The 118,759-nt window shown below is 45.7% G+C and overlaps 1 long non-coding RNA gene across 1 annotated transcript; it reads right to left on the minus strand.

The window, feature by feature from the left end:
- Window positions 1-26,132: 26,132 nt before the first annotated feature.
- Window positions 26,133-83,980, minus strand: LOC128841476 (uncharacterized). Its single transcript, XR_008445849.1, has 3 exons — window positions 83,941-83,980; window positions 82,906-82,987; window positions 26,133-27,689 (listed from the first exon to the last, which is right to left on the minus strand). It is a non-coding gene; the product is annotated as an uncharacterized LOC128841476 (long non-coding RNA).
- Between the last annotated feature and the right edge of the window lie 34,779 nt (window positions 83,981-118,759).

Raw genomic sequence — 118,759 nt, forward strand, 5'->3', positions numbered from 1 at the left:
ATGTGCATCGGCAACCCCAATCAGACAGAGCATCTCACATCTCCCCACCACAAACTCCTGGGCAGGGGCCGCTCTATGTATTTTGCCTCCCCAAGCACGGCAGTCAGGCTGTCTTCGGCAGCATGCCTGCAGGAGGTCCGCTGGTAACGCAGATTCGGCGGCATGCCTGAGGGAGATCTGCCAGTCCCGCACCTTCGGCGTACCCGTCGCCGAATTGCCGCCGAAGCTGTGAGACGGGTGGACCTCCCGCAGGCATGCTGCCAAAGGCAGACTGACTGCTGCCCCCACGGCTTGCCGCCCCAGGCACGCGCTTGGTGCGCTGGTGCCTGGAGCCACCCCTCCTCCTCCTGGGGCCTGGTTGGTAGCACAGGTAAGTCTCAGAGCTCAGGGCTTGGATTGCAGATCATTTTGAGAACCTCCCCTACTCAGAAATCCAGAGGATCTCTCAAGAATGTGTGCATGGATGTGTATGCACGCACATAGTATCACCAACCCTAGGTGTCCAAAAAATCATGAGTTAGGGCACAAAAATCATGAGATTGGCTTAATAATGAGTTTTTAAAAAATACATTTGGTGCTTTTTATTTGCCTACTGGTTTCTGAGCCTCTTGGTCACAATCTGGTCATGTTTTCAAACTTCTCTGAAACCACAGGTGTGAGAAACGTGCTTGCTTTAAAAAATGAAAACTGAGATTTTCATGCACTCTTATGACTCCACAAGTTTTATGGACTTAATGGAAACCACCAAATATTGCCAGACTCATGATAAAACCATGAGAGTAGTCAACCCTGTGTGAGACAGACTGGATTAGCTAATACATGCTTAATTCTATCCAGAGCTGGATGAAAAATAAACACAATTTTGTGAATATTTTCAAAATTTTAAAGTTGTTTTAATTTCACAGGGTTTGAAATGGACCACTTTTTAAAAAAAATGTTGCATGAAAAATTTTTAATTGAAATATTAATTTCAGGTAACAAAATAGTTCTGTTTTTTTTTCATTTACCAAAACCCAGTTTTCACTAAATTTTAAAATTTCAATAATGATTTTAGCCATGTTTTCAGTAAAAAAAAAAAAGTTTGATTAAAATGTCTATAACTATTTTGATAATGCTTTCAGTAAACCCATTTTCAAAAAAAAATTAAAAAATTGAAAAAATGTAACAATTTTTGTAATATTTTGATTAAAAATATTTCAGGAAATATGAAACCTCAAAAAAGAGTCCGTTTTTTTTTTCAAGAAATAGTAAATTTTTGAAAAAGACCTCTTCATTCCAAATATTTCTACCACTTCTATTCTACTATTTTGTTGCTATTTAAAGTCTTTAGCTTATACAATTTAAGCAGGTCTCCCACACATACAAATTAGCCATGGGTATGAGAAAGAAAAACATCCATTGCTTTAACAAAACATATTATCTAGGGATTTTTTTTTTAAATCACTGATTTTTAGATATTTATTCCAAAATTATTCAAAGCAATTGCTTTTTAAAAAAAAAATTAAGTCCCATCTACTCTAAAAGGCTATGTTAGGAAATTGTTGTTAACACACTTTCTTTTCGTTTTTAAGACCTTAAGTGATTGTCTCTTATTAATGTTTGTACAACTCCCAATACAATGGAACCCAAATCTCAACCAAGGCCTTTGGGCAATATTATAACAGAAATGTTCGATACTACTAACAATAATTAGCATGGTTTTGCCCCTGTGAATAGGACAGACTTCTTTATAATAGTTTACAAAATCCATTTGAGATTAAGGATTTGTCTACATGGGGAAGTCATTCCGGAATAACAGTGTCCACATGGGGAGTTATACCAGAACAGCTATAGTAAAATTAGAGTTGAGCAAAGAATTGCCTGACTAATCTAAAAAAATATTTATTTATTCATTTTGGATCAATCTGAAATAGAAAATGTCTGTTTGTTGTTGCTGAAACAACCCTTCCTGCCCAGCTTCATTTTGGGTCAAACAAAACATTTTGTGAAATATTTTGTTTTATTTTGGGGTGTTTATTACACTTGTATCTTTGTTTGGTTGGGTTTTTGGAATAAACCTAACGACATTTCAACAGCAATCGTTGCTTCAAAATGAAAAGTCAAAATGTTTCATTTAGAAAATGTCACAACAAAATGTTTTGACTTTTAAAAACCATTTTTGGGCCGAAACTATTTGACAGGTTTGCAAATGATTTCAGTCAATCCCCAAACTGCATTTTTAATGAAAAAACTATTTGTCTTAAAAAAATGTCATCCAGTTTTAAGTAAACTAGTTATTCCAAATAGCTATTCTGGTCCATTTCCTTTACTCACTGCAGTGTTCACATTGGTTTTTATAAACAGTTTCTTAGCACAGGTGACTCGTATCAGCACAGAACTGTACAAAACACATATCCAGTAGGAACACAGTATCATTCATACATAGGGTAACCAGATGTCCCAATTTTATAGGGACAGTCCCCATACTTGAGGCTTATCTTATATAGGTGTCTATTACTCCCCACCCCGTCCCGATTTTTCGCACTTGCTATCTGGTCACCCTATTCACACAACTATAGTATTTTGCCTCTACAAACCTTTCACTTTGACTAGTCAAATTCAGCCCAAAACAACAACATAAAAACTAAATCAGAAGATTAGACCAGGTCTACACTACAAACTTTGACCAATGCAAGTCACTTTGGCATATAGCTTCCAAAGTTTGTATAGAGCTCGGCTGCCTATGTACTTGGCTGTTTGTATCGCTGCTGCCCAGACTCACCAGGAATGTTTGTGTCAGTGAAAAGTGCAGTGCACCACAGATAGGTTTTCCAATGTGTCATGTGCCACTGCCCAGCACAAGGCCTTTTGGGACATTTTTGCAATGTTTTGTGGAATAATGACTCGCCGAGGGATCTCTGGGAGCTAGATCCCAGCATGCAGCTTTCTCCATCCCATAATGCCACCCTTAGCCCATAATTTTCATGGGATTTTTTAAAAATCCAACAAACCCATGTGAGTTCCATGCACGGATGCATGGAACCCTCAGAGCTCTGCACTATTCTCATGAATGTTGCAATAAATATGGGACTCATGACCGTCCTGTATTTCCTGACCTTCAGGAAATACTGCAACAACAAGGGACATGATGATTTCTTCCAGGACAGTTTTCTGAGGGACATAGCAAAAAACAATTCAAGGTTGTGGAAGGTGTTTATGGAGCAGCTGCAGAGGGAGCGCTGAGAAACAAGCCCTGACTGTTAAGATTGCATCATAATGAAGGTTTGGGATAACTAGCTGTGATTGCAGAACTTTCATGAACTTTCAGATGCAAAAGGACACATTCTTGGATCCGTGTGTCGAGCTCACCCTAGTCCTCCAGTGCAGACACACCAGAATGAGAGCCGCACTGTCAGTGGAAAAGCCAGTGGCGATCATGCTCTGGAAGCTTGTAACACTAGATTGCTACTAGTCAGCGAGAAACCATTTTGGAGTTGGAAAATCCACATTGGAGGCTGTTGTCATGCAAGCGTGTAGGGCCATTATTCATCTCCTGCTATGCAGAACTGTGACTCTCAGCATGGTGCAGGACATAGTGGGCAGATTTGCAGCAATGGGGTTCCCGAACGGCAGTGGGGTGATAGCATGTAGATATCTATTTTGGCAGCAGCCTATCTTGCCACATAGTACATCAATAGACAGGTCTACTTCTATGGTTATGCAAGTATTGGTGGTTCACCAGGGACGTTTCACTGATATCAATAAGGGCTGGTCAGGGAAAGTGCATGATGCTTGCATCTTTAAGAATACAGGACTGTTCAGAAAGCTGCAAGCAGGGACATTCTTTCCCAACTGGTGGATTACCATTGACTATATTGAAGTGCCAATAGTGATTCTTGGGGACCCAGCCTATCCTTTACCCCCCTTGCCACCTCAACAACACCAAAGAAAGATTCAGCTACCAGCTTAGCATGTGTAAAATGACTATTGAATGCAGTTCTGTTAGACTGAAGGGATGCTGGTGGTGTTTACTCCATAGATTGGATCTCAGTGAGAAATATATCACAGTGGTCATAGCTGCTTGTTGTGTCCTGCATAATATATGTGAGATAATAGCAGCTGCCAGAGCGGAGGTGGAGCAGCTGTCTGCTGATTTTGAACAGCCAGACACAGGGGCTATTACAAGAGCCCAGAGTGGCGCTGTGCTGTTGAGGGAGGCTTTGAACGAGTACTTTAAAGGTCAGCCCCAGGTCATGCAGTGCCTTCACTCGCACCGCGTTGACTTAAGTAGGTTGACCATGGTTCTACACTGTTCGAGGATTTGGTTTACTGCATCACTGTAACAGGGAGCTTCAGCCAGACAATAATTTGAGTGTAGATACATGCACAGATAAGTCGACGCAAGGCGACTTATATTGACCTAACTTTATAGTGTAGATTGGGCCTAAAATTGTGATGACAAATTGATATTCTTTCCTGGATTTATGGGATTCAAATTCATTTCCAGTGAAACTCCACTGAAGTCGATGGAATTATATCAAGGACGATCTCAGCCCGTGTTGATTTATATACATTCTGTACTATCTACTTCGGGATTTTCTATAGCACCCATCAACATAATATCTAAACACAAGATGACAGTATGTAAATGCATGATAGTATTATTATTATTCTCTCCAACCTTTCCCAGGTTGTGAGTTCCCAAATTTTTTCATAGTGTGGACCATGTCTTAATATCGAGAGTATCTTGTGGACACTTCCTTTCCTGTTCAGGGCCACTTTGACTGCCTCCCATTCCATTCACAATCCCATTACATCCCAGTGAAAAGTCCAGCAATTGCTTATGTGGAAGTGTAATATCAGGATAGGACCGAATGGATTTTAGGTTTCTTTGAATGTGATGTAAAAGGAAACAAGAAGGAGGAGTCAGCACCATGGGACCAACCAGTTCTTTGCAAACTACCAGCAAATGCTCCACAGACCACAGTTTGGAAACTACTGGAGATAAGCTTGACCAAGAAGCATTATATCCAAACACTTGCCAACTTTGGAGAAACTTACCTACAAACCCACATCCAAGCTAGATGGCTCAGGACCAACCCTTCCCCTTTGGCCTCTAGCCACCATCCTTGATTCGGACACACAAGTGAAATATTTGCCAAGCACAAAGCAATGATGACTGCACTGTGAAGTTTTTCTGCCTGGGACACTGTTATATCCTCCCACTCATTCATACCCTCCATCACACCATCCCATCATCACAAGCCCCTAATTACTTGACGTAGACATTGTCCGTAAATTAGGAGACATTACAGAGTTCTTTTGGCCATCGAATGAGATTACTGTGCAATGACTCCAAAGAGACACCTTTGTGTCCAGGCTTGAAATGCAGTATTTACTTAAAACACTTTCAATCAATGACATTTTATTACAGCCATTGATTGGTAGCACATACAATTTTGCTTACTCTGTTACTTTAAACCGGAGGAGGGTTTATGCCTGATTCATACACAGCAAACACAGCCTTCCAGCAATGTCAAATGTCAAGTGGCTGCGGAAGGAAATAATTATAAATAATTTATGTAGCAACTTTATGTCATATCTGTGCTCGGACTCATCGTGCTGATTTCTGTAGACCTGCACGCCTCACAGTGAGCCATGGGCAAACAGTGTTCCAGGCCCCACAGAGGATCTGGGGAAGACCGCTAATTTTGCCACAGCCAGAGTTGAAGAGGTTGGAAGAGTGTCTCATCTGCAGCCTGGTAAAGGTGACACGCACACAGCATTCATGGTTGAGCTCAACCATTAAGAGGGTTGGCTATCAGATCTTGGCAGATGCACCATGGTAGGCTTACTGAAAGGGTGCTGGAGTAGGCTCTGTGCAACTTAGTGGGAGGGTTTTTTTTTTCTTTTAATTTGGCAACTTTTTGAAATAGAGGGGATGGGGAAAATGTAGGTGTGATTTGTGCTGTTTTGTATGGTGCTCCTGTTTTCATGGCACTCCCTATGGGTTAGGATATTTTGTTTTGCTCTGAAATAGAAAGAGGATGGAAGAAGTGAACGTGGCGGGAACCTCACAAGAAGTGGGAAAGGGGCAGGAGCTTCTGAGGGGAAGGACTGTCCAGTGGTTAGAGCACAAGCCTAGGCCTTGGAAGATCAGGATTTAATTCCCTGCCCTGCCGCAAACTTTCTGTGTGACTTGGGCAAGTCACTTAGCCTCTCTATGCCTAAATTCCCCATCTGTAAAATGGGACTAATACTCATAGACTTTAAGGCCAGAAGGGACCATTGCAGATCACAGCACCTCACCCATGCACTCCTGTAATACACCCAGAAACTCTAGTTGAGTTACTGAAGGCCTCATATCTTGATTTAAAGGCTTCAAGTTACAGAGAATCCACCATTTACTGTAGTTCAAACCAGCAAATGACCCATGCCCCACACTACAGAGGAAGGTGAAAAAACCCTAGGGTCTCTGCCAATGTGACCTGGGGGGAAATCCCTTCCAAATCCCAAATATGGAGATCGGTTAGACCCTGCGCATATGGGCAAGACCCAGCAGCCAGACATCTGGAAAAGAATTCTCTGTAGTAACTCAGAGCCCTCCCCATCTAGTGTCCCATTTCCGACTGCTTGAGATATTTGCTAAGAGCAGTCATGGGTGGGCCATATGCCATTGTCGGCAACCTCATCACACCATCCCCTCCATAAACTTATCAAGCTCAGTCTTGAAACAGGTTAGTTTTTTTGCACTCCCTATTCTCCTTGGAAGGCTGTTCCAGAACTTTACTCATCTGATGGTGAGAAACTTTCATCTAGTTTCTAGCCTAAACTTATTGATGGGCAGTTTATATCCATTTGTTCTTGTGCCAATATTGATCCTTAATTTAAATAACTCCTCCCCCTCCCTGGTGTTTATTGCTCTGACGTATTAATAGAGAGCAATCATATCTCCTCTCAGCTTTTGTTTGGTTAAGCTAAATAAGCCAAACTCCTTAAGTCTCCTGTCATAAGGTAGGTTCTCCATTCCTTTGATCATCCTAGTAGCCCTTCTCTGTACCTGTTCCAGTTTGAATTCATCTTTCTTAAACACGGGAGACAAGAATTGCACACAGTATTCCAGATGAGGTCTCACCAGTGCCTTGTATAACAGTAATAACACTTCCCTATCTGTACTGGAAATACCTCACCTGATGCATCCTGGGATTGCATAATAGTAATTCCCTACTTCACATGGGCATTGTGAGGATGAGTATATTAAAGATTGTGAGGCACTCAGATACTATTGTGACGAGGACCAGAGAGAGAGTGAAGAAAATAGCACCTCCTTGCTTATTATAACACTTTCTCCAAAACTATGTTAGGCTGGCACAGGAGACATGGGCAAACCTCAAAAATGTTGCTAATTTGGATTGGCAGCCAAGATTCTCAGTAAGGTGCTAATTAACTTCACGTGCTTAAAGTTAGGTACCCTGCCGAGTCAGCGTCTAGATGTATAGAGGAAGCCTATGTAGATACCTTAAGCCTGCAGAACTAACATAGGCTAGAAATCAGTAACAACAACAGGCTGTCCCATAATAAATCTGGTACTTTCTGCTTCTGACTGGGCTGGGCTGACCACACAAACAGTTTTTCTCACAGTACTTTGGCACTGCTCGTTCTATTCTCAGCTGGGGTCCAGACGCAGAGAGGTGCAAGAAAATGACAATAATGAAAAGAAGTTGGGATAGGCAAACCTCCTGGTGTTGGAGGCTCTTCAAGGCTCTCAGACTCTTTGTTGGGTTTGCAAAACTGGGACAATTTTTGTGAAGTACTTTTTCCTGTAATTCAAAAGGCATGTTCTCCCCCAGTGACCACCAAGGGTGATTCCGTTATTAAAGGGACAAGCATTTTTCTAGCAAAAAAGAAAGCCTATGGTATGTCTGAGGGAGAGAAGAAAGGAACCACTGGCTGGCACATGTGAGTGTCCTATGTACAGTTTATAGAATTTCTCTGTGCTCCTGTTTTCCCCTGCTGTATATTCCCATCTTCAAATGCTTTTGTCCAGTTGTTGTTTTTAACAGAGATGGGCCAGAGCTGCAGACCTCATAGCCAGGTTCAGAAACAATTCTGAACTTCCCCAGAGTTCAGGTTTGGCATCTTATTTCCATTATGCAGAAAGCCCCAAAGCGTAATGCTCAGATTGGAATCTTGAGCCCAACTTTTCCAAAGTTCAGGTGGCTGGCGATGCTTTTAACCCCATTTCCCAATTCAGGTTCATCTCCACTTGGACTATTCCATACACCCACAGCTTTCTCTCTGTACCGCTATGCAGCTTAACTTTACTTCTGCAAAATGTCATCCCCTAATTCTGCTCCTAGGAACACCCTAAATAATTCTTCTCCCTCCTTTGTATCTACACACTTCAAACGCTTTTAGGCGCCTATCATTATCCCCACCATATTAGTCACCCTTTAAACAAGCTCTCTCTATATTTAGTGACTTTAATCTTTTCCTGTATTTCACTCTTCCCAGCTACTTAAGCACATTTGTTGTTTTTCGTGACATTCTCGCCAATGGTGGTACTAAGGTGCGCAGAACTGAACGTGTGTAGCTGTAGGGTCTGTCTACACTGGAGCTGGAGGTGTAATATCCAGGGGACTGCAGGGATACGAGGGTTTCAGACAGGACCATGCTCACGGGACCCTAGCCCATCCCGCCACTCCCCACACACACTACATCTACACTGCTATTTTTTGCGCACTGGCCCAATCAGAGCTAACCCAGGTATGCCTGCCTGAGTTGGAAATTACACCTCCAGTGTAGACATACTTCTAATGACAGCAGTGACATACAGAGTACGATCGCCTCCCCGCTTCGGGATGTGATGCTTCTAAGTCTGCATCACAATGGCTAATTTGTTTCCCCTTTGGCACTATATTAAAAGCTAAAATCCAATTTCCTGTTCACAGTCATGCCAAGGTCTTTTGTGTTTCCAGGTATTCCCCTTCTCTAACTGAATGCATTAAGTCGGGAAGGTGTTTGCTTTCACTTTTAATTTCCTTCCTTTTGATGGTTGCATCACAATCTTAACATGACTGGAACATGGGGGGTTTTCATGTGTTCTGCATCATCATTGACCAATCCGTGATTTATTTAACCCAGGCTCAAAATATATGGCCAAGAAAGTGAGACTAAATAGCCAGGCGTTCATTGGAAACAGATCAAGACGACACTCTGTTAACATCCTTCTTGACTGTGGGCTGTTCCCTCACATCTGGCCACTAAGTGCCTCTATAAATCAAAAATGGCATTAAAGGATGAGAAAAACTTCAGGGTGACCGCAGCCAAATGCTGACATCTCTGCTCTACCAACAGTTTATCATGAAGAGGGAGCCTTAATATAGTCGAGCCAATGTCAGTTCTGTTGATTTGTTTCTCATGCAAACATGTCTGTGCTTTTTCCCAGGCTACCTCCCATGTAAGAATCGCCCTTCCAAAAGGCTACTCCCCTCTACTTATTCAAGTCCCCCATGAAGATCCACCACTGCTGTGATGATTCTAAAGGCATGACATCTCTGCCAACCAGACGGGTGCTCCTGCTACCCAACTTTCCTTGGATTGTGATTGTGGGGGCACCCTCAGGGCATCCATAACCCCGCAGAGTTGCTGTGGCATGGAGAGATGAACTAAGATGGGTTTACAAAAGAGTCTCCTTTGCAGAATTATAGGGGTGTGTCTTGTGAGGATATAGCTAGTATTTCTTTAAATCCGTAGCAGGAAGCCAAGCACTGGAATGGGTTACCTAGGGAGGTGGTGGAATCTCCTTCCTTAGAGGTTTTTAAGGTCAGGCTTGACAAAGCCCGGGCTGGGATGATTTAGTTGGGGATTGGTCCTGCTTTGAGCAGGAGGTTGGACTAGATGACCTCCTGAGGTCCCTTCCAACCCTGATAGTCTATGACTCTATGAAGAAGGGGTGGGCAAGATTCTAGGAAGAAACTCTATAGGAAAACAGAAAGAAACGGACAGAGAGTTCATCGGATAACACTAGAGCTGCTTGCAATTTTTAGAACCCAATGGGGTACGTCAACAAAAATGGCCTTTTCTTGAAAAAGTTTTGTGAAAAACTTGAGGGTTTTGTAAAATTTCATCACATTTTTTGCAACGTCTTCAATCAACGTTTTAACTGACATTTTAGTGCCCAACTTTATTGAAATGAGCATGGCTATTTTTGGTTTATGGTTTTCAGAAAATGAACCTTTTTCTGGACTTATTTCAACAAGATTTTCAATGTAAAAAATTGGTTAAAAAACTTTGTGGAAAACAAATAATGGGTCTGGCTCGAACCCTGTGAAACGGAAACAACACTAACATTTTTCCATGAAAATTTTCGTTTTTCAACCAGCTCCAGATTAATACCAATTTCCTTAACCTAATAAAGTTCTTTAATCAGTTTAAAGAGCAACAGAGGGTCCTGTGGCACCTTAGAGACTAAGAGAAGTATTGGGAGCATAAGCTTTCGTGGGTAAAAACCTCACTTCTTCAGATGCAAGTAATGGAAATCTCCAGAGGCAGGTATAAATCAGTATGGAGATAACGAGGTTAGTTCAACCAGGTAGGGTGAGGTGCTCTGCTAGCAGTTGAGGTGTGAACACCAAGGGAGGAGAAACTGCTTCTGTAGTTGGATAGCCATTCACAGTCTTTGTTTAATCCTGATCTGATGGTGTCAAATTTGCAAATGAACTGGAGCTCAGCAGTTTCTCTTTGGAGTCTGGTCCTGAAGTTTTTTTGCTGTAAGATGGCTACCTTTACATCTGCTATTGTGTGGCCAGGGAGGTTGAAGTGTTCTCCTACAGGTTTTTGTATATTGCCATTCCTGATATCTGACTTGTGTCCATTTATCCTCTTGCATAGTGACTGTCCAGTTTGGCCAATGTACATAGCAGAGGGGCATTGCTGGCATATGATGGCATATATAACATTGGTGGACGTGCAGGTGAATGAGCCGGTGATGTTATAGCTGATCTGGTTAGGTCCTTTGATCAGTTTTGCCATTCCAGGCCAATGGGGGTGGTGGGAAGCGGCAGCCGGCACATCCCTCGGCCTGCGCCGCTTCCCACAGCCCCCATTGGCCCGGAGTGGCAAACCATGGCCAGTGGGAGCCGTGATCGGCCAAACCTGCGGACACGGCAGGTAAACAAACCAGCCCGGCCCACCAGGATGCTTACCCTGGTGGGCCGCATGCCAAAGGTTGCCGATCTCTGCTCTAGCTGGTCTAGCCACCACTAGATGGGGACAGAGTGCCACACCAAGCAGGCGGGGATTTCACATGTCAAGAAAAAAGTCTTCCCATAATTCTTGATTACTGTCACATGATACCCTGTTCTCTGATCAACCTAGCGGGATTGGATCCACATACTGATAGGCCCATCCTCTGCTAGCTTAGTCTGAGTCGAAAGCCTAAAACATCTCAGTTTGTGGGCCATGTCACACATTCAGTCCGTCTTTTCAGCTGTCCCTCAGAATGTGTGGTGTTGTCCTGTGAATAAGGCAAGAATACTACCTTAAAACAGGGCCTATGCCCCTTTTTTGTCTGACACTGCAGTCATAATAACAGTGGCCTGAAATTAAAGATTAACCAGAGTCCTTAGAGGACACATTTTACTACCTTATGCCAGGCCTATAAATTCTTTCACCATATATTTAGCCAGCTTGAACGCTGACTATTTCTTGACTATAAAAGTTACTACCTTGCATGTTTCATTAGAAAGAGTAAATATTTTAACTACTTTTGTTTTGATGGAGATTAACCAGATTTAGGGCCACATTCTAGATTTTCCACTAGCATAACCAAGAGCTGAATTTGGCCAGCAAGGCTGCAGAAGTCTTTGAATGAGACAGGCAGTGCTTGTGCAAATATTAGTTTTGCATCATTCAAATTCTGTCAGAATTTCATAGGATTCTAAACTGGGTCAGATGGGATCAGAATATCTTGCCTTCTGATGGACTCTTTCTCCTCAAACCTCTGCGTGCTAGGTTCGGAGGAGCACTACAGTGCACAAATCCATGGTGTGCATTCTCCTCTGTAGGTACCCCTGTCTCTGAATTGCTTTGTCTGATGCCTTGAATGCCATTGTTCTGTAACACGAATAGCATTATAGATGCTAAGATAGATATTAATAGATAATAAGAGAGAAAATATCATATTGCCTCTATATAAATCCATGGTACGCCCACACCTTGAATACTGCGTGCAGATGTGGTCGCCCCATCTCAAAAAAGATATATTGGAATTGGAAAAGGTTCAGAAAATGATTAGGGGTATGGAATGGCTTCCGAATGAGGAGAGATTAATAAGACTGGGACTTTTCAGCTTGGAAAAAAGGCAGCCAAGGGGGGATATGATAGAGGTCTATAAAATCATGAGTGGTATAGAGAAAATAAATAAGGAAGAGTTATTTTACTCCTTCTCATAAAACAACAAGTGGCCACCAAATGAAATTAATAGGTAGTAGGTTTAAAACAAACAAGAAAGTATTTTTTCACGCAACGCACTGTCAACCTCTGGAACTCCTTGCCAGAGGGTGTTGTGAAGGACAATACTATAACGGGGTTTAAAAGGGAGCTAGATAGATTCATGGAAGACAGGTCCATTAATGGCTATTAGCCAGAATGGGCAGGGATGGTGTCCTTAGCCTCTGTTTGCCAGAAGCTGGGATTGGGTGACAGGGGATGGATCAATTGATGATTACCTGTTCTGTTCATTCCCTCTGGGGCACCTGCCATTGGCCACTGTCGGTAGACAGGATACTGGGCTTGATGAATCTTTGGTCTGACCCAGTACGGCCGTTCTTATGTTCTTATTAATTTAAAAGGCATCATCATAATAGGTTTTCAATAATTCTGGGTTTCGCTGTGTCTTGGGATATTGCATACTGCCCGTCCCCATAGTATCTAGGCATGTCTACTAACTTTCCAGGTGCTTGACACTCAAACCTGTTTCACGGCCAAGCTTTTTTCATCCTGCACATATATTAATTGGTTTGTTATCATCAGACCGCTCCTGGCTGCTGGGCTGACTTGCTACTATTGAATCCCACATGATTGCTGTTCCCTACACTAGGGCTGCTTGTGATCAGCGCTAGGTTGATGACATCGGGGTCGTTCTAGCAAAATATAACTGATGCATTAAAAATAATGACAAGCAGCTTGCAAACATAGACTTGATCCTGCCATCGTATCTGCACGAGCAAACTCTTACCCCCGCCTGGAGCCCTACTGAATTCAACGGGGCTCTGCACGGCCCAGGAATCCACCTGCACAGGTCTGATGGCAGGATGAAGGCCATAAAATATAGGTCAAATGCTGGTCCCAAGACTGGCCTTCAATTAAATTAGTATCCAAATATAAAGGTTTCATTGAAACGATGCCCTAAATTGAGAAGCAGCTTGTGTTTTATAAGTTTTATTTATTTTACTGCACTATTGTCAGTTAAAAAATCTGTTTTCCCTTCCCACTCGCTCTGTTCCTTTAAGTGTCTGTATTTTCCTAAGTTCTCCATCTTCTAACAGTCCCCTCGGAGATCAGGCACTGCACAAACAGTGGGGAAGACAGTCCCTGCTCTGCAGAGCTCACATTATAAATAGACATGACAGAGAAAAAGGGTGGGAGGACAAACAGAGGCAATTACTTGCCTAGTCACAGAACATCATTGGCAGAGAGCGGGACCAGAACCCAGGTTTCCTAACTGACAGTGCAATGCACTATCCAGGGGCAGCATGTGACTCTTCCATTTAGGGAGACTGGGCACGCCCAGACCATGGCCTCACCCCCACTTGGCCTTCTCCCCCTATGTTCCATCCCTGGCCCTGTTCAGCCACCTTCCCTGAGGCCCTACCCACCCACTCCTCACCCACCACTTGTGCCTCTTTGCCTCCTCCCCCAGTCCCCAGGTGGGCAGAGCAAGGATGGGAAGAGGTGGAGGGAGGGCGGGGCTTCAGAGGGAAGAGGACATACTGGAGTGGGACCTCGGGGCAGGGTACCCTTTTGGCCGTGGCGTGCTCCAAAGGTGGCGGGCTGGCTGTTTGGGGAGGCTTAGCCTCCCCTGGCCTCTTATGCCCGCTGTCCATGTTGATATCCATTGAACCACACTGCCTCCAGCTGCAGCACATTGCCAGCCAAGGCCCCAAACCTTCAATAAGTGCCACGCAAACTGACTCCCCATCCATGCAGAGCCCCATTGACTTTAAAGGGGCTGGATGGACGCTCAGGGGTCTGACTACGTGGACCTCATTGCAGGACTGGGGTCTTCCCCAGCAACCTGCTCCAGACAAGTACTTTGTTATCTGAAGGTTTTTCAACAGCCATAAAGAAAACCGCAGCAAACTCTTTAACACTTCTAAGAAGATCTCAGCTCCTACTGATTAACCACAGTGCAAACTTTATAAAAGGATTGACCTCCACCATCTATTTATATACTTGAGTAATCCCAATAAAAAAGGAAATGACACTTTGCCACAACATTACTAAGTCCACATCCTATAAAACCACTCAGCAAAAGCAAAACAAGAAAGAGGTGTGTTTGGCCCTTGTCTGTTATTATACTGGCCTTTGTCGCTGTCACGTTGCTTCTAGAAATAATGAGCAAGGAACAAAGCTTGGTTGTGTTTATGGGCTGGTTCTTGGCTTCTGTCATGAGCGGCGGGTATCATAGGCTGGGGGAGGTTGAGCCTCTCCAAGCAGCCTGGCATGACCCCACCCATGCTCCGCCCCCAGTGGCGTGCCTGTGAGTTCCTGCTCTCTTGGGGCCCAGGCTGGGGCTGGGTGGCCTGTCGCAGGGATTTGGGGAGGCTCGGACTGGTGCCTGCCTGGCACTCTGGTCGGGGGCGCTGTGGCCGCGCTGCCAGCCCTGCACTATGGGGCTGGAGTTGGGGTGGCTGCAGGCCCCACACTCCGGGGTTGGGGTTGGTGGCGCCTGGTGCTCTGGGGCTGGGGGCGCTCTGGAGCTGAGGTTGGGGGCACCTCGCTCTGGGGTTGTGGTTGGTAGGGAGTCGCTTGCCTGGGGTGGGGAGGCCAGCAGCTGTGGTGGGGCTCCGGGCTCCAGAGGGGGAAGTAGGGTGACCTGCTGTCCCGATTTTATAGGGACAGTCCCGATTTTTGGAGCTTTTTCTTACGTAGGCACCTATTACCTCCCACCCCCGTCCCGATTTTTCACACTTGCTATCTGGTCAACCTAGTGGGAAGGGGCCTCGGGCAGAAGAGGAGGGGGCTAGCCTCTCCCAACTGCTGGTTCACCCGCCACCCATGGTTATTCTTATGTGGTGGTTTTCAACCTGATATCCACGGACCCGTAGGGGTCCACAGAATATGTCTAAGGGGTCCACGGAAGATTGTCATTACCATAGAACAGTGGTTTTCAACCTGGGGTCTGCGGACTACGTCTAAGATTTCCAAAGGGGTCCACATCTCCTTCAAAATGTTGTTGGGGCCCACAAATGAAAAATGGCAGAAAACCCCTGTTCTAATGCACAAGTAGAAGATGCACTTTGAACCCTTGGATTCCACCCTGCAGGAGTGCTCTGTTTATTTCCCTGATTGCCATACTGCTTTCATTTCCACCTCAGAGACATGTCATATCTCACAATTAACACACTGGTGTTTCTAAGCCAACCCACAAGCAAATACAAGCACCCACGTCGGGAGGAATCATAGAATACCACAGGGTTGAAAGGGACCTCAGAAGGTCATCTAGTCCAACCCCCTGCTCAAGGCAGGACCAATCCCCAGACAGATTTTTACCCCAGTTCCCTAAATGGCCCCTTCAAGGGTTGAACTCACAACCCTGGATTTAGCAGGCCAATGCTCAAACCACTGAGCTATCCCTTCCCCTGAATGACACAGCCCTCCCAGTGCTTTCCATCCAACAATCACTATATTTGTTTAAGCTCATGGAAAGAGCCGTGGAACATGCTTAAAATAAAGTGTATTTTTTTTTCCAAGCAGTGGGTGATGCCACCTATCTGAACCCACAAGCCAAGGTACATTTTCAATGCCCAGCAGGACCATTTGGATCAATAGTCTTCCCTTTCCTTCTTTCCCCTACAAGCTATTATTCGAATTGTTAAAACAAACAGCTGTCGAGGCTAGAAAAGCGCTAGACAGACAGAAATAAAATAACAAGATGAGAGGTTTCAACCTCGGCCTCTCCCCAGGGGCATCCTTATGTTCTGCTTTGCTCCTCATTCGGCACCAGGAAAAAGCCGTGAGCAGGTTAAATTTAGATCATTGCTGATATGAATGAAGGTGCCCTCGCTGTCACATAACACTAGAGATAGAAACCACTGGCTTTGTGCAACTCAGCACAGCGCACCATGGAAGAGGGGCGCGCTCGGATTCACATGTGCAATGATTCTTCCACTCTCTCTTACGATAGGCGATCAGTATTCTGCAAGCAGAACCCTGTATTACCCTGGGCCCAGCTCCTACCTTCCATTTCAGTGAGCGGAAGGAATGATATGCATCATGCAGACTGGGGGATCAGTGCTCCATGTCACTGTTATTCCTTGCCCAGTCATGCTGTCTGGGAGCAGGGATTGGCAACCTTTGGCACTCGGCTCGCCAGGGTAAGCGGGAAGCGGCAGCCAGCACATCCCTCGGCCCGCGCCACTTCCCGCAGCCCCCATTGGCCTGGGACGGCAAACCGCGGCCAGTAGGAGCCGTGATCGGCCGAACCTGCGGACGCGGCAGGTAAACAAACTGGCCCGGACCGCCAGGGGGCTTACCCTGGTGAGCCGCGTGCCAAAGGTTGCTGATCCCTCATCTGGAATTTTTGCAACAAACCTTGTTATTTTCAAGCCAAAAAATGGATTGTTTCAGAAACATCTTGCCTTCTGTATTTTTATTGAAAATGGTAACAAAAAAAGTTATCAAAATGGTTACAGATTTTTTTTCATTTACCCAACTGCCCCAATCTCGATAAACACGTCGATAACAATTTCAACAAACAACTTTTTTAAAAAAAATTAAAATACCTGTAGTGACTCCATTTCATACACTGAAGTGAAAACAACTTTGAAATGTCAATGATTTTTCATGAAAATGGGTTCTCATTTTTTGACGGGCTCTGCTGGATATTAGAGCTGGTTCCAAATTTTCCAATGGATCATTTTTCTGTTGGAAAATGCCCTTTTGTTATTTTATTTTATATTATAAAAATTACAAAATAAAATGCTTTGATGTGTTAAAAAATACATTTTGATTGATGAAAAATGAGGTTTTTTCCAAAAATTATGTTTCAGAAGCAATTTCAGAATTTCAGCTTTTTGTTCTGTGAAACAGAAATTCCAGTTCCTGTCCAGCGTTACTGAAGAAGGTGGAAAAGATCTCATGTTGCACAGGCTCTGATCTTGGAAGCATTTATGCACAATTAATCAGTGGAACTCATTGCCAGGGGATGTTGTGAAGGCCAAAAGTTTTACTGGGTTCAAAAAAGTACTTGATAAGTTCATAGGGGATAGATACATCAATGACTATTAGCCAAGATGGTCAGGGATGTGACCCCATGCTCAGGGAAACCCTAAACCTCTGACTGCCAGAAACTGGGAAGCAAAGATGGGGTGGATCTCCCAAAATTTCCCTGTCCTGAAGATCTGGCACTGGCCACTGTTGGAGACAGCATACTGGGCTAGACGGAGCTATTGGTCTGACCCAGTGTTGCAGTGCTTATACCCTTATGTTTAGAAAAAGAATTAGAATAAAGTTAAGCACATGTGAAGGTGTTTGCTGAATCGGGGACCAAGTTAACTAGCTGACATTTAGTATAACCTGGAATGCTGAGTAATGCTTACTTTATGTACATCAGACTTTGACCAAATGCTCCAAAATACACTTCTGACTTTGCTCTGGGAGCTATTGTCTACCTGGAATACCATAAAAATTCCCTTTTATGACTTTATAACTTTAATTTCAAAGAATGACGAGTGGATGATGTGTTGTTCTCCTTATTAAGGCACAAGAGCTTGTCCTGAGCAACTAAAAATTCTTTTTATTTAATGTTTATGTAACTAACACAACAGCAACAGGACCATGGTGCAAGCTGCAGCTCCCTGACTCCAAAATTCCATCTTCCAAGGTGAAGGATGACCTTTAGTCTCTGTAGCCACCACCCACACATAACAATCCATAACAATGACAGCTACAGTTATGTTGCCACAGTGTTGCCAACTGTCGTGAGGCTTGTGGTAGCTGGTGTTTTGCTTCAAGTCCCAACTCCAGGAGTCATGTGAAGGGAGGAGAATCTCAGCTTTCATTTTTTTTTTAAAATAAACTACGTTTGTAGCCCTCACGGTTGTAAAGTCAAGTTTGAAAACATGACCCTAAAGGTTCAAAAACTGTAAGACAAATAATAAGCACCCAAAATGTATTACTTCAGTGGAGCTGCGACAATATTCACCAGATGAGGAGCTTCTCCACAAGCATCTGTTAATTAACTCTAGTTGCTCACCCCAAATCACCAGCCACTTCTGAAAATCTTGACCAAATCTATGCTCAGAATCATCACCAAATTCATTTATTTTCCCCCAAAATGACAAGAAGTTGAAGCACTTAAAATTATGGGGGAGGGGCTTGAGAGTGGTGGTGTTTTTTTGTTATAGTTATTTGTAATTATTCATTAGAAGTTTGGAACTGAAATCTTTTCCCTTATCAAAAAGGCTTCTGTCATTTGGCCCTAAATGAACAGTTTGGTATTGTAGGGTTGCTCATGGAGGCTAAAATTGTTTTCTAGAAAAGAAAAGAAAAGAAAAGAAAAGAAAAGAAAAGAAAAGAAAAGAAAAGAAAAGAAAAGAAGCATTTGTTTGAAAAAGATACTCACAAAAAGAAATGCATGGACTTTTCACATGAGTATGAGAAAGGCCCACCAACCTACACAATGCATCTTTGACCTAAGCTATATTATTGGAATATTTTGGACATTATAGATTTGATTTTAAGGCATAGTCTGCAGTAGAAAAGGTTTGCCAGTTTAGCTGTACTTGCAAACCCTCCCTAGCCTGGATACAGCTTATATCAGCAAAAGCATGCTTTTATCAGTACTGTATAGGCTATGTCAGTTTCCCAAATGAAATAAGCTGTAGTGGAAAAAGCACTTTTTCCCAATATAAACTGTGTCTACACTAGGGGCTTTTCCCAGTAGAAAAATGTCACACAAGAACCATCCCTCCTAACTGACATTCGGATACTGGCAAAAGTTTCTAACATAGACACTGGCTTAAAATGCTGAGATGTAGAGAGAAGGCATTATTATGTGAGATCAGGAATCAAGCTCTCTAGAAGACACTGAAGGTCCAGTTAAAAGTGCACACACAATCTTCAAAAATGTTGCAGTTTCCTCAAACAGCAGAAGAAATTCAGTCCTAGGGCCAGATCCTCAGCTGGCGTAAAGTGGAATAATTCCATTGAAGTCAACTCTCGCCTACCATTGAGGTTTCGTGAAGTCCCTTAATCAGCTGGGAGAAGGAAGCAGTGGATTCGTGCTAGCTTCAAGACACTACGGAAGAGGGGACAGGAGGAAGAGATGCCCCTAGTGAGATTAGATTAGACAGGGGCCAGAGTTACAGGACCAGAGATGAGGGAACTCCTTACATCTAGGTAGCTGCTTGTTCTGAGTATGCCTAAGGGTGGCTCCCGAGGAGGAGGGCAGGAGAAAAGAGCAGGAAAAGAGGATGGGGGGAAGTGAGGAAGAAAGGAAGGGGAAAAGACAGCTGAGAAAGAGAGGAGATAAGGATGACAGAAACCAAGAGGGAAGAGAAAGCTGTAAAGAAGGAAACAAATAAAAAGGGTGAAGAGAAGTGGATTTGGCTTAAAGGTACTACAAAGAGAGGAGGAGGAAAGGAAAGACAGATAAAGCAGGGAGGGGAGTTAAAAGGAAGTAAACAGAGAAGACATAAAAAGAAGGGTTAGTTGCCCTCTGGCAAACACACTGCAAGGTAAATGGAAACACGTATCTAAACAAGGAGACCCCCGGGGCGGGACTGAAACAGCTTATGTGTCTAGAGCTCCTCCCTCTTCATCTCAGAGCCTATTTAATGACAATAAATGGGTGGAGATTTCTCCAAGGCCAGGTCAAGGTGAACTACTCCATCCCTCTATCCGTCTGTCTATGTTGGATGTAACTATCACAGCCTTGTTTGTCTGCTCCAAGCCTCACCTATTGTGCCACCTTCTTATCTCTGAAGTCAATCCACCACTCAAAATGCCGCCGCACTAATGGTTGATGAACCTCTGATGGCACAACTGTTTTACACACTGCATGATTACCCTGTAGAGCTCGTTGCCACAAGATACACCTCTACCCCGATATAATGCGACCTGATATAACACGAATTCGGATATAATGTGGCAAAGCAGTGCTCCGGGGGGAGCGAGAGGGGAGGCTGCACACTCCGGTGGATCAAAGCAAGTTCGATATAACATGGTTTCACATAAATAAATAAAGGGAGATATCCTATCTCCTAGAACTGGAAGGGACCTTGAAAGGTCATTGAGTCCAGCCCCTACCTTCACTAGCAGGACCAAGTACTGATTTTGCCCCAGATCCCTAAGTGGCCCCCTCAAGGACTGAACTCACAACTGTGGGTTTCACAGGCCAATGCTCAAACTACTGAGCTATCCCTCCCCCCACCTATAATGCAGTAAGATTTTTTGGCTCCCGAGGACAGTGTTATATCGAGGTAAAGGTGTACTGTTGAGGCCAAGAGTTTAGCTGGATTCAAAGAAGGATTAGACATTTATATGGCTAACAAGAGCAGCCACCATTACATTCAACATGATTATAAATAAATATAAACTCTCATGCTTCAAGGCATAAACCATGGCTGACAGAAGGGGGTCAAAAACAACAAGGAGTCTGGTGGCACCTTAAAAACTAACAGATTTATTTGGGCGTAAGCTTTCGTGGGTAAAAACCTCACTTCTTCAAAGGGGTCAGGAAGTAACCTGCACTCTGGGCAGATTGTTCCATAATTGCTCACTTCAGTGTTTTCTGAACTTTCCCCTGAAACAGCTGGTACTGGCCACTGTTTGGGGCAGAAAATGGATCTGGCAGGACCCCAGTCTCATCTGGTATGGCAACACAACAATGAGCTGTTTGTAGGGCAGCATAGAGAGAAGGGAGAAGAAGAGAATGAGGCTAGCACTTTTTTCCATGGGTTGTAGTTCTCATTCGCACTCTGGGCTGGTCTACACTACCGCTTAAGTCAATGTAACTTACGTTGCTCAGAGGTGTCAAAAAACCACCCCCCTGAGTGACATAAGTTACATCAACTTAAAGCGGTGTCTACCCCATGTTATGTCGGCAGGAGATGCTCTCCCATCGACTTATCGTGTCTTCACCAGACCCGCTAAATCAACGCCACTGCATCGATCGCAGTGGCACCGATTTTGCTTAGTAGTGAAGACAAGCCCCGAGTAGGGGTTTCCCTCACCCATCCCCTCTTTGCTGGTCATCTCATATATGTTGCAATCACCTGTAGGATAATCTCTAGGGGAAGGCCTGGTCTACACTTAAATGTTTACAAGTTAAGCATTTCATTTGGGGGGATGGGCCTTTTTATTTTTTAAACCAGAATAGCTATACTGGTTAAAACTCTAGAGTGGATGCAGTTATACCAGTATAAAGGTGCCTTATACCAGTATATTTATTCCCCTACCTGTACAGGAGTATTCTATAGTGATATAAGCACTTTCATTCCAGTATGATTTTGTCTACCCGTAGTTATCTTGGTAAAAGGAGGTTGTACTGCTTTAAATACTGTAGGCTCCAGTGCAATCAATTAGGCTACGTCTACACTACCCGCCGGATCGGCGGGTACCGATCGATCTATCAGGGATCGATTTATCGCGTGTAGTGTAGACACGATAAATCAATCCCTCTCCTGTCGACTCCTGAACTCTAGCAGTGCGAGAGGCAGAAGCAAAGTTGACGGGGGAGCTGCGGCCGTCAATCCAGCACCACGAGGACGCAAAGTAAGTGATTTTAATTCGATCTAAGATACGTCGACTTCAGCTACACTATTCTCGTAGCTGAAGTTGCGTATCTTAGATCAACCCCTCCCTCCCCCACAGTGTAGACCAGGCATCAGTGTCTTGCTATGATGCCAAGAGCAAAAGACACCCCTGAGAACTTAGCCCTTGAATATTCAGCACCTCTTAGGTGTTGTTCAACACCTGGCAAGATTATGAGGACATGTACCAGTGCAGTACACACCATCGAACCAGTTATACACAGCCGTCACCCTTTGAATTTCCAGAACCTTCTCTCTAGCTTGTGTTGCTGTAGTTCCCCTTGGAAAGATGAGAAACGCTCCTCAAATATCCTCCCATTTATCACAAGCTTGTTCCCTTGTACACATCAATATTTCTGCAAGTGGGGCCATTAACCTGGCCCAGCCATTACACAAGGGGCCTTTGTGTGTTTAATTACGTGGTTTAAATCTGCAGGATCCGTGATTCAGGACAGAACAAGCTCTTGCATCAGGGCCAATCTTGAGGCCAAAGCATCTGTGGGTCCTTTTAAAGCTTTAATGCGGATTAAAAAGTTAGATTCCGGATGCTGAGTATTTTTGACATTTAAACACATTTTTATAACTAGAGCACATGACAATCCTTCAAACAACCATGTTGTTTTATTTTTACAAGGCCTCCAATTAGCCCGGGTTGTTTAGATTGGTAATACGTGCAAGGCATAAACTTTCGTAGCACATGGCATATGAAAACAAATAGCCCCCATCCGATGTGCATTTCCCGTGGCAAAAGAGCTGAAGGAAATAAGTGGCATTTTTGTTATAAACTGTCGGCAGATTTCCTCCCTGGAGGGTGCCAGGAGTATGTAATACAAAAGAACACACACACATGGACCCAAATCCTCCAATGGGTGTTTCTTCTGGTTGAGGACTTCAAGATTTGATCCAGGGGAAGTACCTTCTGGCTTTGTGAAGTCCTGCTCCCTGATCTTGCGATGGATAGTATGGGTGCATTGAAGGTAATGGGGCACTCCAGGGGTGTAGCAGTAGATCTTTGCATTATCAATTCTAGGTGCAGAGCCCAGGTAAGCATAAGTGAAAGGTCCTGTAGTGAAGGTGCTGGCTGGGTATTGCGAAGACCAAGGGTCAGTTCCCTACTCTGCACCAAACTGCCTACAGGACCATGCACAAGTCACTGAGGGCCAGGTGTTTAGTTGCCTAGTGGGATTTTCAACAGCACCTAATACGAGTTAGGCCCTGATCTATATCTTTTGCTGTGTAAATGCCTTTAAAAATCTGGTCCTGAGCCTCTCTGGAAATGTCTACACTGCAATTAGGCATCCGTGGCTGGCCAGTGTCGAGTTTGTGGGTTTCGAGCTATGGGGCTATAGAACTGCAGGGTAGACATTTCAGCTTGTATTGGGTTCTGGGACCCACCCCCCACCCGGAGTCCCAGTGCCTGGGCTCCAGCCCAAGCCCAAACGTGTACACAACAATTAAACAGGCCTGTAGCCGAAGCCTGAGTCAGCTGACACAGGCCTCTGTGCCTCGGTTGCCCATCTGTAAAACAGGGATACTAGCACTCCCCTGCCTCCCAGGGGCATTGTGAGGATAAATACATTCAGGAGTGTGAGCTGCTGTGGGCAAGGCTGGCCCCTCCCCTTTGGCCTTGTCAGTCACATGAAGGATGGAATAAGGGCTTAAAAACAGGAAGTTCCCAGCAGTTGCTGGGTAGTTCTGGGAGAGAGCAGAGAGTGGCTCTCCAGCTCCCAAAGAAGACTTCTGAAAGCCTTCAGAGGAACTGCCCTCAGGGGCTACAAAGAGACAACGGAACCTAGTATTCTGGCTAGTAAGATAGGTTTTGTAATCCCCAAGGCAAGCCAAGGTGATCGGTGCTGCCATCCTCTACTCATTTGGGGGTTCGAGGACCTGAGAAGATCAAAGGGACTATGGCAGTGGGAGCCAAAAGCTACCTCCCCGCCCCCTGCATCAACCTAAAAAGACCATCTAACACAATCTGCGATAGGGACTCCTACTCAGGCAGGTGGGACTTTTCAGTGCCTTTCCAGTAGCAGACACCCATCAGCAGCCTCAGAACGGTGACAAACACATGCATTCTGATGTTTGTGATGCACAGCCATCTTTATGCAAAACTAGCCTCAGGTGTGTCCAGAAAGAAATCCACTCTTGTGTTGAAATATGCGCCCGTTTTTACTAATGAATGGAGATGATGAACATTTTCAATGTTTGGTTTTCTTTTGGCCAAAAAAATCAAATGTTGACCAAAAAAATAAAAAGTAAAAGAATGTTTTCACATAATTTGGGGTGCGTGGGGGAGATTCTAACCAGCTGTAGAGCTGGTCAAAATTTATCAATTTTTTTGGAAAATATCATCATTTTGAAAAATGAAATATTAAAAAAAAATAGCAGTGACAAATAGTTTTGTGAATGTTTTACTGCTTTTTCAACCAGTTCTGCTAAAAAATTAGCTTGTTTCACTCAAAAAGTTCACATGCCAATGTAAAACATTTATCCACCCAGTATAGGGAGCACTCCAGGGCATGCTGGGGGGTACAGAAGGAGGATGTAGATTGCGGGTGGGAGACGGTGTGGCCAGGGAATTCTTACACCCTAAATCAGTGTTTCTCAATGACCGGTCCATGGACCGGTGCTGATCCTTGAGATCTCCCTGACACAGTTTAGGAAGACAGCAAGCCAGTCCCTGGTATCAAAACAGTTGAGAAACACTGCCCTAGCAAGTCTTCATCCCAATAATGACCCATGCTGGTCTCTGCAACAGGTGCACAAGTTAGTTGCTTGCTTAACTCGTCCCTGGCAAACCTTGGATGGGGAGATCCATGCCCTAATGCTACCATACAGTGTGGTGAGACTTTATCCATTAATGTCTGTAAAACCTTCTGAGATCCTTGATGCCATATAAGTGCAAAGTACTGTTAGTGACCTTTATTCTTATGATACAATTTGGTATCTTTCTCAAGCACAAAGGTAAAAAAGAAGGATTCCATCAGTCACCACTTCTTCCCATTCGTATTCTTTACTTTGATTAAACATCATCTTCAAAACTTGACAAATTAATGTTTTATTGTCCCTGGATATTTCTAATGGAGCTAAATGTGCACATGGTTAGCCATAAAACCTGAAACCAGGGAGGGGATCATTACCAATTTGAAACTCCATCCAAGTTTGCCAAATGCTTTGTGAATCTGGACCCTGTTTCAAACAAACGTGACCTAACAAAGGGTTTCACTTCAAAGCTGCATGAAGCTTGATGGCTTCAACTTGTGATGGGACCAGAATCAAAACATCCCTTACAAACTTTGGGGAGGTTTCTGTCCAGATGCAAGCTGGCCAACAAACTCTATAATGCAAAACTTTGCATACTCCCTATGGACTTGTGTTCACTACAAAGCTAACTAGTGTTATAGCTTGAGAGTTGCCCTTAACCCAAGTCTCATCCACACAGAAAAACCCCTCATTTGAATGTGGTGGTGCTACGAACTTGAGATGGCTAAAGCTTGAATGAGCTCATCCCCTCAGCTGCTAGTCACTCTACAATGTGGACGTTGGCTAGTGCCACACGAAAACGGCTAGTCGTCCAAAGATTCTCAATTCCTCTGGGGACAGACAAGTGCTCTCACAACACACTGAAAGAATGCATAGAGATAATCAGCACACTGCAGTGCTATGAACCATGGGATACGCCCCCAGAAGTCTTTGCGCCACACTCAAGTACAGCACCAGTGAAGATGCAACAAGTCGAGTATTATTTTGCAGTGTGACTCCTTTCACTCGAACTAGGCTAACATCAGATAAATAATTCACATGCAGATCACTAGAGTTGACTCTGAGGTGAAGGCATACCCTTTAAGCCCAATTCAGTATAGGCTTTAAGGATATATTCAAATCCCATTGTTCAATGGGGCTTAAACACATGCATAAGTGCTTTGTTGAATCAGGGCCTTGGGCTAACACATTAGCATTCTTCACCCCATCCCATCCCATCTGTGTATGAATAATTTCCAGTGAGATTAATGAGCATTATCCTAATCCTTTAGGGAAAGAATAGGAACCCTGGATACTATGGTGGTGAATATATCAGAAGCTCATAGGGACGGACGGATGGATAGACAGATAAATGACCAGACATGATTTATTTTTGTTAATATCAGATGACAAAATCAGTCACAGGGCATAGATATGGGTTATTTTTACATAGCCCATTTTCTGAGCATAACCATATTGCAAATGAAAATCAGTTCCACTTTAACGTTAAACAGTGGCAAATCAAAATGTGACTCATTGTAGAATTATTTCAAAAATGCACATATAGGATCAACATATTTATTCAGTGTCCTTAAACCAAATAAACAGTTGTATATTGTTACCTACAACATAAGTCTTTGGTCTTAAGTCTCTGGCCAAGAAAAATATTATCATAGCTAGTTTGTTATGAAAATGTTTGAATAAAAGAAATAACATCAATAACTTATGAAAAACTTCAACCTTTAATCAGCTGAGCCTTAATAGGGTTCAAGATAACACTGAGTATTTTGCCAAGAGTATAAAATAATCATAAAATATTGTAATTGATGTACGACTTTGGTTTATTACAGCTTGCAAGCTAGGTAGCTGAATACATGGATAGAGAAAATGTTGGGTCTTATGTCAACATTGTTGCAATAACTAATACCAACTATTTGGATTTCAGGAATTTCACTATTTTTTATTTATGGTCTATACAAAAATGTAGAAATCCTGGGCCAGATTCTCAACAGGTGTCAAGCCGTGTAGAGCCATCGTAGTCCATGATCCATGCTGATTTACACCAATTGGGGTTTCGGCATAGTGTATTTAAAAGTGGATTTGGCAGATCTATTCCCTGCTCAGATTCAACCATCTAAATGTAAATCTAACAAAAATACAGCAGATAAACCTTGGACAATAAGTGACACCTGGTTGTTTCCTTTTTGGAAAGTAGTTAGCTGCAAATAATTCCTAATATAACGTTGGCAGTGCTCGGTGAATACAAATCTTTATTTGGGAGCTGCAGGGTGAGCTTTTTTTCTTGCTCTCTTGACAGTTTAACAGCACGCCAACAATATTTGCTTAAAGTCTTTGGCTCCATTAATCTCAACCCCTGCTACGTAGGTTGCCAAAGCTGATGACAAATCCCAGTTAGCATGGATCATCCACTTCCCCAGGACAATATTTTTCCCATGACATTAGAATAGCAATTTTCCCCAAAGAGGGCACAAGTCTACCAATTCTCAAGAAAGGATAAGTCTATGGCTTAACATGACTGATAGAGATAGCTGGGGACTACATGGAAATAGGAAGGATGAAAAATACCCTTGCACTCTAATTGGCTTTTTTGTTTGCACACAGTTGCTTCTAATATGGACAGATCTCCATAAGAAAACACAAAATTAGCACCTGTTAGGACAACTTAACCTTCAGGGAGAAAAGCAAACATCCTTGGGTTGTCTAGATTTTGCAACAAGGTTAAAAGACAGCTGATTTTTGCCAAGATTATTTTAACCCTTTCTTGCAGTACACCACCCTGCATAAACGAGGAGAGCTGCACCGTTCGTCAACGACATGTAGAGCTGGATTTGAACGTTGCAGCTTCTTCCTAGCTTTGCAGTGGGCCAAACCAATTCTCCTGGATTCAAACTTCATGCTCAGGCCTATCTGTTAATAGATAGAAATATTTTATTTACCTTTGAGTAGCTCCTAAGGCCCCAGCCAGGAATCAAGGTCCCAATATGCTAGTTGTTGTATAGACAAATCATGCAAAGACAGTCCCTGCCCCAGAGAATGAAAGGATAAATGGCAAAAACTGATAAACAGGAGTGGATGACAAGGTAACAGCAAAGACATACTTCAGAATAGAATTCATCAATATTAGATAAAATGGGCCAGATTCTTAACTGCTGTAAATTGGCGTAGCTCGATTGATTTCAATGAGCCACGCTGGATCAGCTAAAAATTTGCCCTGATGTGTGTGTGTGTGTATGTATGTATACATGTGTGTATATTAATTATAGGGATTATGGAAGAGAAAGATTGGAAATGTTTTTTTAATTAGGTTTTAAGCACATCTTTTAGGGGTAAACAAATGTATCCAGATACAAGAAGAACTGATCCAAACATGTGCCCAGAACCAGAACCAAACCCAACCATTTCTAGATTTGGGAACATTAGCTTAACATTGCCTTTAATTGCTCTTTTCCCCCTTCTGTCATGCATCTGGGTACTAGCTGGGATCAGAAGTGGAAATCCCTCAATGCCATGAGAGAGACTGTTCTTACAAAGTGTCCTTTCTGAGCAGGAAGGACAGAAATTCCACCAGGAAATCTTTCAGCCAGGCCTTGATCCTCCAAAGGCATAAGCATGTGGTTAACTTTACACTCGATGAATAGTCCCACTGACATCTAAAGGACTTCTCCAAAGATGAGCATGTCTTTGCAGGACTTGGGCATAGGTCATGAGTTCCACCTTTTCTATATGGGGAGACATGTCAGAGAAGAATAACTACTCAACTACCGTGGGGGGGGGATAGCTCAGTGGTTTGAGCATTGGCCTGCTAAACCCAGGGTTGTGAGTTCAATCCTTGAGGGGGCCACTTAGGGATCTGGGGTAAAATCAGTATTTGGTCCTGCTAGTGAAGGCAGGGGGCTAGACTCAACTCAATGACCTTTCCCAGTCCCTTCCAGTTCTAGGAGAGAGGTATATCTCCATTTACTATTATCCTGGTATAATTTAGCTATTCCAGTACAAATCCCCTGCATGAAAACACTATTACAAGAAAAAAAGTGAATTTTTATTCTGCAATAATTAATCTGTTTCCAAAGCTTCATTACTCCACTGTATCTATGGTGGTCAATTTCCCCCAAGTAGACAAGCCCTGGAACCTTCTCATAAGTTTATCCTATAAGCTGATGTTGATATTTTAATTCTTCCTTAAAATTTGAGAGAAAGAAGAACATATCAAACCTTGGTTGTCTAATTTTTTTTCTACATCAAATTGCTATTCTCTTTGTAATCACTGACAGCCTCCATTGTATCACGCAACCCTCTTCACTGGGAAGCGATGGGGGACTGAGTTATTTGAAGCAGCCAGCCGCTTTTGTGTAATTTAGACTAGTGCACCGTGGAATTTAAATAATGGCAAATATAAGCTATGAAGCCCACATCAGAGAAAAAGTGACCTTTAAAAGCTTAAGGACAAAGAAATTTTTAAAAAAAAAATCAGTTTCTCATGTCTGCTAATTCTTTGCTAAGTAGTTCATTTAATCATGCTCATTAAAATGTTCTTTTTTGGAACGTTTTGGGCTAGCTTGCAGCTTTGCCACAAAGCCTGAACATGGAGCAGCGAGCAGGCGTGCTGCCCAGAGGGGATCAAGGACAGAACCGGGTCTCAGCGAGCCACAGTATCAGTGGGGCACGCTCTCACCATTTTATCACAAGCCTGGTGAAAGCTGAGGGTTTCCTTTAAAGTCCTAGCTCAGGGGTCCCCAATGCGGTGCCCGCAGGCACCGTGGCGTCTAAGTGTGCCCGGGTACTGGCCGGCAGACGAGCATCCGCCGAAAAGCAGCGTCATCCAGAGGCATCGCCGCGGATTTTCGGCGGCATTTCGGTGGCGCCGCCTATCGACATTGCCGCTTGTCGGCAGCATTTCGGCGGATGCTCGTCCGCCGCCACAGTCCTCCGTGACTCATCGTCTGGCGCCCGCCAGACGAAAAAGGTTGGGGCCCACAGCCCTGACTCCTGGGGCCAGCTGATTGCATGAGTATCTCAACTCCCCTCCCTCCCCGCCCCCCACTTTTTTAAAGTAAGTTTCTAGCCCTTCGGGTTGCAAAGAAAAACTTGAAAATGGGACCCGAGTGCACCTTGAAGGCTTGGAAACCAGGACAAAAAATTGGGGGGTTCTTTTCATTTAAATGTCATGATCTTTGAGCCAATCTCATGGTTTTTTTGTGGGGAAGGGAGAGCTGACATGGTGTTTGTGGTGGTGTGTTTTTGCAGGGGTTGAATACACGGCGTTGGCCGTACTGCAGGGCAGTAATTCGCACCCCATTTGCTCTAGAGGGGACGTGATCTTGGCCAGCCCTATATCTGGTACCGATGACTTGCCCACCCACACCCGCTCAGCTGCACTGACCAGTGTGTTGGAGGCTGGAGTCAAGACTCTGCCCACTCTCCATCCCCTTGCACGGGAGAGACTGCCCTCCTTCCTACACTTCACCCTGGGACGTGGCTAATCTGTGTCTGGGTGTAAAAAGCAGCCTCACACACCCCCTTGCTCTCCGGCACAGCTCTGCCCTTTAAAAACAATGGACTGCAATGCCTTGTCACTTCATTCAGACCCAAGTTAATCTGGTCCTCCCTGTAACACGATCAGCAAATCTTGGAGCCCATTTATCAAAAATAACACACATTTCCTCCCTTTTGATTGATGAGACTGTGTAGGAAGGTATGTTGGTGAAGACAGCGGCTGTCACAACTGGACAACTCTATTCCTGGACTTAGAAAGCTGCTGTCAAGTATGGGAGGCCAAAATGCCAAATCCAGACAGAAGAGAAAAGATCCTAAGGGAAGAAATCCAAGATTAAAAAAAAAAAAGATGCTTGCAAGCAAAAGCTGTGGCATTTCGAGATTGCTACGGAGAATGTGAGACATTGGCATGTAACAATATAGTCACCCAGCTTACACTCCCAGTGTTTTGTTACTGCTGGAAAATGAAATTGATTAAACTAGGGACTTTAACTTTAGTGGAACTACTCATCTGGGTAAGCTTACAACCATGCAGGATCGGGGCCTCAGTGAGTCTATTGAGCTGAAGACAGTGATTGCACTTGAGCTAACGGGATTGTAACACCATTCAGCTAGCAATGCTTCTTATCACTCTCCAACAGAGGGACCAATCTCTCCCCCGGCTGCCCAAATACATTTGTGAGGGTATGCCTTCACTACCCGCCGTATCGGGGGGTAGTGATCGATTTATCGGGGATCGATATATCGCGTCTCGTTAAGACGCAATATATCGATCCCCGAACGCGCTCCCCGTCGACTCTGGAACTCCACCGGAGCGAACGGCGGTAGCGGAGTCAACGGGAGAGCTGCGGCCGTCGATCCCGCGCCGTGTGGACCCCAGGTAAGTCGATCTAAGATACTTCGACTTCAGCTACGCTATTCACATAGCTGAAGTTGCATATCTCAGGTCTGGTCTATACTACCCGCCTGAATCGGCGGGTAGAAATCGACCTCTCGGGGATCGATTTATCGCGTCCCGTCGGGACGCGACAATCGATCCCCGAATCGGCGCTCTAACTCCACCAGCAGAGGTGGCAGTAAGCGCCGCCAACAAAAAGCGGCAGAAGTCGATTTTGCCGCCGTCCTCACAACGGGGTAAGTCGGCTGCGGTATGTCGAATTCAGCTACGCTATTCACGTAGCTGAATTTGCGTATCTTAAATCGACTCCCCCCTGTAGTGTAGATGTACCCTTAGATTGATCACCCCCCCAAGTGTAGACCAGCTCTTATTAGTCTCTAAGGTGCCACAAGTACTCCTCATTCTTTCCCCTGCTGGAGTCTTCCATTTCTTTGCCAGCACCTCAAACAGCTCCCATTTTTGCTACCCAGTGGCCAACACTACCCCAAAAGGCCTTATCATCAGGCCTTTGCTACCAACCCCCCTCCCTCCCCAGAGAAGGGTTGCAGCAAAAGCAGAGAGAGACTTAGTTTTGACAACAGATTAAAAGGGAACATTCCACCGTATAAATGTAAAATGGCTTTATGGGGGGGACCTATCTATATGGTTTTGTGTGTTTTCTGAATAGTCAGTATCTGCATGTAATGGTTCAATGTCACCCAACAGGAAGTGTGTGCACAAAAGCAGTGATCCTTGACTAAAGAACCACACACTTAACAGCTCAAAAGCAATTGTTGTAAAACCTGACAGAATGGTGGCTAGCAAACATATTTTATTGTCATTGGTGCAATGAAGCTACAACACTTTCGGGGAATTTTACCTTGGGGAATGGTGGGTATTTGATGAAGAAATCTGAGCTCAGCAGGTCACGGCCATGTTTACTGTTTCCTCCGGAACGTACACATCTTACACAAAATGCAGCCCGGGTCTTCAGAAGAAAAACACTTTATTCAGCGCTGAATAGATCCAAGGTCATATAAAATAATAGCTCTGAAGTTTGCACAGCGGCTCAATAAACTACAAAGGCCAGGCTGATGAGCAACTGAGTGCCTTTGACTCCCACCTGCAGCCGGGGGTGAATTTGGCTTTAGCGGCGTCATTTGGGCCCTGATTCTGAAAATCGACTTTTTCTCGCAAGGTGCTGAACTGTCTCAGCTCCCACTGGAGAGGTTATCTGATCGGCGGGAGGGTCGCTGGGACAGAAATGCGTGGCCCCAGCTCAGGAATCTGAGCAGCGATAGGCTGTTGACTAGAACTAGTGTGTTTGGAAATGTCATCCTCAAAGATGGCTGGCCCAATGGTTAGAGCACTTACTTTGGACTTGAAAGACCTGGGCTCAGTCCCCTGTTCTGCCACAAACTCCCAGGGCAACCTCGGCGGGGAGTCACTTAGGGTACGTCTACACTACCCGCCGGATCGGCGGGTAGCGATCGATCTATCGGGGATCGATTTATCGCGTGTAGTGTAGACGTGATAAATCAATCCCCACTCGCTCTCCCATCGAGTGATGAACTCCAGCTCGGCGAGAGGCAGAAGCAAAGTCGACGGGGGAGTGGCGACCGTCGATCCCGCGCCGCGAGGACGCAAAGTAAGTGATTCTAAGTCGATCTAAGATACATCAACTTCAGTTACACTATTCTCATAGCTGAAGTTGCATATCTTAGATCGATCCCCCCCTCTCCCAGTGTAGACCAGGCCTTAGGGTAGGTAACAGGGTGGAACTGCAGTTGGTGTGGACATACCCAAGTCAATTTAGCCAGCTCAGGTGCAGGACGAATGAAGCTGCAGCAGCGTGGCCTTTGCAAGTAATTAACCAGGGTTCCTGGCAGGCTGGGAACCAAGGCTCTCTGCCATGGCTTCACTGCTAGCAGTACCCAAGCTGACTAAATTAAAGCTCGCTCGGGTATGTCTATCCAGGCTGTACTCACACCCTGTGACTGCAATGTAGACATGGTCCCCTCCTGTAAAATGGGAATAAATTGCACTTCCCTATTCACAGGGGTGTTGGATACATTTAAGACTGTCAGGCTTAGATACTGTGGTGATGGAGCCAGGTAAGTACATTAGATAGATTCCTACCAGGGCTGGAAGTAAATAATTGGCATAAATCACATTAGTTCTGGCTTGGAATAGCATCCCAGGTTGGCAGAGACCTGAAGTGAAGGCAATCCATGGCCGCACCTTCTCTTCTCAATAGAATCAGTGGTTAGCAAAATGGAAATATCCTGCGGAGATTAATCCTGGTTAATCGCTGAGTCAACCCTCATTTTCTTTTAAAGATTTAAAAGTTTGAGGGGGGGGGTGAGAAGATGCAAGAGGAAAAAGCTATTAGTGCCAAATAGTCTCACCATCCCTTTAACGCAAGCCAAAGGGTACGTCTATACTTACCTCCCGGTCCGGCGGTAAGCAATCGATCTTCTGGGATCAATCCCGGAAGTGCTCGCCGTCAACGCCGGTACTCCTGCTTGGCGAGAGGAGTACGCAGAGTTGACAGGGGAGCCTGCCTGCCGTGTGTGGACCCGCGGTAAGTTCGAACTAAGATAGTTCGACTTCAGCTACGTGAATAACGTAGCTGAAGTTGCATATCTTAGTTTGAAGTGGGGGGTTAGTGTGGACCAGCCCAAAGATATAGGGATTAAAATTGATCTGAGCCTAGGACAGGAGAGGCAGAAACTCTTGAGCTCTAATCTGAGCTCTGACATTGACTCACCATGAAGCCTTGGTCAAGTTGGCTTCCTGCCTCAGTTTCCCCAGGAGTACATACCAGCCAGCCGTGCCAGAAGAGTGTTGGGAAAGTATTTTGAAAGCTTTTGTCTGATGCTTTTAAATTACAAGGATGATTTACACATGGGTCAATTATTTCCAAATGTGTCATATGTCAATGTCATAATTTCTTAGCTGCTAATAAGGTTTACAGGTGCCTTTATTTACTCTCAGATGTGGGGCGTCTACAAAGCAGCACAGATCTCATGGCCTTAGGCTATTTGAATCATTATGTATGATGAATAGTGATGAATGAGCTGGCCCTCTTCCATTGAGATTAATGGGAGTTGAGCTGCTAAATCTCTCAGACCAATTTGAAAATGGAGTAAAATAGGTCCTGATCCTGAGAGCTGTTAAACACTTTCAACTCTGGGTGAAGCCAATGGGGCTTGGAGGTATTGATCTCCTTTCGCCACTGGGCCAGTTCATGGGAGTGGAGGGTTTTTAGCATCTTCAGGGATCAGGCCCTTAACAAGCATCATTTTTAAGTGTGTGGCATCCCAGAAATCAGTGAACATAAGAGCCAAATTCATTACTCCTGGGGAGAACTCCATTAGCTGCAGTGCAGATACCCCCGGGGTGGCCAGCAGGTTAGACCCACCCCAATACTTGCAGACAACATTCCATAGCTATTTCATTTTCTACTGCAACTCACTGAGAAGTAGATTAAGAGGAAATATTTGATGGATTGAAGAGGTAGGGGTCTTAAATATAGCAAGATGATAGTGGCATAAGTGACCGCCATCCTTATATGTTTCAACTCAGAGGAACATTTTGCCTCCACCTGGGAATCAAATGGGTTTCCTAGGCAAAGGGACAGAATTCCCTTTGGTTTGTTTGGGTCTGAGGGGACAGATTGGCTTTATCCTAGCTCTCAGGCTTCTGGGAGCCAGGCTCTCTTTTGACAGAGGCAAGCTCCAGCTAGGGGCTTGTGCAAGGCCCCTGCCTGAGACACCAAGGTGAGAGATTGCTTTTGGGCAGGCGAGATCAAAGCACAAGCTTTGCAGGAGGCAGGTTGTTCCTTAAATTGCACCAGGTCCCAAGGCCGCTGGTTCACTTTGGCATATGCTGCCGCTGACCTCCTTCCACGAGAAACACAAGGATACAACCTGACTGGGTCGAGGAAAAACCACTGCACCACTAACCGTCTCCACAGAGAGGTGGTAACTGACTGAGCAGCCTTCAGAACCCCCCAAAATGGCCATTGCTTAACATTCAGCAAAGCAGACGGCTCTGGGAGCAGTACATGGTGATGCCTGTCATTTACTAGTGAGGGTGGGAGGAGCCTTGAGGGAAAGGAGGGCTGCAAAATTTGCATACCATTGTAGCAATATATGCCTATAGATCCAAATACATCCTTGGGTGCCATTCTCCTTACTTCAGAGGAGGGATGTCCGCTGGAATGCCCTCTAGTGGTGGCTCTGATTAGAGTCCTTCCTTAGAAATATCCATTGGGCTACTTGCATCTGACGAAGTGGGCATTCACCCACGAAAGCTTATGCTCCAATACTTCTGTTAGTCTTAAAGGTGCCACAGGACCCTCTGTTGCCATTGGGCTACATCACCCAGGATCCTTAATTGGGAACTGGCTGTGTCTGTCCAGGAGAATTTAAAGCAAAGCATGGTGGACTGTGAGCAGCAAACTGCTAGGTCTTTCTTTACCACAGAAAAAAATCCTACGAGTATACAGGTGGATGGGATACTATGGGGATGGGAGCCATCCAAGTAGCTAGCGCGAGAGAGAGACTTTTAAAATAATGTAATTTAATTACATTATTTGCAAAACAGTTTAGAACCATGAAATAATCTTCCTAATACCACTGTGAGGTAGGGCAGTATTACTCTCCCCCGTTGCAGATGGAAAAACGGAGGCAGAGAGGGTAAGTGATTTGTTCAAAACCTCAGAAGGAACCAATGTCAGAGTAGGTATTAGAGCTCAGGAATATTAGAGCACAGTTCTGTGCTCGGGTCATTAGCTCACACTTGTTTTATCTGCAGCACCCCTTCCCTATTATACACACAAACAAAACTCCTCTCCACATTCCTATAGGCAAACCAGCCAGCCTGTGTTGGACGGGGTCAAATTACAATGGTCAGAATATATATAGAAATCCTGCATCTGAAAAGGGATTATATGCCCAGAGGGGAGGGCGGGAAAACCCTCCTTTAATCAGAACCTAAATGGGAAGACCCAGGTTGCACTGGAAGTGAGAGTTCAGAAACGCAAGGAATGAATGGTCTGCTTTGTATCCGCAGCTTTGATAGATCAGTTCCTTCAGTGACAGACTTGTTAATCTTTCCAATGTTGCTTTTTCAAAAAAAGACAAACACAGCGGATAAATGTAGAGGGCCAGCCACATCCCCTCCCATAGGAAGTCTCACCACATGGGCAATTCTTCCAGTTAAAGAAAACAGCCCGCTTTATTTACAGGGTAAATCATTTTGACTTATCTTGCAGGGCTTGCTCATAACGAAGTGACAGTTTCTCCCAGTTGCACAGTAAAGGGCTGACTGGGAAAATGTTTTCCTTCCCACCATGTAGAAACAACCGGCCAAAAGGAGGTGAGGGAACTCTTCATTTTTGTAATACACTGTTAATGCTCTCCGAGCTGACAATCACACGGACGCTATAAAGGCCTGAATTCACCGCTCCTGGCAACTGCAGCTAGAAATCTGAACCTCTACAGGGATTTTGAGCTAAGTACATTGAGGCGAGTTAGATCTTTCAGCCTTAGAGGGTAAGGTAACCATTAAAACGGTTTCTAATTAAATTGTGTTACTCTACGAAAGAAAGAAAAAAAAAGGTCTCCTTTTTCTTTTCTTCTCTGTTGTGACCCAAAAAGCAAATACATCTTCCTCACCTAAAGGAGATACACATTTGGGGAGAGGAGATTTTTAAATCATGAACACTCCAAATGGGAGACGCTGATTGTTTTTTCCTTCGTATACATTTTTCCATGCTCATCAGCTTTACACAGCTGAGTTAATCCAGCTGTTTTTTAGATATGTGGCTTAAATACAAATAAAAGTCTGCACAGTTTTGCACAATACTGATTATTGTTTTCTTTCAACCAAAAGTTTGCAAGAGAGGAGTGGACTTGGGCTCAGTCCTGCGCTGGTCAAAGTCAATGAGAGCTTTGGCACAGATTTTAGTACAGGTCTGATTCAACCCATTTGACCAGATTCTGACTTCAGTTGCAATGGTACAAATCTAGAATAACTCCACTGGCGTTTTAGGCCACTGATAACTGCAGACACTTACTCATGTTCTTAACTTTTGGCGAGTGCATAGAGTTAAAAGCATGTAAATGTCAGAATGTTTGAAGGATCAGGGGATATAGAATGAGGAAGGAGTCTTCTTAATGAATACGTCTGCACATAGGGTTACCAGATAGCAACTGTGAAAAAATGGGACAGGGGGACAATAGACGCCTATATAAGAAGAAATGGGCCATCTGGTCACCCTATCTATACAGCACCTTGCACATTTTTGACACTACTGCAATATGAATAAAAATAATAGAATCTCTGTATCTGAAAAAAAAATTGGAAGAAATATAAAAGAACATGAGAACAGCCATACTGGGTCAGATCAATGGTCAATCTAGCCCAGTATCCTGTCTTCCGACAGTGGCCAGTACCAGTTGGTTCAGAAGGAATGAATAGAACAGGGCAATTTATCGAGTGATCCATCCTCTGACATCCAGTCCCAGCTTCTGCCAGTCAGAGGTTTGATGCCCAGATGCTAGGGTGATAAATACAGCATAAATAACTAGTGGGAGGATCAGTGGATGGATGGATCATTGGATAGATAGATAGTTTTGGGTTTGGGGTCGGTGAAAGATTTGGCACCATTTCCCTCTCTATTTATGCACAGATGTACCAATATAAGCTGCCTCCCACACACTTTCTTAATGGCTCTATTCAGTTAAATTGTATTTAATTGCAAGCATGTGCTAAAGTCCAATTGATTTCAAGCGTAAGTGCTTTGCTGAATCAAAGCTTATATACATAAATATAATTATACATACATGATAGGGAGAAATCCATTGTGGAACTCTGATTCCACTTTACAGAAAGAGGGCAGCTTCCACTCTCAAGCGAACAGATGGAAACTTGTATACATGCTATCTTCACCCCAATAATTCCTTGTATAAAAATTAATTCAGAAAATAAAGGATGACACGTTCGGGATTAGAAGTCAGGGGAAGTGTATGTAGCAATGCAGATTTACCCCAGTGGAGAATCTGGCCCCTTGATTGTGAAAAGACAATACTTTGCCGTCAAGTTCTGGTAACGTTCATTTGTTTAATTTGAAATATGAAAACATATGTTCTGATTTATAAACTGCAGGTCAAACATGCAGGTGTTAGTGGCTTTTTGCTGAGATTTTCAATTCCAGCCAGGCCTGTGTATGAACAACCAACTAAGAAAAAAATAGAAACTATAACAGCATAGTGGTGTTCCCATCATCTCATAGTAACAAAATAGCATGGGGAAATTAGAAACACAGACCTTTCCAACAGGACTCAGCCTCGGCAGGTAACAAAACAACCTTGAGTCCAAAAATATGCTTCTGTTTTGACCTTAAATGGTGCAATTTACTGTAATAATAAATATTGTAAAGACTTTCCCCCTGAAAAGGGTTGAAAGTTGAAAGCTTTTGCTGTTGCAGTTAGCCGGATTATTAAAGGTAAGAGCAAAGCTTATGTGTATAGCTTATGTATAAAGCTAACGAAGATTGCATAAAGATTTAGAGTCCCTTACAAGTACATTTTCCCTTTTATTTTTAATTTCCCCCCAGGGACCCATCTGCACAGGTAGATTGATGATGGCCAAGGACTATATTGAAACACAGGGCATGTCTACACTATGGCTAGGTCTTCAATTGGAGTCAAACAACCGTTTACAAAAGATGAGGTCTGTCCCTATAGATACAAACATATCACAGGAGACTGGCTGTAACTTGGCTTTCCCCTACTCTGGTTACAAGCAGAGTTCCAACTGTAGGGTAGACTAGACCTTGGCCATGTTTTGTAAATAATCATCCGAAATTACAATGCCATTTAAAGAGACAAGGTGGGGGAGACAATATCTTCTGTTGGACCAACTTCTGTTGGTGAGAGAGACAAGCTTTGGAATCACATAGAGCTCTTCTTCAGGTCTGTAACCAGGTTAGTGAACAATCGTGTTGTAACCAGATTCTGCGACACGACATTTATAGTGTTGACAGGATCACAGTTCAGCTCTGACTAGGGCAGTGGTTCCCAAACTTGTTCCGCCGCTTGTGCAGGGAAAGCCCCTGGCGGGCCGGGCCGGTTTGTGTACCTGCCGAGTCTGCAGGTTCGGCCGATCGCGGTTCCCAGTGGCTGCGGTTCACTGCTCCTGGCCAATGGGAGCTGCTGGAAGCGGCGGCCAGTACGTCCCTCGGCCCACACCACTTCCAGCAGCTCCCATTGGCCTGGAGCAGCGAACCGCGGCCATTGGGAGTCGCGATCGGCCGAACCTGCGGACGCGGCAGGTAAACAAACCGGCCCGGCCCACCAGGGGCTTTCCCTGCACAAGCGGTGGAACAAGTTTGGGAACCACTGGATCAGGGTGTATAAGATGCTTGGGACACTGCTATGTTATAACATTATCCCCTGGCATGCTAGATTTGGCTTGATGCTCTGTCCCCAAGCGCTGGAACAACTACATTTAAGAACTTTGCTTGAGAACAGTTGAAAGTCGGTTGTGATTAAACAGGGGTCTAACATGGGTTGGCCAATCGGCACGGATGGCCCACAGCATGTTAGGATGGTATTCAAACCCAGTGCTGTATCTTCGGTTCCTACATTACACTAGTGTTCTAAGACAGGTTAACCCCATGCGTACTAGTTGACCAAACCATACTAGAGGGTCATTTGACCACAAGTGAGTTTAAACTCTACGTAAGCACTATTCTTAAATGTATCTGCTACCATAATTCCACTAAATTCAATGTAGTTATACCAGCAGTGATTCTGGCCTCAATTGTCTTGTCCAACTTATTTTGATCTTCTTCCATCTGCAAAGCATTCAGGGTCAGAACCTAACAATGCCTGACGAAGTGGGTATTCACCCACGAAAGCTTATGCTCCAATACGTCTGTTAGTCTATAAGGTGCCACAGGACTCTTTGTTGCTTTTTTTAGATTTTTTTTTGACAGACAGAGGCTAGGGACACCATTCCTTACCCGTCCTGGCTAATAGCCATTAATCGACTTAACCACCATGAATTTATCCAGTTCTCTTTTAAACCCTGTTATAGTCCTAGCCTTCACAACCTCCTCAGGTAAGGAGTTCCACAAGTTGACTGTGCGCTGTGTGAAGAAGAACTTCCTTGTATTTGTTTTAAACCTGCAGCCTATTAATTTCATTTGGTGACCCCTAGTTCTTGTATTATGGGAATAAGTAAATAACTTTTCCTTATCTACAGGTTTCAGAGTAGCAGCCGTGTTAGTCTGTATCCGCAAAAAGAAGAACAGGAGTACTTGTGGCACCTTAGAGACTAACAAATTTATTAGAGCATAAGCTTTCGTGGACTACAGCCCACTTCTTCGGATGCATAGAGAATGGAACATATATTGAGGAGATATATATACACACATACAGAGAGCATATATCTCCTCAATATATGTTCCATTCTATATGCATCCGAAGAAGTGGGCTGTAGCCCACGAAAGCTTATGCTCTAATAAATTTGTTAGTCTCTAAGGTGCCACAAGTACTCCTGTTCTTTTTCCTTATCTACTTTCTCCACATCACTCATGATTTTATAGACCTTTATCATATCCCTACTTAGTCTCCTCTTTTCCAAGTTGAAGAGTCCTAGCCTCTTTAATCTGTCCTCATATGGTACCCGTTCCAAACCCCTAATCATTTTAGTTGCCCTTCTCTGAACCTTTTCTAGTGCCAGTATATCTTTTTTGAGATGAGGAGACCACATCTGTACGCAGTATTCGAGATGTGGGCGTACCATCGATTTATATAAGGGCAATAATATATTCTCAGTCTTATTCTCTATTCCCTTTTTAATGATTCCTAACATCCGGTTTCCTTTTTTGACCGCCGCTGCACACTGCGTGGACGTCTTCAGAGAACTATCCACGATGACTCCAAGATCTTTTTCCTGACTTGTTGTAGCTAAATTAGCCCCCATCATATTGTATGTCTAGTTGGGGTTATTTTTCCCAATGTGCATTACTTTACATTTATCCACATTCAATTTCATTTGCCCTTTTGTTGCCCAATCACTTAGTTTTGTGAGATCTTTTTGAAGTTCTTCACAGTCTGCTTTGGTCCTAACTATCTTGAACAGTTTAGTATCATCTGCAAACTTTGCCACCTCACTGTTTACCCCTTTCTCCAGAATTTTTTTTTTTTTTTTTTTTTTTTGCGCATCAGGGCAAAGGAGAGCTTTAAGGAGGGATTTGAGGAAGGATAAGGCATTCCTTTTGTGGATGTTCACAGGGAGCTCCTCCCCAGCGTCAGATGCAGCTTGATAGGAAGCACAAAGGCGCTTGTTTGATCTACATGGTCTTGGGAAAAAGGAAAAGGGCAAGATAGAAGAAGCAGAAAAGGTTCCCAATGTATATTAAAAATGCACCGCACGTTTTAGAGGTCACAGAAGTACATTAATCGATAACAAAAAGTGGTTAGATTTCTGCTTTAGAAGGAAATATTATTGCTTGGCTGTAAATAGATACATGGACGTATGTTTATTTCCCACTTCTGCCCTCATATTGTTTGGATGTTCTCCTGTTGCAAGTTGTTGAGAATGCTGCACACATACGCAGTCCCACTGAAATCAAAGGGAAGCACAGGGATGCAGGACTATAGACGAATACTGTAAACTCTAAGGATCATGTCCACCTTTATGTTTGTACAGCACCTTGACCAATGGGACCTCTACCATGCAGAGACGACGGGTGCCTGCTGATAGTGTGTGTGTGGGGGGGTACAATTTATAGGGTCACCTCCCATCCAAATTGCTTGAGTCACCCCCCCTTACCTCATTGGCACCTCCCTGCAGCTCCCAGCTGTTTGCTACTGCCTCTCCCCACGCCTGAAGCTCCCAGCTTGCTGGCTCCAGCAGCTGCCATCCAGGGAGAGTGCCTGGCTGCACCATGTGACCGAGCAGGGCCAGCAAACTGGCAAAAATGTGGGGGGCACATGGTCCCACATCCCCCCCTCCTCCCATGTTGCCTCTGCTACCATGCCTGGACTTCTTGGTGCTACTGCATTATAATAAACAAATAAATAAAACATGAATATCACTCCTCCTAATAATCATAACCCGTAGCTCTTATATGGCACTTTCTGCCAATAGATTAGAAAGCACCCTGCAAAGGAGGTCAGTATAATAACCTGAACCTTCATCCCCCATACAAATGGAATCTTTTGAAAGTTGAAAAAAAGTGGGGTTAATTATTTTCTTCTTTTCCATCTTGGGGTCCCTCGCACTTTCTGCTTCTGGATGCGTCAGAAGGAGACGCGTCAACAACATAGCACGAAAGGCTGTTGTGGGGAGATTCCCAACCTAGCTGGAAGTTGCTAGGGTGACCAGATGTCCCAATTTTATAGGGACAGTCCCGATTTTGGGGTCTTTTTCTTATATAGGCTCCTATTATCCCCCACCCCCTGTCCCGATTTTTCACATTTGCTGTCTGGTTACCCTAGAAGTTGCAGGTGAGAAAGCATGTTTTAGTAAGACTGACATCTCAGTTTTGCTGACTAAGACATCTGGGTGTGCATGCGAATTGTGGGTGCTCATCTGAACTAAACAGCCACGCTTTTCTGCAGTCTGCCCATCACAACCTCACCCAGGTCCAATTTCAGCAACGTTCCAAAGCACGTGGCTAACTTCAAGCATATAAATAGTGCCATTGATTTCAATGGGACTACTCACATGCTTAAAGTTAGGCATGTGCCGACGTGTCTTGCTGAATCTGGGCCCCAACACCTTTGTGTATATGCATGTCTTTGCAAAAGAGCCCCCACACTTGGTGGGTCCTTAGAAAAACGTAACGGAGACACGAAGCAAAATGGACACCAGACAGAGCTTCTACTGTATGTATCACTGGCTTGTTTGCCCACTGCACTGAATTATGGCCGGAAGTTGAAACTAGAAAAACTCAGACTGGAAATAAGGTGCAAATTTTTAACAGTGAAAGATCATTAACCATTAGAACAGTTTAGCAAGGGCTGGGCTGGAGTCTCCAGCACTGGCAATTTTTCAATCAAGATTGGATGATTTCCTGAGAGTCATGCTCTGGTTCAAACAGGAATTAATTCAGAGAAGTTCCGTGGCCTGCGTTATGCAGGAGATCAGATGCTAGACAACCACAGTGGTCCTTTCTGCCTTTGAATCTATGAACTGTATTGTTCCATCTGATTTCCAATTTCAATTTCCTCTCACGCTGCCTCCCTTGCGTTCCCTCGTATAGCCCCGTAAGCACCAGTTTGCACACTAACAGCACTGGTGTTGTAAATTGATCACACACTCGCTGCCCATGTTGACACCTTGACCTGGATTCAGTGACCCTTTTCACAGCCTGGCATATAAGGTAGTGAAAAAGGGGAATGAAAACAGCTGTAATAGTGAATAAAATATTTTCTCAAGGGTATCCTTTAATTAAGGAGAGAAATCCATACTGAAACTGTATTGGCTTTTAAGCATCTGCTTCCTTTGAGAGAACTGGATTTTATTCCCGAGTTTGTCACTACATTTATCTGTGCCTCAGTTTCCCCATCTGTGCCTCAGTTTCCCCATCTGTGCCTCAGTTTCCCCATCTGTAAAACTGCGAATTTTCTCTGTAAAGCACTCTGAGATAAACGGATGATAAGGGCTAGCTATTACTACTCCTCTGAGTAACTGAAGAATCATACACAACACACTTTAAGACATTGTCATATTAGATAATAACAGAAGGAGTAGAAAGGGGTTATTTTTCCTCACTCTTGAAATAGATATTCTGGTTTTTGAGCTTAAGAAGCAATAGTAACAGTCTGTGAAAGATTTACTCTTAGCATGTCTAAGACTGCCTGCAGCACCGGGACGAAGACCTAGTCAACAACTCTGCTCCCCCGACACAATGGAGCACCCTACATCTTAGTCGAACCAGGAGAGGGAGCTTTCTTGGGAGCGGGTTTGAAACTGTGGAATGAATTCCACCAGGAGCTAAGGACCATCCCAGACCTCCGCAACTTGTGCTCTAAGTGCATGAAGCACTTCTGACCTACCTTCTCAACTTCTCAAACGGATACAGAGCAGTGTGTGTGTGTGTGTATATATATATATATATATATATATATATATATATATATAAACCCTACCAAAACACCACCCTGTGAACAAATCTCCCCCACCCCCAATGGAAGAAGATAAACAACATCTGTCAGATATTATTTATGTCATTTTTAGGCTTGCCAACAATCCCTTATTACAAGGGACATCCCTTATTTTTTCATCTCTGTACAACAAGATCAGGAATTTCTGAGTGCTGCAAAAAGCAGCAAGAAATACCCCTGGTGAATGTAGGTGAGTGCTGCTTCTTAATTATGTATTGTTAATTTATTATTATTATTATTATTATTATGGGAGGAGGGGTGAGGCAGGGCGCTAAGAAAAAAGTCCCTTATTTTTTAAATACATCGTCGGCAACCCTACTTAATTCATTATTGGAGAGCACTCAGCTATCACCCCTCACCACGTCAGTATAAGAGCCTATGTAGACTAGAAAAGAATAAGAACATAAGAAAGACCGTACCGGGTCAGACCAAAGGTCCATCTAGCCCAGTATCCTGTCTACCAACAGTGGCCAATGCCAGGTGCCCCAGAGGGAGTAACCTAACAGGCAATGATCAAGTGATCTCTCTCCTGCCATCCATCTCCATCCTCTGACAAACAGAGGCTAGGGACACCATTCCTTACCCGTCCTGGCTAATAGCCATTAATGGACTTAACCTCCATGAATTTATCCAGTTCTCTTTTAAACTCTGTTATAGTCCTAGCCTTCACAAACTTCTCAGGTAAGGAGTTCCACAAGTTGACTGTGCGCTGCGTGAAGAAGAACTTCCTTTTATTTGTTTTAAACCTGTTGCCTATTAATTTCATTTGATGACCCCTAGTTCTTGTATTATGGGAATAAGTAAATAACTTTTCCTTATCCACTTTCTCCACATCACTCATGATTTTATAGACCTCTATCATATCCCCCCTTAGTCTCCTCTTTTCCAAGCTGAAGAGTCCTAGCCTCTTTAATCTCTCCTCATATGGGACCCGTTCCAAACCCTTAATCATTTTAGTTGCCCTTTTCTGAACCTTTTCTAGTGCCAGTATATCTTTTTTGAGATGAGGAGACCACATCTGTACGCAGTATTCGAGATGAGGGCGTACCATCAATTTATATAAGGGCAATAATATATTCTCTGTCTTATTCTCTCTCCCCTTTTTAATGATTCCTAACATCCTGTTTGCTTTTTTGACCGCCTCTGCACACTGCGTGGACATTTTCAGAGAACTATCCACGATGACTCCAAGATCTTGTTGTAGCTAAATTAGCCCCCATCATATTGTATGTATAGTTGGGGTTATTTTTCCCAATGTGCATTACTTTACATTTGTCCACATTCAATTTCATTTGCCATTTTGTTGCCCATCTCTTCCCTGGACTTCTACTATTAGGAACTGACAGATGTAGGAACTGAATCGCTCCTTCAATTGCTGCTCTCAAGTGCATGAACAATCATCACATCAACTCCACTTTCTGGGTTGCATCCATCTAAAAGTGGCTTGCAACAGTTTGGGAGAGTCTGTACAGAAAGCACTCAGCCTTGGAAACGACAAACATACAATGTAGCTGGGAATGTGGTGGCTACACTTGGTAAACGTCAGGGAAGAACACAACTTGTGCAACCTTAATTTCCTTGCTAACTTCTTTGCCTTGTTGAAATATTAAACAAAAATAATTTCTCTTTTTTATCTTTGAGTCAGCAGGACACATGTGTCACTAATGGATAAATGGGGTTATGCTAGGGAAGAAAGAGATGAATTTGGCTTAATGGATTGTGTGTCTCTGTGTTCTTATTGATAGCTGCTTTAATTAAAAACAAACAACATTTAGTCTTCAGAGCCGGTGAGCAAAAAAAAATCCAAAAAATGTTGAAATTCTTTTCAACATTTTTTGTAATTATTTTTTAATTAATTTGTTATTGTTTTCTGTATGCAAAAATAAAACCCTTTACAATTATTTTTTGGTCAGTTTAGTCAAATAAAGGGATTTTTTCCCCCTGAAAATAATTTATTTTAAAATTTAAAACATACATTTCTCAAAGAATTTTTATCCCGAAGACAGAAAGACTAAACAATAAAGACACTGATTTTTTTTCTGTTTAAAAATATTGATAAAAACTTTATCAACTTTTTTTAAAAACAATATTTTTTATGAAAAAAAATCAATGGGAAAAAAGGATTTGTCAATTAAAATAGTTTTTCTTCCAAAAACTTCAACCAGATCTAATATGAAGGTGACAAAGTGTCTTTCTCTAACGACTGGCAAGGATCTTCTTGGTAAATGACTGGATTAAAGCAAAATTAAGTCGCACATTAAATAGCAAATCAAAATGTTCCATTTCATCGTAGAGGCGTCCTCTGCAGTCTGCCTGCCTCACCAGCTGTATTTAGAACACATGGTCTTTACAACACAGAATTCAAAGAATTTAGAGAGAGGAAAAGTTGACTGCTGAGGAATGGAAGGAGCGCATGATGAAATATGGAAGCTACTGAACTCTGTAGTCTGGGGAAGATGCATTTTATGTGTCATGTTATATTGCATGCCAATCAATTACAGTGCGGCCTATATAAACACATCATGTGAATTCTGACAAGGAGTTGGGGTGAAGCAGGGTGTCAGGGTAAAACAGAGGATAATAAAATCACTTTAGATTTATTTCTCTAAATTGGAAACTTCATGCTTACACCTGACTAAATCATCAGCCTGAAACTTTAGCTCCACTCCCCCAGAAAAAGTATGAAACCTTATCCCATATTTGTTTAACAGAGGCCAATCAAGCCAGGCTAATGAATTCTGCAGATGTAGGCTACGGGCCTCATTCAGCTCTTTCAATTCTGCTGGGCTTTATCAAACTTGTCTTCAGTGTACCCATCCTACTCTGAGTCTGGCTTCCCCCGGATCGGCAGCGAACGTGTAGCTGCTCAGATTTACTCAGCCCTCATGAGGGACACGTACCCAATGATGTTCTTCCACATTAGCTGCGGCCTTCATACATTCTGACAAATCCTAAACTAACATTGCAGGTGGTCAACAACTGGGCCCCGGCAGATGGCAGCTCATAACCCTGCACAGCTCTTGGAACTCCATTGTGGGTCCCTTTCTTTCCTGCGGTGGTAATCAGCATTGTCATTTTACCAGCAGTCAGCAAGTCTCCTCCTTGCAAAGCGCAAGATGACTCTTTTTTTTAAGTCTAGCATAAGGAGCTGGTTAAAAAACAATAAATCAGCAGTGAAACGTGGATAACAACCTTCTCTGTAAAATCAACATGGATTGTGTTCCTGCAGGGAATCTTCTGACAGCCTACTTGAAGCCTAACTGCTTACAACCAGATTTACCAGGTTGCAGAAGTATTTTTCTTTTGGTCTCTTTTCCTTTTGTACGCTGTTCTGCTATGTTAGAAAATCAATAAACAAGGCCTTGACCCTGGCATAACTTCAGCATCATTCACAACCTCTTTGTATCTCTCTCTTTTCTTTTTAAATATACATACACACGCACTGGGGGGAGGTGGAATCTTGATGCAAGATGTGCAAAACTTGTTTGCAACAATATTCCTTGACAGGTAAAATCAAATTAGAAGATGGCTGGAGCCTGCAGAGAGAGAGAGAGAGAAGGGGAGCTGAGGTGGAATATAGAGAAGCAGGAAATACCTGACAAGAAACCATACGTGGCATGGAGGTGCTAGAGATTAATTTGTGAAATTTCACTTCTTAGGGTTTGTTTTTTTTTTTAACATAGAAAATCAAAAATAGCTTTTTCCATTTTTTCCTCAGCCCTAGTTTCAGCTCTGGTTTATTTTCTGATAATTTCTCCTCCCTCCCACCCCGCCACAGGTTTTCCCTTTAGCTGACTCCTCAGGCTGGCTAAATTGGGTGATTAAAATATAGGAAGGCCTCCAGATTCCCCTTAGGACTGTATTTAATATCTGTAAAACTGCCACTTTGCCTTGCCAAGGTAAACATCATCGCATTCAGTTCAAAGGTGAGCGAGCCTAAATGTTTCCCTTAGCCTGAAAGGAATCTGTCTTGGGACCCAGCGCACCAAGCTGGAGGGAGGTGAGGGTGGGCCCCCAGCCCTCAGCATGGTGGCCGGTGAAGCATCTGAGTACACAATGCTCACGCCTCCCCCACAAATACTAAAAATTTCTCATTAAAAATTATTGCTGTGTCAACATGTGAGGCCACCAGCCCCCAATCTGGAAAAGACGTTCTGTTTTTTTCTTTCCTTTAGCTGGGAAAGCAGCCTGGGGGAGGGAGCGGTTTGGAAACGGAGCCAGGGAGAAGATGGGATGTGAGACTGAAGTCATCTGCTCCTGGACTTTGGATCTCTCCTTTCTCCCTTGTCACTCAAGCTGATATTCCAAACTGTTCCACTTCATCTATTTTAAGTTACTTGCTACCCAGACTTTTTTTTTTCCCCTGCCCTCCTTTGCTCTCTGAGAGGCTTATCTATACTTCACATGGCCGGAGGTTAAGAAACATTTGGTGTTGCTTCAAATGGAAACGTGATTTTCGGTGATTTCTGTGGGTTGCAGCTGAAATATCTTAACGGGCCTTTTTGGAGCAAAGATTTTTTCACTATCTGATCCACACATACACACACTCAGGCCTTGAGAGATTAAAATTTGCCCAACCTTTATGTGTTTGTCTCTCAGATGGTCAGGAATTCACATCCGAACACCACCTGAGTTTGTGGGACAAAGTTTGCACTGAACTCAGCTCTGGTTGGGTTTTGATTCTGCCCCCGGTAAAATGGGTTTGTAGGTTTTCTCCAGTCCAAAAAAAGCACAAAAAAAGCCAACTATTATTGGAAAGCTACCGGGGTGGGGATGGGGGTGAGAGACAGGAAGTTACACTGGGAAATATGGAAGGTGGGTGGAGAGGAGCCTATTCAGTATACGATACAAAACTAAGCAACAACCCATAATTACTTGTAACATTTATCTCTGGGGAGGGCCTGGTGGTGGGAGGTCAGCCAAACTCAAAACTTCTGAAACTTTCAACGTTCTTGTTATATCGAATCCTGTTCAGTGATGCATGCAGGCTTATGCCTAGACGACATGAAATACAGCAACGTGTAATTAACCTGATGTAATGTAATATATCAATAAGTTAAAAAAACCAACAACTTTCTTTGAGGTCAGGTACCCACACACACACAATTCAAACAGTGGAGACCTAATCCAAATTTATTGGAGTTTGTAACAGCTGGACTTATGCCTCTAATACCTTTTAAGTCCCTCTTTTAACTGCGAACTGAGCGTGTCTTTCATTAAGATAGAGTTGAAAGCATGTTAAGTTCATAAGCATGAAAATAGCTATTTAGATCACTTGGAGACAGTCTACCTCCAGTTTACACTCAGTGCAACCCCCATTAATGGGCAGAATTTGGTCTTAAGTGACCCCATGGCACATGTTTGCATGGACTTTGTTTATGGTAGGGCCTCTTTATACATTTATATATGTAAATATGTACATATTTTAATCTTTTAAGCCTCCTAACGTCCCTTCTTCACCATCAAACCCCAAAGCAGGAACTAATGTACCTTTTCATCAGCAATCCCACACCCACTTCCAGGCCCCAATACAGCACAGGACTTTAACACATGCTTAACTCTGGAGTCAATGGGACTACTCACGTGTTTAGATGTTGAGATTGATTGGGGCCATAGAAAATTGCCTTGATGTAAACATGAATGCTCCCAAGAGCTGATGAAAATATATTTTTATTATAAACACAGAGAGGAACTGTTTTGATCTGAATTTTATGGGGAACAAGCTTTGAACCGATGCTTTTTCACGGTCAGAGCTAAACAGAAACTGAACACCGCCGCGACTGAATGACTGTTTGAAAAGGCAGCACGGAGCCAGGTTGATGTTTGTATATAATGAAATTCAGTATCGATGTGATATGGACATCATCCAGCCTGACACACATGGGGGAAGTGTGCAGTGCTTTAGGAGCAGCTACAATCCATGGGGCACCGGGAAAGGAGCATCTCTCAATACTAATAGGGAAAAGAGTTTGGGGAACTTTTTGTATGTAAATCATGGTTAGAAATATTTTGAAAAAAGAGCATGAAATGTCCAGATATCAAATATATACGAGCATGAGAACGCTACAGGGGACACACAATGGGCCAATTTCAGTTCTCAGCTGTAATCTGGCAACCTCACTAACATAATAATACTTTGCAGTAGGAGAGCATGTGAATAGCTATTCCAGTGCTTTACCGAGCTTAGCAAGCAAGAACATCCCCCTGCAGGCACAGACAGCAGCTGTCATTCTCTGTGGCCGTGCACCTGGTGTCACCACTCCCACCCATGCAAGGTGGCTGTAAAATGCTACCCAATCCGGATCCTCCACTCACATAAGTGATGGCACTTGGCCTGTCCTTTGGACTGAGGTAAATGACTACACCCGTCGAAAATCAGGTCCTAAGAGATTAGATGACTTGCCCAAAGCCAAGCGGCAAGTTAACAAAAGCATCAGAGTTGGAATTGGAGCCAGGCAGGTACTGCGTTTTCCATTTTTGCAGGCAAGGCGTCGATTTTGACATTTTTCTTCCATTGCGAAACAGAAAACATTTCCGCCACGCCTTTTTCTGTGTCCAAATCAGCATTGGCTGATGGGGAAACATTCTGACCCGATCTAGTTAGAAACCACCTCTCCTGACGTCTCATTGTGTATTTAATCACAGAATTAAGGGACCAAAAGGGTCATCTAGTCTAACTCCCTGCCAAGATGCAGAATTTGTTGTGTCTTAAATCAATGAGCTCAAAGCTGTGTGCCATTAAATGGTTGCATGGATAAAAATGAGGACAGGATCTGGCCTGCTGCACAGCCCTTAGGGCAGTGGTTCTCAAAGCCAGTCTGCCGCTTGTTCAGTGGGCCAGGCCGGTTTGTTTACCTGCTGCGTCCGCAGGTTCGGCCGATCGTGGCTCCCACTGGCCACGGTTCACGGGATGTGCTGGCCGCCCTTTCTGCAGCCCCCATTGGCCTGGAGCAGCGAACCGCGGCCAGGGGGAGCCGCGATCGGCCAAACCTGCGGACGTGGCAGGTAAACAAACCAGCCCGGCCCGCCAGGGGCTTTCCCTGAACAAGCGGCGGCCCGACTTTGAGAACCACTGCCCTAAGGGTATGGCCACACTGCAATAAAACACCTGTGGCTGGCCCATGGCAGCTGACTCGGGCTTGGTCTGCGGGGCTATAAAATTGTAGTGTAGACACCTGGGCTCGGGCAGGAGGGCAGAGATCTATGATGAGCAATTTTGTAGCCCCGCAGCCCACGCCCTAGTCAGCTGACACAGGCCAGCCATGGCTGTTTTACTGCAGTGTAGACATACCGTACGAAAGCAGTTTTTTACTACCCATACCCCTATTCACCTGTGGGCACCACACAGCATGTCTTTCTGTAATTCTTAGGCCCCCCCCCCCAACATTGTCTCCACCGGTATCTATCGATTGACTTCCTTGTATGTTGCACCACTGTGATGAGCACAAGAGATTAAAGGGAATACATGAAGATAGCAGGTGTTATAAAGGAATATGTGGTCCCATGCGCTGTTTGTACAGTACCTGGCGTAACAGGGTCCTGGTCCACGACAGGGCCTCCTAGACACTATGATAACACAAATAAATAATAAATGGCAGATCACAAGAAGTTATAGAATTCACCATCCTTAACCTGAGAGACTGGTATATGGATAATCCAAAATTCCAACTGGGAAGGAATTGGGAGTTGCCTATAATATCATCCGTTTGCTTGACTGTTGTTGCAATTCCCACAGGAGCTCACCGCACGGAGGCGGAAGGCAGGCAATAATCTCAGGTGACCCCATTCACAGATACTTAATGGACAGGAGGGTGGGTGTCATTTGCTTTTGAAGTTTACCTCTGACCCTGCTGAGTTCAACACCCTGGCCTGGCACATGTGGAAGGGGGAAATCCAGGCTGGAAACTGGACCAAAGAATTTTAGGGTGGATAAAAGCAGAGTCCCTGAAGTACAGGGGAGAGGCAGGCAGAGATGGCTAGGAAGGACCCTGACCCCCATTTCTCAGCGGCGGTGATTACTGGGTTAGGCAACCCCCTGTTGCATGAAGCAAATTAACTACAGCCACTGGCAAACCTTACAGGAATTGAAAACCTCCACGGGGTTTTTTTCCCTTCTTTTTACTAAATCAGGGGACGATTTTCTGGCCTGTTATCTCCACAGAATGACAGTCAACACCTTACTTGAATGGCACACAAAGCCAACTGACACAGAGCTGCACTTTCTCACCCTCAGGTTCAGGGATTATATTTAACTGGACGAGGCAGAATTAAATATCAGTTAGGCCAGAAGAAAACAACACAAAAATGAAGCGGAAACTTGTGATTAACGGAGATACTGCTGTGGATTTTGCTTGTAGTGGCACTTTCCATGATACCCTGTGCATAAGCAGAAGTTAGATACAATATTTTGCGGTAACATTGTGGCAGGCAGCAGTTAGAGGTGGCAACGTGGTCCAGTGGTGCGGTTAACTTCCTGCTGTGACCTTGGACAAGTCAATCAGTTTCTCTTATACCTCAGTCTCCATCTGTAAAATGGGGACAATCGGTCTTCCCTAACTCATAGAAGAGTTGTGAGGATAAATACGTTCAAGATTCTGTGGTGCTCAGTGACTTTGGTAGTGGAGGTCATATAAGTATCTAAGACAGATGGCACACACAAAGCCTGACCACCTGGGTCATGTTGTCTACCCGGCCAGCACTACCCACTTTTTGGTTGGTGCGGGTCCCCTCCAACCTCATCCTCAAATGAAGTAGTGGGGAGCTCTAACGTACTTTCTGCCAACGCAACTTATTCCCCCAAAGGCTTTTCCAGCATGGGCGAAGCTCCACCAGCATCTATGCAAACCTGGGCAGAGCTTTGCCCTGTGTCTGTGACCTAGCAAGGAGAAGAGGTTGTTCTCTTGGTGGGACCCGGATAGATTTCCAGTCCACTTAAAGGGTCAGATACTACAGGGATGAGTGCCATAGCAATGAAAGTGATGATAAACTATAGGGACTGATTCTCACAATTTACCCTCATTTTAAGGCCTCTTTACATTGCTAGAGCAAAGTGCAAATGGGAATCAGGGCTATTATATATTGTAGCCTGAACAGACGTCCAAATTGAAGGGGGGGGTTCACCTTTACTGCTCAAGGAGTGGATTTTCTCCAACAGAAATGACCTTTTTAGGGTGTAGCAAAAAGCATGAGTCAGAACTGGATTCAACTGGGTTGTACCATTCTGGTCCAGCGACAGGCTCCATGTTAATTTTGATTTAACACTATCATCCAAGGGGAAGGCTATGGGGCCCAGCTTTCAAAAGCCTGGGAAACACAGCCCTAAGCAATACTTGGAGCCAGATTGCATCGGAACATTTCTCAGGAGCACAAAGATGGGAAAATGCCCATCAAGATACTTCTCCAGACTCCACCCACTTGTCTCATCCATTCAGGACTGGTGCCAGTCACAGGCTGTACGCTTACCCAAGACTTCATGAGGCAAGTGGCACTAATGATGCTGGCCATTCTGAAGGGGGTAGGGAGAAGGCAGGGACTGTTTGCATCGGGAAGCTCTCAGAGGCATTGTCTTTCCCTGAAGCTCAAAGCCAGAGTTCTCAGATGGGCAATGTGACTATACACCAACCTGCATTGTGCATTGCAATCTTGGTCAGTTAAGATTAGAGCAGTGGTGGGCAGCCTGCGGCTCATCAGGGTCATCTGGTTGTGGGCCACAAGACATTTTGCTGACGTTGACCATCCGCAGGCACGGCCCCCCGCAGCTCCCACAGGCCACAGTTCATGGTTCTCCTGCTTGTAATAACCTTTTAGGTACCTGAAAACTGTTATGTCCCCTCTCAGTCTTCTCTTTTCCAGATTAAAAAACCCCCAGTTTTTCCAATCTTCCCTCATAGGTCATGTTTTCTAGACCTTTAATCATTTTTGTTGCTCTTCTCTGGACTTTCTCCAGTTGTCCCCATCTTTCCTGAAATGTGGCACCCAGAACAGGACACAATACTCCAGTTGAGGCCTAATCAGAGCAGAGTAGAGCGAAAGAATTACTTCTCGTGTCTTGCTTATAATACTCCTGCTAATACATCCTAGAATGATGTTCACTTTTTTTGCAACAGTGTTACACTGTTGACTCATATTTAGCTTGTGATCCACTATGACCCCCAGATCCCTTTCCACAGTACTCCTTCCTAGGCAGTCATTTCCCATTTTGTATGTGTGCAACTGATTGGTCCTTCCTAAATGGAGTACTTTGCATTTCTTCTTATTGAATTTCATCCTATTTACTTCAGACCATTTCTCCCGTTCGTCCAGATCATTTTGAATTCTAATCCTATTCTCCAAAGCACTTGCAACCCCTCCCAGCTTGGTATCGTCCACAAACTTTATAAGTGTACTCTGTATGCCATTATCTAAATCATTGATGAAGATATTGAACAGAACTGGACCCAGAACTGATCTATGCCCGTCCAAGTAAGCAAGTGACTGCAAGCAAGCGACTGCAAGCAAGCAAGCGACTAAAAGCGGCACCAACTAGAGAGGGCTTGGAGACTTTTTGCAATATTGTAACTAGGCAGTCAGACCACAGTGATGTATGGGAGTCAAGAAATAATTGACCCAAGTTATTAATATAAATGATTAGAAGCTTAATCAGGGATATCAGGTATGCCAGATATGGATAATGGGTAGGTACTAATCTTATTATGGTCATGGAAGAAGATCAGATATGGTTGTATATTTAAATAGTTACTTAGAGAAGAGGTATAACAGAGCCAGTGTAGTTCCCTACGTTTTGGGTTCCTCGAGTTTCCAAGATAGTGTAAAGTGAATCAGGACCAGCTCTCTGATTTGCTCCACTTACTTTTCCGTCCATCTATGTTTCTAGTGGTCTGCGCAATGTAAGACTGTAAGTATAAAAAATGCCGGAAACCACTTTACCTATCTAATTCTTATACTTATGCATATGAATTTTTCTCAGATTTCAGTTATATTTGTCTGTATTAACTAAAGCCCATACATTTCTGTGTTCCATTTTTATCTTCTTAATTGACTCTAAGTAGCCTCCTGCAAAACAATCTGTTATCTCTGACAAGTGCATGTTGCACCCCAGTAATAATCTTATCATTGCAATCATGGAGAAGGCTACAAGTGAAAGCAACAGCTAACAAAGCTCAGAGGACTGATCATTTAAAACAGAACAGAGTGGTGGCACAGACAGCAGACTCATGGCTGACAAAATGGATGACTCCATTCAGTGTGGCCAGCTCTTTACATAATGGGGAAATGAGAGCTCACGCTCAAAGCTAGGAGCATCTCAGGTTTCTACACAAAAATGGGGAGAAACATTTCTGATGATTAGGTAAATCTCCATGTGTCCATAAAGCTGGGCTAGAAATCTTGTGGGAACAGTCTTGTATGCCAAATGTCCAGTATTTTCACAATGACTATGATGATGGCCATCGTGATCATCTAGTCTGAGCTCCTGAATCCAGGCCAGAGAACATCCCCAAAGTAATTCCTAGAGCAGATCTTTGAGAAAAACATCCAATCTTGATTTTAAAATGGTCAGTGATGGAGAATCCACCACAACCTTTGGTAAATTGTTCCAATGGTTAATTATGCTCCCCGTTAAAAAAGTAGGCATTATTTCCTGTCTGAATTTGTCTTGCTTCAGTTCCAGCCATTATATCCTGTTATATCTTTCACTGCTAGAGCAAAGAGCCCATTATTAAATATTTGTTCCCCATCTAGACAGTTATAGACTGTAAACAAGTCAATCATTAACCTCTTAAGATAAATAGATTGAGCACTCTGAGTCTATCACTATAAGGCAGGTTTTCTAATCCTTATTCATTCTCTTGGCTCTTCTCTGAACCCTCTCACCATCCTTCTTGAATAGTAGGCACTAGAATTGGACACAGTATTCCAGCCGCAGTCGCACCATTGCCAAATAATAGAAAGGTAAAATAACCTCTCTACTCTTATTCAAGATGCCCTTGTTTATGCATCCCAGGATTGAATTAGCTCTTTTGGCCACAGCATCACACTGGGAGCTTATGTTCAGCTAATTATCCACCACGAGCCACAAAAGCCTACATTAGATCCCTACTGATGCAGATAGATACTTTGTGAGATTTTCAAATGGACCTAACTCCTCTCCTATTGCGAGTAGACACCTAGCCCTTTTGGAAATCTCATTAGGCACCTATCTGCCTTTAAAAATCTGGCACTTAAGTCTATAGCTGGTAGCTATAGAAGACTACTATCCTCTGTGGATCAGGCACAGAACAGTGTGTTGCACTTTCACTCCTGGTCTTTGCCAGAACAAAGCAGCACCAAACACGCACAAAAGAGGAGAGACATTGAGGAATGAAAGAGTTGTCCAAATATTTCCAACCTGCAAGAGGTTGAGTTCAGGTTCATTTCAAGTATGGCACAGGAGTTCAGATCGTGTATCGTATCTCAGATATTTCACCCATCCACAGTGCATGCGCTACTAGGTCAGTGTAGTCAGTTCACACAAACTTTATTGTAGAGCTGGCGAATAGTTTTTGCACAAACCTTTTCTCACAAAAAATGAGGTTTAATCACAATCAACATTTTCAAGGGGAAAATGTCAATTTTGATTAAATATTTTGATTTTCTACTGGGAAATTCAAAACATCTCAATATGAAACAAGTCTCTTTTTTTTGTTTCAAATGTCAAATTGAAATGAAAGATTTCGTCTCAGACTGACATTTTGATTTAAAATGACTCATCTGCATGTCATTTTAAGTCAACTTCAAAAATGAAAATTTTCATTTAGAACCAGTCAGAACATTTAGAAGACATCAAAACTAAAATATGACATTTCCAAATCAAACTTCTTGGGAACTTTTCACAAAAATGTACAATTGTTTGAATTTTTCATCCTGATCTGGGACAAAACCAAATGATGACACATCGGCATTTCCTGCAGGATGAAAATTCCATTTTGTAAGCAGCTCTACTTCAGTGGACAATGGAAATATTAAGTCTTGCGTTATATGTCTACAGACTTTTTTTTAAACTCCCACCTTCAAAATCTGGAGACCATAAATAGACTATTTTTTTCCAGGCTGCAAAACAGCCTTTTAAACCAAACATTTGTAACCACCACAGCTGTAATAAGTACAACGTTTTTTGAAAGGGATTACATCGGACTGTGGTTTTCAGTGCTGCTTTGTTGTCTGTTCTGAAAGCTCCGCACCATAAATTAATTTGACTCTTATCTTCCTAGTACAATCTGCTTTCTGACAGATTGTTTTTATCTTGGTTCATTCCTGTTTCTTATTGACAACTCAGTGAGTTGTATAATAGATATGAGTTATGAACATGGACAGGTTTTGTAATGGAATATCTTTTATCCAGCAATATATCATTTGTAATGTTTTTATTCCGCTCCTTCCCTTTTGCTACTTTGATAGGTTAAGCAGAAAATGAAACAAGCCATATAGCTAGACTTTCCTGGAGCCCTTTTAAATTCATTCTGGAAGATCTTTGTATACAGACTAGGAATGTTATGTTGTAAGGTGTTATTCAAACCGGACAAAACTCAAACAATAACATATTGAAGGTTAAGTACAGTGCAGTCCTGGTGGAAATCCAAGCACTGGATAAAATAACATAAAAGAAGTTCAGATTTGTACATACCTATGAAGTGATGTGAACAATAATTTAACCTAGCAACAGAATCTGAGAAGAACATTAGCTAGACTACATTAAAAAAAGGCCAAGATGAAACAAAAAAAGGTTACTTTTTTTGTCCTGCAGTATAGAGATCCAATCTTGCCATTTCTAAGATCCTTATTCTCAAAAGTCAGGTAAGAATCCTAGGCCAAAATTTTCAGACTCGGGTGCCTAAATTTAATCCCCAAATGAGCACTTGCATCTTCCAAGGGGGCAACGAGTGATCAGCACCTCCAAATAAATGGCTTGATATTTCACTCGGTCTAGATATCACGAGTACTACACAGTCCCTCTCACCAGATCATCTCATAATCTTTAATGCATTTAGCTACACTTGAGACAGGGAAGTGTTCTTATCCCTGTTTTACAGAGATAGAACTGAGGCACAGATACTCAAAGGTATTTAGGCACCTCATTTGCATTGAAATCAATGCGATTTGCCTATAGTCACACAGGAAGTCTCTGGCAGGGCAGAGCCTTACAGAGCCCCGACTACCACCCTAACCACCAGATCATCTTTCTAGTCTTTACATTCTTTAATACAGAGTTAGGCCCCCAAGTTTGAAACTTTTGGTTCTGAACGTTCAGTGACAACATGGCTTTGAGGCTAAAGAATTGGGAGAATGCCCCACCGGCAGATCGGCTCCTTGTACCACAGCTTTCCCGGAGGTAATCTGACTGAAATCAGTGGAGTTACACCCGGGCTGAATATGGTGACGCTGGTATAAAGACAGTAACCTGTATAAAATCCTTCTAAATCAGAATCATTCTCTACTCACTTACCCCAGGGATAGCAGTTTACATGCCCTCTGTACTCACTTTGCCCAGGACAGCAAGCCTCATGCACCAGGGTTTAAGTCAATACCTAACTCTTAGAGGTCAGGATGAGATGTGGCATGGGGGGCAGCTTATCCCATAACTGCCTACTTTGGGGATCTTACACCTCCCTCTGAAGCATCTGGTGCTGCCCACTGTCAGAGACAGGATCCTAGGCTAGAGACGGTGGGTCTGATCCACTCTGGCGATTCCTATACACTTACATTTTCTGATGGAGAGTATTTCCAGTTATGTTTTATCTTCTTAACTTACCTGCCCAATTATTAGTCTCTGCCTATCAGTACCTTTGGTACTAGGCTCTTAAAGCTGCAATATATTTGCCTAGCAGTAACATTACTAGTACCTTTTCCCAATTATAGCATTTTTCATTTACTATTCTGGTTCCGGGCTACCGAACTGCGACGTTCAGCCAAGTGCAAGTGTCCATGACAAACTGTGAATAAGAAACCCCACAACACAAGTAGAGGTACCCACAGGGTACCATATAACTTTACTGTTAAGCCCTGAAATAACAAACGATCTAATGAAATAACACTGTAAAGTTTGTTCTAATTAAAATTAATAACATTTTATCTCCCTCACTTTAGCCTTAAACTGGGGCAGTTTGAAAGTCACAATGGAACAATGTAAAAAAACAATTGGCATAGCAGGAGACAAGATTTATGGGCATAGCTGCAAGATTAGGATTGTTGGACATGTCTAGTAATCGGGCTGGTTCTTCACCCCAACCCCCTGATGTTGCCTCTTTTGTGAGCCCATAGCGTAGAATAAATATTATTACTCACCACTTCCGAACAATAATGGGTACTTAGCATAGAAATGAGCCTGTGCCGGGGCGGGACATCATATCTGACCCCAGGAGCTCAGATGCTATGGTGCGTGGATGCATTCTAAAACCCATAGATGGTCAGAGAGACAGAGCAGGAGACCGGAAGCTAATTCCTCTGTCGGCCGATATCTAGCTACCATTGGGCCCCCGTGTCCCTCCTGGACCCCGGTGCCCCTGTCCACTGGGGTGCTGCCCCCTGGCAGTAACCCCACAGTCTCTGGGTCTCACCCTTCCAGGGGACCCCACCCCCTATCCCCACCTTGCCTCAGTATATGGCTACTGTCCAGTCCCCATCAAGCCCCCGCTCCCTGGAGCAGACTGCAGTGTAAAAGAACACTCATCACCGGCAGGGGGGGTTGGATCTGCTGCCTCTGCCTACCCTTGGGCTGTCCCCTGCAACCCCAGTACCTATTTGGCCTTATGCTGGGCCGCAGCCTGGGGGCTTTCCAGGCCGGAGCTCCCCAGCTCCCTTGGCCTTCCCCCAGCCCTGTTCCTACTCAGGTACGCTCCCCAGCAGCCAGGCCCCTCCCTCTGAAAGACTAGAGAGAGAGAGTGTCTGTCAGTGCTTCTATATCATGATGCCAACTTTTCCCAACCTAGCGCTAAAAAATTCCCAAATCTGGTGAAAAATTCCCAGATAAAGTTTTTCACAGTGCTTCTATATCCTGGGAAATTTCCCAAAACCTGGGAATTTGTCAGTAAAATGTTTCAACTTGGGAAATTGGGAATTTTCATTCAAAACATTTTACTCAAAAATTCCCAGATAGAAGCACTGGTGTCTGTCTGCTCCTAGCCCACTGCCCTCTTTATAAGGGCCAGCTGGGCCCTGATTGGGGTGTGGCCACAGCCTGGGCTGCTTGCCTCCATCCACAGCCCTCTCCCGGGCTTTTATGACAGGAGCGGGTGACCACCCCGCTACACCGCCCTGGAGCCCAAGTCAGCTGAACCAGGCTCTGGGACTCGGTGCTGCAGACTTTTTATCACAGTGTAGACATAGCATGAGATCATAATATCTTAACCAAAGGCGGAGGCAGCACCACCGGCTCCCCTTTTGTTGAGACACCGCTGTGCCTGATGGGGGTCACAGGGCTGCTGGTTGGAGAAGTAGTCCAGATGGGGAGCCCTGCCCATAGAGGAGAACTGGGGCATGAGACACTCCAGATTACAACTCCAACTCCCAGGAGATACTACGGTGGCATTTCTGAATTCAAAATTTTCGGTTTTCAAATTTTTAACCAAATGTGACACTTTCCATTAAAACATTGATTTTGTGGAAAACTTCGTTTGCTGCTAAAACTTTCTTTAACAGAAATATTTTAACCAGCCCTAAAATGCAGTCATGTTGTAAACCAGACCTGGCAGAGGGTTTTCCTGTTATGCTAAGAGTCTTTGTGAGTGAATGTGGGTATTGTTCACTAGTATCTTCACTATACACGTTTCTTTTATTGAAAAAACAACAAAGACATAAAAATTGCAGAAACAATACATCAGAAATAGAATAAGATTTTTAATGGGGGATTTTAAATTTGTTATATTCATCTGTAACAAACTCTAGGCAGATTGTACAAATCTACGTAATCCATAGGCCTGATTCACTATTGCCTTGACTACCTGTGTAGTTAGTTAGGCTTATACAAAACTCTTTGGGAGGGGGACTATCTTTTAGTTGTTTGTACAGCACCTAGCACAATGGGGTCATGGTCCATGACTAGGGCTCCTAGGTGCTACGACAGTACAAATAAATAATAATCTTACATCTACTTTGCACAAGCGTAAATGCCACTGCAATGCTAAGGCAATGGAGACCCAATAAAACATCAAAACTGGGCATTCAAACTCACTGCCAACAGGATACATCTTCTCTGCATCTTCCCAGGAAAAGAGGTGGGGTGTCTAGCTTGTCCTGGAGACCACTACATTCAGGCTGATGCAGACGGAGAAAGGAAGTGCTCTCCTATCAAAAGGACACATGCTACAGCCAGCCTGCTTCTGTTTATATCAGGAGGTAGCTTCTCAAATATGGTCTGATCTAAAATCCATTTAAGTCACTAGAAAGACTCCTATTGACCTCAATGGGCTTTGGACGAAATCCTGGCAGCCCCAGAAATTTTTCACATGGTACACACACAACTAAACCCCTCATGTCTGCCTCCTTCTCCCCTCAGGGCATCTGGCCACACCTCCCCCAGCCAGCTCCCTTGTGCGGGCACTCACCACAGCTCCTTCATGATGGAGGGGCCACAGGGAGCATGGGTAGCTCAGCACCACTCAGGTTTGCCCATGACGGAGGGGCCAGAGGGCCAAACCTGAGTGAGTAGTGGGGTTGCCAGCACTGCTCCTTCTTGCCACTGCCATGGTGCTAGCTCCTGCCTCAGGTCTCTGCCCCGGATGCCTACCTGGTCTCGACCCACTTCCAACCACCATGAAAGGGAAGGTTATCTCCTCTCAGCTCCTGCCAGTAGTCAGCGTAGCTGGTGGAGCACAGCTCTGTGATAACCTACATTAAAGGTGAGCCGCCTCCTTCAGCACAAGATACAACTTCTGAGTGGTTTGAAGCCCCATGTAGCGCACCTGGCAGTAATCTGATGTGTGTGTGACTTATGTGGGCTACCACATGCAATAAATGTGTTCTTGGGGCAAAAATGGGGGGTGTCTCCCAAGCAGAAGGATCAGGGTAATAAATATGGGGGGGGGGAATATAACCCAAAAATCTGCTAAAAAATTAGCGCTGTCAAAAGAATTACTAAGAGGTCAGTTGAATACACCCATTAATGGTACATTTTACAATTCTACCCTTGCAAAATCATCATTAAAGCCAACGCCAACAAATCGTCATGCCTGAGCTAGAGGGAAGAGCTATTTTTGTTCTGACTCACAAACGTTGTCCCCCTCTCTCTCCCCAACTCACCTCCATCTTAAATACTACAGGTGGATCTCCACATATCCAATCTGAACCACTGACACCTTTGAGGCTCGTCTTTTATCCCAGGCCAAACGGGCCGAGACTGTGAGCTCATTTCACAAGCCAGCTTGGACGAACCCGGTTGTCAGACTCTCTTATGAGCAGCCTATCGCAGCTCTGAACGTGTTGGGTCAAATCCACCTTTGGGGTGACTCCGGCTGGCCTATATGGGATTTAGACCAGGGATCAGAGTAAGCATTAAGAGGGGAAGAAACAGCTCCTCCAAAATTAATGACTTCAGTACCTTGTCATAGCACTAAGAAATTACAGTATAATCATTACAAACTGTCAAAACATATGTTTGGCCTTTTCAATTGAGCCACATTAGCAGATTAATTTAGAACAAGGGGAAGGGGAAGCTCGCTGAAGTTTTGCAACCCCTGGGAATATCTGCAGAGAGGGAGGGAGCATCATAGAGATATGAGGAACCTGGGGCAGAGACTGTCTTCTTCCTATTTTTGCGTCCTCAGTACTAGCAGAACAGGGTCTGGATTCTTAATTGGGGCTCCACAGCGCTACCATATGCCTCATCATAATCACAAAACCAGTCTGAGTTCATGAAATTAAATCCAGGCCTTGTTTCCCCGAGGTTGCTTCACAAAGGTTTTCTGGCTAACGGAAAGGCTAGGAACAGCAGAACCTCTCTTAGGTGGTACCAGCGGGTCACGTAGATACAGGATATATGAACAGCATAAACACAGTCACTGCCAGCACACTTTCAACAGCACTGAGGACAGGTCCTGAGGGACAGATGTTTAAAGGAATGTAGCTGCCTAGCACCCATTGAAACCAATGGGAGTTAAGTGCCTAAATTCCTTTACAAATCTGGCCCCACGTCCAGATCTATATTATCAACAGCTATCATGTCGCTGGACCCGGCTACAATAGATCTTGGGAATTTTGCCGATTAGGGAGTCTGACCCTGATCTGGACTGAAGAAGATGCTCAGTTTTAACCACATGAGCAGTCCTACTGACTGCTTAAAGTTAAGCATGTGCTTAAGTGCTTCGCTGGATCGAGCCTTACTTCAATGCAACTATTCGTGTGCTTCAGGTAAGCATTTACTTAAGTGTGCTGCTGGATCCAGATGTAAATGAATTAACGCAAAGGGAAAAGCAAGGGCAACACACTGTTCAATTTGGTTATTTGGCAAAGGTATTGTAGTTCTAATGGTTTACAATCATATTTCATACCAAACCAGTAAATGCGCTGGAGCATATTTTGTAAGAATAATATAGTCTTACTAATGAGACTTCACTCCAGCTCTCTGACCTTAAATCTTCACTAACAAACTGCAAGACGCAGCCATTGCTGTGCAAAAACTACAGGGCCAGGCTCGACTGTATTATCGTAGCTAGTTACAAGAAGCTGTGAATTACTCATCACATTTTAAGTGCATTAAATCGGATACAAACAGTTATAGGCTAGTCAAAAGTCAGAAAGTAACGTGCCTTTTTCACATTGCGAGGATGATTACTTAGACTCAGGAAATGCGGGTCCTGATATGAATGCATAAGAAAGGCAGGAGACGCCTATGGTGAGGGTGAGAAACTGTCCACGATATTTAGGAAAACGCTTTGAGTAATTAATTTTAAATCAATTACGCAGCACAGCCGTTTGTATGGAGTCAATGGGTACAGAGGGTTTGTTTCAAAAGAGCTATACACAATAATAACGGGGCATCCTGTTAGGCGAAGATCATGTTATTTAGTTTATGATACAAAGTTGGCATGAGTCTGCACTGAGGGAAGCACTGGTTGATGTGTGAGTTGTCCCCCCTTACCCCAACTTTGGCGGGGGGGGGGGGGAATTTGGCTCAGAAATAGGCTTAACTGCATTAGAATAAAACCCAAACACAGCATGAATCCTGAGTATTTTAGGATCATCATTAATAGGGGCAAGTGCACGAGGAGGAGGGGCAAAGGTGACTTTAGGCCTCCTTCGTGCCCTCTGGGCTGCCGCAGGGGCTGAAATGGCCCTGGGGCTGCTCGAACTTACGTTCCAGCAATCTCAGCAGGCAGGGCTGCCTCTGGATCACAGCAGGCCAGAATCCCTCGCAGTGCTCAGCACCATTGTCCCCCTCCTCCACTGAAACGTGCCAAAGGGAGGGAGCAACCTGTGGTCACTGAAGTTGGTCCTATTGGGATCCAGGAAGTGGGTGGCGGAGCCCGCCCACTGCTAAAGGGACCCTCCCCCCAGCCTACAGGGCCTGGAAGCCAAATGATTCCAGGGGACAACTAATGAAATAACAGGGACAGGAGTGCGGTCAAAGGATCAAACGAAGGGAACCTGACGGGGACATTGAGCAGAGAACCCTGGACAGCGCCCACTGCTCCTTGAAGGCATCAAGGGAGCCAGTGGACGCCGCCCAGAGGAACTTTGCCCGGATGCGTGAACGGACAGAGGAGCGGAAGTAGGCCCCACAGTCCCAGGAGACCCCATCGGCCAACCTCCTCTCCCTGGTTTTATAGATGTCCATTTTAGCCAGGGCCCGGAGGAGGTTGACTAGGAGGTCCCGTGACTTTGTGGGGCCACAGACAGGGAGTGCATAAATAAGAAGGTGAGGGGAAAAAGTGCAACCAAAAACATAACGATGTCTAAGAGGAGCCGGAAGAAGGGCTGCAACCTGGCGCACTCCAGGTAAACATGCACCAGGGTCTCCCTCACGCCGCAGAAGGGGCAGGTGTCCAGGACGGGGGTGAACCGCGCCAAGTACCACACCTGTGCTCACCGCTCCATGAAGGAGCCGCCAACTGATATCCCCGGCGGGCCTCGGGACCAGGGTTGGTGCTAGGCAGCTCCTATATCAAGGGAGCTCTCCCCTAGTACCTGGTGGATCCTGCATGGCCCCTATGTGGAAGGCCACAAAAAGCATTGTGTTAAGGTTCTCAGTGAAGAAGGGAAAGAGGAAGAGCAAATAAAGTCACTGGAGCACATTAAAATTTGGGAATTTTCTGACTTTTGGGCACTTGAGCTTGCAATAATTGTGAAGAAATTGGAGAGGGTCCAGAGAAGAGCAACAAGAATGATTAACGATCTAGAGAACATGACCTATGAAGGAAGGCTGAAAGAATTGGGTTTGTTTAGTTTGGAAAAGAGAAGACTGAGAGGGGACATGATAGCAGTTTTCAGGTATCTAAAAGGGTGTCATAAGGAGGAGGGAGAAAACTTGTTCACCTTAGCCTCTAAGGATAGAACAAAAAGCAATGGGCTTAAACTGCAGCAAGGGAGGTCTAGGTTGGACATTAGGAAAAAGTTCCTAACTGTCAGGGTGGTTAAACACTGGAATAAATTGGCTAGGGAGGTTGTGGAATCTCCGTCTCTGGAGATATTTAAGAGTAGGTTAGATAAGTGTCTATCCAGGATGGTCTAGACAGTATTTGGTCCTGCCATGAGGGCAGGGGACTGGACTCGATGACCTCTCGAGGTCCCTTCCAATCCTAGAATCTATGTCTCTAGGAGGGAGAGGGTTCATGCATTGTTTCACTTACGTGCCACCTCCTCTTTTTCCTAAGATCAGAAAAGAAGATCAAAGGAAACAAACGAAAATAAAATCTGAAGGTGACTGATCTGCACAGTTTAGAAGCTCTACTGTCCTTGCCCGCAGAACTTGGATGTACTTGGAAGACTTAAACGTAGGGCCAGAACCAACTCCCATTGGAGTCTGTCCATTCATTCCAGTAAGGGTTGAATCAGGTATATTCAGTTTCGCTATCCTTAAGCAGGAGGTCATATTGCCTAGTGGATACAGCATTGAGTTAGGAGACTTCTGCCCCTGAGCTGTTGCATGACCTTAGGCAATTCACTTCACTTCTCTGTGATTATTTCCCCTTTCACCCAATGTCAGTTTCAGCCACATCACTGCTGCAGCCCTGTCCAACATGCAGTTAGAATATTTTCAATCTCGTCTTCAATTCACCCTCTCGGAAAGGGGATTTTGCTCAAGTATTCACCCCGGATCAGAGACCAAGCAAAAGAAAGTCCCGCCCAGAAGAGCGGGGTTTTGAAAATGCATGTCCATGTGAAAGTAAGGGGTTGCCACTGAGTATGTTTGGCCAACACTATACTGCACCTGCTAAAGCCCATTGACTTTAAGGGGGGCAGCACCAGCCAATCCTGATGCAGGACTGGGGTCAACAGACAGTTAAAAGAGTCTCTTTACTCCTGGAATTTCTCCAGTCCCTGGCAGCTTCCAGAATCTGGGAGCACAGCCAACCTTTGCCCCACCTTCCCGGGTTCTGCGAAACTCAGTTTGGCTAGAAGCCCAGAACTGAGGCCTCTAGTCTCATTTTAGACCAGGGGGGTTGGGAGGCGGGGTGGGAACTGAGACAGAGAAAGGTCAAGTGACTTACCCACGGCCACATAGCAAATCAGTGGCGGAGGTGGGATAGAACTCAGGAGTTCCTGCTGTCATCCAGACCACCCGGCTAGCTCGGAAACCACACTGCCTCTGTGAAATGTGTGGAAATTTGCAGGCATTTTCCCTGATTTTTACAGGGATTGTTTAGTTCCACACTTGGCTCACAGCTGTTTGCCAAAATCAAATTGCTGAGGTGTTTCTGTCTCTCTTTCAAATTCCATAAACAGACAGTTGGACGGGGGGGAAAAAACAACCCATCAGCTAATCACAGCTGCATCTGGGGGATTCATGTTAGCTCTGGCAGGCTGCAAGCGGAAAACCCCAGCTTAGATACGGACTAAGGCCCTGACTCTCTTTCCCCACTGCCCCGGGCACTCCTTCTGCAGCCATTCACACCAGTACCAAACACTGCCGAATCAGAGTAGGCACGTTTTACAGCCACTTTGCACCAGCGAAAATCTTTACACAAGGCGCAGGCCGGCGGGAGGCTCATGCATCTTTTACTTTACGAGGCTGTCGTGCCAAAGACTGTTTCGAGGAGAGATCCTCTGATGCAGCCAGGCCCTCTCTAACTCAGAAATAGGTGAGCCAGCCCATGCGTGCAACTTCCCTGCTAGCCGCCAGCCCATACACCCCTGTGTTCCGAGCTAGCCAGGCTTCCATAGGGCTATGCCGACAGACACCAGCTAAGGATCTGGCCACAGATTCCTACTTCACCCTAACTTTGCCTTGTTTTTCCAGGTTGCTTCTTTCTTGCTCTGTCTGTTCACTAGACTTGCACAATCCTCCACGGCCCTTGTGTTTTGAAATCCATCCCGAAACCCCTCCCGCCCCTTGCACGGTGTTTGTGCTTGCTCGGCAATCAGCACTCGTCTCCATCTGGGTAATACATATGTTCTAAGTGAGACTTCCTTCCTGGTCCATACACCTGCTTTCAGGGTTAGCTCCAGGGCAGATCAGGTGCAGCAGGATATCAGGGACAAGATGTGCAGCGGCTTAACAGAGTGAGTCACAATCAGGCCATGAGAGAAGCATATGTTTTCCAGTTTACCTGTAGCTGGAGCCCGTACCGCAACCTCCCAGCAAACAAAAGGTTAAATAAACAAATCCCAAGTGATGCATTGGGCTTGCCAGATGCACCAAGCTCTCAGCCAGGGACATTTCCCCTTCCCTAGCTGCACATTCATATTTTGTATGATGTCAAGTAGCAAAAAAAAAAAAAAAAAAAAAAAACAACCACCTCCCCAATTCAGATCACAACTGTGCATGAAATGACCTGAAAGCCCATTTTGCGTATTTCCTTCTGGCCCAGCGAAGTGGAGGAGAGAAGCAGTGCTCAGACGGCCTGTCCTGATACTCGTGGACGTGTGACCTACAAACGTCTCCCATATAGACCCATGTGTTTTCTCCTATCTCACTTCATCTCTCACTAAGCCCGAGCGAGCCCGAGCTATTGCAGATTTATCGCCATCTGAAAAACATTAAATATCGCAAGGTTTCAAATATTTTCAGACAGCCCAAGAAGTGGCTCTGATGGAACTGTCTCTTTCTGGCATAAAGCTATCAATTTTCCATGAACGTTTCTGCCTGGATTTGTTCTCCCCACCTCCCCCACCCCAATCAGATCCAGTAAAATACTGTATAACAAATGGCTTTTATGGCCTTTTAGTAAGTGAAAGGGAAGTGTGGCTTGTTATTACCAAGACTGCGTGTGTGCAAGTAACGAAGAGACAATAAATCCCAATTCGAGATCATTCATTGGGGCTTGGTTGTAACTTTCCAATCCACGCTGCCCCAGGAGCAGAGCAGAGAATAAACTGGGATTGAGACAGCCTAGATTTTGCCCCTGCTCTGGGCATAGCTGGAGTAAGTTACTTCACCCCTGTCTAGTCCCACTCCTCCTATTGCCCACCCCTCATTGTCTGTAGCTGGACACAAAATCCGGAGCAGAAAGGGGTTGGTTTCTCCTCACCTCCCTTGTGAGGCAAGGCGATTGTGACGATCTTGTCCAGGGGTGATCCCATTGCCTGGGAGGACAGGGGTTTCAGGCACAGGTCTGGGAATCAGAAGACCTGGGTTCTTAGGCAAAGGCTTTGTGTGGGGATGTTTACTCTGCAGTGCGAGCCCAGGGTTAGTGGGACTCAAGACGTGTTAGGGAACCCTGGGCTTGAATGTCTATACCGTGTTCTAACCCTGCATTCAGACTCATGGCTGGGCCGAGCTAGGTGAGTGCATGGCATCATTAGTGATTAAAAAACATTTTTACCTTTGGTCCTGTTTAGAAGAATAAGGGGGGCACTCCATTGCTGGAGAGAACAGGGAGAGTAAAACACTGGCAGTGCAGGGGTTCTCAACCTTTTTCTTTCTGAGGCCCCCACAACATGCTATAAAAACTTCCTGGCCCACCTGTGCCACAACTGTCTTTCTGCATATAACAGCCAGGGCCAGCATTAGGGGGGTAGAAAGGAGAGCAATTGCCTGGGGCCCCACACCATAGGGGGCCCTATGAAGCTAAGTTGTGGAATCAGCTTCAGGTGCTGGGTTGGAGCCCTGGGCTTCAGTCTGCACAGTGGAGCTTTGGCTTTCTGTCCTGAGTCCCAGTGATTCTAACGCCGGCCCTGCTTGGCAGCCCCCCCGAAACCTGCTTGTGGCCCCCCAGGAGGCCCCTGGTTGAGAACTGCTGGTCTAGTGGATAGTGCGCAACCCTAGGAGCCAGCAGACCTGGGATCTAGTCCCAGCTCTGCTGCTGGGTGACCTTGGGAAGTCATGTCTCTGCCCCATGCCTCAGTTTCCCCATTCGTAACAGTGACCTCCTTTGTAAAGTGCTTTGAGATCTATGAGTGTAGGGTGACCAGATGTTCCAATTTTATAGGGACAGTCCCAATATTTGGGGCTTTTTCTTGTATAGGCGCCTATTACCTCCCAACCCCCGCATCCCCCATCCCGATTTTTCATACATGCTATCTGCTCACCCTATATGGGTGAAAAGAGCTCTTGCATAAATAAGAGCCAATAATAATTACACTATGAAAAACCATGACTGGCCCAACCAAGCCAGGACACGTGATCACCGGCTTGATGTCTGCAGACCAAAGGTGGAATGTATTTTCTGCCCAGCATGGTCTCTGTTTCATCAGGGCCTGTACTTAGTGGTGCAGTGGTCAACAGGCTCCCCCTTTTGGGGGGGTCCACTGGAGACAGCGCCAGTGTGGTGCTCAGACTGGAGAAATCTCGGTCAGGAAGGCACATTTCCATGTTGAAACAGAGATTAGCAGTCATTTCTGCCCTTATCTCCCATCTGGTCTGTGGAGCTAATGAAAGGCTTTCACTATTAGCAGGCAATCACACTACCCACTCTCACTTTCCCCTGGGGCTCCAAAGTTCACTGCCTTCTGCCCGGCGCACCAGCATACAGTTATTGGATTTTATTTCTTTTCAACAGGTAAATTGTGGGTTGTGAAAAGGTCCTGACTTGGCTTCTTTCCCAAAGAGGGACTGATTCAAGCCCGCCTGGCCACCAGGTAAGCGCTGCGGAAGGCAGCCGTCAGTTGGTGGAAAGTTAGTGTCCCTGGGGGGCTGGTTTTTGGGAAGGGGCAGAGGAAGCTGGAGCGCTCAGAGTAGCTGCTGGAACAGGAAAGAAGAAAAACTGAATAGGAGGAGGGCACTGAAACAGAGGGGCTCCGTAAAATCTTGGGTGATCCATCAAGAGATGAGAGTCTGTTCTATTTGGCCCCATTATTGTGCTATCCCCTACAGCAGGGGTGGCCAACCTGTGGCTCCAGAGCCACATGCAGCTCTTCAGAAGTTAATATGCGGCTCCTTGTCTAGGCACCGACTCCGGGCTGGAGCTACAGGCACCAACTTTCCAATGTGCCGGGGGGTGCTCACTGCTCAACCCCTGGCTCTGCCACAGGCCCTGCCCCCACTCCACCCCTTCCCGCCCCCTCCCTTGAGCCTGCCATGCCCTCGCTCCTCCCCCCCAGAGCCTCCTGCACGCCACGAAACAGCTGATCGGGAGGCGTGGGGAGGGAGGGGGCGGAGCTGATGTATTCCTGTGGCTCTTTGGCAATGCACATTGGTCAATTCTGGCTCCTTCTCAGGCTCAGGTTGGCCACCCCTGCCCTACACACTCAAGCGGTGCCTCACACGTCCACACTGCTCTTTTTCTGTAGTGTCCCCCTGCCTCTCACTGCCGGAGCCTTTCCCTGCAGCGTGTAGCGTCTGTGTTCTACACACTGCCATAAGTGCAGACGTTGCCTTCGCGTGCAGTCGGGGTGTCCACATGACAGAGTCCCTAGTGCACTGTAAATCCACCCCCTCGCTTATAGAATCATCATAGAATCATAGAATCTCAGGGTTGGAAGGGACCTCAGCAGAGGTGAAAGTAAGCCGGTACGGTACGGCGTACCAGCAAGAACCAGTACGCCATGCCGGACTGCACCAGCTTCCGCGGTGGGGATTTAAAGGGCTCTGGGCTCCCCGCCGTGGCTGGGAGCCCAGAGCCCTTTAAATCCCGCCTGCAGCTCGACGCCTGGGCTGGGGCCAGGATTTAAAGGGCTCGGAGCTCCCTGCCGCAGCGGGGAGCCCATCCTGCCCACAGCTCCGGCGGCCGGGCTGGGGCCGGGATTTAAAGGGCTCAGAGCTCCCTGCCGCTGCAGGGAGCCCAGAGCCCTTGGAATCCTGCCCAGGGCCCAGAGCTCTGCAGCAGCCGGAGCCCCGGGCCCTTTAATTTGCCCCTGAGCCCCGGGGGCTCCCAGCCACCTCTGCAGCTGGGAGCCCCAGGTTGATTTAAAGGCCCTGGGGCTCCCAGCCACAGCCAGTGCCCCAGGGCCTTTAAATCTTGAGAGGCCCTGCCTCTTCCGGTTGAGGCCCCGCCCCCCTCAGGACTCCAGCAGTACTGGTAAGTCCTGTAAGTTACTTTCACCCCTGGACCTCAGGAGGTCATTTAGTCCAACCCCCTGCTCAAAGCAGGACCAATCCCCAACTAAATCATCCCAGCCAGGGCTTTGTCAGGCCTGACCTTAAAAACCTCTAAGGAAGGAGATTTCAACACCTCCCTAGATAACCCATTCCAGTGCTTCACCACCCTCCTAGTGAAAAAGTTTTTCCTAATATCCAACCTAAACCTCCCCGACTGCAACTTGAGACCATTGCTCCTTGTTCTGTCATCTGCTACCACTGAGAACAGTCTAGATCCACCCTCTTTGGAACCCCCTTTCAGGTAGTTGAAAGCAGCTATCAAATCCCCCCTCATTCTTCTCTTCTGCAGACTAAACAATCCCAGTTCCCTCAGCCTCTCCTCATAAGTCATGTGCTCCAGCCCGCTAATCATTTTTGTTGCCCTCCCTGGACTCTTTCAAATTTTTCCACATCCTTCTTGTAGTGTGGGGCCCAAAACTGGACACAGTCCTCCAGATGAGGCCTCACCAGTGTTGAATAGAGGGGAATGATCACGTCCCCGGTCTGCTGGCAATGCCCCTACTTATACAGCCCAAAATGCTGTTAGCCTTCTTGGCAACAAGAGCACACTGTTGACTCATATCCAGCTTCTCATCCACTGTGACCCCTAGGTCCTTTTCTGCAGAACTGCTCCCTAGCCATTCGGTCCCTAGTCTGTAGCAGTGCAGGATTCTTCCGTCCTAAGTGCAGGACTCTGCCCTTGTCCTTGTTGAACCTCATCAGATTTCTTTTGGCCAAATCCTCTAACTTGTCTCAGTCCTCTGTATCCGATCCCTACCCTCCAGCGTATCTACTACTCCTCCCAGTTTAGTGTCATCTGCAAACTTGCTGAGGGTGCAGTCCACGCCATCCTCCAGATCATTAATAAAGATATTAAACAAAACCGGCCCCAGGACCGACCCTTGGGGCACTCCGCTTGATACCGGCTGCCAACTAGACATGGAGCCATTGATCACTACCCGTAAGCCCAACGATCTAGCCAGCTTTCTATCCACCTTATAGTCCATTCATCCAGCTATACTTCTTAAACTTGCTGGCAAGAATACTGTGGGAGACCGCATCAAAAGCTTTGCTAAAGTCAAGGAATAGCATGTCCACTGATTTCCCTTTGTAGCAAGCCTTAAGACCCAGATTCTCAAAGGTATTTAGGTGCCTACCTCCCATTGATTTCAAATGACTCATCTAAGGTCACACAGGAAACCTGCAGCAAAGCGAGGAATCGAGCCATGGTCTTCTGAGTCCCATCCTCCCTCCTCCATTCCAGTCCAGTTCTTGTGCCACCCTCATCCATCTGTATCAGAGTGTTTGCCAGTGATGCATTAAATGAAGTGACTAACGTCTGTCACATGCAGTTTGTTTTTTCCTCCTCATCCTCTCCCCTCAGATTTAGTCCCCCACATCCAGACACCTCTGAACTCTCCTGACATTCAGCTGTCAACATCCCAGCTGGCCCTTCCTCAACAATTCATCCGAAAATAAGGTTTTATGGGCCATCCTATGGAATTCAATAATAAAGTTATAGACCCTGCCTTAGCATGCTTCAAAAACCCTTTGGGAAGAATCACGGAGTGGGATAAGTTTTTAGATTAATTTCCAAAGAACAGATCCACCCCTCTCCTCCCCAAATGTAGCTTGGGTCCTTCTCTGTATGAAACACAACCCAGAGAAAAATGGGTATAAATATACACACACTTCATACTTCACTGGTACCATGATGTCACTGCCCACTCATTAGGGCATACTGTCATGTGTTTACATACTACTTAAATATAAATACTAGTTTATATAGAAGCCATTTACTGGATGGCATTTTGAGGGAAGTTTGAGGGTATGTTTTGCAGGGGAGAGGAGAGGTTAAAGGTGCTGTTTTGTTGCCTTGATTTATTAGCTGACTGAGTTAATTCACTATTTAAAGAGGAGTACTTTTTGGTGGTGGCTGGTCCTCATTTGTGATTGTACATCAAATTAATGGTGGGTGCTCTGATTAGAGCTTATTTCATGGGCATTTTTCATTGCTAATTAAATCTAAACATATAAAATAAACGCCCCCGCTCTGCATGTATATAGCACCTTGCACCTCATACAAGCATCAATATATTTCAGAAACAAACAGAAACTAATCCTCCCACTCTCACGAGGAGAGGTAAATATTTATTGTAAAAATCCATTAGCCAGATGGGTAAACTGAGGCACGGAGCGTAAATGACTTGCCTGAAATCACAAAGTGAATCAGTGGCTTAAAGCAGGAACATGACTCACATCCCGACAGCTGCTTGGTGCTCTAACCACTAGATGACATTCCCCTCACCCCATGCCCTCAGCCACCTTCCAGGGAGGAGGGCAATGTCATCTATAGGTTTATGAGTTCATATATATTCTTGTTTTAAGAACATTAATATATACATATATAGCTGACAACCAAAGTGTTAAATTAAAATTAAAACTAGTTGGCACTGTTTCTTACTGTGACACGTGCACAAATATGTTGTTTGGATATTTTTACAGCCATTAACTTTTCCATATATATATATATATATATACACACACACACACACACCAGACCTCCCATTAGGTGTTGTAAACTGGATCTCCTCTCTTGTTGCCAAATATATTTCAATTAAATTAAAGTCACCTTTGGTCTTAATGAACCCTTGTTGTTTGTCTAATGTGATGATTAGTTCGAGCTGCAAACGCTGGATACTTGTGCTGGTGGGTGGCTGGAGATGCTTGTTTTCCTCTTGAGTTTGTGGAGGGTAAATAGGAAGAACCAATGTATCCACAGTATTATTATTAAGTATTTGTATTGATGCAGCACATAGGGAGATGGAGGCCCTGGTGTGCTAAGCACTGTACAGACACAGTCCCTGAAAAGATGGCAATCTAAGCAGACAAATGGCAGGAAAGGAGAGAGGTGAAGTGACTTGCTCAAGGTCATACAGCAGGTCAGTGGCAGAGCCAGCAATAGTCCCCAGCTGTCTTGAGTCCTACTCCAGTGATCTGTCCACTAGACCAGTAGGTGGTTATTTATGATTTCAATGCAACTTTATCTTGCTCTTAGCTTGCTTTTTGAATTAGTGGGTCCATTAGTGATTAGTCTCTTCTTTGTCCCTGAGAGTAAGGGGGTTGCTTTTGTGTTTAAAATACTGCCAGATAATCAATCATCCTCTCTCATCAGCTACTGTAATGATCTCAGCTAAATCAAAGAATCTTCTTTTATTTCTTTCTAGTTAGTAGTAAGCCCTCTGCTTCTCAATGCTATAGAGCAGGGGTGGGCAAACTACAGCCCGCGGGTTACTTCCAGCCCATCAGACATTTTTATCCGGCCCTCAAGATCCCACTGGAGAGTGGGGTCGGGGGCTTGCCCCACTTCACCCGCCCGGCGCTCCCCAGCCCCCGACTCACAATTTCCTTGATGAGCACCATCTTCCAGCACGCAGAGCCACGCTGCGCAGGCATGACTTCACCACGCTCTGTCCGGGATCCAAACCCCGCCCTGTCCGGGATCCAAACCCCGCCCCTACACGGCAGCGCCCCCACACACACACACACACAGCAGAGCGCCCAATCCCCTCCCGGTCTCCTCTGACCTCACCTTCGAGAGCCTCGAAACCGCCCAGGGGTTGCACCCGTCCCAGCTAGGGTACCTCCGTCTGTGGCAGTGCCTGGTACGGCCGCCCTGGTATCACCACCGGCAGGGCCCCTAGGAGTCCCTGGTACCGCCCCCATAGAGCCCACACACACACACACAGCCCCATAAGTCCCCCTCGCCCCACCTTGGTAACATCCCTTATAGAGCCCCCCCATGCTACACCCCATAGAGTCCCCCCGCCCCCACCGAGCATTCATGGCCCGCCATACAATTTCCATACCCAGATGCAGCCCTCAGGCCAAAAACTTTGCCCACCTCTGCTATAGAGGCTTCCAGAGAGACAAAAAAATGACCTAGAACTGGGATCCAGGTGAGTTTGCCAGCACTGATGCAAAAAAATAAACCACAATGTGGACTCAGCACAGCACTGTGATAGCAAAAGACCTGGTGAGACAGTAGGTTTAAGGTTCGACCTGGCCCCTCCCAAATACATCACTGCTGACGGAGGGCACTCGAAGGCTCCGATCCTGGAATCGTAGCCATGCAGATGGACACCTGCCTCTATGCGGAGCCCCAGTCACTTCCAAGGGGATCTGCCCGGGCTGCTGCAGGACCCAGGCCTAAAACTATATGGGCCCGATTTTCTTCTCAGCATAACCAGGAACTGCTTGACTGAAGCGAAGTGCTCGGGGTAAAGCCAAAGGCGAATCAGGCCCTATGACTCTATATGGGCAAGTGCTAGCACAAAGGAATCATTAAAGGGGGAGGGATAGCTCAGTGGTTTGAGCATTGGCCTGCTAAACTCAGGGTTGTGAGTTCAATCCTTGAGGGGGCCACTTAGGGAGCTGGGGCAAAATCAGTACTTGGTCCTGCCTAGTGAAGGTAAGGGGCTGAACTCAATGACCTTTCAGGGTCCCTTCCAGTTCTAGGAGATGGGATGGGATATCCCCAATTAATTACTTTGGAAGCTCAAGGCAGAAACGTGTGCATTTTTGTATCAATTAAGCAGGAGTCATATATAATGTGCATACAACGTATTGCACCTATACATGCACGCACAGCCAAATTCAGCTCCAATGACTTCTCCAGGGTATTAATATGGCAGTGTTTTGTCCAGGCTTGTTTTAGTACGGAGACAAATTCCGTTGCCTCCTTGATCATCTCACTGTCAGGAGGTTAATTCTCTACTACGTTACATTGCATTGGTGCAGCAAATTGTTTCTGCTCCTGATACTACCGCCCAAGTTCCCCACTCAAAGCCTTGTGCCTCATTGATGTGAATAGCAGGTAATAATGTCCCACGTGCTATAGCCTAGGACACCAGAAATCCAGAATTTGGAGACTGTTCCTGAATACATTCCAAAGATTTGAGTATTCTCCAACATCAGTGCTTTGATTTGAAAAGTCCAATCAAGCGTCTAACTCTTCTGGTTATCTTCAAAGCAAGGCACTATGTTCATTGATTCTGCAAACAATCAGGTCCAAACAAAAGCCCCGAGAAAAGTGCAAACTTCTCTTCCCCCTCCATTTTTGGTTGACTGCAGCTTTGATCTTTAAGCCAAATCATCAGCATTTAACAACTGGCTAATACCTTTATCCAGAGTGGGTTCAGCTTCTCTAAAATGACTTGAGAACAGTTCTCAAACAAACTGTTTTTAAAATGTTGCGAGATCGTCCACACAGGCTAGGACTAGCCAGGCAAATCACAAAGCCTAAAACCTCTTTCATGAGCGAGAGGAAAGATGCAGCAGATATAAGCCTAGCCAAAAGAGGAAGGATGGTTTTAAGATTATGGCAGTGGACCTTAACTCATGAAATCTGGGTTCAATTCTCTGCTACCGGTGTCCCTGAGTGATCTTGGGTCAGTTACTTAATCTTAGGGGTAGAAGGAGGTTAATAAAACTGTCCTTCTCCCACCTTCGGTCTCGTCTATTTAGACTGTAAACTCCTCAGGACAAGGTACTTGCTCTAGGACCCATTGTAGAGAAGTTCTCTGGCCTGTGGTGTAAAGCAAGGTGATCACAACAGTCCCTTCTGGCCTTAGAATCTAGGAAGCTATGAATGAATCTGCATTTGTACAACACCCAGCACAACAGATCCCCGATTAGAGCTGTGCAGAAAACAGACACTGCATTTGGTGAAGGATTTTAAGATTACAAAATTTGGCCTCATTCCGAATCAGAACAATGAAAATGACAAAGTTCTCCATGAAGGAAAAATCTGAATACAGTTTTGTTTAGGGTCAATTAAAAGGCTTCATTTCTCTTTTGACTTTAACTTATAATATAGTATAAAACTTTCAGAACAAAAAATCAAAATTTTTTCATTCTGAACACGCCCTAAAGGGGTGTTTCAGCGTTGTCGGTGCTTCTTTTTCTGGTTTTCTTCCAAAGCGAAATTCTGACCCTATGACATGAAGCATTTCACACACCCATTCTGAAATTGATGTCTCGGACATTAGCTGCTACCTCTCCAGTCTCCACCATCTACCATCACTTTCATTGCTCTTAAGTCCGACACAACAATAATGAACAGATTCTTTCTCTTGATGACACGTACATGGATTTTCAGTAGTGTCTGCCCATTTTTGTGGACTCTGGTATTAGGCGGCAAAGCCAAAATTGCCAAAGAACTGTTCTATTTTTGTGACACCTGTGTCCAGTTTTGCTAGAAAACCCTGGTTCATTAAAACTCGGGCACAGCAATCTACTCTATGCCACTTCAATATCACTGACATATATAATTAACACCAGGTCACACATACCAATCATACATTTTATAAAGCATCTCGTTCCAATGCTGGTCTACCTCACTTCGACGCGTGCCAGAGACATGTAACAGATACCCGGGCAAGGAGCACAGTCAAGGGAAATCTGTGGAAAATCTTTCATGTACGTCTGCTTGGATTTTTCATCCACATTTCAACAGGGATAACCTGCAAGGATTGGAGGGGCTCTGTTGTTTTTTCCCAGTGTTACTATACAAGCTTGCATGCAAAAAAGAGGACAAAAAATTAGAGATGGGCCCAAATTAAATTGCCCTAATCCAGGCAATTTAGAACTTTGGGGAAGTTTGGATCCAGAGCTGAACTTTGGGCCAGACTCTCTGGAATGTTCTGGCCCCTTTGGGACACTCAGGCAGTAGAAGTGGGTCAGATTCTGGGCATAAATGGGTGGGAGAGAATTTCCCCGGCAGAGAAGAATGCTCTGGTGACTCAATCCCAGCTGCCCACCCTCCTCCCCCACCCGGCACAGGGGGCATGTTGGGGAGAGGGAGGGGAAGGGTCAGAGCAGATCTTTACTACGCCAATCGTCCAGTGATGTGGGACCTTATGCCAGTGGCAAAAGTTAGAATAGGCCCTAGGCTGCTTTATCTGATGGTAGGGCATGGTCGATACAAAACTAGGAAGTTACAACCAGCTCCTTGATTCCCCCCTTACCCCGTACCAAGTGGAGGTGGGATGCAGGGGAGAGCTGTCCCCTCCATCCTATAATGGACCAAACCAAAACCCTGAATTCAAATTCCTTTAAATTGTGGGAAAACTCAGATCTGGATTTGGATCCAGATTTTTGGGGCTCAAGCATAATTCTAAGAACAGACAAACCAATCGGTAGAGGATGAAAACCTTTCATCCAAAACTCAAACCCAAAATATCTGTCAAGTCTGCGCTAGGTGAGTGATCATTTTTCCATTCCTTTCCAAATTAAGTAAGTATCCTGCACCCATCACCCAGATATCCTTTATGTTTCTGGGCCTCAGCTGGACAAAGAACATACCAGAATACAGCAATACTGGGCAGTTTTTAACGGTGAGGGTAACCAAATTACCACAGGATATGGTAGAATCTGATCTTGGGAGACAGACCTGTCCTCGCTTACAGACAGCCCCCCAACCTGAAGCAAATACTCACCAGCAACCACACACCACTGAATAAAACCACTGACCCATGAACCTATCTTTGCAACAAAGCCCGATGCCAATTCTGTCCACAAATCTATTCAAGTGACATCATCATAGGACCTAATCACATCAGCCACGCCATCAGGGGCTCGTTCAGCTGCACATCTACCAATGTGATATATGCCATCATGTGCCAGCAATGCCCCTCTGCCATGTACATTGGCCAAACCGGACAGTGTTTATGCAAAAGAATTAATGGACACAAATCTGACATCAGGAATCATAATACTCAAAAACCAGTGGGAGAACACTTTAACCTGTCTGGTCATTCAGTGACAGACCTGCGGGTGGCTATATTACAACAGAAAAACTTCAAAAACAGACTCCAAAGAGAGACTGCAGAGCTAGAATTGATATGCAAACTAGATACAATCAACTCAGGATTGAATAAGGACTGGGAATGGCTGAGCCATTACAAACATTGAATCTCTCTCCCCTTGTAAGTATTCTCACACTTCTTATCAAACTGTCTGTACTGGGCTATCTTGATTATCACTTCCAAAGTTTTTCTTCCTCTTACTTAATTGGCCTCTCAGAGTTGGTAAGACAACTCCCACCTGTTCATGCTCTCTGTATGTGTATATATATCTCCTCAATATATGTTCCATTCTATGCATCTGAAGAAGTGGGATGTAGCCCACGAAAACTTATGCTCAAATAAATTTGTTAGTCTCTAAAGTGCCACATGTTCTCCATGACTTGAAGTCTTTAAATCAAGACTAGGCCCCTTTCTAAACAATACAATCTTATTTAGCCACAAATTCTGGATCATTGGGTGAAATCTATGGCCTGTATTGTGCAGGAGGCAGATTAGATGATCAAAAGGACTCATCTTGGATTTAAAATCTGTTAATCTAACCCAACCAGCAAATGTAGTTACCAGAAATCTCATGAGGAAGCAAGCTACTGATCCTCTGAATACAATCTTTTCTAGGAGGAAGGTGTGCACTTTGATCCCAGTTTTGGAGACCCAAAAGGCTTGGGATAGTTTACCAAAGTTTCGGTAATTTTGGTTGCTTATGGAAACTACCCCAGAGCGCACCAGATCCCCTCCTCAGCTCCAGGCTTTTGAGGTTCACTCCCAATAAGTCCCACCTCAGTATTATGAAAGCGGTACTGGATAAAACACAAGAGAGGAGACAAAACAGCCTCTGTCTCAAACAGTCTAAATCACCCTTCTTCCTTACTCCCACCCAGGGTTGGTTCAAGCAAAGCTCGGCTTCCCAGACAGATGTTCAGTTGGAGATGTCTACTAGAAGGCCCAAGATACAGTGAGTGATCTTCTCCACCCCGGGGGCCCCAGACCAGCTGGGAGGGAATTCAGTGCCAGACAAGGTCATCATGGGGGAGGAATGAGTATGCACATTTGTGAAAGGAAGTTGGGGAACTGGGGATGGCGCTTTCCTGCTAAAAACAGGAGAGGTGATGAGGAGACCCAACAGGGTTCTGATCTAGGGGGAAACCTTCCCTAATTCCACACTGAGTTCACATTATCGTCACCCCTAGAGCTCTCGCTTAGTACAAAGTTGCTCATAATCCCCCACACATGGGGCGTGTGAGCCGTGAACATCACGCTAGCATTTCATCCTAGCCCTGGTGCTAAGGGGCTACATGACCCCCAGGCCCTCCGCAGCTGCAATGCATCAGCATTGTCAGGACTGGCTCCGTTTTACTCTGCAACTGGCTGCCCAGAATTCATGAGCGCTACCGGTGGTGCCGTCCATCACCGAGGCAGTCACTGGAGGAAATGAGGGTGATCTGTCCCCCTTCAAATTGGGGATGTTTTTCCCTTTTCCTATTAAAAATAATGGTCTTGGCATTATAAATATTAATATATGGAGATATACCCATCTCCTAGAACTGGAAAGGACCCTGAAAGGTCATTGAGTCCAGCCCCCTGCCTTCACTAGCAGGACCAAGTACTGATTTTTGCCCCAGATCCCTAAGTGGCCCCCTTAAGGATTGAACTCACAACGCTGGGTTTAGCAGGCCAATGCTCAAACCACTGAGCTATCCCCCCCAATGCCCTTACTGACTGTTCACACCATCTTGCAATCGGACTGCTGCACCGCAGCCATCCTTGCTGCTGATCCCCCACAGCAGGGTCTGGGGAACAGGAGAGGGTAGCACATTGGCTTGTAAAATCCCTGTGCGGCACCCTTCTTTGGTCATGTGACCCTCATGGTAGCCACCTTTCCCATTTCAAAACCACAGCCCGGTGGGGGCATGCACGACACATTTCCCTTGTGGTCGAGGCTTTAAAGGTGCAGCCAAACCCCCATTTCCAATGGGCAAAGGAACGCAGGCCAGGTTTTCCTCCTTATCTCAAGTGACTTGCCAGATGGAGACGCCTACCGCACATCTGGGTTGACAGCTGGGGCAGACTTTGTTAGCTAACGCTTTTCACCTGGGATACCATAACTTAAGCCCAAAATGGATTTGCTGGCGCTGCTCGCCCTGTGCTGTCAGATATCGCTTGCACCTAACCAGGGCCCTGAGCAATAAAACAGACAAACTCTAAGAGAGAAAATTACTGGATGAACTCAAGTCTTAGCCAATACATGTAGGCTGAAATAAGAAGCCATTCATTTGGGGACCAGTCTGACTTACTGTATATGACAACTATGCCATTAAATTATCTTCTTCTCTGAGCCAAGGAAGGACTTGCAGCCAGGGGCACCATAAGAGGGGGGTGGAGAGGGACCAAGCTGGCTTTGGGAGTGCTGCTTCCAGGGAGGGGGCAATAGAGGCCTGGGGAATGGGATTGCTGCCACCAGCCCTACTTTTTCCTTCACAGCTGGGCTGGCCCCACCCAGGTGCCTGAACTCCATCATAATCTCCTAATACCTGAAGTGGCATTCCTAGTCCCAGGCAACTGGCTGGAGCAAAGGGCCCAGCCCGCACACCCGGGGCCGCTCGTGGGCACAGAAAAGCATCAAGCCCGCCTAGCAATTCAACTTTGTGGACTCAGGATCAAATCTGAGTCTCCATTAGGGTGACCAGATGTCCCGATTTTATAGGGACAGTCCTGATTTTTGGGTCTTTTTCTTATATAGGTTCGTATTACCCCCCACCCCCATCCTGATTTTTCACACTTGTTGTCTGGTCACCCTAGTCTCCATCCCCAGACTCCAGCCCCTAATCCCCCACAGCACCCCAGAGTGTCTACTACAATCTCCTCCCTTCGCCGCTAATATTATTTGGTAAAAATTCAGACAATGTTCCATAAATTTTTTAGACTTCACCCACCCCCGTCTTGAGACTCCATGTGGTGCCCCTGATTACAGCCCCATTTCTATCACGTCATTCTTTCGGGTTCAGTACTAAAGCCTTTACCCAAACTATAGTTATTTCTATATATTACTTACAGTCCAGCAGAGCTTGAGAACTCATCTGAAGTGTAACTGGTTTCGTCTCTCCATCAAAGTTTAAACGTGATTATTTGCCACTCTGCATACAAAATAGATGGCATGGTTTTAGAAAGATGTTAAGATACTTCTGAGATTTCAGAAGCTTTCCGCCAACTCTAGATGTTTTACTGTTAACACTAAAGTTGGTTGGAAAATGGAAAGCATTCCCCCCCACTCGCTCCCTCCCCACCCCCAAAAAATGTCAGTTGTTTTTGTTCTGCAGGTTTAGAGAAATGACGACTTTGGTTCAGTATTGAATTTGGGGGCTTTTTTGTTTTCCCATTTTGCCCTTTTCCTCCTTTTTTTCTTTACCCTCTAACCCTTTTCTTTTTTTCTTCGCCATTTCGCCACTGCAAAATGGGGGGGGGAGACAAAAACAGGAAAAACATGAATGAAAAAAGCATTTTTTTTCTTTTCTAATTCTATTTAAAAACAACAAATTGAAACAAAACCCACCCTTTTTTTGCAAAAATGTCCAGTTTTGAAAAAAAGGCCATTTTTCAATGAAAAAATGTAGCATTTGGAAAGCGTCGACCAGAGCTAGGTACCTCTTTGTTATCTGGATTTCCCTAACATTGCGATCCAGATTCAGAACTTCTCCAGAAGTGCAGCCCAAACCAACATTAAGAACACTGAAGGATAAGAAGCAGAATTCTTGCTTCCCGTGTGAGAGAGCTGGGTTTGATTCCCAATCAATACACAGTTTACCTGAAATTAGAATACATGATCTCGTGCTTCTTTCTGGCCTTAAAAGCTATGAATCCATCCAGCTTCTGATTGCTTTTAACAACACATGACCTGCTTTGTAATAGGGCATGGGATGGAATGGTCCCTCCCTCAGAGAGCTCCAAGAAGTAAAGATTGTATCTTGCTTCTCCTTCTGTCTCCCTTGAGAGAGAGCAGGTCAGATACTCTCCCAGCATTTGCCACCTCCCAATCCCCTCTTGTTAATCCTGTCTTGTGCACTTTTACTTCGCTTTTTAAAAAACTTACCTGCTTCTGCATGCCCTGCCACGAACTATGTGAAGAGGAGGAGAAGAGAGAATCAAAATGGAGGACAATCCATTTATAGAATAAGCCCCTCCCACAGGAGAATTATGTCAGTTAGTGAGTGGAGCTTGTCCCTATATAAGTAGAGCCCTGGGCATAATAGCACCTAGTTTAGGTGAATTCTAGAGAAGAAGGAGCAACAAGATAGCTCTAAGCTGCTAAGTTTTCTTTAGGGAAATATTATTACACATTTTTTTTGTATATTACTGTCTTCCACCTGCTCTGTATCATTTTTCCATGTGCTTTGTAAGCATGTTGTATACATTAATCACCTGTGCTCTCTGCTCTATTAAAAACAAAAAATGCACGCTGGCATGTTCATTCAGCAGCTTAGCACTTGTCTTCACTGCAACCGTTAGCTCAAGTGGGTACACTCAAGTTACATCACTTGAGTTAGCCTAGCTCAAGTGAGAACGGCCACACTATAAAACGCCACTTAGGCTACGCAGAATGATTGGATTAGCAACTGATGAGTTGTGCTAACTTGAGCAGTAGCCTGTAGCGACATTCCCCCCTTGTATTGATGGCTCGAACTTCAGCAACACTCAAACTTCAACCCACCCATGCCAGCTAGCTTGAATTTGAAGCACTGGTTAACTTAAGAACATGAGAATAGCCATACTGGGTCAATCCAATGGTCTATTTAGCCCACTATTCTGTCTTCCAACAGTGGCTGGTGCCAGATGCTTCAGAAGGAATGAACAGAGCAGGCAATTATTGAGTGATCCATCCCCTATTGCCCAGTCCCCACCAGCGCTAGAAACTTTTGTGTGTATGGATGGGAGTCTGGTTAGAGGCAAGGCTCAAATTACACCTTGAGTTAACACTGCAGTGAAGACAAACCCTCACCTAACGTTTCCATAGTACGTGTGTTTTTCTTTATTTGAGCTCCGCCAACCAACCCAGGCTTTGTGTTTTATTTTTTTGTTTTGTTTTCTCCTCTCTCTCTCTTTCTCTTTCTCTCTCCCCTGTATCAGGGAAGTGAAGGGGTTGTGCCACTGATGTAGTTACTTCACCTCTTTGAGAGGCTGTAGCTAAGTCAACAGAAGAGGTCTTCCATTGATCTAGCTGTACAGAGGCGCCAACTCCATGGGTGCTCTGGGGCTGGAGCACCCACCGGCAGCCCCCCATCAGCTCCTTCCCCTCCCCCCAGTGCCTCCCGCCCATCGCAGATCAGCTGTTCTGCGGTGTGCAGGAGGCACTGGACTGGGAGGAATGAGGGCAGAGTGCGCTCAGGGGAGGGGGCAGCACAGGACAGGAAGAGGCGGGGCTGGGAGCAGGATGGAGGAAGGAAGAGGCAGGGCAGGGGTGGGGCCTTGGGGGAAGGGATGGAGTGGGGGCGGGGCCTGCAGGCCCCCAACTCATTAGGAAGTCAGCACCTCTGTAGCTGTGTCTACACTTGGGGTTAGAGTCAACTTAACTATGGCTCTCAGGGCATGACATTTTTCACAGCCCTGGGCAAATTAGCAAGGTCGATCTCATTTTTAAGTGTACGTCAGACTCTCGAGTGACAAGGACTTAATGTCAGGGCATACCCAATATCCCAAATGATGAATCCCCTTAGTGTTCATTACACCCGTGTCCCATCTCTGTCCTGAGAGATGCTACAAGTACAATCTCAGACTTGGAGGTGACCAAGGTCTCTAATTTCTATAAATTCCCCCACATTTAACTTTACAGCCTGAGCAAACTTGCTCTTATCATAGGTACCCCAACCAGTTGTGTCTAGGCAGCTAGAGGGTATCACAGTAACTGCTGAAGCCTTAGCGTTCATCCTAGAAAATCCATCCTGCCATAGGTCCTGAAATAGTCTGTCAATAATGGGCTATTAATGGCATTGATTATTATTTTTAAACAAAAAGACAAAGGATGTGTTTGAGCCTCAGAAATGTGGCGACAAAACAACTACACTTAATTTCAAGGAAACGATACCATCCGGTCCTATGGCTGAGTTGCTATTACACAACTAAGGCTGGATCCTGCCTCACAGTAGAGGTGCCACAAAAGAGTATATATAGATTATATATCTATAATTTGCCTGGAGGAAAAGCCATGTGGTATAGGCTAGCCGAACCATCACAGCCAGCTCTTTGTAATCCCGTTACTCTCACGGCCCCTAGTATAGTAGGGGCCATGAGTAATCCCTGGAAGATATAATGTTTCCCACCAATGCAATTTAGAGCAGCCCCGAGGCTGTTCTAATTAGCGATGGGGACCAAACAGACTACTTGCAGCCTCAGGAATCCAGAGAGAACAAAGGTGATTGTGGTATCTTTACTCTCTGCACAATATTAAAAATATGGGGAAGCCACACAGATATAGTTGGGTTCCAAAGAGCCATGTTTACCAACTATTTACAAACATGCAAGGCCTAGCTTCATGTATACTGCCGCTCGCTAAGAGTCTGGTAGCTTCTGCAATAGAAGACAGGGAGACAGCCAAACTGCTTAAAGGGATATTATCTAATTCCTATACGTTTCAGTGGTTTAGGACCTGTGTTTGTCCCTCCCTTAATACAACTTAAGGTCTGGTCTACACTTTAAAGTTTTGCTAGTCTAGGCGAGCATTGGGGGTAAGGGGGCGGAGAGAAGCCAGCAGGGGGCGGGGCCTCGGACAAAGAGGCATTCCGAGGGCAGGCACTCAGAGGGAAGGAGCAGTGTGGGGGCGGCTCCGGTTCTGGCTCCGGTGGCCCCCCACACACACACTTTTATGGAGCTTCTGCTGCACCTGAATTGGTGTCACTCCAATGAAGTCAATGGAGCTGTGCTGGTTTACATCAGCTGAGGATCTAGCCCTCATTGCACCGTACTGTTGTTTTTCCCCCCAAAAAAGGATTCATTCTTTTACAAGTCGAGCTGATTGGAAAATGGTAAAAATGATTTGGCAATAAATAAATGAATAGATTGAAATGTCAAGGTTGTTTCCATTTCACAGGCTGTCACATGGCCCCATTTTCTGAAAAATGTTCTGTGATTTTTTTTGTTACCAACGTTTTCATCAAAATTATTTTCTGGATTTTTTTTTAAAACTTGTCATTTACTGGCTATGTGTTTTTGGTAAGAAAATGTGTTTTTTCCTTGATGAAAGCTTTGTAGAAGGATTTCAAATATGACAGGAAAAAATCATGGAAAATTTGGGGAAAAATTGAAAAATCTAGGGGTTTTTTTTTTAATGTTTCATTTTGGGGGAAGAAAGGAGGAATTAACTTTACATGTAAAACATGTCAACCAGCTCTATTGACACATTTTTGCCCAATCCCCTGTGAATTGCAAACTCTGAATCCAACCCAGTTGGAATGATCAGTAACACAGGCTGGAGCAAATTTTATAATAAACAAGAGTCTGATTCTCTTTTCACTTACTCAAACGTAAATCAGGAGTGACGAGGTTGAAGTCCCTGGGCATACACCAGAGTTAAGCCAGAGTGAGAGAACAATCAGCCCAGGAGTTTTGACAATGGCTCTTGCAAAATGTCACTCCACCTTCTTAATATACTTTGCACAAGACTCTCGTCCACTGCACATTCTCTCTGCTAAGTGAACTACAGCTGCAAATGCCGCTCACTTCAAAAAGCTCCCTCCTGGACAGTTTCTTTCCTTGAATGAGAAGCATGATCTTACCCAGACCAGAATCCTCATTGCCCACGCTACTTGTGTGGTCTCCTCAAAAGGTTCCCAGCGTGCTACTACCCTCGGTATCCACGGAGCAGGTGTCAGAGGCAGCCAATACCCCGTCACCCCCTCTGCAGCCTTGCAAAGTCATTAGTGGCCTTAAATTGTTGGAGCAGAGAGAAGTGGGAAATTCCAAACCAGCTGTTACCTCCCTGGTTGGGATGGTACGTGTGGGCAGCTGTTTGTACCTGATGTATTCCAAGGTGTGATGTGCTATACAGGGAAAGCTGAGGGGAGCCTAGCTCTAAATGGTCCAGTTCATTTACCCGTCTTTTAGCTAGTCCTGAGTTCAGGATGATGGGCCAACATTTTGCTCTTGCTGACACTTGGCCAAATTCTGGCCCTATATTGAATATCTCCTAGAGAAGAACGGTGCAGCTCCAGCAACAATAGACACCTGTCGCCTGGTGATCACAGCTCCCAGGTTCAGGTCCTGATTCTGATAAGTCATTATTATTTTATTTAATAATTGTAATAAAGTAGTGCCCGGAGGTCCCCGTCAGGATCAGGGCCTCATTGTGCCAGGGGTTATACGAGCACATAAGCAGACATAGTTCCTGTCAGTTTACAATCTAAGAAGACAAGTATCATTTGAAAGGTAGCGAGTGATAAAAACAATCAAGTAGATATTAGTTTTGCAGGTGTGTTTATATTTGCTATTTTTTTCTTACCATAAACAAGTCAAGTAAGTGCCTCAGCTTAGCCATTGTTGGTTGGCTGATCTCTTATAGACATTATGGTGCCCATGTGTCTTGGAGATGAATGTTATAACTGTAGCTAATTCATTGAAGATCCTGGTGTTACACATCATTTCTACCAGTGTAACTGAGCTGAGGTCCACAGAGATTAGTGTCACCAGAAGCAGGGGCTAGTTTCATGGGCTGGGGATTGTGTCATATGAATGGCTTGGATCAAACACAGAGTCACATGGACACCAACCATGGAACAGCAGGCTACAGCTTCAGTTAGGGGCAGGACCGGCTCCAGGTTTTTTGCCACCCCAAGCAGGGGGAAAAAAGCAGGTCCCACCACCGAAGCAAAAAAAAAAAAAAAAAACATTGGAGTGTCGCCCTTTGAGAAGTGCCGCCTCCAAAGAGCCGGAATGCCGCCCCTTGAGAAGGGCCGCCCCAAGCACATGCTTGGAACGCTGGTGCCTAGAGCCGGCCCTGATTAGGGGAAGCCTCCAGAGTGTTGTCACTATGCCTGGTTTGCAATGGAATCAAAATTGGGATTCCACCCCACTTTTCTCCTCCTGCTCAGCCCAGTGGCCTCTCCCAGCTAGGCACGGGTACAAACTGCCTCATAGAATCTGCCCCAACGAACGCGCTCGGACGACCAGCGCGACTGTATTTTTTAAGGTGCTGTTAGGTTGGGAGCCCCGCTCCCAGGTTAAATAAAGCCCTTCTGATGTGGACACAAGTGCTTGCCAGCCAGGGACTCTCCTTCCTTACACATTCACCTTTCAACTTTTTAGCGATGAACAGAGCTTCATTTGTGCCGGGGCTAAGCCGCAGCCCCTCTTTTCATGCCAGGGCACAGCCCTGACTCCTCGTCTGTCAGCGCCTCAAGGTGTGACCTGGGATGTATGGTGCACGCAGGTCATGCCGTGCAGAAGACCCCATTGTGTTCTACAAAATAGAGTCCTCCGTGCAGCATGACCGCACATGTACCATGCATGCCAGGACACACAATGCGGCGGATGCCATTTTGAGCCGCAGTACCTCTTTCTTTGCACATAAAGCCCTGTCAATGAGCACTTATCCTAACCTAAAGCATCTTATGTGTTACATTCATTGAAGCGACACACAAATGAAATGAAAACCAGGATGCAAATCAATAAGAAATCTTAACAGATGGGACATGACAGGATCTCACGACTGTCTGCTTTCTGGATCTGCACCATGGCGTGGGAGCATACTCTCAGTCTGAGACTCGGTAAGCCGGAGATGAATTACTAGTGACAGCTGAGATGAGAGGCAAATGGCATCCCAGTGAAACTGGCCAAGGTCTATTACCGCACGCTGTGTGATCCTAAATACCTTGAGAGCAAAGGTCAGGAGTACAGGCCTCTGCTCTCAGGCTGCATCCCCTCACCTCTGTTGCAGAAATGATTCGCCGCCACGTGTGGAATAAATTTTGGCATCTCGGCCTACGTGAAGAATTAACAGCAACTAAGTTTATCCAGCAAATTTAGCCTCTGTTCACATGATAACTGAGGGCGATCACACTTTCCTCAGAGTTAGTCAATTAAGGTTTCCCCCAGTTTAGCACTATGGAGTTTTCTTCAGATATTTAATATTTATTCTGGGCCTGACCCAAAAGCCATGGAAATCAACGATTCCCACGGACATCAGTGGACTCTGAATCCGACCCAGTGTGAGCTGCCTGACAGAGTTTGATTGGTCAGATAATTCACCTAGTGTTGTTTCTGTTCTCTGATTGGCTAGGCTTGTAACGGTTGCCAAAGTCGATGCTCGTGCCTGTGACTTTGACATTTGCTAGCCACAGATGTCCGCTGCAGGAAAAGTCATTTGCGTCCTTATTCCTAAGCAATGACAACGCGGGGGAACGAGCCGGGCTGGTGCTGTTTCGAAGCCGGAAGCTCTGGGGTCTACTCCCCACTGCTTCTGTGACCTTCCAAGAAGCCATGATGGCGGTCTGCTGTTGTTACTCAGAGTCCTCGCTGCTCACGGGCTCGTCACAGTCCCATACAGAGAGCTGGGGCTTGTTGAAACATTCCTGCGTAAGGGGCAGATACCATCACAGAAGTAGTAGTGTAAAAATGGCCCCTACTTACTCAAAATATCTGTTCCCTGAGGCTAAAATCCAGCCCCAGAGCAGCTATGCAGTTGTCCATCAATGGCTATTAGCCAGGATGGGCCTGGATGGTGTCCCTAGGCTCTGTTTGCCAAAAGCTGGGAATGGGCGACAGGGGATGGATCACTTGATGATTACCGGCTCTGTTCATTCCCTCTGGGGCACCTGGCATTGGCCACTGTCGGAAGATGGACCTTTGGCCTGACCCACTATGGCCGCTCTTATGTTCTTGTGAAGGATTCCTCTTCCGGGGGCATCTGCTCACCACCCACCCAGGCTCCATCTTTAGCCAGTGTATTTTCCAGTCATATACATGCTCCCTTTACTGACCAAAGCAAGTGTTTGCTTCTGTTAACCCTGCCCAGGCCCTACAGCTATGGGAGAGGGAGCTGCAGTCTGTCCTGCCTCCTATATTCTCACTTCAGTCATGACTGCAGAGGGCCAGATTTTGCCTTTACTTACCTCTCATGCAAACCCACTGGGCCTAATTCCGCTTTCATTAACATCAGGCAACACTGAGGTTGCACCGGTGAAAGGGAACAGAATTTGGCCCAAGGACTTCCAGAGGTTTGCACAAGGCAGAAATCCGCATGGGATTTTGCCCCACTTCTTTCTTGCTGGTAGCGGCCTGGAAGGCAAAAGGATCCCAGCTTCCTTGGTGGAATGCTCTAGGCCCACCTGCCTAAACAAAGCCCCGTGTGGCATGTGAGCTGGTCACGTTCGATACCATACAAAATTCCATACGCTACCCTCTGTAATGTCATTTTTGCCACTTGAGCTGCTCAGAGGGCTTCCCTGTACAGAAGTACGCTCATCACATCAGCGGCGCTTTTCTTTTTGTCTCACTGAAAGTCGTCACGAGCCTATCCACGGCCCAGATCCTCAGCTGGCCTAAAGGGGTGCAGCTCCGGTGGCTTCAACAGAGCGATGCCAACATACAGCAGCTGAGGGTCTCCTAGAGTGACCAGACAGCAAGTGTGAAAAATCGGGACAGGGGGTGGGGGGTAATAGGCACCTATATAAGACAAAGCCCCAAATATCGGGACTGTCCCTATAAAATCGGGACATCTGGTCACCCTAGTCTCCCCTCCTCCCCCGGCGCATGCGGACCCAAACAGACAGCGAGTCACTGACAGGTTGTGTTTACAGACCTCCCGCTCTCAGCGCGAGACTGGGGCAACCAATTGTGTAGGATTTCTATAGCAAGGAGCCAGCCGTTTGTACAATGCAGCTCTCGGCTTTATGGTATCGTCCCAGGCGGCAGGGAACTCACTGCCCCTGAGTACCGAGGATATGTCTGTACTGGGGGCCAGATCCTGAAGTCTGCTGCTATGTTTTCACTCAGACTTTACTCAGGCACTAACGTCCATGGGAGTCCAGATACCCGTTACTATGATGATGTATTATTCCCAATGCGGTAGCACTGAGAAGCCCTAGTCATGGGCCAGGACCCTGTCGTGCTAGGCACTGCACTAACACAGATCAAAAAGCCAGTCCCTGCCCCAAACCGCTGACAAACAGGGAGTCTCTGGGATTGCCAGGTGTCCGGTTTTTGACCAGAAAGTCCGGTTGAAAATGGCACCTGACAGTGCCCGGTCAGAAACTGACTGGACACCAAAAATCCAGTTGCCGCCTGCAGGAGCAGCGTGACGCATAGAGGGGACATGCAGGGGCAAGTGACCCCCAGATTGGTCTGCCGGGGTGAGGAGAGGAGCCAGGCTCTCTCACGCCAACCCAGAGCAGAGCAGCTTGCAGGAGAAGTAGGTGGTCCCGCCCTGTCCACTCCCCGCCTGGGCCTGGCTGCCAGGATCAGAGGCTGAGTGAACCGGAAACATGCCAGGGAGTGGAAGGGGTGGGACCATCCACTTCTCCCACTGTCCACTCCGCCTTGGGTTGGCGTCAGAGCCCAGCCCCTGAGCATGGCAGCTGGGCTGCCGGAGAGAGAGCCTGGCTGTGGTATGCGGTGGTGGCAGGCCGCCCCCCGACCCAGGCCTGGCTGCTGGAGACAGGGGGGCCGAATGTGCCAGAGGGCAGGTCCAGCAGGAGGGGACACCCCCCCACACTGCAGGTAACTGGTGGGGTGGGGAGAACCTTGGAGGAGTGGTGGAGCAGGGGGCGGGGCCTCCCAGGGAGGTGATGGAGCAGGGGTGTCCAGTTTCCAGGAATTGGGAAGTGGCCAAACCTTGGAGTCCCATAGGAAGAGAAGAAAAGGGAACGTCTCAGCTCCTGGGTGAGGGATTGTGCCTCTCCCCTGACACCTGTGCACTGGAGCCCTCCCCGTGTGGAGGTCCCGTCTCCACCACAGAAGTGGGGTTCAGTTACCTGCATGGCACCATCACCAGGACCTGCTGGAGGCCTCCCAGGACCTACAAAGGGAGAGGATGTGGGAAGTGGTCAGGCTAGGGAGCTGCAGCACATTGGTGGAGGGTAGGTCTTGGGGGGATGCCCATTGTTCCCCATCCCTCTGGCCCAGTATAGTTTACAAGGGGGCTGTCTGATATGTCACAGGGAGCCAGTCCAGAGCGGGGATCTGCCTTTGAGGGTGTCCCCCGGGTAGAGACCCCGATAAAGAGATTCCATTGGATTTGTTGGGGGCACTGGGCCTCCATGTGAATGGAGCAGTGGCATTTGGTCATAGAGTCTCCTGGCCTGTTCCCTGGGTGGAGGTGGGGAGTTACCCAGCCCCTCCAGTGGAATTACATGGAGAAATCTCTGCAGGGAGATCCCAGAGAGATTTCCTCCTCCTGGCCCTGGATTTTGCTATAGAAGGGAGGGTGACCCAGCCCCCTGTGCACTGCATCTCTCACTGACTGCGATGAGAGTCCAAGGTGCTCAGGATTGGGTCCTTTATGAGTATTCACACAGCGCTTGATACCCTCTCACTATTCTGCCTCCGTACAAACTGAGCTCAGTACAAAGCAGGGATGGATTTGCTTTTGCTGTCCTAAAGTCCTGGTCAGGAATCAGGCAACCTGGCCTGCAGGATGTGACTCACATTATCCTTAAAAATCCTACTTTTTCCTGATTTTGAAACTGGACTGGACTGTACCAGTGGAATAACTGCTCATATTGTGGGGCATTCATAAATAATATGGAATGTTTAAATAGCGCATTTCATCCTTAGAATGCAGAACACTTTACAAAAGAAGGTTGGTGTCATACTACATATGTGGAAACTGAGGCACGGAGAGGTGAGGTGAGTTGCCCAAGGTCACAGGCCACATCAGTAGCAGAGAGAGGAATAGAACCCATCGCTCCAGGCCAACGCCCTACCTACTGGGCCATACTGCCTTGTCATTGTTATTAAGCATCGACAACATACTTGCCGCTGAGCCGGACATACCCTACGAGTATATCAAGCAGAAGACAGACAAGCCAATGGGCGAATCAGAGGAGAGCGCATTCGAGGAACAATGTGCTGATCTAGGCAAACCTCCTCACGCAGAGCAAACCTATTTGGCTGGCTCATCAGGGCACTGGAGTGCATTGAAGCAGGCCCCCTGTTCCACGCTTCTTGAAGCTGCAGAACAAAGACAATAATAACAATGGGAGTGCTGTCTTTTTAACAGGCACGAGAGGAAAAGAATCAAGTGAGTCAATATTTGTGCATGAAAACCAAATAAGCCGAGCCGCTAGCACCGAGGAATGTGAGGGAGGCAGGCACAGTGCTGGGATAATAATTATTTCATCTGCCAGCTATTCCAAGATACTAAATTGCCCCGTCCTCTGTCCATGGGCCACACATATTGTGGATGGCATGGGGAGAGAACCGGGGCAGATGCACAGGGCAGGGCAGGGTTGGGAGCCCAGTCCTAAACAGACACAGGTCAGGCGGTGGGGCAGGGGATGACTGTGGCAGCATCAGGTGTGTGATGAAGGCTGGCTTGGTGCTTTGTCAGATGCAGGTTTCAAGCCAACCTCGTCCCAATATTGAAGCGAGTCAGAGGTCAGTGGCTGGAATGTGCCTCGTGCTTTTCTTTAACAGGGGAGATGTTATTCAAGAGCTTGCGCCGATCGCAGGTCACGGGCGCTGGGCCTGCTCCGGAGAAGCCTAAGGAATAGTCCTGGGGGGGAGAGTTGGCTTTGGTGGAGCCCTGGCTGACAGGGCCGGCTCCAGGGTTTTGGCTGCCCCAAGCAGCCAAACAAAACAAAAAAAACAAACAAACAAACAAACAAAAAAGCCGCGATCGCGATCTGCGGCGGCAATTCGGCGGGAGGTCCTTCGCTCCGAGCAGGAGTGAGGGACGTCCGCCGAATTGCCTCCGAACAGCTGGATGTGCTGCCCCTCTCCGAAGTGGCCGCCCCAAGCACCTGCTTGGTAAGCTGGTGCCTGGAGCCGGCCCTGCTGGCTGAAAACAAAGGGAGGAGGCCAGAAATCAGCCCAACGGCCTCTGCGAGGGCTCAGCGCCTCTCGCCCTCAGGCCTGAAAAGGGCTTGTTTACATTCAAGGGGAGGTGAATCCACAGCTCTGTTAAGAGGAGGTTCATATTAAGAGAAGAATCTGGGAATACACCCCCTCCTGCTCATCCTGAGAAGATCAAGTAGGTACTGAGGAACACCATGGGGGAAAGGGAAAAAGGAAGCCCCCAACCTGCCCTTCGGAGTAGCAGGAGAGCAGCTCCATGTGCTTCCTTGATCCCTTCTGTGGTGTGCCTGGGAGGACTGAAGGTGCCATAGAGTGGTAGAACTTCTTCTCCTCCCCTCTTCCTCCTCTGACCTATCTCTACTGCAACCCCTGGCTAGGGTGACCAGATGTCCCGATTTTATAGGGACAGTCCTGATATTTGGGGCTTTTTCTTATATAGGCTCCTATTACCCTCCACCCTCTGTCCCGATTTTTCACACTTGCTGTCTGGTCACCCTACCCCTGGCCCTCCATGCCATGCAAGGAGTACACATTCATTGCAGGATCTGCCACGTTTCCCCTTATGTACATCGGTGCCACTGCCCAAGGGCCCTCCAGAGAGATAGGGGCAGGATTAGCCTCTAACAGCTGTAAGGTGCGGGGTTCAGATGGGATTCTTGTAGGAGAGCATTCCAGAGCCAATTCAGTCCTCTGGGCCCCCAAAAAATCCACCCAGAAAACCTGGTTCCATCATGTCTGTGCATGCACGGTCATGTGTACGTTCATGTGTTGCAACACGCGTGGCGTGTGGCTGTTCCTTCCTGTGGTTTTTAGCATTTAGTTGTTGTTTTCCCCCCTAATCCTAAAGAAAAAGAAGTGGGAAAAATTACATCCAAATATCACAGCAATAGTACAGTAGAACCGCAGAGTTACAAACTGACCGGTCAACCGCACGCCTCATTTGGAACTGGAAATACCCAATCAGACAGCAGCAGAGACCAAAAAAAAACGCACAGTACTGTATTAAACATCAAACTACTAAAAACATAAAGGGAAAGTTTAACAAAAGATTTGACAAGGTCAGGGACCTGTTTCTGCGCTTGTTTCCTTTAAAGTAAGATGGTTAAAAGCAGCATTTTTCTTTTGCGTAATCGAGTTGCAAAGTCGTTGTTCAGTTGTAAACTTTTGAAAGAACAACCATAACGGTTTGGTCAGAGTTACAAATATTTAAGAGTTGTGAAGACTGTCTATTCCCGAGGTGCTCGTAACTCTGAGGTTCTACTGTACTACCAGAGGGACAGGTGATTATCAGATAATACATGCTACAGCACCCCACCGCTAGTAGGCATGAGAGAGAGAATGAGGTATGGTATGAGTTCTCGCCGTCACTCTGAACTCTTTTGGCTTTAGCAGTTTCTTTCTTGTAAGTTATTATTTAATTCAGTTTCTGAAACGTTAGTCAGCTCTATTTGTGAACGGAAAAAGAACCCCTCCTTCTATTCCCAGAGCTATCATTATTCATTAGCCTTCTTGGCCCTCGGACTTAAACAAAATCCAGCAGTGTCACGACTTTTTAATAAGATATCATCTTCAGGCATGACAAACATGAGAGCTTAGTAAATAATAGCTCTAACATGTAATGTCATGCCTAGCCCATCTGTTGCACTAATGACTGCTTTTCTATCACCTGCCACTCTTCCACTGCTGCGTTGCAGTCAGCGGCAATAGCCTCCCGTGTTGTTTCATAGAGTTATGGAGCAGCTCGCCTGCGTTGGCTAGTCATGAATCTCTCCAACAGCTGTTTGTGTTTTTATTGGGAGTGACAGAGTAGTCAGCATTTTTTCAGGGGAGGAAATTTATTTTGACACACATGCTGGTATTAATACCAACACTGTGTAGTAGAACTGAAGAGCAACAGACTGGCCATGTTGCTTTCTTCGTCCCACAGCCTGAAAACAATGGTCATTTTGTAGCATTGGATTTTTTAATATATAGACCATTTTACATGGGACTTTTCAGCGTGCTCACCGTACCCCTAACATTCCCCAAGCTTAGAATTCTAATACATGCTTATGCTCTGGTCTCTCTGCGTCTCCAAGAAGCTAAGATATAGAACTGTGCAAATCTCCAATTGTTTAATTCAGTGGCTGAACCAAGAACTAAAAATCCCTTTGGGTCAACCTGAAAACAAACATTTGTCAGTGTTTCCAGCAATATGAAAAAGAAATTGGGGGGTTGAATGAAATGTTTTGTTCAACCCCAAACTAAACATTTCCTTTCATTGACATGGGGGTTTTTAACCCCCCCCCCTTTTTTTTTAAATAAAATTCTCTCCAAAGTGAAAAGTCAAAATATTGTTTCAAGAACGCCAAAATGAATCACATCAGCACTTCCAAAAGTTGGGTTTTATTCAACAAAAACAATTCACCAAAATTGGCCCAACTTGGTGTTTTTTTCAGTTACCCCAAATCTGAATTTTTCAGCCAAAACAAATCATAATAATAGTAATTTGCACAGAAAATGTCACCCAACTCTACTTCTGGGAGCCGTTGGAGCATTGTCTAGAGGTTAGAACTCCTGAGTTCTATACTGTCCTCTTCCAAAAAATGTCAATGGAAAGTCTACCATGGACATAAATGGGTTTTGAAAAGGGCCCCACAGACACACTGTGGAACCTTGGGCAAATCACATTAACCCATCTATGCCTCAGTTTAACCATCTGTACAACAGGGACAGGGACATTTAGTCAAATGTTTCCTCAGCTTTCACCAGCTCTGAATTTAATCCATGCTATTTGCTCTGCTGCAGAGAGGTAGGTCTTGCAAAGATCAGTGCTTGTGCAGTTTGAAATCCTCATGGAATTTGCTTCAAAGGTTTTTTTACTTCTGTTCTGAATACGGAATACTGTAGTGTCTTTAGAAGGGAGTTTATTGACTATTCACTAGCCCAGCTTCACTGGAATGACCAAGCTGTCCTTGGTACACTTGGGGGGATCAATGTAAGATACGCACCTATTCGCGTAGCTGAAGTCGAAGTATCTTAGTTCGACTTACCTGGCAGTCCTCACAGCGGCTCCCCCATCAACTCCGCTTACTCGTCCTGCCGAGGTGGAGTACAGGCGTCGATTCGGGGATTGATTTATCACATCTAGACGAGACGCGATAAATCGATCCCCGATTTACTACCCACCAAGCCGGCGGGTAGTGTAGACGTGGCCTTCCTTATTTGTTACCAGACACACTAAACTGGGTCTTACGTAATTTTGATAGCAATACTGGGCTTCCAAAGCAGGAGTTAAATTCCCTAATATCATTAACCAGCAAAAGTTAATACATTCAAAAATGTTTTTGTAGATGTGCAGATTGTACAATACACAGTTTTAAGTAAGTGGAAATACAAAGCCCCACTTCACCTAGGGTTTGGGGTTGGCTTGGGGTTTTGTTTTTTTTTTCTTCCTTTTAAACTTCCTTTGCATCAACTTCTAAATGGATAATACAGGCTGCAAGGCATTACTTTTTCCATGAAAACTAATATTGCTGTGTATGCTTTTATCAGGAGTGTAATCTGAGCCCGAGCTAACGGTTTAAAAGGCACTGCAGCTGAATGTGAAAATGGGGATTTATTAGTGAAAATTAAGCCTGAGATTATTAGCTAGAAGCTTTACAAGTTTTCTTTAAAGAGGGTGAAAAATAAAGTAAGGGAACAGGCTGTATAAGCAAGTCTCAGAGAGAGACTGGGCCGGATCATTACCGAGCATGTAGCAGTATAGCTCTGATAAGGAAGGACAGCTGACGGCACACATGTGGAACTCAGCAGACCCCAGGTTCAACTCACTTCTCCGCCACAGACTTCCTAGGTAACCTCAGTCAAGTTATTTAACTTGTTTGGGTCACAGTTAAATAACTTCTGGAAATCTGTAAAATGGGGATCATTGTACTTCTCTACTGCCCAGGGGTGTGTAAGGGTAGACACTGTGAAGTGTTCAGCTACTTCAATGATGGCCATATAGGTACCACAGATGATGCTACGCCACAATACACCAGCTGAGGATGGTCCTGTGGCACCTTTGAGACTAACAGAAGTACTGGGAGCATAAGCTTTTGTGGGTAAGACGAAAGCTTATGCTCCCATTACTTCTGTTAGTCTCAAAGGTGCCACAGGACCCTCTGTTGCTTTTTACAGATTCAGACTAACACGGCTACCCCTCTGATACTTGACAGCTGAGGATATAGATCCTTGACTGGTGCAATGTGCCTTCCACCCAGCGGTGCTGGAACAATTTTTATAGTGGGGGTGTTGAGAGCCATTGAATCAAACTGTAAACCCTGCATATAATGGAAACCACTTCAAGCCAGGGGGTGCGGCAGCACCCCCAGCACCCCTCGTTCCAGCACCTGTGCTTCCACCCCCTGTGAGGGCCAGAAACAATTACAGTCTCTTGCCTTCCTCTGTACACCCAGCAAGGCACAAATCAGTCCAAGGGGGTGGGGGAAAGAAGAGGACAAGCCCTACTATGACACAGCCTGCAAATCCCCTGTTCTCACGGGTTTAGAATGCTGGTGACTCCTTTCATATAGCAAGCCTCTGAGTGCAACCCCCCTTATAAATTAAAAACACTTTTATATATTTAACACCATTATAAATGCTGGCTGCAAAGCGGGGTTTGCGGTGGAAGCTGACAGCTTGTGACGACCCATGTAATAACCTTGTGACCCCCTGAGGGGTCCCGACCCCCAGTTTGAGAACCCCTTCCTTAGATGATTCCAACTGGATTCCTGCATTTTACGGTTCTGCTGTTCTCTGGGTCTCACTATTATTGGTTTGTATCCTTCAGGAAGATAAAAAATTAAATGTCAGAGCAGCTGGGTGTCACAACTGGTGCCTCTAACGAGGAGGCTCTTATACAATTTCAGTGTCAGTAACGCTGTCTGGTAATAATTTGGGAAATCCCCACTAGAGGAAGAGTTGCCTAGTGGTTAGGGCAAGCCAGTGGGGTGCAGGAATCGAGGGTTTTCTGCCTGGCTCTGCTAACGATTCAGTGCCTGCTTCAGGCAATTCCCAGGAGCCTTTCTAGACCTGCGTTTCCTCTGTAAAATGGGGCTAAAATTTTTTACCTACCTCCCAGGAGTGGTATAAAGCCTAATTAATTAATTATAAAGCATTTTGGATCACGTGATAAAGGTGCCATGGAGCAAAGGAAAATAGTGGCTGTCTCACGCTTGCAATAAATGCATGACTGAACGTGAAGATGTGTGGGCATGGACTTTGAATTGGGTGTGCAGAGAAATCATGTTTACTCTCAACTGTTTGTGTTCGGATGGCAAGGCACTCACTTGCAGATTGCTGGAAGCCTTCCTTAAGGCCTAACCACTAGACAAACATACGCTTCAAAGCTCCCTGTGCCATCGAATCTGCAGGAAGCCTTCCATTGTAAAAGTATGAGTGATGGCATATGCCCCTGAAAATCGAATCATGCCTTTTTATGCCCGAGTAGTATCAGACCAGCTTCGGGTTACTTCACTGTTCACAGCAGCGCCTTTGGGTTTGGGGAGAGTGTAGGCTAGTGGACGGAGCACTGGACTGGGAGTCAGGACAGCTGGGTTCTGTTCTCAACCCTGTTGGGTGACCTTGGGCAACTCACTTCACCATCCGGTGCCTGCTTCCCCTCCAGCCCTTTGCTTGTCTTGTCCTATTTCGATTGCAAACTCTTTGGGGCAGGGACTGTCTCTTACTATGTGTACAGGGCCTAGCACAATGCGGCCTAGAGCTCAGGTAGAGCCTTCAAAAGCTACTGTAATATAAATCATAAGCTCAATATTCCCAAGATCTGTGTCTAAAGCTGCCACTAACTTGCGGGGCAAGTCATTTCAACCATGCGAGTAGCAGTTTACCTATTGGTAGAATAAAGAATAATGATATCTGTCTCATGCTGATGTTGCTGAGTCTTAATCAATGGTTCTGAAACAGCTCTGAGAACGAGAGTATAACAGAAGAGTGACCATTTTTAAATCAAGACCCGATGTTTTTCTAAAAGAACTGCTCTAGGAATATTTTAGGGTAGTTTTATGGCTTGTGCTATGCAGGAGGTCAGACTAGATGATCAGAATGGCCCCTTCTGGCCTCGAAATCTATGAATATTTGATTATATTACTGATTTTGGTGGGTGGAGTGTTACTGTTCAAAGGCAGGAACAGTGTATACAATAAAAACAACCCTAGCTGGCATAGAGGGGCTTTAGCCATAGATTTCAAAGCACTTTACAAAGGAGATCAGTATCATTTTTCCCATTTTACATATGTGGAAACTGAGGCACGGGGAGGGAAGCGACTTGCCCAAGGTCTCTCAACAAGGCGGTAGCCAACCCAGGTCTTCTGACTCACAGTCCAGTGCTCTATCCAACTCTGCTACCAGCAATTTTTCTGCTGCCCTGGCTGTACCTGTCCTGGGCCTCATCCCACTGATGTCAATGGGAGTTGCACACATTCCACACCTTGCAGAATGAGGCTTCAAAGCTCATGTTAGTGCTCATATAACCCACGCTTCCTCAGTGTGGCACTCTGTCTCCCTCTAGTGGCTGGACTACATAGAGGCTCCTGAGTCCCTCTAGTCTTTGAGCTACCACACCTGAATCGTTTCGCTCTGGCAGTGTGAAGCTCACAATCTTAAATCCAGAGGTCCTGCATTCATTTCCTTCTCACGCTCCATGACCTATCCAATGGGTGTCTCATTACGTGTAGCTCCCATACAATGTTTTCATCCATGGACCTCCGAGCACTTGGTGAAAACACTCCTAGCACCATTTTATGGGTGGCAAAGTTAAGAAGTGACTTGCCCAAGCAGCTAAGTGACAGAATTAGGCATTGAACCGAAGCCCCCTGACTCCCAGCCCAGTGCCTTAGCTCTGAGACCACAGCACTGCCTTTGTGCACCGAACACTGCCCAGATCAGCCCATCATTAACCAGTCACCAACAAGTCATCCTGTAGGGACAGACAAGCCAGGGTGTGCTCTCGCTGACCCGAGAAAGCTGCATTTGTGTTGAAAAGCAACAATGTAGTGGGGAAAAGATAAATCTATATTTTTACAAACAGAAAAGAAACAAACCGAACCTCGGAGAAAGCAGGAGGCTTTGTCTGGAAAAAATATAGGCACATTTGGCAGGCCTTCTTGGACTCAGATGCCCTTGCCATGTGTACACAAAAGAACCTCTCATAAGGTTCTAATTTCCTTTTTACTTTTTATATGGCCAATAATAAGACTCATAACTTTAATGTACTATATAGATCTTAGTAAAATGCGAGGGAATGTCTCCAGCATGGTTTTAACCCTTTGGATACTGCTGCTGTCCATATTCTAAGCAACGGCGCCCAACTTTTAGGGGACACCAGAGCCCGGTTAACCAGATCTCAGTTCCGACGGGCAAAGGGCTGATACTTTAACATTCAGTGCTCTAGCCCTGTAGCGAGGCTGGAGTTTAGAGAAGCACAAGCTGAGGTGTAGGGCCCCTATAACTGAATTGGGAAGAGCTCTCACCCAGCACTCAGCCCAGAGGCTTATCCTCAAGAGAAATGCAGAGTACCAGTTATAAAAGGCTAAAATACGTGTATTGCTTGGGAAGCAGTGGCCTAAAGCAACCAGATTCTGGCTGGCCCCTGTCAATGACGCAAGTCTAGAGCAAGTGTTCCCATTTGGGCCAGGTAAGAGGGGGGGGCAGCACCTGCAGAGGGCTGAAGGCCGGTAGAGCAGTAAAAGGAGTTGCCTGCTGGATCTAAGCCAGAGAGCTGGAGTGAAGAGCCAGAGAAGGCCCAAGGCAGGGGACCAGCGAAGGGGTTTACCTGCTGAGCTCCCCAGACTCTGAGGAACTGTGAGAGGGGCGGGCCAGAGAGCGAGCAGCTCCCCAGCAGAGATGTGATGGGTGTTCCTGCTGGGAAGAGAGGTATTGCACTCCAGCTGGAAGGACTGGGGTGGCTGTCCTGGTACAGAGACTGGGAGAGGGCTGACCGAGTGTCGGGATGTGGCTGAAGGTACCGGTGTGTGGGTTGTAGGGCACAGAGAGGCAAGATGCTTTGAATTTTCAGGACTGGAGTGAGGAATGGGTTATATAGTTGGGACTTTTATTCCGGATTGTCTTGAACTCCATTCCGGTACTAACCCATATTGCTGGACTAGAGGATAAACCTCGCATGGCATTATTGGGTTACCTGAGAGGGAGAACCCAGGCAGGAGTGCCTGTCATGGTGTGGTCTGCTGCCAGAGGGCGCTCCAGGCCTGCCCCATGACACAGTAACTCCACTGGAGGACTGGTAACTGAGGACAGAATCCGGCCTTGAGAGTTCAAAGGGAGTCTGTTAATAGTACCTCCCCCTGGTTACAGCTAGATATTGGAACTGTAGTTTAGAGGATTGTGCCAGATCCTCACTTGATGTAAATCAGTACCTTGAAACCGATGGAGCTGCACTGATTTGCACCACTCTGGCTCTGGCCCACAGTGTTGCCCTCTATAAATCCCCAGCAATCACAGGAGTTGTACCATGGCAATGGAAACCCATTCTTGTCTCTCTGCTCCTCCCGGCGTCCCATCTTGGAGCTCATTGCTTATAACATTCTTGGAAAGCGAAGCTATGAGGCAAAGCCGTTTGGATACACACATAGTCTATGTCAGAGGACAGGGTTTTCCCACTCCCCCAAGCAGGAGAGCAGGCGTGATTTCTTGCGCCATACCAGTCGGGGGGCCTGATTTCTGCCAAGCAGTCTGGAAAAACGTCTTGGCTGTTGAATCAGGCTTAAGCTCCACACCACCCAAGCGAAGAAAGCCTAGTGGAGCATCAGCGAGTTTTAACCATGCACGTCGAATTTTGGTCCGAATAGAGCCTGGTTTTATTACTTCTGCTTTCCCAGTTATTGCTGCAGTTACTCAAACCTATCCAGAGCGTCGTTTTCTAATGGCATGAGAGGATGCACCGCAATAACCACTTTGATTTTTTTTTTTTAAGCCCAGCTAATCAGCTCACAGCTCCATCTTAGACAATTCACGGCGGCTGAATTGCACTGGAATACATGGGCTGTCCTGTCCCAAAAAGAAAATGGCTGGAGCTACGCACCCACTTTCATCCCCCCATCTTTGCTGCTTTCACTGGTTAGGGGGGCAGTGCTGCATGCTGGTGAGACCAAGGTGAAATGGAGCCGTCCTGGATTGACGACTGACTGTGTGTGACCTTGGCCCAGTCCTCGCTTTTCCTGTGCCTCAGTTTCCCCATCTGGATGCAGTTGATCCCTGTTGGTAACGCACCGTGTGATCCTGAGATGGAAAGTGCCACAGAAATGCAACACACATGTCCTTAGGGAATATTCCTCTTCTCAGTGAAGCCACATAACAGCTCCTTGCCTGCAAGGACAATTACAATTTGAGAGGTGCCTGGTACAGGACCAGAATCAGGCACACAACTTTAAGAGTGCGTTAATGAAGTCATCTGCTGTAATTCGTTATATGTGCCCCACTCCTCTCTTTTCCTTCGTTCCCCTTATGGCTGTAAGTTTCCCAGGCCCCTTAGAACTCAATATTTGTCCACCAAAGCCCTACACGGAAGCCACCTGACCCTTCCCAAATGTAGCAAATTCCCCCCAATGCTGAAGGAAACTGTTTGATTCTGAGATCTGGATCCCAGAGAACCATGACTCTGAGATGAATCTGCAGCAGTTTAATGAATCCGTAGTTTCTCTCATTATTACAGAGCAGTGAGTGGTCAGATCTATAAGGAACTGCATGGCCAGAGACAGGGGGCTGGATCTGATGGACCTAATCTGGTATAGCAAGATCATATGTTTCTAAGCCTTCTGTCACCGCATGTATCATCCAGCTAGCAGGTCCTTGCAGAACACTGCTCCTGGCTGGTGTTTGGAAATCCCACCTGCCTCCACATTACTAATAGCTATTTCTCCAGGAGAAAGAGAATGGGATAGAGGCTTAAATCCGGGTCTTCTTCTTGGCAGTGCTTAATAATCGCGCTAGGCCACTGAACCACATCCACCACTGAAAGTTAGCTCTGGTTTCAGAGAGCAAGACCTGGAGAATAATATCTCTGTTTAGATATGTGAGGGGCCAGAGTTTCAGCTGTGTAAATTAGCATAGCTCCATTGAAGTCAGCAGAACTATGCCCAGTTACTCAAGTTGAGGATCTGGCCCACTGGTCTCATGGCTCTGTGTCAGTCTTGCTGGGGATACGCTGCTCCCTTTTGTTCCCGGGGGAAAGATTGCCCAGTGGTTAGGGTGCTAGCTGGGGCTGTGGAAGAACTGTGTTCAATTCCCTGCTCTGCCACTAACTTGCTATATGGCCTTGGGCAAATCACTTAAGATCACGTCCTCAAAGATATTTAGGCACCTAGCTCCCATTGAAATCAGGGTGGGTTAGACGCTTCAGGGCCTTTGCGAATCTGAGCCTTAGGCCAGGTTGATACTAAAAGTGCTAGGTCCAAGAGAGTGTTGCCAGAACCAACACGTTTCTGCAAACAGCTTCAGTTGCTGTGACAAATCAACATTTTCCGACCAAAGAAAAAGCATCAAAAAAGCATTGATGCCCTTTCCCACCCTTATGACTCTGACTTACCAGGGGAAGTGATGTAGGCCTTTGATGGGTGTGCTAGACTTTGAGGGGCCTTATGCAATCAAAAGGGTAGCATTTTATACCCCCTTTGTTCTTCCATTGATCAGGTGTAAGTGACTACACAGCAGAGACTCAGGCCCGTTAGCATAAACAGTTAAAATAATCAAACTCCTGTCCTTTAAAAATCAGCACACGGTGTCCGTCAGTACCCGTCTGTGCACTGGGCCCGATCCTGTGAGATGCTGAGTACCCTCAACTCCCAGCTAAATCAATTGGAAATTAAGAATGTGCCGCATCTGGCAAGTCTGGACTCACTGCAAAGTCAATACACTATACAGAGATCCACAACCCTACTATATTACATGTTTATTTGAAAGACTAATGTAAACATGCCCTAATCACGTCTATAAATATATTTATGGTAGCTGGTTATCTGTGAGGTACATCTTTGTTTACGGCTGTGGTTCTCAAACTTTTGTACTGGTGACCCCTTTCATACAGGAAACCTCTGAGTGCAACCCCCCCTTAAATATATTAAAAAGTGTTTTTCATTTATAACACCATTATAAATGCTGGAGGCAAAGCAGGGTTTGGGGTGGGGGCTGACAGCTCGCGACCCCCCATGTAATAACCTTGTGACCCCCTGAGGGGTCCCGATCCCCAGTTTGAGAACCCCAGTTTACGGAACACCCCTAGCTTGCACACTCAACATTCGCACAGAGCTGAGTGGGGCTATTGGGTATGGAAGGAATGCAGGCTCATGCCCACATGCATAACCTGATGCTGCCATATGTGGATAGTTTAGAGAGTATGTTGCTGGGGTTTTGAAAGGAGGCAGAAATATGTATTTCCCCAGTAATCTGAATGTTTCAATAAATGTAATGTTTTCCCTCAGCTGGAGAGAGCTGTGGAATCTAGAAAACTGTTGCTACAAGCCGGCCAATCTGAGATCAGAATGTGAACAGCCGGTCCAAGTGTAACAATCAGACCCAAAGCGGGGGGATCTCGAGGGGTTCGTTTTTCCTTTAATGTTACTTCTTTATTAATGTTTACATGATGTAATACAAAAAAAGCACCTCACAATCAGAGGAGCTAAGTTTTACTCCTTACCAGGACAATAGAATAGACAGACAAAACACTTAGAAGAAGAGCTGGAGAAGACAATTATCAAAAGAAAGGCTTATGCCAAATCCGTCACCCAAAAACCATCTCTCCACCCACCGGCCTTCTCCTCAGCACACCAACAAAAAAATCTTGGTCATGCATAACATGTTTAGGAACGTAATGGACCACTCCTCCCTGCATCTGAGCTCTGCTGGCATCCTGGTTACAGATCCCTGCTCCAACATCAGGCTGGCCGGCTCAGAGGATAGAATCATAGGACTGGAAGGGACCTTAATGGGTCTTCTAAGTCCAGTCTCCTGCACCCCAGGCAGGGCCACGCATTATCGCTAGACCACTCCTGACAGGTGTCTGTCCAACCTGCTCTTAAAAAGCTCCGGTGACAGATTCCACAACCTCCCTGGGCAATTTATTAGGAGTTTTATTCCACCACATCCCTGTTTCTAGCCCACCTCCCCCTCGCCTCCTCGCCCCTCCAACAGACCCCTTGCACTGGGGTTGGGGCTGGTTCCTGCAGGAACCACTTCTGATAGAGTCACAACATGGACAGTTCCCCTTCACAAGTGGAATTTACCACTGGCTATTTTGGGTCAGAATCTGGCCCCTTTGTGCTGCCTGAGTTGTGTCTATACATCTCCTACCTATATTTTACAGAATCTTCCATATAATCACTCTTGGGTCATCATTTTTGTAAACATTTCCCTTCCAATTCTCCATTTACCCAGCCACCACCCTACATGGTGGTTATGGTCTATCACCTGTTAAACACAAGGCCAAATCCTGAGAGGTGATACCATGTCTTTGCCGGGTGCCCTCCCATCCCAAGGAGAGCATCTTTACTCTCCGGGAAGTCCCATGCACATTCACAGCCCGGTCTAAATAATAGAAGTGAATTTCCTTAACGGTATCTTGCCTTTTGAAACATCAATCCCATTTATTGCCAAACCAGGGGGGAGGGAGCGGCCAAACCTGCCCAATGCCGAGCACTTCCAATTGACTTGCCCTTGGAAGTCACACAATCAGGCCCGGAGCCTTTAAACAGAGTGTGCTTGCTTTCAAAGCCTGCTTTGTACTGTGGCTTTTTATAGTTGATTCTGTCCTCTCCCTTTAGATCTGGATATAGCTGAGGTCAAGCTCTGCCCTGATTTACACACCCTGGGGTGGGTTTATCCTGCTTTCCCATTGGATCGATAGGAAAAGGCCCATTTGACTTCAACGGGAGCAGAATCCAATTCCCCTCCCCTCCTTATTCATATCACTTATTTGAGGGTTGTTGGCGGAAATTCTAGGGAAAGGAAAATATTGGATCTCCTTCATTAAGAGTCATAACTTGCCGTTCTTACTCTGGGCCCCAGTCCGCCGCTCTGACCCAAACAACTCTCCCATTGTCTGGCAGAATTCAGTTCTAAATTGCTGTGCGGTGTGTAAAAAGTTATGAGGATTTCCAAAGCCTTATGCCCACTTACCCCCCACCCCCCAAAAAATCCTTAACATACACAAATGCAAAACAAGGACTAATTATTCTGGCTCACTTGTGGGCAACGTGTAATGGTGATTTTCATTTGATTTTGGAGTATTTGTGTTTCAATAACCTCCTTAACCCAGCATCTCACCTCTATAATTCTGGATATTTTAAAGGCTCCTAACAGGAGTACATACTTCAGATGCTGCATTCAAGATTTGTTGACTGATGAGTTGCATTGGCCTAATTGCAAGCCCTAATTACAGAATTTTTTTTTATCCAAGAGCTGTATTACTGTGTACATAAAATTCATCACCGCTTAGTGCAGAATGCTTCATATTGACTAATCTTTGGAGGCTGGGGGTTGAAGATTGGCTATCTGCATATAAATATCAGGGCAAATGTTATCAGGAAAATGAACTCCCTGAAGGGCTGGGTTAAGGTTTGTAGCTTTTGTTTGTGACACCTTCCAAATCAATGGTATTTTTATTTTGTTCACTATACAGCATTTTGATTGAAAGTCCTGAGACTTTACCCTCCTAGAACCCCTGAATCACAGAAAAGATTGTGACCTCTGCACACCACTGAATATATTAATGCCAAGATCTCTGTATCCAGGGTTTTCCAGAGCCTATATCCACTGTACATATTTCCCCTAACCTCAGCTATGCTCTGGGGGGGGGGGGAAGGAGGGTGCAGGTCTACAGAGGGAGGTGGCCAGAAGAGACCAGAAGTCGGTCTCCAAAGAACACAGGCGAACACAGAGGAAAATGTGCATTTAATTCAGCAACTATCTATTTATTTTCAGGTCTAACGGAGGTGCTCTAGGATTTAGCCCACCACTGTTTGGATCCCAGCAGATGCAACGCATGACAGGAGTCATGCGTGCCACACAGCTAAGGACAGAAGACTTTATATAATAAAGCACAGGGGGGCCAGAGATTCTTTTGACCCTGGACATTTTCACTTCAGGGGTTGTGGGGGGTGATCAGATAGCATGCATTTGTAAATCATTAAGAGGCCCTGGATGTATGTGTATGGGGCAGAGAGACAAAGAGGGCCGTTGGATGTGTATATAAATAGGTAACGTGTCCAACAGTCATAAAAGGGTTACGAGCGGGTGGAAGATAATATACTGGGTGAAAGGGGAGGCCGGAGTAGTTATAATTATTATAAGGAAACAGCAGGATTTGCCATGACACCACCTTGCCCCTGCTGTGTGGGAGTCTAGTAAAATGGCATGTGTTTATAGACAGAGTAAATATAAACCTCTTCAGGGTTATTTGCACACATGTTTCTTGGGGCAGGAGGCACAACGCTTTAAAAGGACCATTTAAAAACAAAAGATGCAGCTTCATAAATGAGCTAGTGGGGCGAGGTGTAGGTGAACTGGGCCTGCGACCACATCCCCCAGTGGCTAAAGGCCAGTTGCAAAATGATGGACAATTCCAACCGAGGGAATAAGCCAGGGAATATCAAGCAGCATTGGCTGGGTTACACTTCCCTGGGACTAAGTCTGGAGTTTAGTGTTTCCAAACGAAACACTATGAAGAGCTGTCCGAATTTAGCCGAATTTTTTTAATGAAAGATTTACAACTGAAATGTGAGGTTGTTTTCAATACGCCAGGGCTCTACATTTCAAAATGTATCTTGTATGCCTCTAACAATAATGTGTACTGCTAGTTTAAATCAATCTTAATTATGCATTGCTCTCATTTACCTTGAAAGAGCGAATATATTAGCATCAAATTTTCCTGTTCAAAAAGTGTCTTTTAGGCATTTCTACAGCCACAAATATTCACTGTCAATATGTCTTTTGGTTTGGTTTGGGGTTTTGGCTTGGGAAAGAAATTAAACCTCTAAATAGTTTGACATACGTATCAAAATGCAGTTACAATCAATTAGCATTCTGTAATTTTTTTTTAAATTGCATTTTTTAAATTGTATTTGGTTTGGGGAATATGTGTCTGTAGATAGATAGATAGATAGATAGATAGATAGATAGAGGGGGTGTATGGAGGTAGATAGATAGATAGATAGATAGATAGATAGATAGATAGAGGGGGTGTATGGAGATAGATAGATAGATAGATAGATAGATAGATAGATAGATAGATAGATAGATAGATAGAGGGGGTGTATGGAGATAGATAGATAGATAGATAGATAGATAGATAGATATACACACCCTATAAAACACTGATGATTGTGCATATGTGTATTTTGCTATATCCTATATATATGCATAATCATCAACGTTTTATAGTAATAACATTTCGATTGTTTAAATTTGGAACAGATAAAATTAAAATGTTATTTAAAACAATAAATAGGATTTATATAAATAGGCGTTTAAGGGGGTTTTATGCTATAATACTGGAAAAATTGATAATACCTGAATATATGTGGGGAGATTATAGTTGACACGTTAAACGTGAGCAGGGTAAAAATCGCTGAATAACCCCCCCACCTCCCACCCCCAAAAAGGTAAAACTACATTGTAATAAACAAAGAATTTGATATGTACCTTCCATTACTGGGCACTTGCATTTTGTGTCCAATCAGGTCCATATTAGCTGAAAGTCTCACTGTCACAGCACTGAAGGTTGTTTTTTGTTTGTTTGTTTGTTTGTTTTTAACTATTTCTAAGGCGGGAGTTTAGACATTTCCCCTAACATAGCTCCGTGTAAATATTTCCCCTCACGTGAAAATGAGTCAGACTTCTCACGCCTTTTTAGACCCTACTTTGAAACATCACACGGCGAATCTGCAGGGCAACGATTTAACGCAAGCTTTTCCTGAGTCAGTTTCATGCACTTTAAAAAATGTGTGTGATGTGTAGTTTTGTGCGTCTTTATTGCGACTCTGCAGGGCCTGAAGCAAACCTACAAAATGCCTATCATGGCCTATCCCTTCCTTTGTTTTCAGTTAGCTCACCCTCGTTACCAAAAAAAAAAAGGGCACTTGAATTTCAAGAGAGAGATGGAAGGTGCACATGTAGTGAACTTCAAGAGTCTGGGTCATCAGCGAAGCAAAAACCCTTATTGAAAGAGCATGGGATCTCTCACAGCACCCTCTTCAAACCTGCCCTGGATAAAAAGGAACTAAGAACTCTTCTTCTGCCAGTACTTCAGCCAAGCACGGTGTTAATCCAGGTCCCACACTGCTCCTGTTCCAGAGGTCAGATCTTTCCTTTTCTCCCCTTTCCTGCCCTCCCCCACCCCAGGCTCCTCACCCCCTCCAACGCACACGTTGTATATTATAAGATGTATATCTCATATATATATATACTGGTACACTCCTTGGGCTGGCGCAAAACACGAGCCTGTCTATGCAGCGAGCAAACTACCTTTGCACTGGAGACAGGCTGATGGCAGAGACAGGCACAGAAAGGATGATTTTAGTCGAACTGCTCTCTGACTCCATCTCCCCGCGACAGTCATTGTGCCACCGTTGGACTGGAGTGATTTGTTTGGGATAGTTTTATAGCGGTTGATGTCAGTGTTATCCATACTCCAAATATCTGCCTTATAGTGGGGAGAAAGCATCAGGCAATTATTTAACAGTTAGGTGTCCCCCCCCCCCACACACACACACACACAAACACACTCACACATTTCAGGTTTCAGTGGTAGCCCTGTTACACAAAAAAACGAGGAGCCCTTGTGGCACCTTAGAGACTAACACATTTATGTGGATGAAGTGGGTTCTAGCCCACGAAAACTTATGCCCAAATAAATGTGTTAGTCTCTAAGGTGCCACAAGGACTCCTCGTTTTTTAACACACAAATTTGTTCCCTGAAGTGCCTGTCAGGTGATCGGGGTGTCTTGGCAGAAGATGTCCCATAAACATGGGGGGGGAGGGATAGCTCAGTGGTTTGAGCATTGGCCTGCTAAACCCAGGGTTGTGAGTTCAATCCTTGAGGGGGCCACTTGGGGATCTGGGGCAAAATCAGTACTTGGTCCTGCTAGTGAAGGCAGGGGGCTGGACTCGATGACCTTTCAAGGTCCCTTCCAGTTCTAGGAGATGGGATATCTCCATTAATTTAATTTAAACACAGGTCCCCAGACATTAGTTGGTTGTCCATAAGGCCGTGCAAGAAGGCGTATGAAGAGACCAGGCCAAAAGTACAGTACCTCCTCTCCCCACTGACTTCACAAACTGGGCCCCATCCTGAAAGCCTTGACTGGCAAGAATGACTCATCCGGGTGAGCGCTGGCAGGATCAGGCCCCTTAGTGGGAACTGAGAACTCAGTTTCACTGTCCTGGGAGTGAAGCCATGTCACCATCTGGCTCTCATTGGAATCAATTGCAAAATCGCATGAGCGTCAATAGGAGCAGGGGATAGGACTGGGGTCCTACCGGCTCTGTAGAGGAGCGATTCATTCCCCCGTACTCGGGGAGTGCACCGAGGTTACAAAGGAGAGACAGGTAAATAAAGCTCTCTTCGGCCCCGTTTGTTAAAGGAGTGTCACTGTCTTTAATGCAGCAAGCAATTGCTGGTGGAGACCAAAGCTCCGCGCGCCCCTGATAAAACTACGTCCCACATCCTTCGGAAGGATGCATGTGTCTGGCATATCAGGAACGCGGGTTGCTGCGAAGAATGAGTCCTCCTAGCAGGAAAGTCTGCGCAGGAAAGAGAGGACAGAGCGGCGGCCACCCCGCAGGTCTGGCTTTGGGCAACCAAACCGGGCTTTGGTTACTGGCCCGCGCCGTGTTTGTGGGAGGCGGGTGATCAAAGAAACAGGGGACAGCAACCATCTCCCCGTAAGGCAAATCGGTGAGAGTTCTTCAAAGCCATCGCCCGCCGTGGACTGACACGTGGGAGCAGCTGGGCGTGTTGGAAAACACGCCGCGCCTGGGGCAGCTTCCACGTGCTCGCCCAGCCCAACCCGCTGCTAGTGACACGCAGGTCTGTGACACTTCCCCTTGAAGCGTGTGTTTCAAACACAACTCGAGGCTTTTCCCTCTCCTTCCTCTAGTCCCACCGCTGCATCTCACGCCGGGATCGCGAAGTCACCCCTGCAATGTGTGTCACCTCTCATTCACGGCTCAATGAAGCAAGAGGGGAGGGAGAGATCCCTTCAGAAGCAAGGATTGGAAATTGATTTGCCAGTTGGATCTTCCTTGGAAGATACTGACCAAAAACCCCTTTAAGCCCCTTCTCCTCCTCTCGCCCCAGTTCTGATGAGGTTTCCAGTTAGAAAAACACACATAAAAGTCCTCATTTAGGATACACACAGTCAAACGGGTGCTTAGTTACCAGCAGTCTAATTGCTATATATATATATTTGTACAGAAGACTGTTACAGCAAAAATTAAAACCAGAAAAGCGAGCTTGGGGAAAGCCAGCTTTGCTGCCCTGCGATTGTTTTCATGGGGTAAAGTCAGTGGGGCTCACAGACTGCTGCCCACTCGTGTGTCGGTGCAAGGAAGAGTTTAGGAGACGGCTTTGCTTCAAGATTTCATTGGAAAATGGAAAGATCCGGAATCTCCTTAAATTCCAACACCCGATTCCCGCTTCCTCCCCCCCCAACCCCCCCCCCAGGTTATTTCGCCTACACAAGACGAGAGTCGTTTCTTTATTATTATTTATGGGGTCGGGTTACATGATACTTGCTCCTAAACAAACGCAAAACCAGGCAAACCTTGGGACTGATTTATGAGGGGGAGGGTTTGATAACTACATGTAGCCCCCCTCTCTCAGACCCGACCCTCCCTTAAAACGGATCGTTTCTGAGTAAGGTCTCGATTTTTTTTTCCCTCCGGTGGTCCGTATGCTGGGAGCAGGAGTTTGTGATGGGAAGTCTGTTAAAGCCATTAGGATTTTGGCACCGGGGCACAAGAAAAGCAACACAAACACCACTCACTTTTCTAAATAAACATTAGTCTTAAAAAGTTTGCACTATTGACCCCCCGCAGATCTGATTACTTGTAATTCTCTGAACCATATTTTAAGACCTCGAACTTTTTTTTTTCTTTTTGGAGGGAGGGGGGGAATAGAGGGAGCCTCCTCTTGGTTTATATGTCACACACACACACACACACACACTTCGGTGCTTTCAGTTATTTTGGGGGCCTGGAGGGGGGCGGTTCATGGTGCACCGCAACTGAAGGGAACTGTTTCCACGCTACGCCGCTCTAGCTTTTCAAATCGGATTAAATCAATCTGGACGAACCGCATCTGCCCACGCACACGGTACAGCAAAAACTGCATGATCGATTGCAACGTTTTCTTCCTTTTACACTGTATCTCCCCCTCCCCCCCGCATTTCACTTTACAAAAACCACAACCCTCGGCTGGTTTCCTGTGGAAACGAACCATGGACCGCGCCAAGTTTTGGGGATCCTAAAAAAAAGGGGGGAGCCATAACAGTAATTCTTGGTCATTTCATTGTTGGTATTTCAGGGATTTGGGGGAATGGGTTACACACGGAGAGAGCAGCGAAACCCCCCGTGATTCCACGCAAAGAGGAATTCAGGGGTAGGTGAGCCCCGAACTGCTGAGTAATGTGGATTGCCTGTCACTCCGAGCCTGCAGCAGCCAGTATCCAGGTCTCTATTTCAGCGGGCCGAGCGCTATTTTCTTTCCGGCCAACTTCTCAGGCGCTGGGTGGGGGGAGGGATTGAAAGGACAGAGCCACTCGCCTTTCCGCAGCATGCAAGGGTTGCTTTGGTCTCTGTTGATGTTTATGACATTCACGCTGCTCGTGTTATGTCTGGTTGCAGCGCCCAGCCAAAGCCGGCCGCCTGGCTGGATTTGCCAAGTGAGCACCGGGCTCTCGCTCCCCCCCCCCCCCCGCCCTTTCCTCCTACGGCTCCCAGGCAGCTGTGCAGAGGTACCATCAGATTAATTGGAAGGGTCACATGTTAAATCCTCGCTGTTGTTCCCGCTAATATCTCTGTGTCCCTCTGCTGCACATTTACTGATTTCTCTTAAACCAGCCATTGTCACAAGGTTCACCCCAGGAACAACGAGCCAATGGGTTGCCACGGCAACTATAATGACATTAAAATAGAGCCCACCCCCCACTCTCCAACCAGGCAGGAGGAGACCAGTGCAAAGTATTATGCATCTGTGATAGCACAGGCGGCTTGCGTGGTTTTTTTAACAGCGGGGAGAGAGCAGAAGTACTAGGGCAAATTAGTGGTGAAGAGATCTGGCAGCTCCCATCCAGCCAACTGTTAAACACCATCCCGTGAAGTTAAGCCAGTCCAGGTCCAGCAAAATCCACCCCCTACAAGCAAGTGATTTCCGTTTGGAGCCCCCCAATCGACTCAGGCAGTGGAGAAAGTTAAACACTAATAAACAAAAGAATCGTTAACAATAACGAAGAATAATATATAATCACCCCCTTTCTAATTTAATATTTGTAAAACAACGCCCCAAAAGGGGAGAGGGGGGGATCACATATTTCCAAACACTGATCCGTGCCCATGAACGTTGCCTTGTGGATAATATATAGTGGTATTTAGGAAAGATGTTCAAACTGGTTTCAAAACCAGAAGACTAAAGGGGAGGGAGAAACAGGTGGTGTTCTTCCCCCATACACACACACTTTACGTTTTAGGAAATCCAGTGATGCAACCATCAAAACACGGAACTCGGCGCTGAAAACCAGGAAAAGAAGTGGCGGGGTAGTTTGCAAAATTGGGTCCCTAGCTTAATGAGTGGGAGAACCTATTTGGTTCTTGCATTGCCTTTGCAAATCTATCCGCGTGAAATTGGGTAAATATTATTATTAAATCCGATTATTTAAAAAATATTAAGAGCCAGAATATGCCTGGAGATACAACCAGAAAGATACGCCTCTTTTTTAAGGGGTGGGGAGACAGGATCCTTTCGCGTTCGATTGAAGAAGATGTTTGCTACTTTTTCAATGAAAATCAGCGCGTTGTCACTTTCCTTTCAAGAGAATTTATTTTTCATATCCGAGTTTATTTCGAATAATCCCTTTGCAGGGTCATTTCCAGAATTGTTTGCTTAAAAATTGGATGACGCGGGGTTAAAAGAAGTGTTTAATGTTACAAGGAAACTTTCGCTGTGAATATTCTATCTACAGTTAAATTCCCTTCCAGCTACACAGTTGCCACATAAAGGTAAAACTTTATTAAATGATCAAAGGACACTGGTTTACGGTAATACTGAAATTCTGGGCAGCGCAGCTACAATGTAAATATAGACTGGACCTCACTAGAATAAGTGGTTGATTTTTTATTATTTGATGCTTGGTAGCTACATTTAAAATTTCGGTTGTCATACAACGGTGATTAGGGGGGTGTCACATAGATATAAAATAGATACTGATCTCTGTAGATTAGAGAGGAATTTCCATAGAAATATGTTGGTTTCTAAACTAGATTTCAAACTCTGACTCCTAATTAGAAACATCCTAGGAGACCACCTGGGTGCTATTTAAGGAAATGAATTTAGCAACACCATTGAGTGAGGGGCATCGGTGGATCAGCTACGATTCTTAATTTCATATTTTTGGGGGGGGAAGCCTGTTTCCCAATTGGGTTCGATTTGGTGTCAATACCAGTTCTGTGAATCGGATTTACACGAGCGAGCCATTTCTGCAGCGATAATTTTGTAATCTAACCTCTCTCGTTTGGCGTCATTGAAAACCAGGCATCATCTTATTACTTTGGCTGTGAGGGGCTTTTTTTGTTTTATTTCCGCAATAAAGGTGAGAATTCTGTCCACTTCCCCTTCGGTCTCTTGTGATTTGTTCTTCAGTGGTGCAGGATCCGGCCCCCAACTGCGTGTGTTTACACAGATGCATATTGTATACACGCACATTCAAACTATTTTAAAGCAAGGAATGCATCTTCACATCCAACCGTTCAACATTTCCATCTGCCAGGGGGTGCACACCCTTACTCATGCGAGTGGTTCTTACTCAGCCCTCTCTCGTCCGGTTGACGTTAATCTAAATGATTCTAGTAAGAGCATTTCAGGATCGGGTCCATATCGGGCAAAGGGATGTTTTCCAAGGAAAATGTTTTCACTTGCAAGTCATACGTGAATGGGAGGAGAACAGAAGGAGACCGCTGGGCGAGTCTGCTTTCAGTTACATCAGGGACGTCAAGAAATGGGAGGGGATTTTTTTTATTATTATTTACAAGTTAAATGCATATTCTGCCATGCCCCCTACCACTCCCTTTTCAGAGCCTAAACCCTTTGTATCTGTATCTGCTCTGCATCGACACAGGTTCGTTTCCAGATGATTGGGGGGGGGGGGGTTATGAACTGCAAAACCCAAGACGCTGGGCCCGATCCTGATCAGAAATAAACGCGACGGGGGCTTTTCTAGCAACAGAAGTAGGGGCAAGATCTGGCCCTAAAATGGTCACACACACCCGTTACCACGTGGGATCAACGTGCTCTTTCTTGGTGGCTATTTGCCGCGAGGTTGGGGATAGAGTCCATCCACCCCTTCCCCGCCAAGTTCGCTGGGCCGCAGCTGTCAAAGGCTGGCTTTTCTGCCAGGCAGTCAGGGCTGGTGGGGCTTGGAGAGCCGGTGTCCGTCGCGCTTTAAGAATACATAGCAAGGTGCAGGGGTCGGGGGGGTCCACTTTCACAGGAGGGAGAAGAATTCAGCTGCGATTTGGTCCCCTCACAGTCTGAGTTCGGCAGCCATGGCTGCAAAGGAGGGGGGGGGAGAAAGGCCTCCCTCCCTTGAACTCTCCTTCCCCTGCCTTTGTAACTTTCAGGACGTGAAGGGTTTAGCCCCCCTCCTGCATACGTGTTCTGAGGCTTGAATGAGAGTTTGCTGGGCCTGTTCGCCTGGATCCCTCCAGACTTCAATGTGGTTTGCCATCCTTCCTTCCCTCGGCCCTTCACAGCTACGCCGCTGTACTTAAGGACTCACCAGCTACTTCGGATCCGGAGCTGCAGGCCCAGCCCCGACTCCAGTTGTAACATAACACTGGATCCTGCAGCCCTCGCTCTCTGACAGCTCTGGGGGCGGGGGGGGGGGTTGCTTCCCATGGTTTTTGCTTCCTAGCTGTTAGGCGCTACTGAAATATAAATACAAACTGGAATGAACTGCTAAGCACGGCCTGGTCCGAGGAGTTTTTCCCCCTTCCACTCCCGGGGCAAAAGCTGGCTCTGTAGCTAAATGCCTCTCTCCCCGTTCGCCTAAAGCCACGTTGCCAAAGAAGGAAACCCAGCGGTTTGGTTCTTCCTCGGGGTTGGTTTGTTTAGGCTGGAAGGTGAAGGGAGTTTTGTGATAAGCTCCCAGCCCCTGTGGGCTCAACGAACAAGGTCGGGGCATAGGCGCTGGGACCACGTGCATAGGGGCAGTGAAAGCCCCAAGACACATGATAGGAGGAGAACCGCTTCGGACCACGGAGTGCAGCTGCACCCCCAGTTCCAGCACCTCTGGCCAGGGATGCTGGAACGACTTGGGTCGGGGGGTGCTGATTACTGCTCCAGGCTCGGGGAATTCAGCCCCACTGGCCAAGGCTCTCTTCGCCATGTACCTTCCGCAGAACTAGGGCCTGGCCTTTTCTCTTAGCCATATTTCCTGCCGCCTGTGCCGGCGTGAATAGGAGAAGCCTCTTGGGAAGGACTTGAGAGCGGCAGGTCGCTTGTCTGCTAGGTCGGGCCAGGAGGTTAGTTTGGAATTTGTGCCCAGGTGGTCGGCCCCTTTTACAACATAAAGCGGGGGGAGGGGTGGGCAATGGGACAGACTGTAGCTGCATTGAATAAAGCAGCAAGAGGATAAAAAACAAGTAGC

This window comes from Malaclemys terrapin, chromosome 8 (assembly GCF_027887155.1).
Source record: "Malaclemys terrapin pileata isolate rMalTer1 chromosome 8, rMalTer1.hap1, whole genome shotgun sequence".
Classification (NCBI taxonomy): Eukaryota; Metazoa; Chordata; order Testudines; family Emydidae; genus Malaclemys; species Malaclemys terrapin.